The sequence below is a fragment of the Diadema antillarum genome, unplaced genomic scaffold (genome assembly GCF_040938485.1).
Source record: "Diadema antillarum isolate AM-2024a unplaced genomic scaffold, OU_Dant_1.0 scf00000018, whole genome shotgun sequence".
NCBI classification, from domain to species: domain Eukaryota; kingdom Metazoa; phylum Echinodermata; class Echinoidea; order Diadematoida; family Diadematidae; genus Diadema; species Diadema antillarum.
In genome coordinates this window covers 2,639,601-2,783,779 of record NW_027270907.1, presented here as the reverse complement: position 1 = coordinate 2,783,779, position 144,179 = coordinate 2,639,601, and the positions used below count along the sequence as shown (strand labels likewise).

The following is a 144,179-nucleotide window of genomic DNA, read 5'->3' as shown; positions in this document are numbered from 1 at the left end:
GTGAAAATCGGTCATGGGGTTCTCAAGAAGAAGATGAAAATGTACAAATTAGGCCACATTAGGACCTCTCCCAGCCCCACCCCAGGTCCCAAGGGGGCATCCCTGATTCCACCATGAACAAACTTGAAACTACAGTTATCAATGTACTAACTCATAGCATTCCACTTAGCTCTATCACTTCTGGCTCTAAAGAAGAAGATTTTTAAAGATTCCTTAATTTTTGGGGGTTTGCCCCCCCCCCCCCCCCAGGGGCCCCCTGGGTGGAGCATGGTGCCCATTTTAACAAATTGAGTTAACTCCCTAGGGATGCTACCTGCCAAGTTTGGTGAAAATCGGTCATGGGGTTCTCAAGAAGAAGATGAAAATGTTCAATTTAGGCTCCACCAGGACCCCTCCCCACCCCCCTCCTCTGGGTCCCAAGGGAGGCACCCCTGATTTGGCCATGAACAAACTTGGAACTACAGTCATCAATGTACTAACTCATAGTATTATCTCAGCTCTATCACTTCTGGTTTTAGCCAAGAAGATTTTTAAAGATTCCTTAATTTTGGGGGGTTTGGGCCCCCAGGGGCCGCCTGGGTGGGGCATGGTGCCCATTTTCACAAATTGAGTTCCTAACCCCCTAGGGATGCTACCTGCCAGTTTGGTGGAAATCATTTATGGGTTTTCAAGAAGAAGATGAAAATGTAAAAAGTTTACGCACCGCACACAATGGACGACGGACGAAGAACAATCGCAATAGCTCACTTGAGCTAAAAATACATGTTATTTGTAGGCACCTATGATTATGTAACTTTTAGTCAAATACTATGCCAGGTGAGAAAGAAGGAAAAAAACAACAACAACAAACAGGTATGTGTGACTGTAGCCATGTCACCAGTTATTGCCACAACATGAAAATTGCTCTAGGAATGGGCAGATGTAAATGATGACTAGTGTGATCTACACTGTATGATTGAATTTGTTGTGCTCAGAAACAAGTTATGATCATAAGTTTGTCTTTTCATTAAGAAGAAGAGAGTCTGAACACAAATGATGCAACTTTGGATATGTACATTATTATAAACAGCCTTCAGTTGGACATGATTTTTACAGCTGGGCCTTTTCAAGTTGAAGTGTTTGCTTGAAGTTGAAGAGCAGTGTATACAGGCAAATCATACAGTACAGTACCAGATTACACACGTTTATTGATGAACTGTACAAAGTTTAAATACCAATATACTTTTATTTGTCAAGTTTTGAGAATGATGTTCAGATAGGGAGAGGGTTTTGCAGTCAGGTTTTTTTTTTTGATACAATTATATACAGTGTACTAAATGCTCAGAAGTTTTTCCCTCCCAAAACCAGTTTTACACGAGTTCATGTGTGCAGCTGCACAGTTTAGGTATGTACGTACCTGAAGGTATTGATCCTGTTTGAATCTTTAATTCAAGTCCAGTTCGAGAAGGGGTCAATGTATCTCTTGTTTGTACCCATGTGATATCAAAGTGAGGTACCGTTTTTCTCCGACTCTGCACTTCTTGGATAACAATTAACTCATCCCTGCACGCATACAGTCTTAAGTCAAGGCCACCCCAGAGAAGCAATTTACTGTCAAAATCTACCAGGGCTGCTCCATGAAGAGGCCGAATTGCTCCCCCTGCCAATAAAATTTGAAAACGTTATGAAAATAATCATAAGAGTTTATTGCAAGGTTATTTGACTCAGAGGAGGATCCAGAGGGGGGCGCAACCGGCGCACGCCCCCCTTTATTTGTCGTTAAAAACAAAAGAAATAAAAAGAAAAAAATGGAAATGAAACCCGGAAGTGGCACCAGTAATATTAGTCATGCCCCCCCCCCCCCCCCCCCCCATTTACAGAATTCCTGGATCCGCCCCTGTGACTAGTAATCCACATGCAGTAAGGAATGTTTGAAAAAAGCATGATAGCTGTTGAGGAAATTTCTCTACACACTTGTTAAAAAGATGAATCTGTCATCTATTAGGTACATGTAGCTTGTCTGATGCATCCAAGGCAAACATGCTGCAATATGCCATAGCAGCATGTAAAAATTTGTTAAAGTTTGTGATTTCCAAGCCTAACAGGAAGCAAATAAAAACACTAGGCAACAATTGTTTGAGCATGGAGCAGTCATTTAACAACCCAGAATGATACAGGCTTTCTTGACATCAGGGCCAGGCAAACCCTAGAGAAGATATCAGAATTGTGTAACTGTTCTTGAATTCCCAAATCAGGGTGGTCAGTTGCTTAAAGGGGCTGTACAGTACAAACTGGTTGAGGTGGGGATTCATGTTTTTTACATTCCTAAGTGAGATAATGAGAAACCTCCTATGAAATATTAAAGAGCATGTAATTTTAAGAAGGATTTAACGATTATTTGATGAAAATTGGTTTTCAAATGGCTGAGGTATCAAAAAAGGTGATAATAATAAAAGACTACAGGCCACAATTTTATTAGGATCTCTTTGTTTCACCTTGTTTTTGGATATCTCGGCCACTTCAAAACCGATTTTCATTGATCATATAAACTTTTGATACCCCTTAGAATTGCAAGCTCTTTGACATCTGACAGAGTGGTTTCTGAATATCTCGCAAAACGTTAAAAGCTAAATTCTCACCTCAACCAGAACTGTACACACCCTTTAAGAAGTGCAGTAAAAAGCCAACAGTTTTTATGTCTTTTTTTTTCCTTTTTTAAAATTTTGATTAAGCAAGCCTCAGAAAAAAAAAAAGTGAAATGAAAATGTCAAGTGAGAAGAAAGGTCTATATGTGGAACCTTGTGTAATGCATCCTCAAAACATTGCCCAAGACTACCAGGTCAAGGTAAAGTTGAAAAAGCTGGAGGGGCATAGGGGCAGATAACATTTCTCAGTATCGCCAATACCTAGAAGCCCTGCGCAAAGCAGGGTTTTCGATGCATTAATTAATGGGATAAGTAGCTCATGGGACAAACTTTCCCCTAGTTTTGGCTGCACATACACTCAGATCATGCTCTGCCTTTATCCAGAAGTATTTTTTTTTGTTGAAGATTTCTTCGTTTTCCATCGTGTGACCAGCACATTGAAGCTTTGCAGTTAGTGAATCATGACTCTTATGGGCAAATCAGTAAAACTGAGAAACTTTCAACTCTTTTAAGCTGAATTATGGCGCCCCCCCCCCAAAAAAAAGGGTAACAATGGAAAAGCAGACAACTAACTCCATTGAATCATATGGGAACTGGAACAACTGGAAGCGAACAAGGGCACCAAGAAATCCCTCAGTGCATCTGCGCATTGGCGATGCCAAGAATTTTGAAATAAACAATAATTACCTGATGTTTTACAAGATGTCACTGAAGTGATTGACACATCTCCGTCATCTGATGTTATAATGAATTCATTGATTGAAGATGCTTCGTTCCAAGTTGCTTCCTCTTGTCCTCTCGCCCCACCAAGTTGTAGTATGCGAAACTCCTCATTCCCTGCAGATGATCTAATCACAGCACAATGTCCTTCCGCAGGATATTTTTCCCCTAGACTCACTTCAAGATTGCTTCTTTTCCTGGCACCTTTTCTTTTGATATCCTTTGATGCCTTTAAAGGAATGTAATCAAACTCAGAGTAAGACTCAGCCATTATACCATGAGATGTGTTTCCAAACAAGTGACTGCAGTTGGTACATTTGTATTATATTTAGGTGATCCGAGTATCCTCTCGGATCACCTTCTGTTTTTGTACGGATTCTTTCTTCTTCTTCTTCTTTTTAGGTGATCCGAGTATCCTCTCGGATCACCTATTGTATCTGTACGGATTCTTTCTTTCTTTCTTTCTTTCTTTCTTTCTTTCTTTATTTCTGGACAAAAGTTGTGCAGAGGTTAGCTCAGAAAGTGCATTGCCTATCAATGTCAAACTTATACCATATATGTATCATATCGCAAAGACGGCAGCGCAAGTAAAATCATAGTGATCAGTCAACCGTGACGTCACTATGACGTCATTATATGAAAACACATTTTCAATCATATCTCATTAATGGAATGGAGTTTTTCAATGAAATTCACGTCACATATATTTCAAGTCAGGCGCATTCTACTCATATTCTCAAAATTCATCTATGCCTTAAAACGTGCGCGTACGCGCGCGTTGAAATATTTGTATGCTCAAATCGAGCTCAAATTTTTTTTGCACACGTTTCAGACCATTTGGAGCATTTTTTGAAAAATTGAAAAAATCGGACGGACGCGTACGCGCGCGCATATATACGCACGCACAGCTCAAATGCAACAGAAATTTCCTGTTTTTTCACACGCATCGCATGTCTGAAATGCCAAGGTATATTTCTATCAAATTTCAAGTCAATCCGACTCAATATGACGTCATACGGGCCCGTCAAAGTTGAAATTCCGCGCGCGCGTCAATGGCGATATACAGTGCAACTATGCCAAAAAACCGCCAAATTTAAATCTGATTTTACTCGTCAGGATGAACGGTGACCCCCCATTTTCTTTACATATTTTAAAAGCTGGTGAGTTGTACATGTCATTTCATGGGTTGGCGATACTGAAAAAATGATGAAAAGATATCAAATTTCTTAATAAAGTAAAAAAAGTAAATTTTCAAAATGACGTCATCAAATTTCAAATTCACTCGAGCGTATCTCACTTAAATTTCGCCAATTTTCACCCAGATTTCAGTATGTTGTAGCTTATGAAATGTTCTTTCATTAATGTAAAAACAACATTTTGATTGGATAACGTCATCACCTCGTAAAAATGGATTGAAAGTATCCTTGTAAAATTTGACCAGTTTACGTGTTATCTCTATGGGAGAGCAGTTTTTCTGGCAGTGAAAATTGACATTACTATCTTTTTCGAGCACTAGCTCACTTATGCTTCGGTGAATTTTCCCCAGATTTTAGTATGTTATAGCTGAGACTTTGGGCTATCGTAAGTGTGCCCTCCATTTTTTCATATGACGTCGGCATCACGTCAAAAAACTTGGTTGAAAATGGCACGTAGTTTCGATGCAGCGTCATTTTGCTTAATACACAGGGCCTATGGAGCATGAAATAGGTCATTGCATAGCGCATCCGACTCGTAATCCTAAGGTCCCTGGTTCGAAGCTCACTCCTGCCAATATTTTTTTTTATATTTTTTAAACACTTTTTTCTTCTTTTTCTTTAGTTCGTCTCAATCTCCTTTCCTAGCTTCATCTTTCTCTGATTTTTTTATGCTTCTCCTTTAAATTTCTATAAAATAATATAATTTTTTCTTTATTTTTCTTTCTTTCTACTACTTTCTGTGCAATAGATGAACAACAACAATGACTATCAGCCCCATACTAATAGCACATGTTTAGTTCATGTCACGTACATTATTTCATAAAATAACAACTACTTGATCGGACACCATCTTGGGTATGTAAATTAGGGTCAAAGGTCATAAATGTTTCATCCTGTATCTTGGCGAATACATATCCTATCTTTCCAATATTTTGCACGCGCAAAGACCATGTTACAAGGATCAGTTCACAAAATAACCACTTTTTGTTCAGATGTCATCTTGTCTGTGTAAATTGGGGTCAAAGGTCATATGTACCTTTTTCTCTATATGACGTGTTATCTCTATGGAAGGGAATTTTTCTAGATGCGAAAATTGACATGATTGTCTTTATCGAGCACTAGCTCACTTACCCTTCTGTGAATTCCTCCCAGATTTTAATATGTTGTAGCTGAGACTTTGCGCTATTGCTAGTGTGCCTTTTGTTCTTCATACGAAGACGAAATCATGTCAAAAAACGTGGTTGAAATAAGCTTATCTTTGATGTATTGAATTTTACAAAATAACCACTTATTGCTCAGATGCCATCTTGTCTGTGCAAAGTGGGGTCAAAGGTCATATGTACTTCTTTCTGTATCTTCATTATGACGTGTTATCTCTACGGGAGGGAATTTTTCTAGATGTGAAAATTGACACTATTGTCTTTATTGAGCACTAGCTCACTGACCCTTTGGTGCGTTTCTCCCAGATTCTAATATGTTGTAGCTGAGACTTTGCGCTATCGTTATGTGCCCTTCGTTTATTCATACGACATCGAAATCACGTCATAAAACTTTGCTAGAATTAAAGCTTAGCTTCGATGTATTTTTTTTCATATTTCTTTCTTTTTGCAACTTTCTTTGTAATAACCCAAGAAAGACATTCCCTATTACCCCCATATTTTGCACATGTTTAGTTCATGTCACATACATTATTTCATAAAATAACAACTACTTCATCGGACACCATCTTGGGTATGTAAAAAAAAACGTGGTTGAAATAAGCTTATCTTTAATGTATTGAATTTCACAACATAACCATTTTTTGCTCAGATGCCATCTTGTCTGTGCAAAGTGGGGTCAAAGGTCATATGTACTTCTTTCTGTATCTTCGTAATGACGTGTTATCTCTATGGGAGGGAATTTTTCTAGATGTGAAAATTGACATGATTGTCTTTATTGAGCACTAGCTCACTGACCCTTCGGTGAGTTTCTCCTAGATTTTAATATGTTGTAGCTGAGACTTTGCGCTATCGTTATGTGCCCTTCGTTTACTCATACGACATCGAAATCACGTCATAACACTTTGCTAAAATTAAAGCTTAGCTTCGATGTATTTTTTTCATATTTCTTTCTTTTTGCAACTTTCTTTGCAATAACTCAAGAAAGACATTCCCTATTACCCCCATATTTTGCACATGTTTAGTTCATGTCACATACATTATTTCAAAAAAAATAACAGCTACTTTATCGGACACCATCTTGGTTATGTAAATTAGGGTCAAAGCTAAAAAATGTTTCATCCTGTATCTTGGTGAATACATGTCCTATCTTTTTCCACACTTTGCACACGCAAAGACCATGTTACAAGAATCATTTCACAAAATAACCACTTTTTGCTCAGATGTCATCTTGGGTGTGCAAAGTGGGGTCAAAGGTCATATTATATACTGTACTTCATTCTGTATCTTCGTTACTGTATACGAAATTCGGTACCAAAGATGGCAGGTCTGACTCCCTTTTCTAAATGAGAATCCAAACATCACACAGCCAATGTCCCCTCAACACCGATAAAACATGTATGGTCATGCCTATTTGGATCAGGACTCACATCATTGATTTCCAAACAGATCGGATCACCTAATTTGTCAGTGTTGACAAATTCTAAGTCTAGTTCTTCTTATTTCTCCCCAAAAGTTGTGCATCGATTAGCTCAGAAAGTCCTCTTCCTATCAATTTCAAACTTATACCATATATGTATCGTCTCCCAAAGACGGCAATCGAACTAAAATCAAAGTGATCAGTCGACCGTGACGTCATTATGACATCATTATATGAAAACACATTCTCGATCATATCTCATTAATGGAATGGAATTTTTCAATGAAATTTACGTCACATATATTTCAAGTCAAGCGCATTCTACTTATATTCTCAAAATTCATCCATACCCTAAAACGTGCGCGTACGCGCGCGTTGAAATATTTGTATGCTCAAATCGAGCTCAAATTTTTTTTGCACACGTTTCAGACCTTTTAGAGCATTTTTTGAAAAATTGAAAAAATTTTACGGACGCGTACGCGCACGCGCATATACGCAAGCACAGCTCATATGCAATAGAAATTTCCCGTTTTTTTCACACTTATCGCCTGCCTGAAATGTCAGGGAATATGTCTACCAAGTTTCAAGTCAATCCGACTCAATATGACGTCATACGGGCCCGTCAAAGTTGAAATTCCGCGCGCGTGTCATTGGCGATATACAGTGCAACAATGCCAAAAAACTGCCAATTTTAAATCCGATTTTACTCGTCAGGATGGACGATGATCCCCCATTTTCTTTACATATTCTGAAAGCTGATGAGTTGTACATATCATTTCATGGGTTGGCGATGCTGGAAAAATGATTAAAAGATATCAAATTTCTTAATAAAATAAAAAGAGTAAATTTTCAAAATGACATCATCAAATTACAAGTTCACTCGAGCGTATCTCACTTATCCTTGGCCAATTTACACCCAGATTTCAGTATGTTGTAGCTTACTAAATGCTCTTTCATTAATACAATAACAACATTTTGATTAGATGACGGCATCACCTCGTAATATTGGATTGAAAGTAATCTTGTCAAATTTGACCAGTTTACGTGTTATCTTAATGGGAGTGCGGTTTTTCTGGAAATGAAAATTGACATGACTATCTTTTTCGAGCACTAGCTCACCTATGCTTTGGTGAATTTCTCTAAGATTTTAATATGTTGTAGCTGAGACTTTGGGCTATCGTAAGTGTGCCCTTCATTTTTTCATACGGTATCTGGATCACGTCCAAAAACTTGGTTGAAATCAAAGCCTATCTTCGATGTATTTTCATATTTCTTTCTTTTTCCAACTTTCTTTGCAATAACTCAAGAAAAACATACTCTATCACCACCATATTTTGCACATGTTTAGTTCATGTCACGTACATTATTTCATAAAATAACAACTACTTCATCAGACGCCATCTTGGGTATGTAAATTAGGGTCAAAGGTCATAAATGTTTCAACCTGTATCTTGGTGAATACACCCACATGTTCTATCTTCCCCATATTTTGCACACGTAAAGACCGTGTTAGAAGGATCATTTCACAAAATAACCACTTTTTCCTCAGATGCCATCTTGTCTGTGCAGATCGGGGTCAAAGGTCATATGTACTTCTTTCTTTATCTTCGTTATGACGTGTTATCTCTATGGGAGGGAATTTTTCTAGATGTGAAAATTGACATGATTGTCTTTATTGAGCACTAGCTCACTTACCCTTCGGTGAATTTCTCCCAGATTTTAACATGTTGTAGCTGAGACTTTGCGCTATCGTACGTGTTCGCTTTGTTTTTCATATGGTGTCAGGATCATGTCCAAAAACGTGGTTGAAATTAAAGGTTATCTTCGATGTATTTTCATATTTCTTTTTTTTTCCAATTTTCTTTGTAATAACTCAAGAAAAATAGCCCCTATCAACCCCATATTTTGCACATGTTTAGTTAATGTTACGTACATTATTTCATAAAATAACAACTACTTGATCAGACACCATCTTGGGTATGTAAACTAGGGTCAAAGGTCATAAATGTTTCATCCTGTATCTTGGTGAATACATGTCTTATCTTTCCCATATTTTGCACACGCAAAGACCATGTTACAAGAATCATTTCACAAAATAACCACTTTTTGCTCAGATGCCATCTTGGGGGTGCAAAGTGGGGTCAAAGGTCAAATATACTTCATTCTGCATCTTTGATAGTGTATACGGAATTCGGCACCCAAGATGGCAGGTCTGACTCCCTTTTCAAAATGAGAATCCAAACATCACACGACCAATGTCCCTAATCTCAGGTGAAAACTCGAATCATTGATTTAAAAAAAATCGGATCACCTAATTTGTCAGTCTTGACAAATTCCGGGTCTAGTTTATCTTGATGATGCACTACAGTACAAGTGCCAGGATTTCTTGTTCAAATGTTTATTTGGGGGAGATTTAAGAGCAGGACATGCTCAGATTCAGATTCAGATTTATTCAATACTTTCAGTAAAAACAAAACAAAACAAAAACAGGAGTATACAGAAAATTGACAACACCATAATAACAAGAAAAGAATGATCACAATAAGCATCAGTACGAAAATACAATACATTTGAAAGTGTTCGGAGACAGACAGAAAGGCTATGCCTTATATAAAAGTCCTGTCCCCATTCATTCATAAAATATTAAAATATTGAATGAATACATTCCTTTATGAGTTAATACACACATATACGTGTACACATAGGGAGTGCAAAAGTGATGGAGAGGTAGCTGGTAAGATAAAGATCAGTGCCCAGCCCTTTTGCTGGATTAATCTCATTCTTCATGTGTGGCAGGGGAAGACTGCATGGGACTTGCGATTTGCAGAGAGAAAAAAGGTGTAGTCACTTCTGGTATGCCACACTGTTTGTTTGATTTTGTTAAGCTTAGAAGCAGGTGATTGTCAGAAGATTTCATTTTTATTAAGAAGAGATATTAGGTCCAGACACAATGAAACTTTGTATTACAGTACATGTACTGTACAGTGGTAGCTTCCTCCATTTGAGAAGGAGACTGACACTGTTTTACCAATGAATGTGTGTGCCTGAATATAGGGAGTATCCAAGGTAAAATATGCAGTGCTGTCTGTCTCCACAATGTAATTGAGTATGATGTTGATGACAGCAACACTAGAAAATACACTACTTTTGTTAATGTTTCTATTGGCCCTTCCCTTTTGCATTCCTTCCCAAATAGCACAGAACGTGATATATACCACCAGAATGACAAGACTATTGTAAATCTATAACATAAAAAACTGTGATATTTGAAGGTTGTTAACCGTTAAAATTCAGATAATGCACCAAATGCTCACCGTAACATATTCTGTGTACTAGGCACAGCTGCATACATTAACAATCCTCCTGTGGTTGTAATATGATACTTATACTTGGAACAACAGATACCATGCATGTTAAAGCTGTCAGAAAAGAAGAATTCGCTGGCTTCTCTTACTTTGTTATCAATGGCAAACAACACACCACTTGCATGAACTACATACTTGTACAACTAAGTGCATCACACAGGTCTGTAAAACTAGACTAGTATTTAGATTTGTAATTTTTGCGAAGTTCGCAAAAATCATTCAAATCTTAACGGTCAATAAGTTAACTAACCAAATAAAGACCCTCTTGAGTTCAAAATTTACAGGAGGTTTCCAAAATAGTGTTTTCTCCAATACTGGTACCTTAGTGTTCTTAAAATTTTTCAAAAATGTGCATGCAAAAGCATTGGCTGTCTTTAAAGGATTTGATTTTTATGTGGGCATCATATAATATTATTATGTCAAGTTGAATACAAACAGTGTGTATGGCAGTTGAAGAAGAAGGGGAAAAAATGTACAGTAGCGACGGCCCTCAAGATTTTGCCTGAACATGGAAATTTCCTAATTGCTCAAGAAATCCGCTGAAGCAAATTATGATCACTTTTGTGATCTACATTGTATGATTGAATTTGTTGTGCTCATAAACAAGTGAGTTGCTCAAAGATGAGCAATGAGTGTACTTCATAAGCAAAATATAACAAATATGCAGCACCTATAAAGCAGAGTATATTGATGAACTGTATGAAATTTCTTTACTAACAGGCTTTTACAGCTGTATTTGTCAAGTTGTCAGGAACAATTGTTGTAGACACTACTGGTGGAATCCATGCAGGAAAGTTTTGATAGAAAACCTAGAAGGCAGTGTTAGTGTACCAAAGTATTCCCCTGAAACCACCAGTACCTTCAGTCTGCTAAATGTTGGATGAAGACTAACCCCGGGACGCTCCGTATACACAGTTACACACTGTGGGAGCGTCCTGAGTCAATAGAGTGCTATATCGGTAAGCTTGAAAAACATACACAGTCTGTCACAGATTTTCGCACCTCCGTAAGTTTCGAATATCACGAGGAAAAAACGTATTTTTATAGTATACATAAGATTCTTATCTAAATAATACCCTTCGTTCACCTTGTTCTTGTACACACTGGTCCAATGATCTTGAAAAAACGTTTTTTTCACGGCCATATACGGGTCCGTAGTCCTAGCTCCCCATCCCATTCACCATTTTCGAAATCAGTATGCAGTACACTGCGCACGTAAATATTCATGTGCTGGCGGAGTCGCAATGCGTTTAGCCTTCTGACAAGGCCTGCGCGCGCGCACCCACCCAGAAAGCAACGCAATATACAGCGAGAGGGTTTGCCAACAGTATGATAAGGCCTTGCCACAAAGCTACACGACTTGACGGCCAGCGCATGCGCACAAATCTCAAATCCATTGACTGTATAAGATGTAGTTCTCCCGAGTTCCTCTCGACCGAGTCGCATTTAACTCATCAAACCGAGCAGAAAGGGACTATTGCCAGAACCAAAAGTTGAACGCAGTCAGTCTTCAACATTACATCTTCACCTGTAAGTCTTCATATTGCAGAATTTTTGCGATTTCATATTGATTTTTAGGCGCTATACTTCGCCTGTCATGATCATGTCTGCTACAATGCGCAGCCCCAACACTGCGTGTTGGGGCTGGTCGCAGTTAGATGAAGACCATAATGGAATTGCCTGTCAGGCTGATGGCCATGCAGTATCTATTCACACTCTTACAGTATACACGTGTATTTTTACCCTTCCTGTCAGTACTAAAAAGCACCTATTACCAGATTGGCATATTGTGGTGATCATTTCTGGTTTTAAAAAAAAGAAAAGAAAAAGATAATACATGTAATATAATTAATGTGTAACTGGCACTTGATACCACAAGGTCTTGCTTATAATTACTCTCAGATCTAATCATGTGTAATTTCAAGAGTACACTGTATGTGTAGTATTTAATCCACATTGTAATGCTGCTGCATTCCATTGTCAAATCATGTTTCTATGTGTGTGGATCCATCCAAGATGGAAATGATACAGTAAATAAAAGCTTATGCTCACGAACGTGTACACCTGTTGACATCCCAACTTGTTGAGTGTTCAATTGTTTCCATTATTGGTACCTCATCACAAGCACTAATCACAACACAATCAGTCATTTGCCACAACATGACAATACAACATTGATTAGCATGCACCTGTAGTGTAGGAACAGGGAGGTGACACCTCCCTGGTACTAGTGGTAGGAACAAGCCAGCTCAAGAGAGAAACCCCCCAAGACGGCCAGCGCATGCGCATACACATCACATTCGCACAAATTTCAAATCCAATGACTGGAAGAAATGTCTGTATGTGCTGGCCGTCAATTTAGTGTAGCTCTCCCATACCCAAGTTCCTCTTGACCGAGTCACATTAAGTTATCAATTCGAACAGAAAGGGACTATTGGCAGGACAAAACGTTGCACGAAACCTGTTGTCAATACTTAAACTTGACTAATAGGCTTCAAATTTTAGAAATTTACCGATTTTAAGTTGATATTTGTCCGCGATGTTACCCTGTCATGATCCTGAATGCGATAGTCCCGTTACGCTATGCGCATGGGACTGCTGGTCGCAGTTACTCTTACTGAGTAGCTACTGTATGCGAGGGACTGCTGATCTTAGTGTACTCACCATTGACAAGTAGGCGTACGAAGCATACAACTCGAGGTTGATCTGCTTGTTCACTCCAGCCTCGGACTCCTCGTGGTAGTTCTGACGCACCATTGAAGCCATGTTTGTAGATGTTGGTGATGCTTTCTCTCAGATCTTAGATGTGAGAAGAAGACTGAAATTTTCGGGCACAAGATCAACCTGCATGGTTTCGTCACCGCGAAAGCGCAGGAGTTCTCGATGAGTCGATTCCACACGATATTATGACACAGACTGAGCGCGCAGCGTGATCCCGAGGGGGTTGTCAAGGGATCGGTGCCTCGATCTTCTTTTTTATGTAAACGAACCCTTTGAAAAAAATAAAAATAAGAAATGCGAACAAATGAACAAACCTACAATTAATCTGAATCTTACCAAACTGAAAATAATAGTGTTACAATGAAACGCGTTCCATGATTGATTGGAATGATTAAGCAAATATTTTGCTCAGGACAAGGTCGACGAAGCTCGCCTGTCGAGAATGGTTATAAAAGAGCTGTGACAGATGAGGTGAAAATATGGTAGATTGGCACCTCGTCTACACCCACCCTGTCCACTGTCCACCTAGTCTAATGCCATCTCGTCTAAACCCACTTCGTCTACTACCAACTCGTCTACCAACCATTTTGTCTATATGCCAATTAGTCTAATTGTCATTTCGTCTACTAGCCATTTTATCTATAGTCCAATTTGTCTAAGTCACATTTCGTCTAACACCCATTATGTCTATTGACCATTTCGTCTATTAATCATTAGGTCTATGAATAAAATAGTCTACAGTTCATTTTGTCTAATAGCCAATTAGTCTACAACCACCTTGTCTAATAGTCAATTGGTCTAATAACCAGTCAGTCTACTCCCAACTCGTCTACTCCCAATTGGTCTACTCCCAACTCGTCTACACCCAACTCGTCTACTCCCAATTGGTCTACTCCCAACTCGTCTACTCCCAATTGGTCTACTCCCAACTCGTCTACTCCCAATTGGTCTACTCCCAACTCGTCTACTCCCAACTAGTCTACACCCAACTCGTCTACACCCAACTCGTCTACTGCCAACTCGTCTACTACCAACTAGTCTACTCCCAACTGGTCTACTACTAGTTATAGTTTTTTTTTTTTTGTTATTTAAGTCTACTTCATCCAGTTTCTTTTTTCCCAGTGAAATAGGTTGAACACTCTTGGTGTCCCATTTGAATTTTAAATTTTTATGTTCTAATTATGACACTTTTTTAGGAAAAAAAGATAATGTCACAGTGTGAAAAACTTGCTGTGTTATTTTTGTGGTGGATGTGTAATTTATATCAGAAGCAATCATGCAGCATTTATATGTCCAAACTCCAACACTCCATCCATTCAACTTTGATACACAATCATAAGTATGGTAAAAATGAAAATGAACACTTTAGAAGTACATTATCAGTATTCTTTATTCTGTCTGCCACGTACTGATGTATGTAAACGGTTAAATGCACAAAAAAGGTTGAAACATATGCACAAAAATATGATTCATGTACAATATATAGCTACTACTGAGATGAATAATTTACTAGCCTGCAATGTACTCAATACACGTTTCGCGAGGAACCTAACGAAGTCCACGCGCATGCGTACAAAAACCAGCCAGCACACTGATAGTCTTTGCTCAAGTGACACAATTGGCAATTTCAAAAAAAAAATCGCATCCCGCCAAGATCGCTGCATGCATGCCTGCACGCGCATGGAGGTTAGTTTGCAGGCACAAACCCTTGTTGGTCGTAATAGAAGTCTGCATGTGCCAAGACTAATTATACACGTACCACTGCACTGCAGCCTCTCCCAACAAGGGTTTGTACAGACTTCTAAAATCAGTTTCTCGCGGTGAAAATCAAACTCCACCCATGTGATTGGTTGCTTTCCAATGTCCATCACCATCTCTTGGGACTTGTCTGGCAGCACCCAGTAACTGGATAATTAGAAAGGCAGATTAGGCAGATAAAAACAACACTGGTCAGACCAGGGAGGTGACCTCCCTGGTCAGACAACCCTTATTGTATACCAGTGCACCAAATTCCAAGGGGTGTATCAGGTGACCTTTTCTTCCTACTCTGCACAGTAGTCCGTATTGTCATCTTTCCCCCTTAATCTGGCTCTTCTGTAAACCATGGAGTAACATATTATGCAGATATATGTGGATTCATTCACGTGTAAACCATGAAATGACTAAAATGTAATGAGATATTTTGGGGGCATTATTTACTATTCTGAACAAGATTTCAAGGCATGTTATAACTTTTTGCAACAATTCATGAGATTCCCCTTATCAAAAGAGCATACATATTATTCTAAGAGACGAAAATCAAATTTGAGATGGTCGAGATATCCCGAAACAGAGTGGTCCTAATGAAATGTGGGAAATTTCTTTTATATGGACCACCTTGCTTTACTTTGTTTTTGGATATTTCCAAATCCGACTTTCATCAAATAGAATTTTAACTTCTGTTTGATAATAATATCTCGAGTAGTTTCTATCTTGCAAAATGTCAAAAGCTGAATCATCATCTCAACCAAAATTACCATCCTTTAACACCTACTTGTTTTCTTTTTCTCGCTGGTATACTGTGTACTCATGGGCCCTAACACAAACCTAGGTTCATTGTAAGTGTATACCAATCTAGTGTATATGACAATCTAAAATTGATACCCTTGAATTTCATTATGTGTAGGTTCTGAATGAAACCTTAATTTTGAGAAAATCAATGCTGAAAAGCAAAGAACAGTTCTTGTGCCTATGCAGGAACCAGACCCAGAAAAACATTTTACTTCTAAGAGGTTTTCTACTTCCAGGAGGAATTTTTAATAAGTGGAGTCAGAGATGGTCTTCTGTATAACTTCTCTCCCTAGTTTGATCTCTCTCCTAGTAAGTTCCGACAGTGTTTCAAATTCACTGTAAATTCCTCCCTATTCATTGGTCTGATAAAACAATACATTTCCAGAGTGAATGTATGTATCCATAAATCTTTTAAAACTTGTGATACTGATAGATATCAATGTAAAATCTCCTGGATGCTGCAGTTGATCATAACTTGCAATTGATTGCAATTCTCTATTCTATACTAGTTAAAATCATTTGCTGGTTGCCATCAATTTTTTTCCATCTTTATTAATTGCAAAACACTGAAAGAGCTAATACTTAGTTGTTATGTGTTCACTCAAAATGAGTTGAATCTACTGTGTCATAGCTGTAATAATCTAATTAAGTGCTTTTTGGAAATGAACCTGCAGTATGTTGGCAACAACGTAATATTTGTCACTGTCGTCCAATGTTTTGCCATGATTTACAACATCATTCATATTTTTTTGAATCATTTACAATTTTGTGGATCAAACTTTTTGCTCAGTTGTATTTTTGGATTTGAGTTGCAATTTGGGAATTATGACCACTCTATAGTTGGCCTAATGTTATTTGTTTTGTTTGTTTGATAGATACTTTATTTTCTGCAAATCAATACATAAACTGAATAATCGTGAACATGGGAAATATACAAAGTATATTTGAAACAGAGTCGTTTGACTTGCATAAACAATGATATAAAAGGAAATTAATGATATTACAGTATGCATGTCTATGCAGCTGGGATTACAATAACAATATTATATTTAGGAAATGATAATGGAGAGGGCCGCCATTGTAAGCATTGCTTGAAAAGATGGCCGGCCCGAGGAAAAGGTATAGGTAGGTAAATTGGTAAACAATACAAATTCTGCTGCGAGGATAGCAGGGGAAAATAAACTCTGATGTGTGAAGGTGGTGAATGTGCGTGCGAGTGCTTGAGAGTGCACAGGGGCAGATAGGCTGGGATTTGGAATGATAAAATTGGTTTGCTGGAAGAGGGAATGACTTACGATGTTGCTACTATCGGGAGACCAACATAAGTCATATAAATTATTCGGGCTTAATTCGTATTTGAAGTATACTGTGATAAAATATGCTTCTTTAAGTTTGCTTTGAATGAAAACAAGGAGGCACACTGTTTCAACTCTTCACTTAGAAGAGTGTTCCATGTATCCGGACCGTGATGTCTAATCGACTTTTGACAACACTTAGATATGATACATATAGAATTTTCAATATGCCTCTTTCCATTAAACAATATTTTTATGGATAAATACAAAATCACATGAACTGACCTACACTTTGTATCTCCCTCGATTTTTGAGCATTAGACTTGAAATTTGGCACATGACATTGAGGCCGCCATTGTAGAATTTTAGCTTTTGTCATTGTCAACAGTGTTTGCCATGGTAGCAGCATTTTCATAAAAAAAAAACATACAAAATTTTGTGGAACAAACTGCTCACTTTTTGAACAATTGATTTGCAAGTTGAGAGACTATAATGATCACTCTTGCATGTTAAAGGACAAGTTCACCTTCATAAACATAAGGATTGAGAAAATGCAACAATATTAGTAGAACACATCAGTGAAAGTTTGAGGAAAATTGGACAATCGATGCAAAAGTTATGAATTTTTTTAATTTTTGTGTTGGAACCGCTGGATGAGGAGACTACTACAGCTTGTGAGTCATATGCGTACAACAGTATAAAGAAAATATAAAAGAAAATTCAACATATTTTCACTTTTTTCGCATAATAAAAGAGCAATTGACTTGCCTCTTTCTAAAGGCAGGGGGAATAATATTACCCATAACATTTATCGGTAACGAGGTAGGGGAATGTGTACTTTATTCAAAAGATGGAATTTTGTGAAATTCTCTTTATATTTTCCTTATATTGTTGTACGCATGTGACATCTAAGTTATTCATACACTGCAGTAGTCTTCTCATCCAGCGGGTACTGCAAAAAAACTTCAACAATTCATAACTTTTGAACGGATTGTCTGATTTTCCTCAAACTTTCAATGATGTGTTCTACTGATATTGCTACATTCTCTCAATCCTTATGTTTATGAAGGTGAACTTGTCCTTTAATAGGGCCTACTATTTCATTTTAGCAAGACAGTTGTGTGTGTGTGTGTGTGTGTGCGTGTGTGTGTGTGTGGTTTTCAGTCTGTCTGTTGCCATGACATGAGTATTATCTTACAATTACAGAATTATGTGGATTGATCTAACTCCCTCACTCATTGAGCATTAGAATTGAAATGTCGCATATATGTGGCCGCTACTGTAAAGTGAAGAACATGCAAACTTCATCTCTTGTCATTGCTGGTCAATGTATTGACGTGATAACAGCATTTTTTTAAAATTAAACATCATACAAATTGTTAGTTGATTTTTAATAGCTAAACCCAGCAGTTTGTAGGATTTGACTTGAGATTTGACACATAATACCAATACAAATTCAATTGCTCAAAGTATTTCTTTCGTCAATATCAAACAATGGGATCCCATGGCAACATCCTTTTTCTATATTATAATTATATATAATTATATATATATATAAAGAAAAGTAACAAAGCTGCAACAAAGTTCATGCTGTATTCACCAACGGTTTATTTCTTCACACAAATTTTCGAGCGTCTCGCCGCCCTTTCTCAAGTGTTGATACTGTTGAAGAAATAAACCGTTGGTGAATACAGCATGAACTTTGTTGCAGCTTTGTTACTTTTCTTTTTATCTTGCCAACACGTGGACTACCTTATCAACACACACACACACACACACACACATATATATATATATATATTAGAGCTTACTCCCTCAGTCTTTGAACATTTGATTTGATATTCGGTACATGTGACCACTATATAGCATATTGATACTTAAATTCAATCTTTGGAGTATGGAAAATCCGTGTTGCCATTGTAATGGCATTTTTCATTAAAAAATATTCACTTCTTTCGTCAGGGACAGACAGTATTTGCCACAGAAATAATTAACTTTTTGAATAAAAATCAATCAAACAAAAACATTGCTTACGCTATTTTCCTCAGTTTTGAGAATGTTGTTATAGCTTTAGATTTAGCACATTTTGGTAAACCATTATAGATTTTAGATATGCATATTGAAAAACACATCTTTGTCAATGTTAAATAACGCATTGCCATGGTAGCAACTTTTTTATTTCTGATAAAAAGCATACAGAAGCATTGTGTATTGACCTAACTCCCTCAGTTTGAGGTCCATGGGGTATTAATCACATTTAGTGATAGTTCTAGTCTGTATTGCATGTATTGTTGCTGCCAGTCCTCTGTGGTACATTCTTATTATTTTCTGAGCAACACATTTTTGCTTGTTTGTTTACATTTCAATGAACTTCTGTTGTTGTTTTTGAAAGAAATGTACATAATGTAGGTAGGCTATTGTTCTTTAAACTGTAATATTCTCTGTTAAAAAAAAAATGGGCGTATATTCCTTGGCAATGTAGCCCACATTATGTGTGGGACCTTGATATTTTGACCTGGCTATAGAAACTTCAAAAATTCATAACTTTTTCTTTTTCTAATTTTGCTCAAACTGTCACTGATATGTTCTAATAATGTTGCTGAATTCTCTCAATCCACATGATTTCAACGTGAACTTGCGCAGTACTTACTTTTACGATATCATCAAAACATATCTAATCTCTTTTCTGTTACTCCCCAAATTAGCCAAAAGCATTACAACATATATAATACTACAGTTATCAGGGTCATGGCTTTATGACAACATAAAACTGTTTAATTGAAATATCAAATTCAAATTCAAATTCAAACTTTATTTTCACTTTCTTTCTTCAACAGAATGTATAAGAAACAATATCATGAACTTGACATGCGACTCATTGTAAATATATTAACCAGACAGGATTAACACATATTCTTGTCTACATGATCAGTAAAATAAAGATACATACACTCTATATATACACACTGAGGAGAAAAAAAGTGGAGGTACCCACTCAAAAGACTAAGCTTGTAACATGTGGATACCTCTGAGGGAAAGGGGGAAAATGGGGTGAAAACTTACAACTACAAAGAGTGCGGGAAACTGGGGAAGCGGGGAATAGAGAAAAAAGAAAGCAAAAGTGTGAAAAAAAGAAACAACAAACAGGGAAAAGAGGAAGAGAGAGAGAGAAGAGAGAGAGAAACCAAAAATTTGTTGATGCATACACCAAGGGCGAAAGCCCACAGAGACAATTAGCCAGGTGTTTTCGAAAGTGACAAATTGTCGAGCAGCTTTCCAGCGGAAGAGATTCAACTGTGAGGACGAATGAACGAGAGCACGTATAGAATACTACCAGGTAGTAAAAATAAGTGATACCTCAAGAGAACGCAGCCTTTCAGTCAAAGAAGAGAAGATGATATCGTGCTCACAAAATATATTACAAAATTAAAAACATTCAGTTACATTATAAGACTTCAAAAGAAGCATTTTCAATCTCGTTTTAAAAGAATTCAATGAAGGTGCACTTTTTATATCCATAGGAAGGGAGTTCCAGAATCTTGGACCTACATAAATAAAAGTCTGTTGAGCTAACAAGGTTCTTAACAGAGGTAAATGAAATTCATTTGATTGTCTAGTTGGGTATCTATATGGTATGTCCGGTTGCGCATAAACATGGAGTTAAATACAAACGGGAGGCAATTATTATTATAAGTATACATAAACTGCCCTAATTGTAATAAAAACAAATCCTTAATTTTCAGAATCTTGTTATCAAAAAACAAAGGATCTGTATGAGAATATGCATGGGACAGTATTGCAAATAATGCGAAGAGCCTTCTTTTGTAACAGTAGAATCCTATCCAATGATAATTGATGCGTGTTTCCCCATACCAAAATTCCATAATTTAAATAAGGCAATATCAAAGATGAATACAATGTTAACAGCGAATGCTGAGGAATAGACAGTTTTAATCTATTAATAACACCTATGTTACGTGAAATTTTCTTGCAAACATTATCGATATGAAATTTCCAAGAAAGTTTGTTATCAACTGTAACACCGAGAAACTTTATATGGGGAACACTTTCTAAGACAGCGTCACCAAACAAATGTCCATATCTAAATTATCTAAAGTGTTACTAAAAAGCATATATTTTGTTTTTTGGATATTCAAAGACAACTTATTTGCTCGTATCCACTCACATAAATGTTCAAAATATCAAACAATCGCAAAAAATATTTTGATGATATCGTAAAAGTCAAGTTCACATTGAAATACATGTGGATTGAGAGAATTCAGCAACATTATTAGAACAATAAACACATCAGTGACCGTTTGAGGAAAGTTAGATAAAGAGCAAGTTATAACTTCAAAAATTCATAACTTTGTTATTAGGCTCTATAATATTATCCACATTATTCGTAAGATACATGAACGCCTATATTTATTGACTAATTCAGCTAAAACAGTTTGAATGCATGACAATTATAAATTTGACATTGGTGTCAGATTTTTACTTGAATGGATTGATCCAGGTTATAGCTAATCTTATATCTCAGCTCCTATGGGCCTATTGGCAAACTATTTCGTTGAAATTTTGCTTTGGTACATGTACAACGCATTAGCAATAGCACGACAAGACATTACGTAGGCCTGAAGGGAAAAGTCACCAAATCATTAAGTATAGTAATCTATTACTGTAGATGAATAAGCCTTAGTAGATTTATCTCAAACTTCCAAGAAGGCGAATTTGATAAAATGCATGATAAGCAGGCACCATGCATAAATAGGTGAATTAACTTGGGTTTTTATATATATGTAAACTCGCATTCACAATTAAATCAGAATGTCACATACAATGTAAAAGCTTATTATAGCTATTATCTTTTTTTTCTTAAACAGATAAAGGTTAGGCTCGTATAGACATATCAGTAGTTTTGTACAATCTTGTATAGCCCTTCATGAAATATTATAGAAATATGAAAGAAGGAGTTATATGACACATTGGATAAGCATGTCGGCCAGAGGCCAAGAAAACTATACATGTAAGGTAGACTGATATAAAAAAAAACACAACAAAAACCTACAAACTTGTTCAGCTATTAATGCAAATGGGGAGTGAATTTTCAATGTACAAAAACAGAGAATGATTTAGGCCTTTTGTAGTATTTCTTTCATAAAGAGATTTATTGAGAGAAAGGTGAAAATAGAGGGAAAAATCATGTTGGTCTTGACATGATTCAGTAATTATGAAGAGTAGACAGACGGACAGAAAGAAAAAAGATCTAGTGAGAGCTTGAAAAGAGAGAAAAGAAGAAAACGAATAAACAGAAAGGGAATGGCTGGGATAGTTCCTTGGTTCCTCATGCAAGGAGGTCTCTCATTGCAGACAGAATGGAGCATTTCTTGCTCTAGAAAGTACATTCCGAGGTGTTACATAACAGTTCAAGCCACCATCTGGCTTTCTACTCAGGTTGCCAGACAGGCCCCCATAGGACATGTCAATCACGGTTACCATGACAATCCTCTCAGAATGAAGCTCTGCCTAATAAACATGAAAAGGTGTTTCTGGACTCAAAGGCTGTTGGGAGAAGCATGGACCTAGTTAGGTCCATGGGAGAAGCTACAGCACAGGGCCTATGGGACAGTGCCGAAGTGGTGCATATAGTAGTCTTGGCGCAGACTCCTCTACGACCAACAAGGGTTTGTGCCTGCAAACTACATGGAGGTACGGGTGGACTGGGGTGGTCGGTCGAAATGTAATTCTGTTACGTATGACTGACAATTCGTTTGTGATGGAGGATTGTAACTGAGCTAGTTTATCATTATTTAGTTATTTTACGGCCAGAATGTAGACTGGATAGTCATGTCTCACCATTGATTAGTACACATTTGTATGTCTTTATATTCAGCATGTGCGGAATAATTAACAACTAGAATAGTCTAATAGTAATATTGATTTTTGTGCTAATCAAGGGCAGGTTTAATATGAATAGTTCATGACAGTGAGACGGACTGGACACTAGACAAAGTGGTATATTCATTATAAGCATGACCAGATGGAAATGATCAGTTTGGGTAAATTGTTGAGAGTAAAACTATATCAGTTGGGAGTACACCAATTGGGAGTAGACGAGTTGCTGGGAGTAGACCAATTGGGAGGAGACGAGTTGGGAGTAGACGAGTTGGGAGTAGACCAATTGGGAGTAGACCAGTTGGGAGTAGACAAGTAGAGAGTAGACCAATTGGGAGTAGACCAGTTGGGAGTAGACCAATTGGGAGTAGACCAATTGGGAGTAGACGAGTTAGGAGTAGACCAATTGGGAGTAGACCAGTTGGAAGTAGACCAGTTGGGAGTAGACCAGTTGGGAGTAGACCAATTGGGAGTAGACGAGTTAGGAGTAGACCAGATGGGTATAGACCATATTGGGTATGGACAAACTAGGGTTGGACGATATGATAACTAGACAAAGTGAATGTAGACTGAATGACTTGTAGACGAGGTGGGAGTAGACTAACTAGTAGTAGACAAAATAAATATTAGACGACACGGCAAATAGACATTGTGAGTGTAGACGATTTGACTATTAGATCAATTGATTTGTAGACGAAATGCTCCTTAGACGAGTTGGGTATTAGACAATACGGGTAGTGGGCAAAGTGGCTATTAGACAATATGGGTACTGGACAAAACGAGATGTAGACCAAATGGGTATTAGACTAATCGGTAATAGACGATATGCCAGTAGACCAATTGGAAAATAGACAAAGTGGCTGTAGACGAGGTGACAATAAACCGAAAATATTACCACGTCCTTTAAGTGTCAATTAAATCTTTTACCTGCCATCTCAATTCTTTTCTTGGAACGTTATCAGTTTATTATATGCACAGAGCCATACTCACTACCTTGTGAACTTATATATATATGGGCCCTACCAGGAAAAAAAAAATGCGACAAAGAAGTGTCTATGTTTTTGTGTGTTGATGTTGTGGGAAACGTATACACATAATTTTAATCAGCATGCAACTTTTTTTTTTAACATTCTTGTGTGTTCACCCATGGAACTCAGAGTAGGCCTACTGCCTTGGATTTACTTGGTGCGGGTACACTTTACTGTATACTTTGAGTCTATCCGGATGTACTATAGTAGTCATCTGTCAAAAAAAAAAATGATGATTTCAAATCAAGTGACGACAATGATAAATTGTCTCTATACCCTTCGGAATTCCTACCCAGAGGAAGAGATGTAGGCTCTATAAAGGGGGAAAAGCGTCACGAGACAGCGGGTGATTTGGGCCATTAATCAATTTTGACCTGTCATAGGTTCTGGAAAGATTTTACCAGACATATTAGTTCTGGATCATCATTTTCGCACTTTGACTTTCTCTGTAAAAGGCTCTTATCTCATAATGGAAAACAGTAGATGTAATTGGTTGTTATAATTCATTTAACCTGATCGCCGCACAAAATATGAAAAAAGTCACATTGCCGAGTGAGACAGATAGTCCTTTAATCGTCTCATTATTTATAGATTTGTAGGGCCTACTCTTAATTTAATATGCCTATCCATGTATTTTACTGTCATGATTGTAGGCGGCCGGTCTAAAGCCCTTTGATAGCTCAATGATCGAAATAAACAATGGCAAATGACCAAACATCGTTCAAACGGAAGAGAATTCTTATTCATACGTACTGCCATTTACAGGAAACTTAAAGAAGAATAGAAATTCTAATAAAAAAAATAAGACACCACCTTGTCAACCACAGAAATGTATAAGGCATACATTGAAGTTTCTGGAACTCATTTGTGAAAGGGCAGCGGAACTGAAAACAAAAATTAGTAATGATTTTATGTGAACATCCTCTCTAAAAAAAATCGAGTGAAAATTTTCACTCTAAAAAGAGTGAATACAAAAAAGAGTGAATTTTGAGTGAAATTGGGGTGAATTTTGAGTGAAAATGCTCATTTTCACTCATTTTGGAGTGACGTCAGGGATCACTCCAAAATCTTCGAATGATCCCTGACGTCACTCCAAAATGAGTGAAAATGAGCATTTTCACTCAAAATTCACTCCAATTTCACTCGAAATTCACTCTTTTTTGTATTCACTCTTTTTAGAGTGAAAATTTTCACTCGATTTTTTTTAGAGAGTCAACAGAGAGATAATTTATCATAATAGCACACTGCATATCCACCCCTGGAATGGTCAATCGAATAAATAGATGTAAGGGACAATAAATTATACATGTATTTCCATGAAATTTTATTTTCGGCTGCGATATCATAACAGATCTGTGGATGTTCAGGTGACGTCTATAAGCCCAAAGAAATGACGAAGAGATTCTCAAGGGCAAAATTTACTTCTCCGGGGAATAATTACCCCTGCTATAAATACCCGGTTTTATTGGCAGGGTAATAAAAGAGTAAAAGAGTGAAAGACTAAAAGAGTAATAGACCTGAAATAGTTAAAAGGGCAGGAATTATAGTTACAGATGTAAGCGATCATTTGCCTGTATTTTGTCATTATGATTTCGGTAATATTGAAAGTCATGAAAATATTTATAAACGCAATATTTGTGATGCTAATATACAATTTTGTGAAAAGTTAAGTGAGATTGATTGGAATAATGATGTAATGCAGGGGAATGTTGATGATCAATTTGATAAATTTATGAAAGTGGTAACCCAATAATCAGTGTAGTCCATATACTGAAAGTAAACGGAATCAATATTAAAAAAAAACATGGTTTGATGATACTCTTAGGAAAATGTGTAATAAGAAAAATGCATTGTATTCTAAGTATCTAAAGAATCCTACAGAGTATCGAAAAGCTGTTTATATTGCATGTAGAAATAAAGGTAATGCTGAGTTACGTCAAAAGAAGCGAAATTATTATTGTAATGAATTTAAGAATGTTCATAATGATATTAAAGGTACGTGGAAAATTGTAAACAGGCTTCTTTGTAAGGTGAGGGGAAAAGTGCAATATCGCATCTTGCAACCGAATGGGCAATTTCTGTGTGATCAATATGCCTGTGCTGATACATTTAATGTATTTTTTTGAGTAATATAGGTTCAAAAATTGTAAATACAGTTCCGTCTACCTCTTCACATTTTACAAAATTTTTATCAACAAGTAATAATCCTCACTCTATGTTTATAAGGCCTATATACAAGTATGTGATATTCTTGAAATTGTACAAAATCTAAAAACAAGTAAAAGTCCTGGATATGATGATATTGATAATTATGTTATAAAGAGGAGTATCATTTTATTTGTAAATCGCTTGTGCAATATGTTTAATACATCTTTAAAGGATGTGTGTTTTTCCAAAGTGTTTAAAAATAGCAAAACTTATTCCTGTCCACAAAGGAGGTGAAAGACCTTTTAACAAATTATAGGAATCAGCTGATCAAATTTTTACTTGAAAGAGATATTTTATTTTCGAAGCAATTTGGTTTCAGAAAAGGGTATTCTTTATACATGACTTTAATGGAATTGCATAGTATATAGCACAGTCTTTTGAAAATAATGATTTTTTGATTGGACTATTTTTAGATTTGTCTAAAGCTTTTGATTGTTATATGAATCATAATAATTATAGTATTCTTATCAAAAAGATGGAAGAACAGCATTGAATTTGTTTCGGAGTTATTTATGTGGTATATCGTCTACGTATCGTTGTCTAAATATTGGTGTTCCTCAGGGATCTGTTTTAGGGCCTTTATTATTCCTTATATGTTAATGATTGGCATTTTTCGAGTAAGTTACTTCACACTATTGCTTTTGCAGATGACACTAGTTTATTTTTGTCTGGTAATGATATGAATATTCTTTGTTCAATTTATAATCGTGAACTTTGTTTAGTTAATGATTGGTTTCAAGCAAATAGACTTAGATTAAACGTGGATAAAACATGTTGCATGCTTTTTAATCCTAAAAACAAACATATTGTAGATGAAACTGATATATGTATTAATAATTGTAAGATTTCTTTTGTTAAGTCAGTGAAATTTTTGGGTGTAGTAATTGATGAAAAATTAACGTGGAAGGAAAACATTGATAAGGTGTGTGTGAAAATAAGGAAAAGAATTGATGTTAATGAATAGGCTAAAGCATATTTACCGTTCAACATGGATACGCGTTAGACTTTATCAAACCTTGATCTTGGCACACCTTACCTACTGCAATATTATTTGGGGGAACAGTGCATTATGCCATTTGAATAGAATTTAAAATTTTCAGAAGTGTGCAATAAGAATTATAACGAACTCGAAACCATATTCGTATTCTAGTCATCTGTTCGAAAAACTAAATTTTCTGAAAATATTTGATATCAATAAGTCCCAAAGTGTCTGTTTTATATATGTATCTGTTTAGAAATGATATGTTGCCATGTTCTTTTGATTTTGATTTTGTAAAGAATAATAAAGTAGATATCGTACAAGACAGGCGGAAGATTATAGATTGCCCAATTTCAAGTATGAGTTTTCACGATCCACAATAAGATATAAGATGTGGAATAGTCTCCCAAATGATATTAAGCAGTGTGTCTCTATGTCTGCATTTAAGAGAAAACATAAAGAATATATTGTAAAATCATGTAAGTGCAATAGTGCCTTCCTGCAATAAAGAGCTTGTGCAATCACAGGTAAAACTCTATGTCGGCAGATAAATATCACGTGTAAAGGCTTGGGTTCAAAGTCGTACTAGTAGTCATGAACTATATAGCTACTCCTCCACCACGTTGTCCGTTTTTCCTATTTCGTGACAATATATGGTGTATGTGGAATATTTCGTCAAACCAAGTTTCATACACACATTATCAAATGCGTTCCACTGGGGAATGCACCGAAGACATGAAAAAAAAAATATCTTCATGACTACGCTGCTCTTTACAGTGAAATATTTTGTTTGTCGCAGATAGACAAAGATTAATTCATCATAGGTCATCTAAAGCTATAACGTTTGACATAGCATTAAATTAACAAGCAGATTGCCTTATTTTGATCTTGCGACCAATTAAGGTCTGTTTTACGATAGATCGAGTGAGTGAGGGTGCGTATCTCAAATTCTGTTTGTTCGCTAACAAAATAACACAAATTCTTATTACAGAAAAATGCTTTCATCATCTGTATAGTATTCACAAGAACAATTCCAGTTTTACCAATGAATTGAGTTTAATTTTTGTCATATCGGTGCATTCTTATTCAGTCAGACCTCGGCACACGATAATTCGCTCGTATTTATTCAACTCGTATGCAAGCCCGCTCGAGGCTTGCATACTAATGAGCTGAGTAAAGGGATTTTGTCCTTTGACTTTCGGCAACAAAATACACCTTATATTCACAAATTTGGTATCAAATTCAAGGAAAACATGTAACCTATCGTCACATGTTACTCAAATTATTGTAAATGAAAAATATCATAGCGTAATTTGAGCTTGAAAAATGATGAAAAAAGTAATTCGTGCAGCACACGTTCAAGACGTCAAAAGAATACCAAATTCACTTTGCATCTCAATGAAAATGCATTATTTGGTAGTCTATCTCTTCATCTTTTTATCCATGTAAATATCTTGACAATTTTTTGCTAAAACCAGTCAGGAACCAGTAAAATATATATCGATGCCAGTGCTGATCAGCTTGAAACCGTGCAATCTCAAGAGTAAGCTCTCTCATTGGACAGCGCTTGCATTCAGCGCAATACGTCATTACGCTGCTACATAACGGTTTGATGCCACTTGCTGTTTCTTGGCACGCGTGTAGTTCAAGCCAAGTTCAATGCTGGATGCAAGCACTGTCCAATGAGAGAGCTCTTTCGCGCCACAGTACACTTTGTGTGGAGCATAATTCCGGCTTAGGAGTGAATTTTACAGACATTTCAAAACAGAAAAACTAGTATAAATCATGTCTACATCTCCTTGACTCCAATATATGATGAGTATCTAAGTTTCCTCTCTACGAAAAAGCCAAAATCAGAAACAACAGTTTCTTAAACCGGTCAGGAACCAAAAACGAACTTTAGACGACAAAATCTTCCGTGAAAAGCAGGTAAAATTTACGCAAATTCAACTGATTACATCGTCATGATAAGATCCGATATTATACGCAAATTTAATATCAAAATACAGATCAAAGTCTGCAGAACAATTTACCGTGACTTGTAGCCATGACGAATGAATGTACAAGTCGCTACATTGTGAAAGCCATAGCCCTGTCAAACTCTCGCAAAATCTCGCACGACGAGACACCTTTCGAACGCAAAGATCGTCAACGAGAGTGCTGAATAAATCTTGCCGGATCGGCTCATTAGCATACGTGCTGCGGTCTGACTGTATTAGTTTCTGATATCCTTTCTATTCCAAACGTCTGATTACTATTGATTTCAACATGTTGGCTTACAATGTTGGAAAGCAGAGATAGGAGAACGAGTGGCTTTTGCAGTTTAGTTTTTACAAGGCGCTTCCGATTGCAGCTGAGGCCAAAAGCAGGAGTTTTATGCGTTCCTTCTCGTGGGTGCACGTCACAAGACGGACACTAGTCTATGCCTGGACTGTCTTCGTCCTGCTTTCCACCAGGGAGGTGACTCACCTCCCTGTTTCCACACAGTAAAGTACATACAGTCGATGAGAGAGCATAGAGAGTTATCGCTACACGACTCACAGGAAGACCGAGAATACGCGGAAGCAATCAGCTGTGACAGTCCCCGTACTCGGACTCCCGTCCCCATATCTAGGCAGTTTCGCTTTCCTGTACAGGACGGAGGCGTGGGGACAAGATCGCTGATGGGTTGGCTGGCTTGCTGGCTCAATCCTGCCCAGCATCGGGACCGAACGCTATTTTAGCCGAGTACCGTACTCGTTTTACCCAGGACGCACGGCGAGTTTCTCGGATTTGATCATGCGCAAAAGTAAATTTTGCACACGGCACGCTCAACTCCCGGCCGCGTCGTGCTTGCGAAAACTCTCTAATACAATATTTATTCCTCGTTGATGGTGTAGTACAGGAATGCGAGCCTATTACCCGAGGCAGCAGCACAGAACTCTAGAGTTCCGTGGGCAGCAGTGCGATGCGTGGACTGTCGCGGTACCGGCCCATAAGGGCGCAAATCGAGGGAAATGAAAAAAAAAAAGAAAAGAAGAGAGTCCCGAATTGGGAATGTAGACGGAAACCCACAAATTAATCATCAGCCCACGAGTCATACAGCCTGTGAGTCATACAGCCCATGAGTTCGAAATTAGGCAAACAAGGCCCACGAGTTGTATCTGTCGAACTCGTGGGCTGTTTAGTGTCGAACGTATGGGCTTTATCTGCCTTGTGTCGAACTCATGGACTGTATGAATAATGAACCTTATTAATTTTTAATTAATGTCAAATTCTTGGGCTTGTATGACTCGTGGGTGTCGGTCTCATGAGATATAAAACTATTCTTGTATGTGTTTTGCGTTTCGCGTGGCTTCAGCGTAGGACTTGTACGGCAACATAATGTACAGCTCTTAATTTAATCCTGTGCCCGTCGTTTTTTCATACGATGTCGGGATCACGTTATAAAACTTGGTTGGAATTAAATCTTCGATGTATTGAGATATTTCTTTCTTTCTGCAACTTTCTTTGCAATAACTCAAGAAAAACAGTCCTTATCATCCCCATATTTTATTTTTTTTATATAACTACTTGATCGGACACCATCTTGGGAATGTAAATTAGGGTCAAAAGTCATAAATGTTTCATCCTGTATATTGGTGAATACCTGTCCTATCAATGCCATATTTTGCACACGTATAGACGATGTCGCAAGAATCATTTCACAAAATAACCACTTTTTCCTCAGATGCCATTTTAGGAGTGCAAAGGTGGGTCAAAGGTCAAATATATTTCATTCTGTATTTTCGTTAGTGTATGCGGAATTCGGTACCAAAGATGGCAGGTCTGACTCCCTTTTCTAAATGAGAATCCAAACATCATACGGTCAATGTCCCCTCAACACAGATGAAACCGGTATGGTCATGCCTATATTGGGATCAGGACTCAAATCATTGATTTTCGAATAGATTGGATCACCTAATTTGTCAGTGTTGACAAATTCCAAGTCTAGTTTGATTTGTAGGCCTATTTCTTTCGTCCTCTTTGTCATCTCGTGTAAGCAGCCGTGTGGCCTTCTCAACAAGTGACACATTTGGGGATCTCTTTTCGCGGGCATTTTTCAAAGGAACTCAGTTATTATCTCATCTCAGGTATCCCTGAGATGACTCCCTGGATACAATTGCTTCTGGGTTTAAACGGGAATGCTACCGATCTGCTGGGTATCAGAAAGTTGTTGTTTTGTATTGTTTTGTTTTGTTTTGTGTATGTTTTTTTTTTGGCATTTAACGAGAATCCTTGTGTTCATACTCTTCCTAAACTCTGGTAGGTTTCGTGATGCATTTTGGATTGCTTTAGCTGTGACAAGTAAACTTGTGTTCCAGAGTGGTGGAGATCTTGCTTTCGGGGTACGGTTCAGACATTGTCATGATTATCCCTGTTGGGTTTGTAGTCTAAGGAATCCGACGAAGAGGCCCCTGTAGTGGGTACCTCTTCCACTATACGTGGCCCTTCTCTATAATTTCGCTTTTCCGCGCCTTCCCGAAAATGTTTGTTTGTTTGTTTTTATTTCCGAAACAATAAAATCATATACAAGATAAACAGTGTTGAACATGACATAACTGAAACATGAATCAAGATTGAAGTATCAAAATACAATGAAAACAAGTTGACATGTGACAATGATGATAACATGTAACGGTGGAAAGCCCATTTCAGATCTATCAACATGATAGATCTGTTCTTCCATGGGGTCCAAGATTTATAAACATATGATAACTAACATGTCTTTCATTCATATCAAACATAATATCTAAAATCATATCACAAAACAATCCCTCAAACACCCCCTCCCTCCCCCCCCCCCCCCGACTCATCTTAGATCTCTGGTGACATAATATACATGTAATATACATGTAAATACATACAACATATATTCATCAATTCATTTTCAATAATTATTCTACTATTTCACGGTTCAAAATCTACATATACGATTTTTGATTTCTCTATAGAAATCAGTAAGGCTGCTCGACTGTCTAATAGACAAAGGTAGATCATTGTATCACAATGTACTACCACGATATAAAAATGTACGTTTGCAGTTCTGAGAATTAGGTTCCGGTAAAATCAATTTCTCACATGGTAACCGATTTCTCTGTAAATAAATTTATCACGTAAATAGGTAGGTGCCATTTCATGAAGAATTTTGTACATCATCAAATAAACATGCCTTGTGCTGCGACTTTGTAAAGTTTCCCACTTCAGATTATCATGAATTTCATTTATTGATTTATGTTCAGACGACTTTACTTTGAGTATTATCCTGCCTGGTCTGTTTTGTAGTTTCTGTAACGTTTCTACATGGGATTTGGCTGCTGAGTGCCAGATCATATAATTATCACCATAATCAAAATGTGGTAAAATTACGGAATTATACAGTAATTTCATACTTGATTCGTTGACGAATCCTCTCACCCTGCCCATAAAACTTATCATCTTACTAATCTTTTTACACAATTGCCCAATATGTAAGTCCCATTTTAACTGCGAATCAATGATAATGCCTAGATACTTGAAACTTTCAACTTGAAATATAAATTTGTTCTTTATTCTTAAGTTGAGTGTACTATGTTTATGAAGCATATGTTTTGTGCCGATTAACATAGAGACAGTTTATGAACAGTTTACTTTCAACTTATTATGATTCATCCACACTCTTAATTTTTGTAATTCTTCATTAAGTACATGTTCTATTATTTTCGGATCTCTATTTGAATAGTAGATGACAGTGTCGTCTGCATAAAAATGTTTCCAACATTTATCGAAGCAGTTTGGCGAATCGTTTATGAATAACAAAAACAATATCGGACCAAGTATAGATCCTTGTGGTACCCCATGAGTCATCGGTAATTCTGATGATAACGTACCATTAACAGCAGTTCTTTTTTTATGTCTGCCTTTCAGATAGCTATGAAACCAGTCTGAGGATTTACCCTTAAGTCCTAAGGTAGAAGCAAGCTCCTCCAGCAGAATGTCAGTGTCAACCAGATCAAAAGCCTTTTGGAGGTCAAAAAAACAGCTCCAGTGTACATGCCATGGTCAAGTGACATAAGCCAATCATCTGTTACCTTAATTACATCATACTTAATAATCATCATTTTGAGAGAAATCTGTCATGGCGGCATTCATCGGCTTGTCGTTTGACACTTGGTTTTGACTTTGCGACTGCCTTGTCTGTCTGGTGGACATTTGAACAGATTTCGACATTTTGATTCCTATGCAGATATACGTAAGGCGCTAGATTCTTGTGAATAGCAAGTTTCGAGACGAGCTTTTGTACAAGATAATGATTCTTGAGGAGCGTAGCGGAGGCACAATGTGGTATATTGTCATGTAAAATAGTTCAAAACCAGTAATCCGCTTACCCTTGGGTATCCCTGCAGTAGCACAGGCTGTTCTCATGTCCACTGGTGTTTCCGAGGCAAACGTATACCCCTCAGGAATTGACGTGGTCACGGGAAAACTTCGGGGTATGGTCCAAAAAGTGCTCGTTGAATTTTTGCCCAACCGGCACTATGTGATCTCGTCAGGCATCGGGAGAGAGAATGACTTTTCCAGACACACATTGCTGATTGAGACATGATTTTGATCCCATGGCGTCACTGAGTAAAAAAGTAGTTTCTTTACATATTGATGAAGATGACGTAAATCCAAAACCAGAAAATTTCACCCAAATTTCAGGAAAATTGTAGCGGAATCTACTAGATACGTCATACGCTGACTGGCGCCCTCAAACTAATGTAATTGTTTTTCTGAACTGTTTCTATACCTGCCCATAATAATGATAATCATAATAATAATAAGAAGAAGAAGAAGAGGAAGAAGAAGGAGAATACTAATAAAAATGTTGATGATAATAATAACATTAATAACAATAATAGTAATGATTATCATAATGATAACCACAATAATAGTAATATTAATAATACATCTGTAATGATAATAATACAATCATCTGTAATAATAATAATACAGTGCTTATAGCGCATACTACTACCGCACTAGTGTTTCCGTGCGCTTTAAGGGAGAGAGTTAAAATTGGAAAAGGAAATGTAGGCCTACTGTATGTACGGTAGATGCTGCAGTTTGCAAGACCAAAACTCCTTCAAAATACAAAACAAAAACAAAAACTCACAAGGTTTCTGCTTCTTGACCTCGGGAGGCGACAGCCGCTGCCATGAAAGTTCCAGACGTCGAATTGGCGGGAAGAAACTCAAACGCCAGGCCGCGCCTAGGGTGCAGGAAGGGCAATTCTGAAAATTTGCTTACCTTTGAGTAATGAAACCCTAGTCTTGTTTCAGGACTTTGAGCAGAGTTTGAGCTGAAGTCCCCTTCAGAACTGCAGTGAAACAAATTGGTTTACCTAGAAATGAAATACCAAAGACATTTAATCCGCATGCATTTTATGGATTTTAAAAAGCATTTGTGTCTATTTGAAAATATTTACTGTGCACAAATCCTCGTGCATTAGGCATAAGCACCAGGGGTCTTCCTGCATGTCAACCTTTTTCTCACGCCGCAAAAAAAAAAAAAAGAAAAAAGAAGGAAAAAAAGAAGCCGAAAACCAAATAAAGAATATAGATGAACGAGAGAAAGATATCATTCAGAGGGGTGAAGGGGTGAATAATATCTTTCTTTCTTTCATTTAGTATGCCTTGTCCGTCTTAATGTCGGAATTTCGGAGCTTGGCCCTATTTGTTCCATGTTCATCGTGTCACTGGCGGCAACCAGGGACAGCTGGTGGTAGTGTCACTGCCCGGAAAGCAGTAGATGGCAGGTTCGAGCCCCACTGGTCCCTTTTCCCGACATGTTTGTTAATTTACAGATCAACAGTTGCGATCTTAACAAATTTAATTTGTAGAGGGAGACAAAGTGAAGAAACTTGCACCTAAAAGAATATAGAATAAGCAAATGTATTATTACTTTCTCCTAGGGAGGAGACTAAGTGTTCATCGATGTCGATTATATCGATTTTTGGGCGTCCGTTGATATCCATTTCATGTTCTATCTATACTTCACGGGATCGAGGTTTATATTGCGGTGATTTCTGTGGGAGCATTATCGTGACCTGCTTAGATTGTTGTAGCTGTTATGTTGGTGAAACTGGCAGAACTCTTCATGATCGACTGAAGAAACACAAAAGAGCCCTCTCATTCTGCCTTGGCCCAACACGCCCTCAACACAGGACACGATAATGATGGTACTATACCAGCTTTTGAAAGGATTTTTTGGCCAAGAAAGTGAAAGACTCCATCTAGATAAAAAGAATTTAGCCCACGCACTCAATGGGGATCTCGTATACAGTGTATCACCCATCTAATGATCAAGAAACAAGCAGGCAGTACCAGAGAACGGTGCAATCACTTTGCCTAAAGAGGTCCACAGGAGTGGGGGAAAGCTAAAGCCAGCAGATCACTAAAGGTTGGTAGAAGCCTGAATCGTCCATTGTATGATATCCCCTACTGATGAAAGTTTTCTGCATCATCTGTGATAGATTATTTTAAGCTATGCGTTAAGTTACACTAGAAAATGGGAGTTGAGCATGACTTAAGTCAAATGTATTTCTTTGCCAAGCACCTCCGTCACGTCCCCCGTGTCATAGCTTTGTGGCCGACTGAAAGAAATGGGCTAACGCCACCAATAAAGTATACTAGTAGTAGTCTCTATTTTTCGCAAAGCACTTTTAGTTGTCGCGCTGAAGTACACTTGTTCATATGAGACAAAGGACTTTTTTATTTTCTTTTTAGCTAACCAAGGCTTTTCTCGCACGACAGTGAGATGTAGGCATTGCTGACGACGTATTCGAACCTGCAGTACGGGAGTTCTGTGTACTAAAGGTACCGTGCAAAGGAGGTTATCCCTTTTATACCAATTTACGTGCAGTCGTTTTTCTAGAAGGGAACATAGAGAATCCGATTAGAGGTAAGTGCACTTCTCTTTAGAAATCAACTTCTTGTACTTCCATGAAGTTTCAGAACATGAGTTATTTTGCCCAAATTCCGACTTGAATGGGGAGAGAAATATAAGCCTTAGTGACAGTGCATGCTGTATGTCAGTCTTTCGGGTTTCACAGCAGGTATGTGTTCACATTTAGTTTTATCATCAGGCCCTAACATGTTTACGTCTTTGATGACTCTTTGAGTTTTATACACATGATATTTGGGAACCACTTCTCATGGAGTCTTAGTCCATGGGCCAAGACCCGAAAAATTCATTGGCTACAGGGATTATCCCAAATGATTGGAAGAATTCCAATATTAGTGCAATTTTTAAAAAAGGAGACAAGAAACTCCCAGTAAACTACAGGCCTATAAGTTTGACATGTATTGTATGTAAGGTCATGGAATCTATCTTAAGAGATGAGATTTATGAACATATGTGTTCAAATAGTCTTCTCAGTATGAAACAATTTGGTTTTGTCTCAGATCGTTCCACAACATTACAATTACTTAACGTACTAGATGAGTGGACAAGTTTATTAGAAAGAGGTGGTTCTGTTGATGTGATTTATCTAGACTTCATTAAAGCCTTTGACAAGGTACCGCATCGACGATTGTTAGGTATCCATAGGTAGGTAAAATGGGTTATTGGTACCACCTGAGGTGGCAAGTTCTAGTTGTGCATTTTGAAATGGCATATATCTAGGATTATGTTTTGCTACGTATGATAACATGTCCAGAGTAGTAGCTTAGTCATAGATTTCAGCCATTAACCCGAACGATACCAAATATTTTTGACGCTCCGTGACCAAAGACAGGCACAGTTTGCCCCTTAATGATTTCCAGATTTTTCAACCAATCCCTCTGAAATTTGGCACATATGTACAGTATATGATGGTCTACAAAATGACACCATCAAAATTTCACTGCAAATACCGGATGGGGGTGCACTCAGTCAAAATACCCTGAAAACAAAGAAAATTTTCAAAATGATATTCAATTGGTTTGTTCTAAATTATGAATTGGACATGTGGAGTAAAAAAGAATCAAATTGTGCTGTTATTTCAAATCTACAAAGACAAAGGAACATATCTTTAACCTTGTTTTGACAAATTTAGTGCATTTAAAGGTCCAAAGCTTACAAAAAACAGTACTTACCACATAAGAAATGAAGACAAAAATAAAGAGGGCGCTATAACCGTTTTAACAATAAATGAATATTTCCTTCAAACAACCTTTGTTGTGGTAGATGACTGTACATTATGTATTGTTCTGAAGCAGATTAGCAGGTGTTATCTCAACTTTTATGGAGAAGCTACTAAAGATAGTAACAAATACACGAAACTTATTAAAGTATAGTTCTTATCTCACGTGAAGAAATCATATCGAGCCATGCTAGTGACTTTTCCCAATCGTACATCATTAGGGAAGCACTTTAAAGTTATTGACAACTTGCTTTGTATGCTGGTTGCAGTGATAACCACAAGGGGTTAAGATGAATAAAACATATTTTGTTTGAAATAAAACTCGCCACATTTAGAGGTCATTGGACAAGAAACTTAGCAGTTAAAGGACGTATGGTAGAAAGGGAGCCCCTCACTTCATTGCCATTGGCTCGATAAGCGTTTAAAAGTTTTAAAGTACTGCAAGATATCTAATTATGTATCAATAAGCAAGAGTGATTATGTCCAAGTACTGTATCTTTTACTTTTCATCTTAGATTTCATCATCATGATCAGCAATAGTTGTTTTGAATATCCATTTTTTCTTTTGCCAAACACGTCATGTCGACTACAGTATAACATAATCCCCATTACATGTTATAGAGATTTCTTCATCTCTAATATTCATCTGTAATTGCATTATGAACTTCATATTGTGTTTATAATCTGAATTGACTTCTTCAGTTTGATCCGGATCATCAAATTCCCTATTTGTGATATTCATTTGAACATACTTATGTGTAATCCACGTGTAGACTTTTCAACATTCAATTTGAGCTCAAGTAATGTACTCTTTTTGATGGGCAGGTTTAATTTGAATACTCTTTTTATTAACTCTTTTTATTCATAAGCGAAATTGAATACTCAGAAAGAATTGGGGACAGGTGCAGAAGGAGTTGAATGACCTTTGCTGAAAATGTACCAGCATTCTGTCATCAATTTTAGAGTGCGCAAATCGGTTAATTAGTTGATTAGAAGAATGACAAATGGTTTTGAATGTCAAAATTTCGATGCCCGAGCAAATTAATGTAGCAACATTGCATGTTCAGTCTAATATGAAATTGAACAACAGAACAATGAAACTAGCCAAAAAAACCTATATCATAAAGGAAATTTTATATCACTTCACTTATCCAATCTCAAGGAAGTCTGAACTAGGTTTAACATAAACTTCTATATTCGCTTACAGCAAATGTGGTCCTCGATCATTAGATGTAAAGCATCTAACTTTTTTTTCTAAAAATATTATTGAATTATAATATTTGGCATATATTATGAACCAAACACACAGTGAAATGTAACAAACTCGTCTTATCTCGGGGACGACTCCTATATAGGCCCTACATGCCATTCGTACTTCTACTTGTCCTATAGCTGTCGAATGAGTTGCGTGTCGTCAGATCTCTCTTATTTGCTTTTCTGGTCCTTCTGTTTCTTCTCTCTGACCTTCATATTTTTGTACTGACCTTGTGTTCCTCATTTCTGCTATACAATACTGCGTCTTTTGATTATGCGTCAATTCTTTCTGTTTCTGTTTTTTCTTCTTGCCTGATAGACAACGACATTCTGGTAAACACTGCTCAAAAGAATATAGGGCCGCCACATTTACCATATCTAAAATTTGAATGTCCTCAGAATTAAAAAAAATATATCAAAGTCTAGTGCTGCTTTTTCATATTACCCTCAACATGTGACAATCAATTCATGATAATAATAGTGGATACTTATATAGCGCACAGGTCCACCTTTCAGTGCTCATGGCGCTTCAAAAATGAAAAGATAGATGTACATGCATATACATGTTCAAACATGACAACAGAGAACAAAATGGCAAAAATGGTTATAAGAAACCAACCCCAACCCCCCCCCCAAAAAAAAAAAAAAATAACCACTCTTATTCTAAATAGCTTAATATAGATACGATATTGATGCAATATTTTTTTTTTAGTGATCCACCATTTACAAGCCTTGTTTTTCAGTAGATCAATCTTTTTACGTCACTATATCTATTTACTTATCATAATGTAAGACTGAATTATTGTAGTGTACATTGCATGTGCATTTTCTTTCATTGTTGGCTGGAAATAAAGCGAAATTGAATAACATGGAATTGGTGTTTTCATCGGAAAGTGATGACTAGTTGACAAATATCACAATACGGCAATATTTTCATCAGAAGGAATTATTCTATTTTTCTTTGTTTTATTATGTTTTAAGAGACAGGGATATACACTGTTTCCTAACCTTTGGATATTCCCTTCGCTGTCTTGAATAAAGACTAAGCGCACGGCGTTTACAGCAGAACACCTGGGGACCACAGAACTCTACACAGGGCTGTTCGATATGGTGATTAGTCTCGATTCAGAAGTATAGGGATATAAGAACGAGACCAAATTGGTTAAAGGTGCTTATATCATGACTAAGCTACTCATTTGGAAATGCTAGCTTAATAAGCATGTCTATGCCCAACAAACAAAATGACACCATAAAGGAGTTGCCATCCCAGGTGGTACTAATATCTGGCCTGGCCCATTCACATCTAGTATAGTCTTGACTTTCCGAAACATCATGTTGGGTGGACTTATTATTAGCTGAAACAGTGACCCTGAAGAATTTTATTAAAAAGCTGATTTCAGTGTCGGAACGAAGGTCATTTATAGACAAACAAATCACAACTCTTCGCAAATCAAAGATACATCTATACACTGTTGAGAAAATAAGCCAGTTAGGAGTTCCATCTTGTGCATGAGCAGAAAAAAGGGTCATTTTTTGTACCATGGACCTAATATAACATGGACTATTCACGGCAGTCTTTCTTTGATGGAATGGTCGTCACCGACACATGATTATGCGCATCTTGATGAGTATAACATTCAGGTGTCTTGACAATAACGATTGTGTAATCATGTATCATCACTAAAGAATCGTTTCCCTCAATTCAGTCTTGTTTCGCTGATGTGCCTTTTTCAGACGGAAATGTCTTTGAATAAATACAGATGATGAAGAACAGCAAAAACCTGAGATCAAGACAAAGTTTGTGTCAAAAGATGGGTAATTGCTGATTCGCACATTTTCGCACACGCACAAGACCTTGCCTAATGGCAAGATATATCTGTCTCTATCCATTACCGTCCCTTTTTGCTCTGGAATAAACTGGAGAATATTGGGATCCCAAATGACAATCATTCTACCAAAATGTTAGCTTTCTTTTAAAACTGCCTGCTTCTCCCAAGCGAAGTTGTTTTAGGTATGATTTCCTAACATACACCATAACTGCACATTCACTTTACTTGATTTTTGTGAGTTATTTTCTCTGCGCATATAGTTTTAGATTTCTCGAATCTCCGTCTTGTTCTTCTCCCGGCTTGTAGGCAGTGACGATCATGGGATCAAAGCAGTGAAGCATGCTAAAAATGTCTTTGTGACGCTTTTGAGATGTACAGGTGCATGAACATTGATTAACGATGTGATGAATGCCCATGAGCCGTGTTCAGACGGAGGCAGTTTTGGTCGGAGTAACTTCGGAGGAAGGGTCGGAGGAAGCTTAGTCGGAGTAACTTCGGAGGATAGGTCGGAGTACTGCCCGTCTGAACAAGGTCGTGGTAACTTCCTCCGATCGGAGGAACTTACCACGACCTCTTCCTCCGAACGAGATACTCCTGAGTTTTGTCAGGAGTATCTCGCTACCACGACTAGCCGGTCGGAGTAAATTGCCCGTGCGGACAAGCCCTCGCGCGTTCTTGAGCGGAGTATTCACGAACTTACATACCTTACGACCGAGGTAGAACTTCCTGGGTCAAATCGCAATGTTGCCATTTTGCGAGTACACGTGCGCGTGTAGTGCAAATCTAACCTAGTCGATCGCGACGAAGAAGCTGCCGCTTTTGCCAAAATTTCCATCAACAAGAATGGAGAAGACAAATGCCACTGGTAAAAAACAATCGCATGGTCGGCGTGCGCGGCGCTGCCACTTCCGGAAGTTACATCGCCCCTCGCACATAAATTGGTCGGAGTTTCTTCCCACGACCGTCGTGTGGACACAAGGGTCGTGGTAAGATATACGCATTAATTTTAATTTTAATTTTAATTGCCGAGCCATAAATTCGTACTCCGACTAGAAATAACATGGCAATAGCCATGTTCAGACGTATTTGTAGTCGGAGTAAAAATTTATGGCACGGCAATAAAAATTCAAATTAATGCATATCTTACCACGACCCTTGCGTCCACACGATGGTCGTGGGAAGAAACTCCGACCAATTTATGTCCGAGGGTCGGTGTAACTTCCGGAAGTGGTAGCGCCGCGCTCGTCGACCATGCGATTGTTATTTTTACCAGTGGCATTTGTCTTCTCCATTCTTGTTGATGGGAATTTTTGCATGAGCGGTAGCTTAAATTCTTCGTCGCGATCGACTAGGTTAGAATTGCTCTACACGCGCACGTGTAGTCGCAAAATGTCAACATTGCGATTTGACCCAGGAAGTTTTACCTAGGTCGTAAGGCATGTAAGTTCAAAGATACTCCGAGGGCTTGTCCGCACGGGCAATTTACCCCGACCGGCTAGTCGTGGTAGCGAGATACACCTGAGAAAACTCAGGAGTATCTCTTTCGGAGGAACAGGTCGTGGTAACTTCCTCCGATCGGAGGAAGTTACCACGACCTTGTTCAGAGGGATACTATCCTCCGACCTATCCTCCGAAGTTACTCCGACCAAGCTTCCTCCGACCCTTCCTCCGAAGTTACTCCGACCAAAACTGCCTCCGTCTGAACACAGCTACAGTGTATTAGGTCCATGTTCCTCTTCCACCTCCCTGTTTGTACCAACAGGCATCTGTGATGTAATGATTGTCCATGTAATCCTTATAAATGCTGCTTGCCAGGACATCCACCTGACAACAAAATCAGTAGAAAGAGATTGTCAGTACATTCAATGCAGGATAATGGGTGCTTTCCCTAGTGTTGACGGATCGGCATTCTGGTCATGACGTGGTCTACTCAAGTTCATTCTCTGAACAAGACTGGTGAATGCCATTATTGTTAGGTAAAGCTTACGCATTATGCGGCTCTGAAAACGAGTGAAGTTCCCCTAACCAAATGAGTAAAAAGAAAGGTCTTTCGTACCAATGTGCCCGTGAGCTAACTTCGAACTGGCTTTTATGTCCAAGTGCAGATAGATGTTATCTGAAATATGTGTGGACCCAAATAAGACAGCCTCAGAAGCTTTGAACTACATGCCAGATTCACACATTTTCTTTTCTGTCCACAGCTACAAGATGTCATCAGAGGTCGAATCGGGACGAAGGCACTGCTGTTATTTGGGCATCGCAACGATCTTTCGACGACCACGTAAACCCTTCGACGTCGCTCTCATCCTAGCAATCATAGTGTTTTGCATTCTATACAAAGGAAGGACCAGTCACAACAGTAAGAATTAAAAGCCTGAATACAAGCAACTTTAATCCTGTTCACCCCGGCAGAAATTGCCAATAAACAAAAGTCTATTTTCTATTTATCTGAAGAACGCGATGAAATTCATTAAAAACGCAACAGACCTGAGAAATCTCGCATAAAATATTCACTTAGACAAAAAAACCGAAACAAGGATTATAGCTACTGAAGTTCATTCATTTCCATGTTCGATATCAATCAGTAGGCCTACAACCGTAAATAGTATTTGAAACTGCAATGCGATTTGATATTCGACTGCGATGATAATCGGTTTGCCGAGTGCAAGGCAAATTGATATTTGACTATCTTCGAATACCTTTTCTGTAAAAACACGCATCGCTTTTGACATTCTTTTTTTCCGTTAGTTTTAATACAGATAACATTGCTCTCTGATTAGCGAAAATTAACGTGGTTCCCGTGGAGCAGAGATAAACAAATCATGGTAAACGGAGAGCAGTTGTAATGTTTCAGGATATTCTTTTTTTTTTCCAGCAACCTTTTTTATACCCCCACCCACACGTAGTGTGTATGTGTGTGTGTGTGTGTGGGGGGGGGGGGGGGTTGGGGGTATATAGGAATCACTCTGAGGTCGGATGGCCGGTCGGGCGGTCGGTCGGTCGGGCGGTCGGTCCGCTGCAAAATCTTGTGGGTCGAACTCCTCTCTCATTTTTTGAGCAATTCACCCCAAATTTTACATGTGTGAACACTACCAAGGGTAGATGTGCAAGGCACCTTTTTCGTTAGTATTGCATAATGAGTTGCCATGGCAACGACAAATTTTAAATAAATCTTACAAAATGTGGATCGAACTCCTCTCTCATTTTTTGAGCAATTGACCCCAAATTCATCATGTGTGACCGCTATCAAAGGTAGATGTGCAAGACACCTTTTTCCGTTAGTATCGCCCAATGCATTGCCATGGCAACGGCATATTTTCATAAAAACTTGTGGATCGAACTACTTTCTCATTTTTTTTAGCAATTAACTTAAAATTTGGCATGTGTGACCGCTATCTCAGGTAGATAAGCAAGACACCTTTTTCTTGAGTATTTCATAATGCGTTGCCATGGCAACGGAAGATTTTCATAAAAATCTTACAAAATGTTGTGGATTGCACTACTCTCTCAGTTTTGTAGCAATTCAATTTGAATTTGGGATATGCAATCAATGTAATGTATATTTGTGCAAAACACCTTTGATGTGTGTGTTGATAAATTTGTTGCCATGGCAACAGCAGTTTTTTTTTACCAATCATACAAAAATGTGTGGATTAGCCTAACTCCTTCAGTTTTCAAGCATTTGGCTTGAAAATTGACACATGTGACCACTATGGTACGTAGATGTGCATACTTACTCTTTCGTCACTGTTGATCAATGTGTTGCCATGGTAACAGCATAGTTTGAATGAAAATCATACAAAAATATTGTGGATTCAGTTAACTCCCTCAGTCATAGAGCATTTGACTTGAACTTTGGCACACATGACCACTATAGTATATAGATGTGCAAACTTAATCGTTCGTCAGTGGTGAGCAATGTGTTGCTATGGTAACAGCTTTTTTTTTACAAAAAAACATGCAAAACCATTGTGGATTCAGCTAACTTCCTTTAGTCTTCGAGCATTTAGCTAGAAATTTGGCACACATGACCATTGTGGTACGTAGATGAGTAAACGTAATCTTTCATCAGTGGTGATCAATGTGTTGCCATGGTAACGGCATATTTTGAATGGAAATCATACAAAAATATCGTGGATTCAGTTAACTCCCTCACTCTTTGAGCATTTGGCTTGAAATCTGGCACATGCAATCACTATAGCATAATATTATAGATGTGCAAACTTAATCTTTCGTCAGTATTGAACAATGCGTTGCCATGGTAACAGCATCTTTTCATTAAAATGCATACAAAAATATTGTGGATTCAGGTAACTACCTCAGTCTTTGAGCATTTAGCTTGAAATTTGGCACATGTGATCACTATAGTACGTACATGAGCATACATAGTCTTTCGTCATTGTTGATCAATGTGTTGCCATGGTAACAGTATATTTTGAATGAAAATCATGCAAAAATATTGTGGATTCAGTTAACTCCCTCAGTCTTTGAGTATTTGGCTAAAATTCTGGCACATGTGACCACTATAGCATATAGATGTTCAAACTTAATCTGTCATTATTGTTGAACGATGCGTTGCCATGATAACAACATTTTTTTTTCACCAAAAAGCATGTGGATTCAGCCAACTCCCTCAGTCTTTGAGCATTTAGCTTGAAATTTGGCACACCTGACCACTATGGTACGTAGAAGTGCAAACTTTACCATTCGTCATTGTTGATCATTGTGTTGCCATGGTAACAGCATAGTTTGAATGAAAATCATACAAAAATATTGTGGATTCAGGTAACTCCCTCAGTCTTTGAGTTTTGGCTTGAAATTTGGCACATGCAACCATTATAGTACAAAAATATGCAAACTTCATGTTTCATCATTGTTGAACAATGTGTTGCCATGGTAACAGTGCATTTTGAATGAAAATCATACAAACATTTAGATTCTCCTAACTCTCTCTGTTTAGAGCATTTTGGCTTTAAATTTGGCACATGTTACCTCTACATTACCTAGATGTGCAAAAAATCTTTTCTCGGTGTGGAAAATGTGTTGCCATGGTAACAGTATATTTTGAATGAAAATGATGCACTAATATTGTGAAGTCAACTAAGCCCCTCATCCTTTTAGCATTTGGCTTGAAATTTGGCACATGTGGCGGCTATATATGATATATAGTTGTGCAAACTTCATTTTTTTCTTAATGTCCAACATTGTGTTGCCATTGTTACACAATTTTTAATAAAAACCATAGAAATCGTCAGTTTATTCATCTTGCTCACTCAGTTTTTGAGCACTTGACTTGAAATGTGGGACATGTGACTAACAGCGAGCAATACATTTATTCACTGTTGAACAGTGCATTGCCATGGTATTTTTTTTTCATTAAAAAAAAACAATAATCCTGGTTGAGCTAATTCCCTCAGTTGTGGGTGGGGGTATATTAATCACAATGAGTGATAGTTCTAGTTTTTTTTTTTTCCAAAGCTGCCAGTAGTTCAATTACCTCAATGGCTTTTCATTCGGCAAAATATATTTTGTGATGTCATAGAGCTAGATTATTATTCTCAGTCTGAGACTATCAATGTTGGAAAGTGAAAAGGAATAATCATCTGTTTTGATTTAAGGGGCTCGCGAGTTCAGATTTTGAGAAGCTTCTCTTGCAACGATTTTCTTTTTACGAGGTGAGTTACGTTACCTTGGATCCTATGGTTCAAGATTAAGTGATTCTCAAGAAGAATGTGAAGCATTTTGTAATTTGTTATTTTTCGCTATAGGCTGTCGTTGCAATCAAAACTAAATATTCGAGTCACACTGCATTTTTGCAAAAAGCTGAGAAAAATACCAAATTGCTGACCTGTTACTTTAATCTGAATAAATTTTACTTAATTGCGATTTTCACAGTAGAGAATACACGATTCAATCACAAGAAAGGTATACTCGGTGTTACAAACAACATTTTCAAGATTTTCACTTTTGATCCTTAAAGGCATAATTACCAATTGCAGAGGAAACAAAAACCCAGCATTATAGTGCTTTCAAATAGTTCTAAAATGTAAAAATACGAATTGGTAAATCGATGAATTGAATGTACAAAATGTGAACAATGATTATAATAAAATGTTTTCAAATTAAATCATCTACACTTACGGTTCATTGAGAAAAACACATATATCTCCTTATATTTTAGGATTTCTCGCGAAAATCTTATTTGATAAGATGTTTTGTGGTACAACAAACCTAAACATAAGCATTGAAAGTCCTATCTTGAAAAATGTTAAATCACTGTTCCCAAAGGTAAACAGGACCTTTAAAGGTACAGGGGATACCTTTTACAGACCTCCCAAAATGCAGCAAAACATTAAATATGAACCTCAGGGGACTTGTTTAGGCCACTGCTGAGAAATTTGGAAGTCAACAGTTATCTACAATTTGAATAATGCACAAAACTCAACTACTCAGTAGTTCTGTGTGTCAGCCACACTTAAGCCTTTTTGTTGTAGTCTTCGATATTTTTTATCTATAAACACAAATCTAAAAGTATAAAAGCTGATGTAATAACATATAGAGTGCGTGGCAAGAATGTATATAAAAATGTTTGTAAGTTTTGATGAACTTTCTTTACAAAATATACATGATGGACACACATGCAGTGCATGGGTCTGCAAAGCTAGCCTAGTAATGTACTGGAATTTACGGTGAGCCCCGAAAAAAAAATTCAATTCAAAATCTAACGGTCAATAAAAATGTACTAAATGTTACCTTCCACTTTCAATACTTTATGGGAGTTTCTAAAATGATACTCTCTTCAACATACCACTGTTTTTATACAACTCTTCATTTAAGGCATGCCAATGGGATTCCCTACCTTTAATAGTTCAAAAACTGTATATCAGGACACTGTCATTGATATGAGTAATCGCAGAACAGTGTACAATTTGGTTGGAGGTAATTTGAATATGAAGGCATGAATCAGTTTCATTAAATCCATGATCAATTCAAAAGTTAAGATCCAGATTTTGGTCAAATTTGAACCCTCTGTACAAAACTGAACTTTACACAGGAACCAGTAACAATGACCCTGAACAACAGACATGAATACCACGATTACCACTTTTTTTTTTTTTCAGAGCTCTGCTGACTAGGCTTCTTATCTCTTGCTCCAAGGCACATAGTCCAAGAGCATTAGGTCAAAAAAGGCCTAAACCTGGACATTTTTGGTAACAAGCTGATTTTTTCAGGATAGGTCCAGAAAAATGTCTAGAATAACATACTAAGAGTCCTCACAAATTCTCTTTGAGTGTTTTCCGCAATCCAAGATGGCGTCCAAAATGGCCGCCATTTCCAGAAATTCTTATAACTTTTCAACCAGAGAACCCAAATACAAAATTCAATTGTCTAAATATATGTTTTGAAGCATGAAGAACACAGTGAAACACATATGAAGAGATTTTGATGCACGCAAGTACCGAAATCCAAGATGGCGTCCAAAATGGCCGCCATTTTCTGAAATTCTCATAGCTTTTCAGCCAGGTAACCCAAATACAAAATTTAAGTGTCTAGATATATGTTTTGAAGGATGAAGAACTCAATAAAATACATATCAAGAGATGCTGACGCACACAAGTACTGTAATCCAATATGGCAACCAAAATGGCCGCCATTTCCTGAAATTTTTATAACCTTTCAACTAGGGAACCCAATACACAATTTAAGCGTCTTTACAAGTTTTGAAACATGAAGAACTCAATAAAATACATATTAAGAGATTTTGACGCACGCATGTAGGCCTACTGATATAACTGATCGAGCTCTTCCTGATAGAGGAAATGGGGTGCAAAATGGCCGGCAGTCACAATTTCATCTCACAATTATGTAAATAAATGTCAATATATATTATAAGAAACTTTTTATTCAAAATATAGTTCTTATGTGTAAAGTATACAAATAAAAGCATTTGCATGTTAACCTCAAGGAGTGTGTCCTTGTTACGAGAGAAATATTTCACCAACAGATTTGTTGCTAAACAGAGAGCCTACTAGAAGGCAATATCTTTTTACCACATGGTCTATTTTCGTCATGAGATGAAAATCTCGTGCTAGCCCCTTTTTATTACCAACGCATTTGATGTCTACCATGAGGTGTGTTCCAGTTGAAACTGTCAGTTATCACTTGAGAAGTAAAAACAATTCTTTGAAAAGTAAAGATATTGATACATGGAGGAGGGATACTCCTCTACCACACGAGGGATCTTTTTTCTTTCTTTTTTTACTCGAAAGTGAAACATATAGTGCAAACGTTTGGTAAGATATTGAATTATTTCCATCAGAGAGTAGGAAATTGGATATAAAGTAGTATTCAGGGAAATGGGCAATGTAATTATTGAAGGGTGTGGAAGGGGGTCACCTCCCCCTCCCCCAACATGAGGGAGATTTTGCATTTTCAGACCTGATATTCAGACATCTGATGCACCCTATTGGTGAAATATTAGATTTTTGTTTCCACCAAAAAAGAGACAAAAAGATATATAATCATGGAAGTGCGCGGTTATAGGGTTGCCTGCTCCCACACCAGGGGAAATTTCGTATTTTCGGACTAGAAATTCACAGAGCTGTTGCATCCATTTGGTGGAATACCCGATATCTGTTTTCTATTTGAAAACGTTAGGAAAAATATATATTCAGGAAAGTGTCAGGGAGGGAGAAGTGTGAGAGGAGAATACTCTTTCCCATACCTTGAAAATTTTTTGGATTTTCCACTTTGAGAGTCAGAGATTTAGCGCACTCTTTGGTGAAATATCTGAGATTTGTTTTTGTCCTAAAAATAAGAAAATATATATTTATGGAAATATGCGGCGGAGGTGTAGAGGTGATGCACCTTCCCACAAAATTGAGATTTTTTTTTCAGGTTACGGGTTTTATGGTGCGCTCTGAACATTAATGAAATACTAGATTTGTGTTTCTATTAAGAAGTGTAAGTAGAGTAGAGACTAGTATATTCAAGGCAATGAGCTAGTAGATGATGGGGGGGGGGGGTCACTTTCGACTGGAGGGAGTTTTGCGTTTTGATGATCGTCATTAAACGACCTAATGCACCCTTGGTGTTATTTATTGAGAAAATTATCCATCCTCGTAGAGTAGATAATAATAGTCTCAATATCCCCATCCCCCACCAAAACGAGGGAGCTTTTACATTTGAATAGAAATGAAATAATTACATCATTTACACACATTTGATGGAATATTTGGGAATTGTTAATCAAAAGGGGAATTTAATACATATTGGGGGAGTGAGCGGTTGAAGAGTTAGGGCAAATTACCCTCCAATATGAGGGAACTAACTTTTGCATTTTGTAAGTGAAAGATCTAGTGCACACTTTTTGATGACAGATTCGTAAAATTTGTTAATCTCAAAAGTGTACAAAGTCTATGGAAAGGGGCCGAGCGAGGGACGTTTAGCATTTTTATGATTGCAATTCAATGACAAAGTGCAAATACTTCAGGTTGAATATTTAGAAAATAATGATTGTACAGGCCACCACCTTCCCCAAGGAGGAGGGGGGGGGGGGGTGCATCCAACCCAACCTATGCCCGTTTTGTGCTCATTTAAGGGAAAGATTCCACTGGACCTTTTCAGTTGTTCAATCTCGAACATTATGTTGAATTTCTCTGTCTCTTGAAACAGGCTAAAAACAACAATATTTGATAAACAAACGGCGGCCATTTTGAGCAACATTTGGTCTTCGGGAAGAACTCACGTGGTTTTATTTGTACCTATGTGCTTCATGATCTCTGAATAAGTATTTCGTTGGGTTCCTTATGTCTTAAAATATATATTTATACATTTTAAGTGCGTATTGCGGTTACGTAGTTGCAGGGTTATGAGAAAAACGGGAAATGGCAGCCATTTTGGACACCATTTTGGATTTCTGAAAGTGCTTAAGTGGTTTATTTGTGTTTAAAAATCTTTGGTGAAGATGGAGAGTATTTTGAAAGTAGACAGGGGCAAATTTCAATACACACACTAACGTTTTTTTTTTAATGTCTCAATTATAAAACACACTGAGCGGTGAGCACACGGCACGAGTTTGCTTCCCTTACTTTAAACTTATATCCCCCCCTCCCCTAAACATTAGATATGATAACACAGATTCCGTAATATGAAACAGAGAGGAATTAAAATGATTTTTCATGAAAAAGTTGACCCAGGAGTTCTTTATCGCCATATTTTTTGTGGATATTTTTTTTTTCTGTTGGTCTTGCTCAAAAGCACGATCTATGACTCTTTTTTTTTCTTTTTTTTTTTTTAGTGGAGCAGTAAAAAATGAATACACCGTGGCGTCAACTTTTTTCAATTAATCGTGAATTTCTTTCCTGTTCTCGTGAACACGTATTGTCATTCTTCGTACATATCCCGTCTATACATTCTTGGACCCCGTTTACAGTGCAGGGCAGGGCCGAGCTTGGGCCGAGCCCGGCCTCAATTCCGGTACTCGGCCCGCAATTTTGTCCGTTAACAGTGCCGGGCTCGGTCCGGGCTTTTAATTCAAACCTGTCAATATTTTGTCGTAGTTGCGCTCTGCTTGTAAACAAACGACTATTATTGGGAGCGCGCCGGTCGCAATTTGGTACCGCATTTGGCCAAGTTTGCGTTTTCAGTGAGAAAAGGTGTCCGGCCGCGGCCGAGACCAAATTTACAGTAAGTGAAAAGGCCGGGCTCGGCCGCGGCCAAGCCTGGCCTTCAATTCACTGTAAACGCGCAAAAGGCCAAATGCGGGCCAAAACCGGCCGCGCATTTGGCCAAGCTCTGGAGGTAGTCTCGACAGCGGCTCGGCCTTTCCTCATTGTAAACGCAAACTGGGCCAAATGCGGTACCAAATTTACTAGTAGTCTGGCTTCCAGACCGTCTGCCCGTACTATTTCGCTATTCTGGATATTAACCCCCTCAACGTCGAAAACTAGTAGGGGCCTATAGTTTAAGAAGTAAAAATCATAATGTATGTTATTGTATATGAAAAAATGAAAATAGAACTTGAAATTAAATTCCACTGATGCATCGTGTTCATGAGGTGTTGCTAGACGAGGTCACACAAACTTTGTTGTTGTAGATTTAAAAAAAAAATCTGAAACTCCCACAAGGCGTTGAAACCTGCTATTTCGGACATGTATCACATTTACATTTCGTACAGCCAGGTACCGAGCTGACTGTGATACTGACGAGCAGTCCCCGGTGTATGATCGCAGCAACATAGGTCTACCTTCAAAATATAAGGATGGGAACGTCAATGACAGGAATAAGACAGACGGGGACGTCGTCAAAAGAAGTGGCATCGCAGTCACATCACAACAACTAGGGTCAAGTCAAGGAGAAAATACTTCTAGGCCTACTGAACCTAGCCAGGTAAGTGAACTGAATTGAGGATTTAAAGGACAAGTCAACCTTCATATACATAAGGATTGAGAGAATGCAGCAATATCAATGCAACACATCAGTGAAAGTTTGAGGAAAATTGGACAATCCGTTCAAAAGTTACGAATAATTATTTTAAGTATCTGCGCAGTAACTGCTGGAAGAGAAGACTACTACAGTGTATGATGTCACATGCGTACAACTATATAAGGAAAATAAGAAGAGAATTTCACAAAACTTTACATTTTGAATTAAGTGCACATTTCTTCGACTTGCTACTGACGTATGTTAAGTGTGATATTATTCCCCCTGCCTTCTGAAAGAGAGAAGTCGAGTGTTCTTTTGTTATGCGAGAAAAATGGAAATAATATGTTGAATTTTCTTTCTTCTTTCTTTATATCGTTGTACTCATGTGACATCACAAGCTATAGTAGTCTTTTCATCCAGTCGTGACTGAGCAGAAACTTCAAAAATTCATAACTTTTTAACGGATTGTCCGATTTTGCTCAAACTCTCGCTGATGTGTTCTACTAATATTGCTGCATTCACTCAACCCACATGTCTATGAAGGTGAACTTGTCCTTTAACATTGAAAATAACATTAACCAAATGTTTTATTTGGCATATGAAAGAAATTAAACTAGTTGAAATAGTTTCGAGCTTGAGCAGCAATTGGCAGCATCACATTACTCGATGATGAGCAATGATTACGCAACATTTCCTCTACCGTTCGACGAGATACCTATACAGCTAGCTTATCATCTCGCTTACTGGATACTTAACGACATCTCCGGTCATTATAGCTTGTCTGTTCGTTGTGTTTGTGTTGTGTGTGTGTGTGTGTGTGTGTGTGTGTGTGTGTGTGTGTAGGTCTGTATAAGCCTTTATTAATTTTCTGAATATGAGATGTTTTTGTTATTATCAGACAATATTTTAATCACGTGATTCCTGATAGTATATTAATGTGATTCTTTATTCGGAGACGGGCTTAGATAATAATGCGTTGCATTCCTGCCTGTCTCCAATTATTTTGTTCCCCCTTTTTCTCATCAATGTTGTTGAAATTTTCATGTTTTTAAATGATACGTCGTACTCTTGTCCCCGCCGAACGAGTTCGAGCAGGGGACTATGAAACGGGCTCCGTACGTGTGTGTGTCCGTGTGTCCGTCCGTCTGTGTGTCCGTCCGTGTGTCCGTCCGTCCGTGTGTCCGTCCGTGTGTGCGTCCGTGTGTGATCAAAATGTTCAAAATGCTACTCCTTCGCCATTTCTAACCCGATTTTGATTCTGTTTGCTTTATATGATAGCACTACATGAGAGCTTTGAAACTTCTATACAGAATTTCAGTTGTGACCTTTGACCTTGACCTTTGACCTATATTGTACATTTTGCTTCAAAATGCTACTCCTTCGCCATTTCTAACCCGATTTTGATTCCGTTTGCTTTATACGATGGCACTAGGTGAGGGCTTCAAAACTTCTACACAGAATTTTGACCTTTGACTTCTTTGACCTTTGACCTTGATTTTTGACCTGTATTGTACATTTTGCTACAAAATGCTACTCCTTCACCATTTGTAACCCGATTTCAATTCCGTTTACTTTATGTGATGGCACTAGGTGAGGGCTTCAAAACTTCTACACAGAATTTTGACCTTTGACTTCTTTGACCTTTGACCTTGATTTTTGACCTGTATTGTACATTGGCTACAAAATGCTACTCCTTCGCCATTTCTAACCCGATTTTGATTCCGTTTGCTTTATGTGATGGTACTAGGTGAGGGCTTCAAAACTTCTACATAGAATTTTGACCTTTGACTTCTTTGACCTTTGACCTTCATCTTCTTACCTATATTGTACATTTTGCTACTAAATGCTACTTCCGGCGGGGACATATATTACGCACCGCGTAATTCTACTTTTCCTTGTTTATAATGCTGTTTGTTATTGTTATCTGTGTTTACGAAAGTTTTACATAAACCTCAACTGAACTAAACAAGAAAATACAACTGGTATCTTATACTGCCAGAAAAAGATCCCTGAATGTCACTGAAAGAACGAATTGATCACAACAGAGGAAAAAGAACATCCACTTTAGTTGACCTGCTGTGACTTGTGATGGTGCAGAAACCTACAAATGCAAACAAGTTCGTGCTACAAAATAACTTGACGTTTACACCCGACTCAAAGGGAACGAAGGGAGGTAATCCGAAATTATACGCAGAGTATATCTATGTCTGTTCACACGCGAGTTTGAAGTCTAATGCAACTATCAATACATAACTTTTAGGAGATCAAACGTAACTTTGGAGATAGTCCAAGAGATTGACCAAAGTTGTGGTTTATTTGTCGGAGTCAAGATGGCTGATTGTATTTACGATAGTATGAGTCACCATCGCCATGCTGGCATATGATCCCAGACAAGACAAATCCCTTGAAGTCGACATATACAAGTATTGTAAATATCTATCTAGGAGACAAATCATGATTGCTGTTATTTATCTGATTGGCAATGACACAGAACTCCCAAACACAAAACCACCGAGATAATGGTTCCACGCATATAAAAATAATCATGATTTTGCATACAAATATTGCACATCTGCTACTGGATAATGTGGTAGAATTCCGCAAAATTCGATTTGTTGTTGTTGTTCTTGTTGTTGTTGTTGTTCTTGTTCAATTTCCATCCGTGAAGATGGCTGGATAGCCCATATTCAGCTACACTAAGCTGGTCTTCCATGGGGTCCAGTTGGATGCGGGGTGGGACCACTTCACCGGGTTAGACACCCTGCTCTTTGCGATGAATGAATGAAGCGGAATCTTTTACGTGCATGAGCTGTGACTCTCTCATACACGGGACCTCCATTTTATGTCCTATCCGAGGGACACATTTGTGTGTGTGTGTGTGTGTGTGTGTGTGTGTGTGTGTGTGTGTGATAAGTTTCGTTCCATCGACTTGTTACTGATATATGGTAGAGGTGACATTATTCCCTCAGTTTTCTGTAAGATGTAAGTCAAGTGCGCTTTCATTATGCTCGAAAAGTGAAAATATGCTACATTTTCTTCATATTTTCTTAATATTTTCCATACTGACGTCATGACTTGTAACAGTCTCCTTATCCAGCGATGACGGCACCGAAACTGTGAAAAAGTACGACTTTTGAATCGATTGTCTTATTTTTCTCAAACTTTCGCTAATGTGGTCTACTTATACTGTTACTTCCACTCAATACGCATTTATATTTGGGCTTTAATGGCCTTTAGGTGCTGTTGTTCATCATCCATTGTTTGACCCTGTTACTAGTAACAGTATACCTGCATTTCTTGCAACATACAGTAATTAAAGTGTATATGTACAGTGTAATTGTGCTCACTCAACCACAATACATTGGCCATGCCTTATGATTATGAAATAGGTGGTATAAGCATCTTCTTGCTGCCCGACATTTTTCATGTCAGGCATCATTCTAATTAGATTAGAGCTGGAATAAGATAATCTTGATTATGGCAGTAAAAAAGAAAGCGATGAAGAAAGTAGTGAACCGAAAGTGATGATTCTTATGATTTAAGACGATGATATTGATTAACAATTGTGTCTCCCTACTAAAACTCTCGCTCAAATTGAAGCAGATCTGATGTTAACCCGGAGATCACAAATTTTATATCTATACATGTGCATGTCGACTAGTTCATCGAGGAAATGCGAAGGATTATGTCATCACGGAGGACTCGCCTACATGAGGCGTGCTCTGCTGTTGGTTCACGCAAACTCGACTACTCTAACCCTTCCGATGTGCGAGACGTCACCGAACACCGAGGGAATCTGGACTCCATGCTTTTCAACGACAAATTCAGATTCATTTCAGCTGTTATCTTTAAGGTAAGGGTGATATGGAAGTAGAATAGATTTCTAAAATGAAAGACAAAGGAGACGAGGAAATCATATTAGAAGTGCAGCAGATGACAGCACAATATACAGGGACAAATCGTAGTGCGCAGTTAGTAGATACGATATGGTTAGTCATATACTCATCTTTTAGGAGCAACCTCGCCCGAAAAAGGAATTCCTCGAGTCAACCCAAAAGTACATACTGCCATAGCTAATGAAATCAAACCAAGCCGGTTAATTAAATACAGTAAACTGAGTGAAACAGTTGTTTTTGTCCCTTCTTCCTCCATGGTAACTCCTTGATTAATTGTTTTATTTGAAATGAAATGATCTTTTTACATAATTATATAGTTCTATGTAGCCCTACATGTAAACAAAGTCTTAAATTGAATGCGCTAGTTATGAATATGTATACAGGCCTACCCTTTAGCAATGTGCTATATCAGCTTGAATGCCCTATGTCAAATTCTAATGCTCATTCTGCATTTATGGCTTGCTATGGGGATTTACACACGCAAGCGAGGGAGCTCAATGACGAGCGGGGTAGTGGTGGTGGTGGTGGTGGTGGGGGGGGGGGGGGTACAAGGGTTATCAACGCGGCAGCTACACGGCAGCCACACCGACCATCCCGGATTGCTCGACCAACACACCAGTCCCCGGATGACGCCGGATGTTTTTGACATCCAAATGTTGCCGTGTTAGCCTCCCGGATGTCCAAGGACGCCCAAAGCGTCAACGCGGATCTCTCCCCGGATCACCCCGGATCACATAGACATGCCACAGTCACATAGATATGCCGGATCACCCCGGATTTGATCAGAGGTGATCCGAGGAGAGATCCGTGTTGACTCCTTGGGCATCCTTGGACATCCGGGAGGCCAACACGGCAACTTGGATGTCAAAAACATCCGGCGTCATCCGGGGACTGCTGTATTGGCCGAGCAATCCGGGATGGTCCGTGTGGCTGCCGTGTAGCTGCCGTGTTGATCCGTGTAGATGCCGTGTTTGTCCGTTTAGACGCCGCGCTCTTCCGGCCTTATCCGTGTAGCTGCCGTGTTGATACCGTGTGTACAGTCCTATCAACGCTCGTCGACGCTCCATTGAGGTCGAAGCTACCCCGGAACTTCCCAGATCATCGTGTAGATCTTTGAGTATCCGTGTTTTTAAATATGTGACTGATGGGGCTTTATTTTTTTTTCATGTGCATGCATTTTACCCTTTACCATGAATTCAGACTAGCAGTGCCCAGGGCAATCCATCATGAATTATTAATGAAGCATTTATGTGCCTTGCAGCAAGACTCTAGAAGCCTAGTCAGTAGAGCTCTGAAAATGTGGTATTCGTGGTATTCATGTTTATTGTTCAGCGCGTCATTGTAAGTACACACTCACATACACATCATTGGTTCTTGTGTAAATTTCAATTTGTACAGAGGGTTCAAATATGACCAAAGTCCAGTAGTCTTAACTTTAAAATTAATCATGAGTTTAACGAAACTGATTCATGCTCTCATATTCAAATCACCGTCCATCTAAATTACACTATTCAGCTATTACTCATATCAGTGACAGTGTTATCTGATGTATAGTTTTCGAACTATTAAGGATCAAAAGTGGGAAATGTTTTTGTAACACCTTCTACATACTGCCAACATATATGACAAATTTAAACTCAATCGTTCAGAAATTGAAAAAGATTGATCAGCAAAATTTGCAACAGACCGACTAACCAACAAACCACATGAGGATTCCCATGTCATATTTACTAGTACATTTTGAATATCTTTTTTTTTTTGGGGGGGGGGGGGGTGCTGTAATAAAAAGTTCTATCAAACGAAACAGATTTCAGGAGTACATATCTGAACATGTCGTGATTATGCACTCAGTCCCGAGGCAGAGTAAGACATCTGAGCAACATCAATGAAACTTTTTTTTGGGCATATAAAGCCCCGTTTTTACAGAGCCTCACAAATTACAGTTGCCGTTATAAGTGCCCGGGCATTTTTTAACCCTGCCTCTTAAAACGGGTCCCGCAATATGTTGCTCGGACTTTACCAGGTTACCGCGGTAACCTTTGCCAAATTTTACCCTAGCCAGCTGGGGTAATTACCCCGACATTACCTCGACAACCCTTCTCTGTTAAAACGTTCTCGCAGTAACATTCTTCTGATACATTCCACACACATGTGCAATAGTGTAAACATGGAGCAACTAGATTAGTAGCTCCTTCGTCCAAACAGAATGACACACCGCTCGACGATAACGTGCATGGATTGATACCGCAGCCTTCGCGCTTGAACAGGTAGGTTGTTTGGAGCCTACCTGGAGAAGGTTTCCGTTGTGTATCTCTTAAAAGGGAACCCCTCGCTCTCTTTTGCGGTTTTCATTGCACGAGGCGAGGAATTTTGTTCCCCGGACGTTGTCATTACGTCGTCGGGGTCTGTTAAAACAAGGCTGATGTCTGTAAGTTGCTATTGTTTTGTTATATGAGCGCACTACAATTATCACAAGTGTACGCATATTCCATGTATTCTATATTTGAGTGATACGGTCAGAGCAGCAGTCGTGTTCATTCTATCGTTAAACAACTGTGTCCTCTGTTCATCATTGAATCCGGTCCACTATTACAACAGCTATAATGTTAAGGACAATTTGAAGTTTAATTGCCTCTCATATCATTAATCGGACACTTAAAAAGTGACAGAAAATGTAACAACTTTTGTCATTTGAACTGAAATCTTTCCTTTAATTTCATAGCTGGAAGGTGATGAGGTAAACTGAGGGTCTACCTTTTGTAGGTAAATGTGTTTTCAAAAACAAGATCTACCAAAAAAACTACCAAACTGAAAAAAATAAGACAAACATGTCTGCTCTTAGATATCTATCACCCTCTTCCCATCGTTCGACTTACAAACTGCGCTCTCCAATGGATACCACGGTGCTCCAGATACCAAGTGCAAAAACTCAGGCTGATGAGAGTAGTTTCTCACATTGTGAACCATCAGCATGGAATACTAAACCCGGTCAAAGGAACTCCGGTCATCACCCTTACTATCAATTTTCAAAGACCTCATCATTGAGAAGATGTTATTATGTTTTTAGCATTGATAAGTTGGATGGGAAATGCGCAATACAAAAGTCTGTGTATTAATAGTATCATTATTGTAAAAATAATCAAGGGGAGACGTCCCCCCCCCCCCCCCCCCCCCCGGTATCGCCGCTTATGAGTAGACTAACCAAGTCGTAAATGATGTACCTCCAATGTGAGTTGTTCACGACAATGCCCTCGATAGGCAATCATGTAGGGCAGGGATACTAAGGGCACTCTTTGCAATCATCGTCTTTCTATTCAGTATGATAAAAATGAGATTTCTGAAGAGCTCAGGGGAGCTTCAAGCTCCACTACTCTTGTTGAGATGCCATCCATGTAATATCACTTTTAGTGTCTATAATGCGACTGCCTGTTTCCTTTTATTAGAAATTCAATGATTCAACACATATTTTCACGATGAATTACTAGCACTTTATTGCCCTCTCATAACACCTTTATCCATGCGGTTGCTGTATTTGTATTTGTGCATAATAAGTAATATATTTTATATCCAATAATTCATTCCATACAGTGTGGTTCTTCAAACTGGAGGAGATTCCTGATGTCCTTGGCGGAAAAACAGGGAAGAATCACCAACCTTCCGCCTCAGCTAGCACGCAAACAGCACAAGCCAAAGGCACCTCTTTCATTTTTCTCGAAGAACCAAGTTCACGAACTAACTTTTCGACTGCGGCATTACACAAAAATTGTAACCGTCCGACACCCGCTGATACGCTTCTTATCAGGATACCGTGATAAATTCATCGAACATACTGACAAATTTCGCAAGGACATCTCAGCAAAGATACTTGAAGCTCGGTCTGGGAAAGTCGGTCCAAGACATGTAACGTTTCCAGAATTTGCAGGGTTTGTCACAAAAAACAACTGGACCCGGGGAACCGACCCACACTGGACTCCTCAGTATATACGTAGCCGACCTTGTGAACATGATTATGACATCATAGTCAAACTAGAAACCTCCCAAGATGACATGGCTTTCCTTCAGAATGAACTGGGTATTGAGAAATTCGGGACATACCAAAAGGAATACGAAGATCGGCATCGAGTCTCAAATGACAAAAAACTGATTGTATCGTTTTATCACCAATTAACAGAAGAACTATTTCATAAAGTCTGTGACTATTACAGTCTAGATTTCATGCTTTTCGGATACTACCGACCGAAATCTATAGCAGATGTGGAGAAGATATTCGATGATTTCGCTTGACAGAAGTTTCGAGTTGATGCAAATTGACACCCGACTTCGTTTAATATAAGTGTTTCAATGAATATTAGACACTGTGAGAGAACATAACATAATGTATAGCAAAGATTTCAGTGCAAAAGAAACACGTGATTTATTATCGAGCGATTGTGATACAAGTCCAAACTTGGATGAATTCCTTACTCCCTAAAAAAAAGCGAGCCAAATCATTGACGTCACTATTCAAACTGATAAATCTCGTAAGCCACGATGTATCCAATCCAAGTATCTGTTACATAAAACAATGGCCCTTTATGGTCAAAGTCGTTTGCATACAATGATAATGCCAGTTGATATTCTTGTCATTTTTTTTTTCAGACGAAGGAAAAAAAAAGAATAGATAATATCAAAATGCTTTCAAAAGGTGGAATGAAATGATTGTGGCAGACCAGATGTACAGATCTGCACTGATAAACATCTAATGTAAGTGTTTTTGCATCATGAGCATTTGACATCTGACTCTTAAAACAAACAGTTTACTCAAAGATTTCTGATGCATTGTCTTCTTCCCCTGCTACGATTCTTTTTCCTATACTGAGCAGAAACCTCCGAAAATTTTATTTTCGCATTCCATCATTTCATCATCTTTGAGTAATGAGAGTAGGGGTGTTTTCTGCGTGTATTGATCTATATATAGGCATGGAGCTGCAACCACTTAGTTGATCTATAGGTGGGGAGTTATGCACTGTCTTCAGAATATTACGTTAAATTGTGACAGTGAGTTCAACTGAGTTTTCAATTGGGACTGGACCATTACTGCTGAAATTTGTCTGAAAAAAGAGACTACAGTGTATTGTGATATCATTGGTCATGTCTCAAAGCGGATAGCTCCATCCATAAAAATATTTCATTCTCCACTTAGTCAAACCCACTAAAGTGATCCCGTTTCAGAGGTAGGCATGAAAGAACATCACTGGGATGTACGATAGATCACAATGGAGAATTTGATATGCATGGTGAAGACGTATAGAAACTCACAAGAGATACACAAAAAAGTATTCCCTAATAAAAAGGGGTAAATTTTCAACGAAAAGGTTTTGAGCTCAATAATATGGTAGGGTATATTTTACCCTTATTTACTGACTTCTGTGTGAAGATGAGAACGATCATAATGATATCTTACGTCATGATGAATGAGCACACATTTAAGACAAAGTTGTCACTTTTTAAAAGTCACAGGAGTAATTTTTATGTTTTCGGGTTGTCCTTCCTTCAGGCCCCGTCACACTACAGCGAATGCCCAACGAATACCCAACGTATGTCCAATAAATTTGAAAATCTGAAGATATGTTAACATCCATTGGTAATACTATAGAATAGTTCGTAACATGCTTGGCGTTCTTTGTATTCATCAGCTATTCGTCGGGATTCGCAGAGATACGCTGGAGCCGATTTTATTTTTTAAACATGTCCAAAATCTCCAGCGTATCTCTGCGAATCCCTACGAATAGCTAATGAATTCAAAGAACGTCAGACATGCAAACTGTCTTCACATTTTCGAATTCGTTGAGCTTTCGCTTGGCATTCGTTGGGCATTCGCTGTAGTGTGACGGGGCCTTTCTGTCCGTCCGTCCGTCCGTCTGTCCTTAATCAATTTCGTGGACAGCGTATCTAAAAATCCGTGTGAGGTATCCTCATGAGGCTTGGCATGTATATGTCTTTTAACTTTTTGTTGCTCATGCTAAAGGTCAAATGATCAAAATGTTACTATTTCCCCATATCTATGCAATGCCTTCAGGTTTTTTCTTGGAACTTATAAGTGTATACAATGTACTACCCAGAATAAATTCTCCAGAGAGAATTTCGCGCCATTAGCTCAAAGGTCAAAGGTCAAGCGAAAATGTTAAAATGTCACTTTTTCTCCATATCTCGGAAATGGTTCAAGGTATCTCCATGGAACTCAGTACATATGCATGTACTGACAAGCAGTGGCTACCTAGGGAATTGGGGTGATGGAGTTAAAGGTCAGGACAAGGTCAATGTCAACTCCTCAAAATTTCACTGTTTCCCTCATATATCTATGTATGCAATGCCTGCAGGGTTTTTCTTGAAACTTAGTGTAAACATGAATTACCCAATAGAGACTCTCTGAACAAAAAAAAAAAATTGCCAGAAGATCAAAGGTCACAAGGTCAACGGTCAAGTGAAATGCTCAATTTCGCTTCTTCCTCCATATCTCAAAAGTGGCTGAAGGTATCGTCATGAAACTAAAAACATATTTACACATGTTCTGCCTGCCCGACAGTGATTCTCTTGGGAATTTTAGGGTCATATGGTTAAAGGTCAAGGGTCAAAGGCCAGGTTAAAATGCTAACATTTTACTATATTACATTTTTTCCATATCTTGAAAATTACTCTATGCATAAACTTAAAAAAAGGGTCAAAAGTCCAGCAAAAATCCTCAAGTCTTCGAACACCTGCTTTCTTTGATAGAAACTTAGCCATTCACAATGAAACATAGTTTAAGATAAGTGAACCTCCAACACATCTGTGACAAACATTGTTATAACGTACCATATACCTATTGGGAGAATAGCGATATTTCGAGTTGGAGGTATGGAAAAAAGAAAAAAAATCTATCCTCTGACCCCCTCTCAACTACCCTGACACTTTTAATTTTTCTGTTACGGCTAGGTGAGATTAGATTTAGGGGAAGATGGCAATGTCTAATCCACATATAACTTTCAAATTGACATTAGATATCAATTATTACCAATAAGTAACAGCGTATAATTTTGTGTGAACATGAAGAAGGAGTCGTTGTGTAGTGGTTGAAAGAAAACACTATCAATGGAGCAAGAAAAGCCAAAACATATTAACTGTTGATAATGCATAAGAGGGTCAAAAATGTGGTTAATAAAACAACAACAGCAAATAAACAGTCACCAGAAGCAAAATGTTTCACCGACCCCTCAGTCAAGACTTTTGTGACTTTTAAAAAGTGATCGTTTTCCAAACTGATGAAATTCTTCCATCCAGTTGTTTTTATTGCAAGTTATTGACAAATTGTCCTCCATCGACGTAAAAATATACTTAATTAATTAGTGTTTAGTAGTAGACATAAAACTATCAGCATATTACTTTTATACAATTATTCAACTCATAAATGTATGCATCATTATCCTTTCCTGCATCATCACTATTACATCATCGACATTAAATAATAATCAGAAAGTCACCTGTTTCAACACTAACTTCACTAGGGCACACTTACATACAAAAATAAAGAGGGGATATAACAAAACACATCCCCCGAACACACCGCGTTTTATTTGCCTAAATCGACAATAAAAACAAAAATTACACCCAGATAAACCAATTTCTAAATTGTAAATCTCACGCCAAGCAATCTCTCACTTGCATATCCCCAGTTGAGATTATATATTACATAATATAAGGTTTTTTAACCTTATAACATTTAAACTTATCAACTTCACGAAATACCAAAACTTATCCGGCATCTTAAAGTAAAACACCGTGATATGAGTTTAATTTAACAATTGTTCAACCCCGAGAAAAATCATTTGATATACCAAACAGCAATGTGAATCCAATACTTATCAGGAATATAGCATGAATACACAAAAAACTATACTCGTAAAAACTTATCTCAGTTATGCTAATATTATGTATCAGTAGTTTTCGTTTTGTTTTGTCTTGTTTTGATTTGTTTTGTTTTGTTCTTTTTTTGTATTGTGTCATAATTGTTACCTTTTCGGAGAAGCCTTGACAGGTCAATGGCCTTTGCTTCTTCCTCCACACCCTGTATTGCATATGATTGACATGTTGTCCTGTATATTGTTCATTCTTTTTTACCAGTTGTCAATTGTGGAAATAAATGAAATGAAATGAAATAAAGATTAGAGTAAGGGTTTAGGGTTAGAATTTGGGTTTGGGTGCGACTTAGGTACAGCATTAGGATTATAGGGTAGTAAGAGTAAGGGGAAAGGTCCCGAAGTGCGAGTTAATTGTCAAGGGGGTAATTGACCTAAAGGTGTACAGTAGCCTATTTTACCGACGTCAGTGAATTGATCGATAGTCCGATTATTACCTGAATCACCTACGATGAAGCCCAGTAAGTTGAAAACTTGTAGAGGGCCATTCAACGGATTCAATCCTGACACTTGCCTGAGCCTGAGGAGATCCACGTGATGTATCAACGGGATGATCAGTTTGTGCAATCTGGATTAAATTTGTTATGTTTCTGCTTCCAGTGATCATTGAGCTTAGACTTGAAGCTGTTCACTGATGTTGCCTCGACAACTTCTGCACAAAGGCTATTCCAAGTATTTACTACTCTCTGACTGAAGGAGTTCAACCTTTGATTTTACTAGTTCGACACCTGATTATGGAGTTCCAATACTCCTTTGACTGATCTCATCTAATGTCAATCATTCTGATCATATCATGACAGGTCGGTGACTCATGCCACTGTCTGATCGAATAGTAATCACTCGTCTAATAATCTATATGTTCCTTCGTTAAAACACGAATGAATACCAGTGATGATAATGGTCAAATTTAGACAGGGAGCGATCGTTCTTGGCTAGCAATAATCATTGATCGCTGATTGTACACCAAACGATTTCATTATAATTGATTTTATTCTGATAATTGTGTTATGCTGGATCGTAGATTTTGTCATCTGACTTGTCATGAATTTGTATCGAATATGGGATTAATAAAAGATTATGGGAAAAAATGATGTACGGGATATCGATGTCTTTTGTATACCAGTAGGCCCATACTTGTGATTGACAGATGACGTCACTAGCAGAATATTGGTTTTGAAGGTGTTTTTTTTTGTGTGTGTGTTTGAGTGTGTGTGTTTGTGTGGTTGTATCCAAGTCATCTCAAGAAAAAGAGATCACGGAGCGTAAAATTTTTATATAAGTATCGCCACAGAAGTGATGTTGAGGGTACATGTATCATGGATCAACACAAGTCAACACAAGTCAACACAAGACATCACCGGCGTCGGTGGGCGGGTTCTCTACCTACTTTGCCGACGGGAACGGCGTATCCCTGCATTTCGGTGCAGGAGTAGGCAGGTGACATCTTTTCCGAAACCCTGTCCCCTTTCCTTCCTTTGTAAATATATCACTTGTAAATATTAAAATAAATGTGATTAGTTTTTTCTTGTAAATAATTAGAAGTAGTATAGGTTTTGTAATTGAATTTAAGGGTATATTTGAATAGTTATATTTCTTGGAGCAAATTGCCCACCCGGCAGAGTGTTCCAATAAATCTAAAACAACAACGACAACAACAAGTCAACATGCATTTTGCACGACATGGGTCCTTTAAAGGGATGGCGTAGTTTGTGTTGAGATGGGGTATTTAATTTCTAACTTTTTTTATATAATATAATTATAAATCAATTATGAAATACTAAAGAGAATACAATAATAAATTTTAAGAGGAATTAAAAGTTGATTTGATGAGAATTGGTTTTGAAAATGGTCTAGATATCAAAAAACAAAGTGCATGTATAGTGGTCCTAATAAAAGCTGGGTCCCATCTTTTATTAAGACCACTTTCTTTTCAGATATCTCAGCCATTTCAAAACCAATTTTCATCAAATACACTTTGAATTCTTCTTAGAATTGTATGTGCTTTCATATTTCATAAGAAGCGTCTCACTATCTTGCAAAAAAAGGTTAGAAACCCCGAGGATCCATCTCAACCAAAACTGCAGATACCATTCCTTTATATCAGTATATATAATGTATACAGCTGGCCTGGCCCCCGTGGGAGTCCATTAACCCCTCCCGTTAAAAAAATATATAAAAGTAAAGAAATTAAATTCTTTATTATATTTAATATAATCTTTTTAACCGTAGGTAAAGAATTCCAGAGAGCGATATATATGTGGAATATGAATTGACATTTAGAATATTATATGGATGGTTTTCTGTAAGGCACGTGGTATAGTAAAAGGATTGAGCCGTTTGTCAATATCAATTTTGTCCAAAGGAGTGTGACCCAAAGGTCATACCAGGGGTCATCCTCCTGGTATGACTTGTGTCATGACACTGGATACTTTGAATCGAGATTTTTTTTTTTTTTTTTTTTTTTTTTTGCCCTCTGATGTGTGACTGCACCAATATGAGCCAAAGGGACTCATTTTCAGATATGATCCCTATACGTACGTATATTATGTACAAGTAATATACACAGATATATATTTCAATCTCACTCACTCTCTCCCTCTCTCTCTCTCTCTCTCTCTCTCTCTCTCTCTCTCTCTCTCATGGCCTGCATATCTATCTTTCTATACTTTGTATCTGTTGGATTATCTACGTTCGTATCTATTCACCCCAGCCCTCTTATCTATCTCTCTTTCTTTCCTGACATAATATATACATACCCATATAAATGAAATAGAATACTGATAAACATAGAAATACTAGTACAATATATTTCTGGAGGAAGATATGATGTTTATATATTCTTATATTTGTTTTTTTTTTATATTTATATATTTATTAATTTAAATATTTGTATATTTACATATTATGTAAATATATAAATATACAAATACATGGATATATAAATATACAAACAAACAAATATATGAATATATAAACATACTGTATATCATATCTTTCCTCCAGATATTCTTCAATAAATCTACCATCTTTTCTTTTCTCTTTCTCAAGTTTTATCCATACACTTTTAGGTTTAAAACACACTTTACAAAAACACACACACAAAAGCACACATGCCCACACATCCACACACAAAGACATGCATACTTGAAGCAAGTGGGGCCTACTTCTCTGACAACACAACATAAATTATAAGACATTAATTGCCCTTGTTAATGTATTGTGAAAAAAAGCATTAACAAACTTTTATTACCACCATGGTTTCTTAATCATCTCTTTATCATATTAATAAATACATAATTTATCACAATCAAATTATCTTGTTCTTTGAGGGTTTTAACAACGTACAAAACAACAAACCAATAAAATGTCTGAACTTTGTAAAACACGTATCTCACTTCAACACATACATGAGTTGGTCATTTGAATACACACTGTACAAAGCACAAAATATACATTACAGTCATGAATTTGAATGCAATTCAATGCATCGAGATCAACATTTCCACTGGACATCGGGGTCCAATGATTACCGCACTTCCCTCCCCCAATTTGCATAAATGAGGGGTCGACAAAAAAAGGTTTCAAACATAGAACTGACTCTCTTGAGATGTGTTATCTCTTGTCTGAAAACATTTCAATAAATACGATCTAATTGCTATATACAAACATACACCATAATACACTCTCGTACCTTCCGCAGTCAACAACCAGTGACCACCAGTTATTACTATTCACTGCATGGTTTTTTCTTTCTTTCTTTTTTGGACCCACAAGAGTAGCTTTTAGTTTTCATGAAGCTCTCTCCTGGACTACAAACTATAATAACACTTTACCCCATGGACTCCTGTCAGAAATAGTTACTGAGTCTTCCAGGAGTCAAGCAAATTATAATCTTCAGGAGTCAAGCGAATTATAATCTACCTTTGCATGCTTTATACTCGAATTACTGGTATCAATTCTGTTCAAAACTTTTATGGTTGCATAGACAAGGTTGTGATTCATTTTCATTTTAAACCACTGGTAATACTCTCAAAGTAATGGGGGTGATTAATCCTTTTCAGTAGAGCGAAAGAGATTGGAATGAAAGGAGGCAAGATCATGAGGATTTGATGATGAGGAGAAAATCAGCTTACCGGGAATATTCTGCACCGTAGCAACTTTTGCAATGCTCTAGTTTTGATTCGCAGAAGAGAAGAGTACAACAAGCAATCAGTTTTGAAATGTCACTGAATGTGAAAGAATGTGTTTCTCAATTTAGTTTAATAGGGAAAGCAGTGGATGTCAGTTTAGTTATGGATCATTACAAAACACACCATACTTCTTGAATGGTGAATCTACTTATCTGCATGCACGCAGCGAAGTATTAAAGGTATTGTTGTATTGGCTTCTTTCAGCAGTTGTAGGAAATTTCAGAGGCACACCTTAGAAACAAAAGAAAGTTCTCCAAGACATAGTTACAAGAAACAAAATCTGCAAGATTTAAGTGGGTTCATGGGATATATGCAGCGGAAGAAATGCATATCTATTTTTATGCCTTTCTCTACTGAGAATACTTTATATGAATGTCACACAAAGAAACAAATATGTAACATGTTATTCATGAATAATGTAAGCATTAGTGTACCCTTTGCCTAGTGAAATAACAGACTGAGAAAAAGACAAAACACAGAGGGGCTGTTAAACCACAGAAGTATTACAAAGTAGAAAACTTTGAGGTCAATGTACAATAAAAATCCATGATCACATCAAACATGCACACACATAAGAGCATCAAGAAGATCTAATGATGGGGAAAATAAATATGAATAGTTGTAAAGTCTTTGAGGAAGTACCCTATACCATAGAGGCTTGCACAAAGTTTATGCAAACAATATGAAATGCCCAGATAACATGGTGAAGGTACATGTCTACAGAGAACAATAAAATAATACAGTACTCTTGATAGCATGCCTCAGCTTTTTGGCATCATGCCCAGTGAGGAATTAAACAACACTCTTATCTTATTTGTTCTACTTAAATCCCTGACTGGAAGGACTAGAGAATTTTAGATAAATCCAACTCAAGACTGATTCAAGGAAACATTAACAACATTTGGCAATCTGTTGGAGGGAGAAAAAAACATAAACATCTGAGGCAAGAAGTGAAGCAGTTCGTTGACCTTACATGATTATATTGATCAGACAAGCCTTAGATGTATTGGGGTGCTAAATAATCATTATTAGCCAAAATATCAAGTTGGCCATGGACATGATTGTGCATGCTGGACGTGCAGTAATATCACAGAGCTTCAAACAAAGCTCCAATTGGTAATATACAGCTCCATTGGATTACACATTAAACTTTGCCCAGAGTATGTGCCTATGCCTAGCTATCTATACAGTATTCCTCCAAGAAGAGATGAACGAATGGACGAAGCTCCCTAGGCGAATTCCACCAAGAGGTTTTGCAGACAAAATGTCAAACTTAAGAATGATAGGACTGCTCTCTGTTCAAAGACTTCATACTCATATTCATTACATAGAGGTATGACCCTGACAGTGTATTATAGACTAATGCGGCTGTATGTCTTCTAGTGGCTTGCTAAAAAAAAATTACAGGGGGTTTTGAATTCATGCTGTATGTGATGAGAACCTTACAAAGGTTCTGCCAATGATGCTGCATCACATGAAGTTTCAGGAAGTAGTAAGTTATAAATTTCAGCACAGTGAATCAACAAGTAAATGCCGCCTTTGCACTTTGTGCCCTTTTATCACATACACGTACAATAACATGGTATACACAGTGGGGGAGGTGACTTGTGAATGACTGCACATGCTTGGAGCAAATCACCTCATTGGCATACATTGGTTTGGGGTTGTGTTTTTATTTGTCAAACATAGCTATACAATCCACATCAAGAGAGCGTGTGGTGGCTGAACAATATTATATTGTGATGTGGGAGAAAAAAAAACATGGCAACAAATGGGTGGGCAATATTATGATATGCTGGCCATGACTGATCCCAATTAAATCCTCAACCCCCTCCCCCCCCCCCCCCCCCCCCCCGAGAAATATAGACAAAGAAAATATAGGCCTTAACTAATAACAGCAATTACCCCAAAACTCAAGATAGACTCCAGCCATTTTTTTGTTCCTGATCGAATGTGTTCAAAGGCTTGATCGTCCATTGAGGACGAGCTGATTTTGTTATAACATGCATTTTCCATAGACAGTCACACCTTCCAAAGTATGCACAGGCCTAGTCTTCAACGTTAAGGACGCATTGAAGGACATAAATACATAAATACAGGCGGAACATTATTGGAGGACAAATCACTTCCTTATCACTTGCATCCGCTGTCTTTTTTTCATCCCTCTTTCTCTCTCACACACACACATGCATGCTTAGAGCTAGAATATCACTACTAAGTAATTGTAAAACAAGTCTCTACAATGCAAAGTGCACACTATTAACCCATTGACGATGGACTGATTTTCCTACAACACATATTTCCCATAGACACCTGCCCAAGTATACTCGGGACTCGTCCTCGACGGGTTAACCACACACATTGGGAGTCAGACAAAACAATCTAGTACCATCACACTGGCTAGGAAAACTTGACAAGAGAAGAGAGGTAAAAATAGGAGACTGTGAGCTCAAAAGTGAAAGTATATAACACATAAATTGTAAACAAAAGCAGGAAGGAGACAGACCTATACTTTCACACCATACATTTAAGACCAGACATTGCAATATCGTGCCAACTTCCCCCAAGCAACATCCTGCATGAGTTTCAAAATGGTTCGAGAGAAACGTAAAATCTTCCTGCCATGATGCCGGATGTACAGAAGTATTTCCTGATAGACATACGTTGATGCATTTTGTATGTAACGTCACATACTCTTTGGAACACATCTCCAACCCCCATATAATATACAAACACCTCCGATCATGAGTCAAACAGCCCTTTGCGGTAGTGTTTATAAATTAACATGTCTTGGCATGTCTCCAGGTGTTGTAAAAAATATGAAATGTTTACATTTCTTGCACCCTTCCCACATTTACGACAACAGCTCAAATGATACGACGTACATGTCTAAGAGATCAACCTTCATAATGTGTTACATTGAGCCTCCATTTCTTTTCCCACAGTCCATTTCATGTTTGACAAATAGGTGCAGCCTATCTTAAAAATTACCAGATGGGCATGAAAATTATTTTCTTCTTTTTTTTTTTTTACACAACATGTGAATCTAAACAATATAAGCCCATTTCATGCTTTGCTGATGTGTGCAACTACCTTTAATTATCACAAAATGGATATGAAAATAAATCTTGAGTTTTGTTTTTTTTTTTGGCACAAAATGTAATTCTAGTAAAACAGCTGGTTGGCTCAAGTCTATGAAATACATACCTATAGGATTAATCTGAACAACCTCAACATCAATGACAATTATAGAAAGTCAACGGTATTTCCAAGCAGTGGGCCTCAAAGGGGTAAATCAATTAGTTAACAGTAGTGGTAAACAGTATGCCTGCTGTGTGCAGCTTGCTGTCATAATGCTTATTGCTACACTAGCGCCCTCTAGAGGCGACAGTACATCCAATGTCTGCACTGACATGGTCTTGTTATAGACCGTTTCAATTTCGATGACCTATTCACCTACCGCCGCTAGCGGCGCTATAACGGCCGCCATAACTGGGGGCCAACGGGGGCTCCCAGCGAGCTAGCTACCCAGCGAGTTGCACTTGCAGCTAGCAGCCCAGCGTACCCATCGCGCATAGTTAGCCGGGCGCGGCCGCATGCGCCGCCGGCGGCCGCTGGGTCGGCGACCGCCGCGCTAAAATTGTGATTGTTTTACTCACTGTGGAAAAGTCATTCAGCGGCATTTAATGCCTTTCTTTTGGACAAATTGAGTAATTCAGACATATCGATCTAAAATGAAAGCTTCAAAGGATCAGAAAAAAAAACCCACATATTGTGCAGTTGTTTGGGTGCACAAATAACAGGCGAAAAACCGGAAATGGAAGCTGCACGTCAGTGTGTGAAATTCAGACACCACTGACGCATGATGAATATATACACTTAAGTGAAACACAGCGGTATAAAAAATGCACAGATTTTCGAAACAAACTTTGGCCTATGCCTAATAGATTCTCTATTTAATATAGGGTAAATCACTGCACATTCATATTCGTAAAATAAAGTTGTTCATTTTAGAAGAAAAGTTCAGATGAAATTTTTTGATAATTCATTAATTATTATCATTTTTTTTAACGCTTGGTGCAATACTTACAAAAGTTAGAATACACTTCCTGGCTACTATTATACTATATGACAAACATTTCAAAGCCTACACTATACAGCCAAATGAATGTTTCAAGATGTGTAAAAAAATCTTATATTGTAATTTTTAACGTCTTCACTAAACGTTCAGCATTAAATTGACCATATTCAATTTGGGCCTGGAACTCTGAATTTGATTTAATTTTTGATAAAGTGATACTTATAGATTTTAAACTGCTATGAATGGTGGCAAACATCCGTTTCATAAGCATAATTCACATTAAGAAAGTTTGATTTGAAAATCACTTTTGTAGATTATAATTTTAGGCGTTAGCGCGATGTTAAATGCAAGGTTACTTAGACCTTAAACAGTAGAATTTTTGGTTGTTGACATCAGGCGACGTAAATTAACTTCTTAAGTTTATACGGCATAGAAACGCCTAGATTTGCCTTCAGTTTGGTTTACTTAGTTAGACTTGCCGGAAGTTTATTTAGTGACAAACGAAAATGATATAGGAATCAGGATATAGCTTGGGTTCTAGAAGTCAATAGGTCTAGACGGGTCTAGATCTAGTCTGGTCTGTTGGCTAGAATTCTAGACAAGATCTAAAAAATGTTAGACAGACTCTACCCCGCTGGTCCGAGAAAAGCCTAACACAGATAGTTGCTTTGATAGCGCCATATCTACTATCTAGCTCAAGATTCTGATTCATTATTTGTATTTAATTATATCAGTTAACTGCTCAACAGTCTAGGCTTACTATCTAGACGTCTGTCTGCGCCTAGCCATAGTTCTCCCCAGGTGTTTTTATCCTCTTACACAAATGTGAATAGATCTATAAGGGGCTTACACGCGAGTACCCAGGTCATCGCAAAAGAAATAGAGTCTACAAACACTCACTGATGGTACCGATATTTACCTTGAAGTTCAACTTTGGGCTACAGCCGTATATGCCATCTACCCATTCGCTCATAGTCGGTATAAGTTGTTTAATTTTATTAATTAGCTAACGAAAAAAAAAAACAAGTAGACTCTATAGTTGTCACAAATCCAGATGCGTCGATCGCTGCCAGCGCCAGAGATAGGTAGCTGGCCGGCTGGCGCCGGGTGGTAAAAGCACTGGCTGCCGCTGGCACCCTTGCCACGCACGCATGGCGCTTGCCGACCCGGCCTGGTTGGCCCCCAGTTATGGCGTCGCCTTAAGAGGGCGCACTTCCATGAACAGTCACTTGAATCGGTCTATAGGCACTGACACAGCCGAGGACTGTCCGTGTGTACGTGTCTGTGGGGAGAACTGTTCAATACACACAGTGCAGAGCAGCATGAATGACTCATTCTCTGTCTTACATTCAGATGATACATTCCATCTTTGTCAAGAACCAAAACTGCTCAAAACGCTAATACATTCTTGTCTCATTGCTACTACCTTTTGGCCTCTTACTTCCCTTCAATAGAAACAAAGAAAAAGATAATCAGTATGACACACTTAAAAACAATGAACATATATCATCAGCTACTTGTCTTTCAGACGGAAGTGGTCTATGAGAGCTTTCAATACCCAGACTAGTCTTTGATCTTTGCTGGTGATAACTTTTTACACAAGAATATGGGGAATACAAAGAGATATATAATATGTCTAGAGAGAGAGAAAGAAAAAAAGATTACCAATGAAGAATAAAAATATTATGGACTATTTTAGAATTGCCAGTTTCACTGTCAAGTACAGAATGGAAGGAGCATTTTGACACAATAATTTTATTTTACTTGAACAAATGAGACTACATTTCTTTGTCTGGCATATGACGTGATGAATCTAAAACCCCCTTTCACAAAAAGGCTCATACAATATCAAACCACATGACTTGTCAGGACGTTGCATATAATGCTAATGATGACTGTTGCTATGCGCTCTCAGCACTGCTCTATCACATGACTCCAGTGTATGTATCTTATACAACTCATCTTTCACATGCCCAAGCATAGGCATCCTAGTCCAGTAACAAAATTGACTGTATCGCCACTGCCCAGCAGTGTAGTTCGTTAAAACACATCGAATCCAAACAAACGTAATGACAAATTCCCAGAAACATATACATATCATACATATCTGATACCATATCTTACACGCAGAAAATTCAATGACTGAATGAAATGGCATAAATGGAAAAAAAAATGAAAAAATGATCAAATGTCAGGACCATACATTTACAGCACTTGTCATGGGGAACTTAATTATAGCTGACAGTGTTTCTAGCAGTCATAATCAAGTACCAAATATAAACTCTATCAAAATTTGCAGACCATTGACACATTTCCACAACTGTCAAAATCAAAATCACAGTTGTGGTAGCATTTTTGGCTTTTCTTTAAGAAAAGTTTCTGTAAGGACTAGTCTCCCCTTCAGGTTTACTCATTTCTGTTTAACTATTTAATTTCTTTCTTTCTCTTATTTTTGGCAGGTGGATTAGTATCCACTGGAACAAATTTCATGCCTGTTGGAGCAGTGGGGGTAACTCTCCCTTAACCCATTTTTCCCACAACTGAGAAATCTACTAAAGACTTGTTTTTAGGCACATCCAAATACCTGTATGCAATGGGTTAAAAAAAAACTTACAACAAGTTTACACTTTTCATGTTTGGTCCTTCATTCTGAGTATATGTAGGATGGGATTTGTGACCCATCACAGTGGAAGCTGTTTAAAATTGCCAATTTTCTGATGCTGACCTTCTATGGATCTGCCAGCCTTTGAGTGTTCAAATGATATAGAGTTTGTCCCACTACATGTAAAAGAGCTTATAAGAAAAACAGGTGCTGTGTTGCATCTGGCAGCCTGAATCTGGACTTAACCGAGAACAAAAATGTTACATTTCTTCAGTAGCACACTAATACTCTTTGGTGACAATAAAGGCAATCATCTATTGTGACTGCAAGAGGGAATCTACGATTCTTTTTTTTTTTCTCATATATCTTCCCCTTTCTTCAGTTTGGCCTGTGTCATCTCTCTGAAAGTTTTCAATAGCGCAATATGAGTCTCTGTACCAATATGACCCTTGCCCATTCGCATATATCAATCACGTATACTGTACAGTACTGTTTCAGTATCAATCATATACTACGTTGAGGATTTTATCCTATTCCACATTTTCAAAATGGACTGAATCTGGCTCAATGAACAGGGCAAATTTAATGTGCATCCTCTCCTAGTTGGTGGGAAATTGTTATCTTTGATCCTTAAGAAGAGATGCTCCTTAATTTTTCATCCTCTGTCTGCAGTTCAATCACTCACAAAATATATGGCATACATAGAATATTCTTACAGCTTTATTCTCTCACTCTGTGATCAGATGAATGGACAGCAAACAGTGACTTCCTCTCCTTTCTTTCATCTGCCATGGCTCAGAGAGAGATAGAAAGATAAAGAGATAGACAGATATATTGGCAAGAGAGAGAGAGAGATAAATAGGAAGATGGAGAGAGATAGAGACAGATGGAAAGATAGACAAGAAGAAAGATATAGACAGTGAGAGAAATATATAAATAGACAGATAGAGAGAGATAAAGACAGAGATAGAGAAAGAGCCAGATGGAAAGAGACAAAGAGAGAGAAAGATAGTGAGAGAAATATATATATATATATATATATATATATATACAGAGAGAGAGGGAGAGATGGATGGAGAAAATGTGAGAGAAAAAAAGGCCAGTGGGAAGAGGCAAGTACAGTTAGTGGACCCCCATGCAGACTCTCAGCTAGTCAATCAAACAGTCGTCTGCTTGCTGTAGGTGTCGTAGATGCGCTTGGCCAGCGTGTCACGGAGCATGCTGGGAAGGTCGCAGGGGTGTGGCTTGGGCGGGAAGACCAGCTTCTTGAAGGTTTCGTTCTTGGCAAGGAGTTCGGGCATGTTGAGGAGGAAGAAACGGTGGCAGTAATCCAGCAGCGCCTCAGCACCATATAGCTGAAAAATTGATTGATTGATTGATTGATTGAATAACATCAATTGCAGCCCGCAGGCTGAATTGCGGAAATCTTACATGAATCAGCATAAATACATTCAAATATACATTAAAAAATATTAACTACTGAAAAATAAAGTCAACTATTAATAAAACAAAAGCAAGTATATTACAATTACAATTTCTAACACTGCTATTCTCATTTTCATAATCTTTCTGATTTAGCTGCTTTACCCAGAGAACAGACCACAGCACAACCATCAGCTTTTAGTCGGGTCTCATGCCTCAGATTAGATATTCTACACCAAACAAGCCGTTGAGGACGAGTCCCGAGTATACTCGGGCAAGTGTCTATGGGAAATGCCTGTTGTAGCAAAATCAGCCCATCCTCAACGGGTTAATCAAAACCCCAGATAATGTCACGAGATTGAACCATGATGAGGCAAGGGGTGAATAAGTGCATGAGTGTCAGTTACTGACACCAGCAACTACTAGTAGTGGAACTTGCCCAGTGCCTCGTAATTTGCCCCAGTTAAGACATACAGTGTAAAAGATAAAATCAATCAGGTTCAAGGCTTGAGTAAAGGCTACACCACCTCCCGGGGGATTCCCCCTATATTCCCATCCACTCACCCTGGCTTGTCTGTAGATGGTGGTGGCGTTGTCCCAAGTGAGCTCCAGGCTCAGCAGGCGCTCACAGTACAGCTGGAGCCCACTCAGGGCAAAGTAGTTGGCTGCTGACATCAGCTGAACACAGGAAATGAAAAAGAAATATTGATTACCATGAATGAATGTATGCATTGATAATTTTGTGTATGAATAAATAAAGGACCAAATACAACTACAAGGATAGAAATATGAAAGGAAAGACAGACAGATAGATAGATAGATAGACAGATAGATAGATAAATAGATAGAAAGTAATTATAAATGAATAAATGAATGAATGAATGAATGAATGAATAAATAAATGAATAGACAAATAGATAAATACATAGATAAATAAATCAATCAATAAATAGCTAAATAGATAAATAAATAAATAAATAAATGAATCATAAATAGATAAATAGATAAGTAAATAAATAAATAAATAATGCATACTTGAATAACTGAACTTGCAAACTATAAATTGATGAACAATTTAGTAACAAGTAGACGGACAAATGATCAATAGATGAATGAATTCATAGATTGACACCGGAAATGAGTTGGAGAAATATACAGCACCAAACTGATCAAAATTCCACTCTCAATGCTATTATTACAGATGGGTGCTTGCATTACACTGATGTAGATGGTACGAACTAAGATATACTTGGGTAGAAAACTTTTTTTTTAGTAGGCTCTCACTTAGTAACACTTCATACCTCATTCAGCTCTCCAGGCTTCACACGGATGTTGTCTGTGCTGCCGTGGTACAGGTACTGCATGACGAGCTGGGAGGAGGAGGAGGAGGAGAAGAAGGAATTTCATTGGCCATCTCACACTTCGGAAATCATTAGAATCTTTTAGATTCATATTACAGGCCTGCTTGGTGCACTCTTGTATGAATTTATTCCCTTGATCATCAAAACTCCCTATTTTCCACTGGCTCAACTTCAAAAACACTATAATTGTGAATCCAACACTACAATGGCATCACAATAATGCTTCTTCCTGCTGTTAATCAATACTTTATGCCAATATTCTGTTGTAACACATCACAGGGCTGCCAACTCTCACTCATTGAGAGTGAGACTCACTCATTTTGGTCCTTTCTAACTCTAAAACTTGATTTCATTTGCATGCATTTCTATTGATCTCACTCATTTTGACTCCTAAATTATAGCATTGGCCACCCTGCATATCAGGATTTACATGCAGAAAGTGCAGAAATAAAGTCCCTCCTTTAAAGAGGAAGCAAACCAAACCAATTAGCGCATACAAGTTTAGATTTTCTGACTCAGAGGGCTGTTACCATTTCTTTTTGAAACCTGCCACTGATTAATGGTGGGAGTCATGCATCCTTCAAGCCATTAGATGTGACAAAGACTGCTACACTATGGCTTCCCTGATGGTGGTGATATATAGGATAAGGAAGACAAGACTTCATGCTTTACCATTTCATCTTTATCCATTTTCTGAGGACTACTCACCTGAAAGACGCCGTAGCGGAACTCGCTGATCTCCACCACCGGTTTCTTGGGGTCCAGCATCCGGTCAGACAGCATGGCTTTGAAGCGCTTGGACGCCGTCACCAGGACAATCTTGTGGGCGTAGAACCTCCGACCCTCCACCACAAACGTGACGTCGGACATCTCAGGGTTGTTGATGTACTGAGGGTCTGCAGAGGTTACAAGAAAATTCATATCATTATATTCCTCTTTACTTCCTTGATTAATCATTATCAATGCACACTTCACTGCTCAATTTCTTCTCCCCCTTAGTTGTTGTTGTGGGGGGGGGGGGGGGGAGAGGGGTAGGGGCATTCATTTACTGCACCAACACATATGCACGGCTATTATATTGAGAGATGAGTCTCGTTCTAACATGCAATGTCTAAGACATTTCCTTCCTTTAAAATGTGGAAAAGGCTTTCACTTCTCTCAATTTATCATTCTATCAATCAATCAATCAATCAATCAATCAATCAATCAATCAATCAATCAATCAATCAATCAATCAATCAATACATTTATCTATCAAGTCTATCTTTCTATACATCTATCTATCTATTTATATGTCTAGCTATCTGTCTGTCTATCTATCTATCTGCCTATCTATCTATCCACAGATCTATCTACTATCTATAAATTCATTAATCTATCTATCTGTCTGTCTGTACATCTCTCTATCTTAATAAAACTGAAAGTCCAAGAAATAAATCAGCAGACAGTGATTAGAAAATAAAGCACTACAGAATAGTCTGTGCACAATTAAGTTTTGCATTGACAAAAGTTTCTATCATTTAAACCCTGTTCAAATACCACTTTTGAGATGGCATGGCATGATTAATCACATGAAGGAGAAAACGAATGAATATGAACCACAACTTCACAATCTTTTAATAGAACATAAAATCAACAAAAACATCTACAAGATAATTCTGCAAGAAAACTTATGACATTGTGCTGATATTGTACTGAAGCCTTGTACTTTGTAAAGAGACTGGTATCAAATCTCACCTATTCTGGCTGCATGCATGGCTCCTGGACAGGGTATGTCTGGGATCGGATCCATTCCCATGAGATGGGAGAAGACGTTAGCCAGCTGTTTACTGACCAGCTCATTCTGGTTAGAAAAAGAAGAGGGATAGATGTTTCAGAGCAATTACAAATGCATGACTTGCTAAATAATAACTTACTACATATAATGCAATATGATATACACTAAAACAATTCCACGACTAGTGCTACTTCAGAGTTCTATTTCATAAAGTAGTTCTCAAGAACAGCAACTTTCAGTAATTGCAGTTTCCATGGTAACAGGTCAGTAACAACAAATCAGCTGGTAATAATTGCCAGCAATTAGAGATGTAATGAAGTTTTGATCAGAACAAAACCTCTCAGATTGTCTTTTCTGTTTTTCATCGCCGAAGTCGGGGTGCAGATTATCTAGCGCTGCGGCCGTATCGCCAGTGAATACGGTAATTTGGATTATGCAGTTTGTATTCTTTTACGATAAGTCTTAGGACATTTGTGTTCACTGAGAATAAAAGCAAGCTGCAAAGGTGTCAAATAGCAAACACAGCTGCTAAAGGGTTAAACTGGTGAGTTCAAAGATGGGTAAGGTAGCCATGCTGTCTGGAATCAAGACTAGAGATTAACCCCCCCACCCACCTTGCTCTGTCTGAAGATCTCAAACATCAGCGGCAGCCCGTCCTGGATCAGCTCCTCAAAGTCCTCGTCGACAGCAATTGAGCCGAAGTCGCGGAAGAGGCACTGGACGATGGCGCGGCGGTGGAAGTACTGTGCAGTGCGTAGCGTCTCCAGCCAGCTGTGGAAGGTCCAGGTCACGCCCAGACTGCGGAGTTCCATGGCGATGTCGAGGTAACCATGTTCACAGCTGTGGTACATTGCCTCCTGAAAAGACAGCAGAAGATTTTAGTCACGATTCAAACATATATCACCAACATATCACCTATATATCACCTACATATCACCTAAATATCACCTATATATCTCACCTATATATCACCCCTATATATCACCCCTATATATCACCTATATATCACCTAAATTTCACCAATATACCACCTACACCACCTACGTATCACCTATATATCACCTACTGTAAAATTGGATATTTTCGCACGACTAATTTTTCGCGCTTGGCCCGGAAAGAAGAGTTTCGCGTGTTTTTAATTCCGCGGAATCAAGACATCATGCACAGGAACATATGGCAAGCAAAAATATTTGCGTGCTTTTATTTTTGCGCTAGTTTTTGGTTGCGCGAAATGCGCGAAAATTACAACACCGCGAAAATTTCCACTTTTACAGTATATATCACCTGCGTATCACCTACATACCACCTATATATACATATATATATATGTATTAAAGCAGTAACAGCTTGACAAAATAAACTGTGAATTTTTAACAAATTATGTCCGAGAAGACAGAAGGTCAAAACCAATCCTGTTCAAGAATCACAATGTACACACCTGGAGTGTCTGTGCCATCTTGTTCTTGCCTGACTTAGCACCGTTCCTCTCCCGAGGACTGTCCGACCCCTCGGCTAGGATCTCCTCAAGGGAGAGGATGTCGGAGGAGCGGATGAGACGAGGCTGCTCCAGGAGCTTCCTCAAGACATTTCTTCCAAGGAGATCGAATATGGGGAAGACAGATTATTGCTTGCACTAAAAGTCTCTCCGGGAATGCTTTGTTGTGAAGTCATCATATGATTAGATAACATTTTCATTTTACTTTCTTCAGTTTCCCTTTGTTCTATTCAGTTGAATTGAATTCAATTATATTTTTCATTTTATTCTTCCGCAGAGCATAAAATAATACCTAAAATTAAGTATGATCTTGATTACACAATAACTGACTAGAATAAAAAAGTAAGCCCATAGTCAAATACAGCAGAATAAACCATGTCCAATAATACAGTCAAACCTGTCTATAGTAACTATCCAAGGGAGACTGAAAAACTGGCCATTATAGACAGGTGGCTGCTATAGACAGTTTCTTTAACTTGCCTTTTCTCTTGGAGGGAATTGTTTCAAGTGGCCATATATGGCAGGTTGGCAGGTGCCACACAGGTGGCTGCTAAAACTGGTTTCACTGTACCTCACTTGTTGCATAAAAAGGAGTATTGTAAAAGTTATAGATATTTTCTTTTCATTTTCTTTGTGTGCATTTTTTTTTTTTTTTGGGGGGGGGGGCAGGTTAACTCTCAAATATCTCAAATTGACAAGAGTGGAGTTAACTTGTGTAACTTTCACTTTACACAGAGCACAGTTCTACATGTATCTCTTTACCTGTGACCATGTGCAGCAGCCAGGGCGAATGAGTTACCGTGCCCTTTACTGGTGATCCCATTTCTGTGGACCGTGGTAAGGTAAGGGTCTGCACCTTTAGACAGAAGAAGGCACACCATGCTGTGGAAACCTGAGGGAGATGATACAATGGTAAGATGGGGGTGGGGAATGAGAGTGACAATCAGGCAACTTTTGATTATCATTCTCTTTTCCTTGCCCACAGAAGTTCTCCTTAGGTTCCAACCCCTTTCTTATTTTTCATAGTTTTTAATTCTGCTTTTCCATTGTCTGCATCATTAACCATTTACTGTCCCTGTTTTCTCTTGCTCCATTCTGTGATACATCGTTCAGAATATATGAAGAGTTTGTTTGCAAAAACCGATAAGTCCATATTTGCCAAATGGAGATATTTGCGATTAAAGGTCGAGAAAAACAAAGAGAATAATAAGAAAGATTTTGCTTCTTTTGACCATAACTTCAAAAATGTACCTTTATATGTAGTGACCAATATATCATTTAAAAGGTATTATCTTGTACTTTATGACAGAGACCGTACTTCAAAATCTTCAAAAATGGACTTATCGGTTTTTGTGAAAAAACTCTTCATATCTTCTTCACCTCTCTCTCTTTTCTCCATGATTTTCCAACCTTCTCCTTATCCCCCCTCCCCCTCCTTCATTTTCAGTTCATACTTCTCCCACCACCAACTTCAGGACCCTTTACTCGATTCTCACTCTGTTCTTCCTTAAAACTGTCCCTGTCTCCTATTCTCCCATATCCACCAGTGCAACCTCAACTTCCAGCTCACCGCTGCCTGTTGACAGTCACTATTTGCCTTCCTTACACCCTCCCTATGTTTCCTCCCTCCTAAAATATCCTCTTTCTAGGTTCTTCTCTCTCAAACAACAGTCCTTTCAAGGACTACATACACATGGTGTTACCGCAAACCTCTCCTCCTTATTAACATCACCCTACAAAACTTTCAGATGACACATAAGAGCTCCCCTGGTTATACTTCCAAATGTCACCAAACATAGATTTTCGTAAAAGTCAAGATCGAGGACCTGCCAAAAAGGGACTACTTCTCTTTTTCAAGGGCTGGTCTGATTATCACGTCAAAGCACATAAAATGGGACATTACTCCTACCCAAATAAAATCTGCTAAATTCCGCACTTGTAATCCACGGTGCAAAGTAGAATTTACAGGACAAACTTTTGATGCTTTTATTTTGAGAGGGGCTGCGGCACAAGGAGGAGGAGCTTTCTGTATGACACTTGACCTTTGAACCTTGACTGGAGGTTCAGAGTTGAAAGTACTATGAATGAGAACAAGTGAAACCCAACATACCTGCAGCGGATGCTAGCTGGAGGGGTGAGTGGGTGTAATTCTCTCCGGGTCCACCTTCAACATTAGCCCCAACATCCAGCAGCAACTTTGGCGAAGAGAGGAGACAGGTTGCCATGGTTACTAATACATTTTACACCAATGGGCCATGACTTTTAAATGTAGAAAATGGATGTTCAAAAATAAACAGTTATCACTAATGTGAATTATCCTATAACAATACCAAGACAGAATGTGGACAATAAGTGCACTTTTATTCTATTTAACTATGCAATGTTACCATTTACATTTACAAGTAAGTCAGCTGAATGTGTGAGCAAACCCACCACATTCATAAAGTATGTAATATACGAGTATCTACTAAAATCATTCTAAACAAACTGATGAAACTCTATATCTATGGATCTAGGGTTTGATAGTTAGTTTGTTTGCTTGTTTTTTAAACTGCAAATACAGGTGAACATGAGAAACAAACTATAATAAAAGAGAGACTTATTCAAATTCAGACTTGCTTGTGTAGCTGTATGCTACTGAAGCCTGAGCGACAGCTACCAGCAATAACTTTCATCCTAGAGAGAAAAAGTTACCTGAGCTACTGAGGTGTGTCTGTGGGCCACCGCAAACGAGAGAGCTGTCCAGTGTCTGATGGTTGGATGGACACAGGGGTACTTCTGGCTGCTGCTGGGGACCTGGGCAACATGGAGACCAGCGCAGACGCAATCCAGTGAACAAACTCAAATTCTATACAACTTTCACAACTTTCCATAAAAATAGTCGTAACTGCCTTTTGAAACATTTGCGGCATTTTGCATGCATTTCACTTTCGCGAATCTGCCTCCTGGCAAAATTCATGGAAGTTTTATGCACACAAAGATTTCTGATTTTACAGTAAACTGTAACTCACAGGGGGCCACAGCTAGATCCTGCAATAAACATAGTTGGCAGTACGTTTACTAATGTACATTGTGTATCTACTCAGAGTATTTCTGGTTTTGTAGAAGATGACAAAGACGGGGTGTGGCTCACCGGAATGTCAGGTTTGGCGCCGTTGTCCAGTAGAAGCTGGACCATAGCCTCATCCCCTCTCACACAGGCCAACATCAAGGCGGTCATCCCCTGTAGACACAGACAGAAGAAAAAATATATATAATCATACAGACAGACACAAAGGAAAATAAAAAGAAACCAGACAAATAATGTACTATTAAAGTAATAATAATAATGATGATGATAATAACAATAATAATAATAGTAATGATGATAATAATAATAATAATAATGATAATAATGAACATAATAATAACAACTATAATAATAGTAATCATTATCATCATTATCATCATCATCATCATCATTATCAGTAACTATGTTCCTATTTCTGAGGCGAGATGGCTAGCAAAAGTTTCGAGCCCACCTGTTCAGTGATGGTGTTAATCATTATCATTATAGTTATTATCATTTTTCCTAATTGCTGAGGCGAAATGGCTATCAGAAAGAGTCTCCAGCCCACCTGTCTATTGATGGTGTTGCTCATCATCACCATCATCATCATCATCATCATCATCATCACCATCATCATTATTCCTATTGCTGAGGTGAGATGGTTATCAGACAGAGTCTCCAGCGTACCTGTTCACTGATGGTGTTGATCCCGTCTGGTCCCAGCATGCTGGCTGCCGTCTGGACCAGGTCTGTCCTCCCACAGGCCAGCATCCTGAAGCCCAGGTCTTGCTGGAATCGGGAGGCAGACTGCGAGGCGTCCAGGTGTCTGGAGGAGCACAGGGACTCATCGTTCCTGGGAGAAGGGGAAGGGGAGATGGTGCACATACGACAATGTACTCTGTGAGAATCTCACATTACATATCATGTGGTAATCATATCTACCTTAATTTTCCCCTTTTTGATAGCATGACTAAGATATTCTCATTCCACAATAGAAATGTATTTTCAGAGCTTACAGTTAATATTTCTTTTCCCAAACACACAGCAGTCACTAAGAGAATCTACCAAACTATATGGTTTCGAGCCACACATAGATACAGTATTCCGCGTTATCTATGTATGATCAAATACAGCTCGCGCTGCGTATCGGCACAGCGTTGTCGACTCATCGTTATCGAATCCAGTCAAATGGCGCTGCCTCCGTTTGAGTCTTTATAGGTATATATGACAGTGTCAATTGTTATGTGCAAGAAACACTCTATGTTTATTTGATTTCATTGAACCGACTCACCTGAGTGGACGGATGGGCATGTCGATCCCGGGCAGGAGGAGCCGCGCAGCTTGCCCGACATCGTCGCTGTCCACCACGCTGCTCAGCCGGTGCTCACAGTGCGTGGTGGCAACCCTGATCCACTCCATGAGGGGTGGCAGGATGACGTATGGTCTGGAGTGTCACAGCGGAAAGGGTGAGAGAGATCAGAGAAATAATTCATCATTATTCATAAGCACAAGGGATTCCCTTTAATACGGAATAAGGGTTGATATTGAGGGGAATATATAAGTAATATAAACTTTTAATATGATAATGATAAATGGTCTTATTTACACAGCCCCCAGGGTAGCCTCTTAAGTGTTAGCACTGTTTTTCCAGAGGGCCCTGCCATTATTATCACCTCAGCATTACCAGGTACCCATTTGTACACCTGGGTTGAGAGAGACATGGTACCTAAAACATCCTGATCAACAATGTAAGCACCAGGCAGGTCTTAAAGGAGGGATGTCTGATCAAAAGTCAGAGTCTTATCCACTTTCCCACTGTGCTCCTACGAGGCTGATGATAATAAAGGTAAAATGAGGAGCATTTTCACGATCTAAACATTCCAAAGAGACTTCAGTTAATAAGAAATATCAGAAGATCATGGGTTAAAAGAAAACAAAACTTACAACAACTGCCCCACAATAGCAAACAAACAAACAAACAAAACTAAGAACAGAAAACAAAGAACAAGAGTATAACAACAACAAGCACAAAAAAACAGACATAATGGTGCCTAAAAAAAAAAAAAAAACATTGGTGCCCCTATTGTAAAAACTGCACCAACTATAATCTCCCCTCAGCTGCATAGCTGGACAATTGAGCTAACAATTAATGGTGCCAGAAAGAACCAGAGGTACCATGATGGTGTAAACTGCACCAACTATCGTTACCATCCACCTTAACATGGGTGATGCAATAGTGCCTGCAAGAGCCATGGTTATACCTCTCTAGTAGCAAATGCACCACCAGACAACAGAGGTGACATTGTGGTACCAATGATGGTGTAAACTGCACCAACTATTGATCATTACTATCCCCCTCAACATTGGTGGTGAAATGGTGCCTGCAAGAGCATGGGTATACCTCTCTAGTGTCAGCTGCACTGCTGGACAATAGAGGTGACATTGTGGTGCCAGAAAGAACCATTGGTACCACTGATGGTATAAACTGCACCTACTATCATTACGTTCCCCCTCAACATTGGTGATGGAAGAGAAATGGCTATACCTCTCTGGTGTCAACTGCACCGCTGGACAATCGTGGTGATTCTCCAGCTGGTTGCACCGCATGAAGTGGAACAGGGTACGCAGGGCGTCAGGGCTCCATGTGACCCCGTGGCGCTTCTGGGGCGACACTGCGATGCGGTGCAGGTTCTGATGATAGTGCCTCGCTCTGCCTACCAGCTCACCTGTTGCCATGTTGTTGTGGTTGTTTTTTGTGGTGTATAAAAATAGAAAATAAATTTTGATGGGATACAAACATTGACACTTGACACTCATCTTGAATTCATGACGACAACAAGAAAGTCCACTCCATGTTAATGCAGAGAGAAAATAAGTACAGATTAAAAAAAAAACTGATAAAGATAACCAAAAAAAAAGAGAATTCACCAAATTCAAAGTTTCAAGATTTCAAATAAATAACATGTAGTACAGTACTCTCCGCGTAATCGGATATCGCTTAAATGGGTACTCCGTTTAATTGGGTAGTAATGTCAAAATCAGTTCCAATGCACATTAAAATTACCTGATAATCGGGTTACCTCCCCGCATAAAGGGGTAAATAATTTTCTTCTTCACTAACTTCTACCCACATTTCATCGCAGATAAAAACTTTAAGAAATCATGAATGACAGACAGGAGTTGAACACACTTGCGCTCCTCCCTTGCTCTGCAACAACATTCACAATACGAGAAGTTTGCAACGAAAATCAGGCCATTCACCAGCCCCATAATTTGCTTTTCCCCAGTCACTTCTCGAAAAGTAACGCGAGGTTCTACGTGACTAGTGCACGCACAGAGACGTGTTCATTTCGGAAAACGACTGCGTGTTAACGAGGAGTCTATAGTCAAACGACAAAGTTTTCTGAAGACATATATGTCCATAATATTGCTCGTGACTGAGCAAGTGTAAGGTACTGGTATGTAAAATGTGCATTGCAATCACGCGTGTTAAGCATACAATGCATGTACGTACATACACATTGTGTTTGTCAATTGTGAATGAGACGTGTTCTTCTGTTAATCGAGTACTCCGCTTAATCGGGTAAGAAACGCTCTGCCTGAGCCTAGCCGATTATGCAGAGAGTACTGTATTGATCGAATTCCTACATGCAAAGAGGAAGAGATATGATCCTCAACCTGTCCCTGCTTGAAATAAAGCTTCATTTGATTCTTCTTCGGAAGTGCAGTATTGGTGGAGATGAAAATTGGGCTTTAACTTTTTAGCAAGATACCAATAAATCACTTGTGAAATAGTACAGAGAATGCCATTTTTAGAGGAATTCAAAGTTTGATAAAAATGAGGTTTGGAATAGCTGAAACATCCAAAAACAAAGTAAAATAAAATGACTGTAATAAAATGTGGGTCCAACACTTATCAGGATCGCTCTGTTTTGGATATCTCAGCGATTCCAAAACCAATTTTCATCAAATAAACATTGAATCCCTCTTGGAATTACATGCTCTTTCATATTTCATAAGAGGTTTCTCACAATCTCACCGAAAATGATAAAAACCTGAAGTTAAGGCTCAACCCAAAAATATAGGATCCCTTTAAAGAGAAGAAAGTCTGTCTTTTGCATCAAGTCTACCTTTGCATCAAGTCAGTCTACAGATGTGATGATGACATGATGCCCCACTGTGAGTTACAGCTGCTGAATAATGACCAGAAGAAAATATCTGAATGCTATTGATAAACAATTGAGAATCCTGTGGCACAAACATTATCTCACCTAAATGGGTGCATTCTTTATAGAAAAGTTTGTTTTCTCTATTTTTAATCAGAGTAATCTTCAGAAACATTTAAGCTTTGTGTGTGTGTGTGTGTGTGTGTGTGACAGAGAGAGATCTGGTAAACTTCTAACACTAGGCCTAGCTTTCCTTGGGGATAAAGGTGGATTATACCTGTACTGGCAATCTCTTGTCATTACCCCTATTTTTGATAATCTAAACATTGTAATTACCAAGATGGCATTGAAAATAGCATAATATTTGCATTCTAAATCCATTCTGACCTGATAGCATAACACTCTGTGTCATACTAATCAGCTTTTCCCTTCTCTTGATTCACTCCCTCTGGTGTATATGTTCAACAGACTGTATTCCTTACCTAACTCAGACAAGCTGCCCACACATGTGACTATCAGGCTCTGTTCCAAGGAGCGGGTCATTTCCAGGGGGTCCTCTTGCTTCAAGGAACAGCCGGTATTGGAGACATGGGGTAATATTACTGTACCTGCAAAATTGTGAAACAAAGATTGAAAAAAGGAAAATGTTAGAGACCAATATACTTTTTTAGACATAGGCCTATATTTATTCGTACTGGACAAAGAAAATAAATGAAATTCAACTGTGAGGGACCTACACCCCAGTGGTAGGACCTGAAATCAATAAATGATTTATTTTCTTAGAGGGGGGCATATCATTGAATATGATTATTGATTGCATGCTATACAGAAATAGACTTCATCACCACAGCTAGAGCAAGTTCAATATACTCTATGCCATCAAATATATTTCTTTTCAATATCTTCCTCTTTCCACACTCTTATATACAGGCACTGGTTTGCATGTATACAACATATCTAAGAGAAAATATATTTTGCACTTTTACAGTGCAATAGGGCTAATTTAAAGGGGAAAAACACTCGCTGGGAGGGGAGAATGAAAACAATAGGAGGACGAGATGAGGGAGCGACAACGTGACGCTGTTTTCGGGTAAGCGCTCAATGAAGACTGCATTAGGAGGGTGTTTACCATCCGCCTCCTCTTATACCCCCCTCCGCTCGGCTCCTGGGTGCTGTCAATGCCAGACAAGGGAGCAAAAATCCACCCCCTAGGCGGGATAGGGTTCCAGCCGACTTGTCGAGAGTGATGGCGATTAGGCCGGAGAAGGAACACATACACATCCACAACTCGGCTATGTTTACCCCTTCCCTCTGTTTATAGTCTAGTTTATCCCAGATAGATTCTAAATATTGAAGGTGTCGCTGGCACTGATCTCCCTCTGTGCTGTTGATACAATATGGGCGTGCATAGAAACTATCGCCAGGAGTATACCACTAGAGAAGGAAGTGAGAGCAGCAGTGAAATGATGAGAGTGCTATTGATTGAGTGATGATTCCGTTCAGCTCCAGATTTAGAGGTGCTGATATGAATGAAGGAGTGGCAACATTTCTGAAGGAGGTCTTTATAGCTATACTAAATATGATACAGTGGTAGTAAAATTATACTGATGATGGTGATGATGATGTTGATGATGATGTTCATGGTGATGATAGTGATAATGTCGATGATGGTGATGATGATGTTGATGTTGATGATAATGGTGATGATAATGTCGACGATACAATGACACATGATGATATTACAGAGATGGTGCTGACGATAGTGATGACAACGATTGTCAAGTTAGAGTGTACCAATTCCCTGAGTGATATGCTTGAAATATTTGTAGAATACTTGAGACATGCCCTCTGCAAAATATTAGTGTTTTTTGTCACTCCAATTTTCATTTATTGGGGTTTGAATGTTAACCCGTCAAGGACGGACTGATTTTGCTATAACACACATTTCCCATAGACACCTGCCCGAGTTTTCTTGGGACTCGTCCTCAACAGGTTAATTTTAGAAAGGACACAAAAGCAAAAACAACTTGAAATAGACTTGTCGGACACCTGATTCTTTCAATCGAACGATCACGCTACTGATATTTTTTTTTCCGAACACGTCTTGAACTATAGTGATATGCAATGTGTGCATGTATTTCGATCGACACCTTGCTAACCGATTGACGCAGGACCTCTATATATCATTCACAAAGACGCACGCATATAGCTAGAATGTGCACATATCGATACCGGTGCTTACGGAGGAGAACTTCAACGCATGGAGCACAAGTGCCAAACTGTTATAGAGATATGATCTGATTCATTGAAATGAATACTCTCAGGGGCTGGTTCTAGTGATTCAGATGATGATGGCGATGGCTGATGTCGATGGTCATCGAGAGGATGCTTTCTCCTGATGACAGTGAAGACAGGAGCAATCACGATAGCAGTCACAACATGGTCATACAAAAAATATCTAAAAGCAGGAATTGTACAGATGATAAAGGTATAATGATGATGATAACAGTAATGATAAGGATAACGACAATAAAATTCAGACGAAATTGCACATAGAGATAGCATTTGTGATGGATATCGTGCAATCAATACACATTTACATTCAACTTTAGGAACAAAATAAGACTGTAAACTTCAAGTGTTGCTATAAGAAAAAAAAAAGAAGAAAATTATTTGAGGTGTTTTGCAAGAATTATCACACATAGGGTGGTGATCAAATACAGCGCAAGCTGAGCGATGGATTTTGGGAAGGACACTCTATCTTTCCTCCAGTAGGCTGGTGGCAATGTTGAAACAAAAGATGCAGATTTGCAAACAATTTGCCCAAAATCCCTGTAGAATTTCCACATTTTTTTTTGCTGTTGCCATTGCCTGACAGTCCTATAATAACACTGAAATAAGGACTGCAAATTCTATGAGGATTATCTAGCTGCAATAGCCTGCGGAATCGTCATTATTTTTTACTTTCATCTCACACTCTATCATCTCTTCTGCCACAAGATGGAGAAATACTGCCCCAAAACAACAGATAATGTTTCTGTGGTCAGTTACAAATTTTTACTCCAGAAAAAAAAACCCTCAAAACAACAAAACAAGGAATTACAGAGAAATGAAAAGTGTTTGGATGATTTTACAATTGCAGCCCCTAGGCGTTGGTAGTGGAGGATGCGCTAGTCTCCCCGACAAACACGACCACAATAGGAATACTTCCGACTCCTGTCTTTTGTGCTGCGATTAACGGCGTCTCTACCGGTCTTTGTGCTTTGAATAGGATGGGCTGCCTGCATCAACACCCTCTCAAAATGTCCCCTGTTTACGTCTGCTCATAGATTTTTCTTCCTCTGCACTCTCCTTCTCGTATTAAAACCTTCTATGCTTTTTAACATCCTTTTACTTCATTGATTTGAATTCATTTGGGGAATCAGAGATAGAACAGCACTCACTGATGAGTTGTTAGAGTACAAAGTGGGGGTAATTTTGCATGACTAAATGCCTCAGTCAGAGCTAATAGTGTTTAAAGACGCACGGAGGTCATTGCAATTGAAAATACAATAGCGCTCTGCGACAAACATGTCTACTCAATTATCAACTTCACAAACTCCAAGAATTTCACCAACTTTCATGCAGGGAAAATTGAAAAAAAAATCTTAAGACCTCCTTTACCTTTCTCACTCTTGTGTTTGCAAAGTGACTTTCAAATAAATGTATATGAATAAAAGGGGCCAGGAGAAAAGAAATGGGCTTTACAGTGTGAACTACACACTGACCTGGCACACTGAATTTAAATATCCAGTGTGAATGGACATCATAATGCATTAGTTCCTTGATAGCAGACCAACAAAAGAAAATGCATAATGTTATAAAGTGGCATATAATGCAATCTTGTGGGCTACATCTTATGATCAGCGGAAGTGTTTTAACACCTTTACTTTCTTTCTTTCTTTCTTTCTTTTTTGGCACAAAGGCTGGTGTGTGTGAAATGTAGAACTGTGTCTAGACTGTCTTTGTGTTGTTCGGCAGATTAAAAACATAAGCGGCTTAAGATTGGCTGGTGAGATAAATACAAGAGAGGCATGTCAGGATCTGGAGGAAAAGTAGAAAAGGAGGAGGCAGAGGAGAAGGAAGATGAGGTGGCGGAGGAAGGACAGGAGGAGGAGGAGGGGAAGGGGGAAAAGGATGATGATGATGATGATGATGATGATGGGGATGAGGAGGAGGAGGAGGAGGAGGAGGAGGAGGAGGAGGAGGAGGAGGAGGAGGAGGATGAGGGGGAAGAGGAGGAGGAGGAGGAGGAGGAAAAGGAAAAAAGAGGAGGATGAGGAGGATGGGGGAGGGGGAGGAAGAAGAAGAAAAAAGAGGAGGAGGAGGAGGAGGACATGGGGGGGGGGGGAAGAAGGCTAGTTAGCCCCTCTGGACAATTCTCTGTCCTGTACAAACATAATCTCTCGAAGCTCCACCACACCTGACAGCAGTGACAATTTTATTGTGATACTTCCCCCAGAAAAGCTTCTTCGGGAATTAAGCAACAAATGGAAATCCTTAATGCCCACAATCTTGTCAATTTGCAATCAATTCATGTTGTCAGTGGAAATAGAAGTACCAAAAGTACTGACATCAACATCTCAACGAGTTTTGATTCAATTGAGATAACTCTATTTCTGTTTCAGACAGAATATAAATGAAAAAAAAAAAGAATTGCTTAAAGCGATGGTATAGTTTTGGTTGAGTTGGGGGATTCAGCTTTTAACTTTTGTGAGATAATTACAAACCACTTTAAAGAAGCACACAACTCTAAGAGGAATTCAAAGTTTATTTGATGAAACTCAGTTTTGAAATGGCTTAGATATATCTAAAAAAAAAGTAAAACAAAGTGGTCCTAATGAAAGGTGGGTCAACTTTTATTAGGACGTCTTTGTTTTTGGATATTTCAGGTATTTCAGAACAATTTAACTGTTTTTATACACAAATTTTGATGTCTGAATGTGTCTGTTTGTTGAATTAATGATTCCAGAGTGAAATACAAAAAGGGAGAAAAACTAAATGCCCAGGCAACTTTAAATACCAAGTTAGCATGTGCACAGGTGAGCAGATCTTAAATTAACTTGTTGCAGTTAAAGAAAAAAAAAAACAGAAATATGGGGACTGCAGTGGAATTCAGAGGTACTTATGTGGTTGTGAGAAGAAGATGAGTTATATTGGACTCAATGACTTAAAATAAGAACAGAATACGAAAAAAACTTTGGCAAAAACAATGATTATGGATAATTTCCCAAAAAGTGCACCAGTACAAGGACTTTTCAAAAGTTCACAGCCAGTGTGACATGCCTGATCTTCTGTGATTTTGACCAAGGTAAGGCTATTATCACAGCCTCATCCTTGGCGTAGGATTCTAACTCAGAGTCTCTTTTCTTTTCTTTTTTTTTTTCAACATTTACTGCACTGGTGCCACTGAGGGGTGAAGTCTGCATCTAAATCCTGCCCTCAAGGGGGGTCTTGCACTCCCCTGTTCCTGTTCCTTTCCCCCTTCCTAATCCTAATCCATGCTCAGACAACTTGACTTAGCTCTCAAAGCCAGCTTTCTCCTAAGTGCCTTGTAAATACACCAGCTATAATCAGTTACACACGCACAAAAAAAGTAGAAGAAAAAGTTCAAGAAAAAAGAATTGAGTACTATTAGAATGAGATCGGCAAAAGTCTGTGACAATTCTGGTTGATTATTACGACTGGACAGGGAAAAAAATTCTTTTTTATCAGTTTCATTCTTTAAAAAGGATGACAATTCATGATATGACTTTGAAAACAAAATGAAAAAGTAAACTCACGCGGCCACATTTACCTTTACCCTCTGTCTGCTTTGAATGTTGATTGGAACAGAAAACACCATAGCAGTGTGCGCATTGTCCAAAGTCTCTGGCACAAAAAGGGTTAATCATTCCCGATGACTGAACAATACCAAGTCTCATGGGAAAACCATCAAACAGCCTACAGTGTCTAAACTCAAACTTGCCCATGAATGAAAAGGAAAAAAAAAAATGGAAAGCGAAGCCCAGACTGTTCAGCATTTGCAAATCATGGTGGGGTATCAGTGCTGAGCATCCTACATAAACTTGTACCCCTGGGCTCTGTACTACAGAGAATAACAATAGATTCTACAACTGATAATCATTCATAACTCAAGGGCTCACCAAGTGATGAATAATAATATTCCTACAATTGACTGCGACTCTAGTAATACATGGCCCCAGGATGACATATCACATTGCAAACACACGAGGGCACGAGTCAAATATGTCTCATGCAGACCAGGCGGTTGCCGAGTAAGAGTTTATAGGAATAATCTATTTACTATAAATGACTGTGAGGTATATAGGATATCAGTTTTTGAGCAGTTGACATATGATACACAGTGATATCAAATGAAAGACATACTATAGTTATCAAAATGCCCTACAACTAATGGAAAAATACAACTCAAAACTTGATGCAATCACAACAGAAAATAACAATGAAGTGTTCAGAAGACAGAGTTGACAACTTTCATAGAATCAAACACGATACTATTGGATTAAAGCCCATATTCGTTTTTCTTTCTTTTCCTCAATTTTTTTGTTTAAAGTAGAACCTTAAGAATGACAGAAATCAGAAAAGGAATATGTAAGAATGTTGTGATCCCACGTACTGACTGCGTGCGATCAGGTCATAATTTTTGAGGAATGCCTCTTGGCAACATAAAAGATGACATGCCGTCGGGCTAAACAGCTTTATTTACAATCAGTGGGGATTTTTTTAGATTGAGGGGGCGCCAAACTGGGAACAAGAAAAATTAGGTCAAATCAAACTAGATTGGGGAATTCTTTATCCTTTCGTTCATCTCACTCTGTTCCTCCCGTATCCCCGCTCATCGTCAACTTTCGTTTCGCTCTCAAATTCGGCTCGACTTCGCACAATTTTCACAAACAATTCTCCCTCCAATCATTCGATCCCGTACGATCGAATCGCATGCAATCTTCGGGCTTAGCGTCCATAGGCAATGCGGGCTCTATCTTTGATTTTTTATTCCTTGTGCATAATGTATGACATAAAAGATTATGAATTACTGCGCACAAAGTTGAGCTTTCTCATCCGTGGGAATATTCTTGTTAGGATTAGGATTCATAAAGTGAACAAAAATGTGTAATAAAGAGCTCTGCCCTGCCTTTAATCATTGAACTACTGTTTTACTTTAAAAAATCTCATTTCACAGCATTTTAATTTCCATGCATTTCTACTGGTGTTAAAGTCCACAAATGGCTTGTAATCTGTGACACTAAGTTATGAAAGGGGGAGGGGTACTGCCTTACTGCAACTTTCCTGAGGAAAGTAAAAACCAAATCGTGCAACCCTTTGGATGGTGGTGGGAACTACACGTCCTGTAGCCATGACGATGAAAAGAAATCTCCAAATGTAAACATGTGACTCACACAGCATCAAACATGAAATATATTTCCCCCAATTTTTGTGGAAAATATTTTGATAACCCAAGGGGAATAATATGGAACATTGGAACCACAGGAGAACCCTTTTTGAACCAAAAAAAAAGGGGGGGAGAAAAAAAAATTTCATTACATAAATTTCGCTGTCAGGAAGTATGAAGGGCCTTGACACTTTCTCTATGAGCATTTCGAACTGGCAGAGACCGGGCTAGAAAATGGGAAGAAAATACTTCTGTCTCAATAGGTTTAGTTAAAGTTGCAGACAAGATTTAATATTAAAAGCCTAATGAACCATATTTAATCAGGGATAATTTCATGAGATTTGGTCGCTTTGTCATCATGGACCAGTACCATGCACATACAATGCATCTGTCAACTTGTAAATACTTTTCACTGGGAGCACTATTTATAGATGAATGGTAGTTTGTTCACTGAAAACAAACAAACAAAAATCTGAAGTTTTCTGCAGGTTTTGATATCAAAAGTGTAGCTTTTACCACTATGACCAAAAAGGAAACTACACAGGATGAATAATCACTAAAAGTACATGCTTCTTTACAGCTGTGGCTGCTGCATACACTTTTGCCTAAAAGCCACAAAAAAGTGTATTGGACTTGCACAGCACAAACAAATATAATTACTCTTCAATTAGGTAGCAATTATGCGGATAGCCCATTAAGAGTTTACATTGAATACAAACTTGCTGGGTAGTTCACTGAACTTAACATTTGTGTGCCGTAATACAAAAGTATCAACAAAGTCTTGCGCACAGCATTATAAAGTTTCTTCAGCTATCATGTAATTGGTTTCTTCTCGGCAACCACTGTTCAGTACGTGTGCTACGTTCTGTGAGCAAAGATTTGATTGCGGCAATTAATGCTGCCAATTAACCTCACCACCACACATTCAAGCTATAATGTTTGGAAGGAAAGCTTAAAGCCCAATCCTCTCCCATTTAAGTCTTTCATTACCATGGACAACCTCTTGCACACAAAGTTGATGGCAGTCCGAGAGGCTGGTAATGTGAGGTTAAGCGAGGAGGGGCAATGTTCGGCGGAGGTTACTGACCTGCACACACTCAGGAGTTGACAAGAACGAGTTAACGACTCTATTAAAGAACCTTGTAGTCCTGCGACAATTACTTATACCAGCAGATAAGACTGGTAAGGTTAAAATCCCTCTATGTTGGTTTTCTCCATTTCTATGGAGACCAAAAGAACTTGTAAACTCACTTTTTCTTTTCAAATAGAGAGAAACCCTATATCTTTCCTTTAAAGAGGGGAATACAGTGTGGAGGGGATAATCGCAGACTACATACACCTCAAACTCTGTAACTGCAGAAATAATCCGTGAAATATGTCAGCCCCTGGCTAAGCAATCACAGATCCTAACAACTTTGGGATCTTGATAGTTCTTAAGCTGCCCTCTTTTTTTTTCTGCCTCTTTTCCTTTTTCCTCTCTCCCTCTCCCTCTATCTTTTTTCTAACATGGCGGGGAGGCTTATTAAAGCTTAAGTCAAGTTTTTTGGTGTAGGAGATTCCATTTCAAATCTCTTCAGACAGAAAACCAAAGCCTGATATCAGATAAGAAGTTTTTTGACACCAGAATCAAAAAAGCAAATTGACTGCAAAGTTTAGAAAGAAGAAACTTGCACCAAATCAATTTCTCAAATGTGTACAGTTTTGTTAACCCTCTGAGAGCTACAGTCTCAGAACTCTCACTTCTTGTACAGATACTAGCCTTGCATTTGCCATGACTTGGTTAAAAGGACACCAAAACCCAAATATAATGTGGATTGAGGGAAAGCAGCAACACATCTGTGAAAATTTGAGGGAAAACGGACAATTCATTTAAAAGTTGGGAATGCTTTACGATTTGGTGCCATCATCGTTGGATAAGGAGACCACTACAGTTCATGACATCATTCTGGACAAAAATGTAGAGAAAACTAAAGCAAAACACAATGAAAAAGCACTTGGCTTACCTCTTTCAGAAAGCAGGGCAAATTATATTACCCTTCACATATTTCAACAACAAGTCGACAGAATGTGTACTTTCTATTTGAAAAATTAACTTTTGAGGAAATCTCCTCAGTTTTTCCTAATTTAAAGGACAAGTTCACCTTCATAAACATAAGGATTGAGAAAATGCAACAATATTAGTAGAACACATCAGTGAAGGTTTGAGGAAAATTGGACAATCGATGCAAAAGTTATGAATTTTTAAAATCTTTGTGTTGGAACCGCTGGATGAGGAGACTACTACAGCTTGTGAGTCATATGCGTACAACAGTATAAAGAAAATGTAAAAGAAAATTCAACATATTTTCACTTTTTTCGCATAATAAAAGAGCACTTGACTTGCCTCTTTCTAAAAGCAGGGGGAATAATATTACCCATAACATTTGTCGGTAACAAGTCAGGGGAATGTGTACTTTTTTCAAAAGATGGAATTTTGTGAAATTCTCTTTATATTTTCCTTATATTGTTGTACGCATGTGACATCTAAGTTACTCATACACTGCAGTAGTCTTCTCATCCAGCGGGTACTGCACAAAAACTTCAAAAATTCATAACTTTTGAACGGATTGTCTGATTTTCCTCAAACTTTCAATGATGTGTTCTACTAATATTGCTACATTCTCTCAATCCTTATGTTTATGAAGGTGAACTTGTCCTTTAACTCTTCAGTGTTTCAGTTCTCAAGAAATTTTTGGGAAGTTTGCAGTCATAATGGCAAAACTTCAAGACCTTAAAGCTCGGTCACACAGCGCTTTACGACTTAATCACGGCCAAAATACGTCAAAAAGTGGTCTCCTGTGAAGCAGACGATACTGTTCGCGTTGATATCGAGTTTAAGACGAGCTATGGTCGATTTATAGACGTGGCAGGACGCGGGGAAAAATCGGAACGGCGTCGGACGCGGTAAAAAGTTTTGAATTGCTCAAAATTTTATTCCGCGGACAACCACAGGTGGCACACGTGGTAAAGACGTGCAACACACATGAAAAACACGTGATAATCCGTGTTCCAGCAGTGATAAAAGGACAAGTCCACCTTCATATGCATAAGGATTGAGAGAACGCAGCAATATTAGTAGAACACATCAGTGAAAGTTTGAGGAAAATTGGACAATCCGTTCGAAAGTTACGAATATTTTAAGTATCTGCGCAGTCACTGCTGGAAGAGAAGACTACTACAGTGTATGATGTCACATGCGTACAACTATATAAGGAAAATAAAAAGAGAATTTCACAAAACTTTACTTTTTGAATAAAGTGCACATTTCGTCGACTTGCTACTGATGTATGTTAAGGGTAATATTAATCCCCCTGCCTTCTGAAAGAGAGAAGTTGAGTGTTCTTTTGTTATGCGAGAAAAATGGAAATATGTTGAATTTTCTTTATTCTTTCTTTATATCGTTGTACTCATGTGACATCACAAGCTATAGTAGTCTATTCATCCAGCCTTGACTGAGCAGAAACTTCAAAAATTCATAACTTTTTAACGGATTGTCCGATTTTGCTCAAACTCTCACTGATGTGTTCTACTAATATTGCTGCATTCACTCAACCCACATGTCTATGAAGGTGAACTTGTCCTTTAAAACTTGGGGAGACGTGGTAAGACGCGAAAAGTTTAGCCCTCTGTCACGGGCAGAATACGGTCATCTGACGCGTGTTACGCGTTGGTATCACGGGAAATAGCCTGTGTTTAGCGGCTTATCACTGACAAATGGATTTTCCCGCGTGCATACACATGGCTGGACGTGGTTAGCCGTGCTTAGGCAGTGCTTCAGCAGTGGAACAGCCGCCAACGGCCATATCCCGTACAAAGCACAGCCAAACCAAAATTGAGCAAAAAATTACCACTCACAACCACGTCCACCAGATTTTCATAACTTTCTTTATTTGATTTAGACGTGGAGTGCTGTGTGATCGGGGCTTTCAACTTCGTGATCTTTTGCAAGCATGATCTGGTAAAGCATGGGAGAGGGTGGTGGGAGGAGCAGATGCCAGTTCCTTACAAGAACCTGGGATACCAGGTTCCCAAAATGTAGACAGGAGTGTCTGCATTCTTGTCCTAAATTCATGCCTATTTGTGCTATGCTGACCAGAAAAAAAAAAATAACTTTGACTGAAAGATTAGAGTTTCTTCCCTCAATATCTGTTCTTTTCCTGTATCAAAACAGAATGTACGTTTGCCTAATTTACCTTTTCCAACATAGGAAGTGCACTTGATTTGCTATAAGACCTGTATAAAGAAGTCTTAGTAGCAATCAAAGCTAAGTTCACTAGATTTTGACTTTCACTGACCCCATTTGGGTGCCCTATTAACAAAAAAGTTTGCAAGCCCATTAATGCACACTCTATTCATAACCTCACATCCAATCAATATTTCCCATTGTTTGATAGCACATACATATAGTTGACTATGAAAAGGAGATACATGTACTGCTTGACTGCTTCAGAACAGATTTCTCATTATCTCACAACAAAAGTTGGAAACTCGACGCCTAATCTCGACCAAAACTATGATACCATCCCTTTAAATGCGAGCATGAGATGGAGCAGTTCACATCTCCCTCTTAACTTCATAAATGTCAGCGGTATTTCAGCCTTTGAAGCACTAATCCATCTGATATTGTTAGTGTAATCCCACCCAATCAATGGTGTCCATCACCTTTTATTTTTTTCCTTTCTTTTCTTTTCTTTTCTTGCCAGGCTCACTCTACAAATTCTTCCAACCTGCAATCACCGCCCCCCCCCCCCCCCCCCAACCCAGGATGAGACTACACATCTCGTTGTATCCCTGTTGACAACAAGAATTCTTATCCCACTATACAATGAGCAGATCTGTTACAAGCTTATCACGCATATTCTCGTTAATACAAAATAGATTATCGTTTTCAGTCGTTGTTGTTGTTGTTGGCAACTTTTGCTTTCTTATCTCTTGGTTTTCACACACACACACACACACACACACACACACTCTCTCTCTCTCTCTCTCTCTCCCACTTCCCCTGGAAAAGTCTCTCAGCAGTACCGCAAGACAAGCTCTAGGCAAAGTATCAAACCTGACTTTCAAACTTAAAGGACAAGTTCACCTTCATAAACATAAGGATTGAGAGAATGTAGCAATATTAGTAGAACACATCATTGAAAATTTGAGGAAAATCAGACAATCCGTTCAAAAGTTATGAATTTTTGAAGTTTTTGTGCAGTACCCGCTGGATCAGAAGACTACTGCAGTGTATGAATAACTTGTGAGTCACATGCGTACAACAATATAAGGAAAATATAAAGAGAATTTCACAAAATTCCATCTTTTGAAAAAAGTACACATTCCCCTGACTCGTAACCGACAAATGTTATGGGTAATATTATTCCCCCTGCCTTTAGAAAGAGGCAAGTCAAGTGCTCTTTTATTATGCGAAAAAAGTGAAAATATATTGAATTTTCTTTTACATTTTCTTTATACTGTTGTACGCATATGACTCACAAGCTGTAGTAGTCTCCTCATCCAGCGGTTCCAACACAAAGATTTTAAAAATTCATAACTTTTGCATCGATTGTCCAGTTTTCCTCAAACTTTCACTGATGTGTTCTACTAATATTGTTGCATTCTCTCAATCCTTATGTTTATGAAGGTGAACTTGTCCTTTAACCTTTTGAAGACGGATTGGTATTCCTATAACTTGAATTTCCCAACACCCCAGCCCAAGAATACTTGGGACTAGTCTTCAACTGGTTAAAGAAAATCTTACCTCATCATCAAGATTTTAAAATACAAAAAACAAAAACAAAAACAATCAGCCACTTGGCTTAAGCATGTGTAGGTAAAAAAAAAATATATACCTAATCTAACCCAACACTGTAAGACAGACCTTTTCTTTTAAAACCATTCTATTGAAAGGTAGGATCCATCCTTAGTTTTTCTGAACAGAATTGAATTCATATTGCAGCTCAGAAAAGGAATAATGTGAGCCTAATAGGTTCATCCACACAGGATGCATTTGGAATTCAAATGGGCCCATCTGGACCCTACCAACTACTGCACCCCCCCCCCCCCCATCACCACCCCCTTTCACTACTCATTCTATTCTGATAACCTCTTTCAAACTGAGAGATAATGTCATTGAGATTGATGTTCACATTTCAAGAACAGTCACACTTTCTCAGACTGGGGTAAATAGCCTCTTTCGTCTCGGAGCAGTACTGGGGAACCGGCAGCACTGCGAGGAAGAAAGGCGCTGTATAGGATAGTGTATCTCCCTGGAGAACCAACGAGCCATTGTGCAGGAGTCAACTATCCTAACCACAAGACCACACTGCCTCTTCCAGGGGAGAGGGAGAGGGGGGTGAGTACCCTCTGATGTGGTGGTAGGTGGTTTTCTGGGGAGGTTCCTTGGGGAAGAAAAGATGCCTGGGACAGTGCGTCGAGGGTGTAATCAGGGACCGCCTTGTTCCTTTCAGCGGTCTGGGGACGGAGGCAAGAAACCCACCAAGTGTCGGAGAGTAATCAGCATCGTATGAGTGACGGCGGGGATTGTGGGCTTCTTTAATGGCATAACTTGGTCTCGCTCCACTGAGGGGGGTGAAAACAACCAGAATGATTTTGAAATCGTCGGTATTTTTCTTCTTTAACTTTCTTTTTTTTTTGGGGGGGGGGGGGTCATTTTCTGCTCCTTGAGAGTAAAGCTAGATGATAGTTAAAGATGCCTTCCCATGGACTACTGCTGGGAAAAAAAAAAGAAAGAAAAAAATTGGCAGGACAGTGACCTTTCTTGTTACTATGGTGACAATTTTTTTTTTTCTGGACACTGTGTCTGCTGCAGTCATACTTAGTTTTGCAATTTACCATAAATGTATATGCTGGAATCTTCTTTACAGTATTCTATGAATTCCTTGGGGTGTTTGGCTCTGCAAGTGAATCAATATGCAAAATCATTGGAATACAATAGCATCTGTTCTACTCAATCACCGTGAAGAAAAGTAAAGAGTGTCTAATATCACTCGCTTTACAACTGTCAAATCAACTTTATATCATATTTCGACTGCAGTAAGATATAAAGAAGGCCCTCTGTCTCAGTATTGTGTGGAATTCATGCTAGAAATCATACTCTTTAGATATACAAAATAGTGAGATGATCGAGTTCCAAATATTGAGATTTTTTGTGCCCACTCAGATGGGACAGAAATGTCCCACAACTTGCAATCGTCATGATTTGTCAATCAAACTGTACATGCCCGACATCTACAAGAGTGATGATACCTTTCCCTTGTGCTCCTGTGCTGTTGTGGTGCGTGTTTTGAGTGACTGGATTAAAATAAAACACACACACACACACACACACACACACACACACACACACACACACACACAAACACATAAAAATCATGATTATTCACTCCATCATTCACCCACTTGCCACATGCCACAGTTCTAATTATTGTAATATGACTTTGAAATAATCCTAAAATTTCTTTGAATATGGATTGTGATGCTGATCACACAATATAGTGAGACATATATGCTCATACTGGCAAATGTCTTGGAGATACAGATCACAATCCAAATCTTGATATTTGTATCCTGCTATTTTGCGTCAGTAAGAATCCCACTTTCGTCAGCTATCCCAATGGATGGAAGGAGAAAAAAAAAAAAGGAAATTGAAAAAATCGGGCTAATCTCCACCTGAGACACAAATATCACATAGGCCTACACCAGTTTCTCAGCTAGTCTGCAGTCTGCATACATTTAGAAATAGATGCTACGGGTCACATACTCAAATTCTGTGTCTTGATGACAGTAAATAGAACAGATAGTTGGAAAAAAAAAAGAAGTGTCATTGTGTGAAATCTGTTCACAATTTGAGGATGGACACTTGACTGACTAAAGTATTGGGCCACTACCCAGGTACCCATTTGGGCAAGGGATTAGAAGGAAACCTGTTTGTAATGCCCTGACTTATAGTGCAGGACAGTTCCTGTCTTTTAGCATATTATTATGCGCATCTATGTGCATTTAGGAATAAAAATATCTGGTATAATGATGTTTAGGGTTTGATTACAGTAATGGCAGTAACTTTTAACCCATTGAAGATGGGCTGATTGTGCAATAACATGCATTTCTCATAGACACCTGCCCCGAGTACTGTCAGGACTAGTCTTCAACCAGTTAATATATAACATTAGAGTAAATTTCTACCTCTGAGTTTGGATTATCTAGTCATGAACACACCAGATGAAATATATGAAGAGGATAATGAAAAGATAGAAAAAAATAGGAAGAAGATGAAGAAGGAAACATGATGAAGAAGAAGAAGAAAAAAGAAAGAAAGAAAGAAAAGAAGTAGTTACCAGTTTGGTTCAATCTATCATCACCCATCCCCACCTACAACTTCCGCCTCCATCAATCTCAATAAATGTTTATCGTTTTCGAGGACTGTGACATGAACGACACCATTATACTACCTATAAATGGCTCTGTGAGTCTTGAACTCAAACTACCATCAGCCCAGGGCATGGCTTAAATGACAGGTGCTCTGATCTGCAACATAATTGGCAGAATCATCCAAAATTCAACGGGCTATTGTAAAGCCGCTTGCAGCGAGCATCGAAAACATGTCATAGCTAACGGTCAGTCCGTTTCCATATTTACATTACAGGGGCAAATGCTTTCCTAGTAGGCCTATACGACCTGATTACAGATGTGCTGTGGCAAATCCTGGATAATGTTTTTATTTCTATTTGCAACCCCCGCAACCTCCCATGATACTTACTGCTGGCAGAAAAAGCTCTTGTGCCTTTATATCTTTAACCCCTTTTCTAGTTCACCCACAACACAGACCCATTTCTTTCTTCATGATATCCATGGCCCCATTCACACCACTGAAATAAGATTTGTATTGGTTCAATTATGACCAAAAAAAAAACCCACAAAAAACAGCGCTGATATACATGCAGCAAGACGGAGGACACATAGTGGATTATGGAAAGATGAGTCCAGAATATAAATCCCTAGGACAAATCCCTCTGCAACTCTCTCTGAGAAGGCATCGTAGATACACCCTAAAAGGGAAAATTGACCAGTTAGTCTATCAATCCTAAGCCACAATAGCAAAGAAAATTCCTGATTCAGATTGAGCTGCAAGTTGTTATATATTATATGTAGCAGCAAGTCAGCTCACATGGAAAGCATTTAAATGTAATGACAGGATATGGGCAGACATGGTGTCTTCAAGGCAGCTCTATGATTAAAATTGATCTTAATTTTTGCAGTGTGAACAGGGGCTTCCCATGCCATTTGCCACATAGATCACTACTGTGCCTTTCTCAGTCCAGTGATCACTATTCAGATAGTGATATTGGAGTCTAATTGCTGGAAAGGAGGAGTTTGATTCCTCTATCTTTGCCAAGGGATAATTGCTCTGATTGCCTTCTGTCCTGGGGCGAACCAATGAAGAAACCCCGAAATCAAAATCGAATTCTGCATGTTTACCACCAGTAACACAGCTCTACCAGCGCAGAAGAAAAAGAAAAAAAGAAGATGCGATAGGAGTCAACATCTTTACAAGCTACTGTCCTGAGGAGTTTCATGCCAACATAATGCTGACAAATCACGCAAAAAGGTCATCAAAGTGGAAACAGGTAAACAAGAACTCTTTTACCTTCACTTGGGAACAAACATCCACTCACAAACACATTCCAGAAGTCCTGTCACTCGCATTCAATGTTATTTTCTAAGCATACAGGGCCTAGATACCTCTACCTTTTGATATGTTTCTTTCCGTCTTGCACAAGAATCACAGGATTCAGAATATTTCTCAGCATACATCTCTCAAGCACATTTTTTTTTTATATAAATCAGTGTTGTGACAATCAACATGGTATCCTTCAGATGGTTAGCTAAATGGAGGATAGGTTTCTCAAAGTTTTGGCGTTTATTTCTCTGTTTCTCACGGACTGAAGTTAGGTTCACACACTGTTCCTGAACTTTAAGTTTAGGTCGAAAACTTAACTTAAATTTAATTTGTAGAGGGAGACAAAGTGAAGAAACTCGCATTTGAACCTTCACCCCTCTGAATAATATCTTTCTTTCTTTTATTTCATATGTCTTGTCCGCCTTGGACTACTTAACATAACAATGTCGGAATTTTGGAGCTTAGGTATTTGTTCCATGTTCATCGTGTCACTGCCGGCAACCAGGGACAGCTTGGTGGTAGTGTCGCTGCCCGGAAAGCAGTAGATGACAGGTTCGAGTCCCACTGGTTCCTTTTTTCCGACATGTTTGTTAATTTACAGATCAGCAGTTGCGATCTCAACAAATTTAATTTGTAGAGGGAGACAAATTGAAGAAACTCGCATTTGAACTTAACTCTCGATGATTAGCTTGTAGTTTAGCATGGGGCGGACGCACTCGAAAGTTAGCAATCTTAAAGTTTAGTCAATGATTTGATGTCCAGAATTTTGCATGATTTGGGGGTAGTGACTGTCTGAATGCATGTTAGTTAGATGAAAATTTGATGTGAATACACACATAACTTATGTTGGGGGCAATACAGTGTATCTAATAATATCCATGTCAGTTTGTGTAGGAATTTTGTTAGAGATTGAAATCTCTCTTTTCCCCACAATCATTAGATTTAAAAAAGAAAAAAAGATCACGGCAAGATCACGTCCATATAAATAGAGAGATCCGGATAAAGGGAGGCCGGATAGGAGAGGTTGGACTGTGTATGGCATCACAGGATCAGATGATCACTTGTAAGTTGAGAGCAAGAAAGGCATTAACCCTGTAGGAAATACATGCAATTACTATAGTGTTCTGGTATCCAAAGATATGTTTGATAACAAAGTTACAGAGAGAGAGAGATAGAGAGAGGGAGAAATATATAGGGCCTTTATACATATCGTCTGTTCAGAATGTGGCAACTTAACGCCCTTATCATTCTCAACTGATGATAATCACATGTATAGAAATACATACATACATAGAGAGAGAAAGTTATAGAGATCTAGAGAGATATTATGGAAATAGATATAGAGATATATAGAGAGATATGGAAATAGATATAGAGATATATAGAGAGATATGGAAATAGATATAGAGATATATCGAGAGATATGGAAATAGATATAGAGATATATAGAGAGATATGGAAATAGATATAGAGATATACAGAGAGATATGGAAATAGATATAGAGATATATAGAGATATGGAAATAGATATAGAGATATATAGAGAGATATGGAAATAGATATAGAGATATACAGAGAGATATGGAAATAGATATAGAGATATATAGAGATATGGAAATAGATATAGAGATATATAGAGAGATATGGAAATAGATATAGATATATATAGAGAGATATGAAAATAGATATAAAGATATATAGAGAGATATGGAAATAGACATAGAGGTATATAGAATGATATGGAAATAGATATAGAGATATATAGAGAGATATGGAAATATATAGAGATATATAGAGAGATATGGAAATAGATATAGAGATATATAGAGAGATATGGAAATAGATATAGAAATATAGAAAGAGATATGGAAATAGATATAGAGATACAGTTGAACCTCTCGTATCCGGACAAGTCGGGACCGGGGCTCATCCGGATAAGGGATTTGGCCGGATACGGGAGACTCAATGCTTTATACATGTACATAATATACATACACATGTACAGTAGCCCATTGTAGTACCACATGTAGTAATGTGTATACTGCAACCTTTTCATTGTTACACTCAGTAACAGACCCCAAAATAGAGGTTCGTGTTTGCAAGAATGACATCGTTTTTCTTTTATAAATTCTTGGGATTATTTACCTAAATAACTATTAAGAAATTTATCAAGTATATGTAATTGATGTGTGTTTGTGTAGGAGTTCTCAAGGAGTTGGGAATCCCCCTTTCCTCCCGTAATCATTAAAAAAAAATCACGGCGAGATTGCGTCCGTATAATAGAGAGATCCGGATAAAGGGAGGCCGGATAAGAGAGGTTCAACTGTATACAGAAAGAATGACATGAAGGAGAGAAAGGAGAAAAGTGGATAAGAAAATGGAGAACACAAGAAATGCAGCATGAGAAAGTGGAAGAGGGATGAGGATGAGGGAAATAAGGATGAAATCAATGAAACGGAAGAATATGAATGAGGTGGAGGAAGGAGAGAAAAAGAAGAGGAGGAAGAGAAAGAGGGAGCAGGAGCAATCTACCACTTGACGCCTCCACCACAAAGTATCTATCAAACTTTCCCCCCTCTGGCAAATATGTCACAATTCATCCCACGGAGACGGAGTGGTACCCATCTCAGAAGTCGGCAACCTCAAGTCATTTGACATTCCCCTGTGAAGTTTGGAAATAAACAACCTGTATATTTTCACTGGTCAAACTGTTTCCCATCAAACAGATGTTACAAAGAACAACCTGCATTCCGTTGGTCATACACAATACAAATAACATCCAAAGTACTTCATAAGCAACAGCCTGGTGACATCAACTTTACCAAGACACCAAAACACAATCTTTCAGATACATGGGACTGCTGCAAGGCAAGATATTTCAGCAGCATGAAATTTTTGCAAACTGCCCTTGGCATTGATGCATATTAGAGTAGACAAGAACTTTCACATGCATACTAATTCTGAGAATCTTGGCTCTTGCAAAATTTGTGAAACTCAAATGCATCCAAGCATTTCTTATTTTACAGTATATCAATGTTCACTGTCATTGATGCAACAAAGGGAATAAATCAAAGTTGACCTGTTGAAAAGCGAAAGTCAAGTAAATTGTTTCAATGGAATGTGCTTGTGGTGTACAGTACTTTGCTGTTTGAAAATATGCATACACATCCTCTAATTCTTTGTCATGTACTGGATATAATATGCCATATATTTTATGCGGTTTCTATTTTTGTGAATTTTGTGATTCAGGTGCTATTTGTGCATTCCAAAAAGTGTAAAGTACTTCTTTTGATCGCGAATTGATCGTGAATGTGACATGCACACACAGGACCCATAGGCCTATATCTTTGTTCAGAACTGTACCCATGGTTGCAAATTTAACCACTTGCTAACTTGTAAATCCTGACTTCCGAAAAAATAAACTCTGATCGCCAAGTATATGGCACATATCGTCTGTTGAGAATGAGAAGGGCGTTAAGTTGTCTCGAACACTATGGGTTTTGTGGCAACTTAACGCCCTTATCATTCTCAACAGACGATATAGTAATCAAGTTAAACAAGACCTGCAGGCCTACAGTACAATTTTGATGTGGCAAACATTTGAGATTAGTTAGCATTTTCATGCCATCAATACAGAGATGTGATGATTAGGCAACCTTAAATGCACATTAGCATATGGGGAATGGGATGGAGCTGTAGTGAGTTCAGAATTTGAGAATGTAGAACACTTTATACAGGACAACCATGTAACAACTCACTACACCATGCAACAACTGACCAGAGACCATACATGGATGAGCTCAATGATTTCACCCCCCCCCCCCCCCCCACCATATCTTTTCTTTCTGAGGCATTTGTATTCTACCACTACTACCAGTGTATTCCCTAGATTCATATGCAATGAGGTCAAAGGTCAATGGTAAAAAAGAGTGGAAAGTTTATTTTGCTGAGGCAAGGATTGTGACAAGGCTAGGCCCATGTGATTCAAATTTGGATCTGACTTACTTCTAGGCTGACCCTAAATTGAGGTCAGCCATAAATTGGTCCTGGTGACCTTATCCCAGAACCAGACACACAATTTGACCCCTCCCCCAAACAAAGGGTGACCAGACAGAATAGTCTTAAAAACCAGCCTTTTGTACTGCTCTTCAATTTCTAGTGTGCCTCATCCAGGATACTGATAAGATTTGTTTTGTTTGCTATTTTTTCTTTCCTTAATATTGTCTTTCTTTGACTCTATGGAGAAATCTCCCCATGGCATTTTCTGGTCTAAATTGAGTTCAACTAATTGAGAACAAATTGTGTCAGGTAATCCTGTCAAAATTTTATGCTTAAGGACACAATGTTTCACACACTTCTCAATAGACTGTCTAAGTGTAATGATTACCAATGTAGTAGGTATGAGATTATTGAGTTATATTCGCCGATAATACTTGAAATGTATATGTACATTCAAGATTAATAAGAAGACCCAAGTGGAAGCTCTTCTGAAGTAATAGGCCTATACTTAAGAAAAACAAAACTTGATGGCAATTCCCTCTGCAAAGCTGTCAAGAATGGCAAGCAATTGCACACCACCCCTGCAGAGTTGATATCCAAAGAGAAATATTAAGATGCTTTCCTCATATCATTTTTCAGAAGAAGAAGAAAATGAAAGAAGTAATTCACTTAGAAGTAGGCTAAATACTTTGAAAAGCCAAAAGTGTCCATGCCGATGAAAATGTACCAGATTCCTTCTTTTTTTCTTTTTTTTTTTTGTGCGCACAACAGCAGGTTAATTTCTCTGAGTAGACATTTCCCTGCATGGATGGATCATGTAGATATCAAGTGTCTATTACCATCGCCACCACCACAATGGTGCCTGGGAGAACAGGTTGAATAGAATTCCTGAAATGTGTTGAATGTAGCTAGCCACCAAATACCCCCTTGGAATCAGGGTGCGGACAAAAGGGGAACTAGATGGTCATACACCTGATGAAGTGCTCCTGTGTAATTTGTTTTGGATTGAAGTCAACAAAACTACAAGGAGTTTACAAGAAGCAGTCCAAGTAATATAGAGAGAGAAGAGAGAGAGAGAGGGAGAGATGGAGGGAGAGATAGAAGGAGAGAGATGGTAAGAGACTCTAAGGAAGCAAACGGTGAATTACTGTAAAAAACAAACATTATTTTACAGCGAAAATTGACAATATCCCGCATCTTATAAATGCATATAGTTCACTTGTACATGGTTTTTACTATCTGCCTATCGTACCTATAGATCTATCATACCTATCTTTTACCTATCTATCATATAATAATACAGGCCTATATATAGGCCTATATATTTATATTATTACAAATAAGACCACGATCATAGATGTTTTATAACAATAGGTTCTAATAACTGTTGCAGCAAAGTAGGCTCCCTAATGTAAAACCAGAAATGTTTGCGTGCATTTTAATTTTGTGAGAGCCAAGATTTTTTGAATCAAAATGTGTACTGATGTGAAAGTTCTTGTCTACACTGTGCGCGCTGAATGCTAGTGGTAATTCATGAATATTTCAAGCTGTCTGTAAAGCTGTCAGCTCCAATTCATGAAAATTCATGCTGCAAAAATATTTCTTGCTTTACAGTAGGCCCTAGTTTGTTTGAGAGAGACAGAAACACATAGAATGTAGGACTTAAAGGAAATGAAGGACTTATCAGCTATTTCCTGATATTTCACAAAGATCCAAGGAGGGAAGTCATTTCTTTGTGCCACCAGCCCAAGGTTTATGAGGAAATATCAACATATCTTTTACTCAAACAATAGAAATTCACTCCTAAAAAAAAAACAAGAACAGGACCTACAGACAAAAGAAGAGAAAGATAGAGAGGAGGGAGAAGGAGAGAGAGAGAGAGAGAGATGGAGAGAAAGAATGAGTATGAGGAAATATATGTACAAGAAAAGAGTAGTACAAAAGTAAATAAGAGGAATTACACATTTGGAAAGCAAAACTACTGCTCAGCCTTTGGCATTTTAGAAGGAGGAAGCAGAACTAAACAATGGTTAGAGGTAGTAATGATGGTGGTGGTGGTTGGGGGGGGGGGGGGGGGGAGGGGGGAGAGGAGGCTGTATCCCAAGACAAACTGTATTCATAATCCTCGCCCAGGGATATTGTAATCCATTACCAATCTGAACCCCCCAGGTGGGATTGAGGTAAAATGAATGAGGGATCTTTTCTGGCAGAAAAAAAAAAAGATACAAGAAACAGGGCTTTCACAAAGTTGAATAACTCTACCAGATCTCTTTCCCATCAATTTCAAAATTTTTCCACAAACAGCTTGAATTTTCTTCTCAAATTTCTGTTCCGGTCCATTTTTCATCAAGCATTACTAAGTGGAATCAAATTAACAAAGGAGCTTTTTTTTTTGGTTGTTGTTGCATTTCAGGTTTTTATAAAGAGCATACCTTTTAAGAAATGAAATAAGGCAGACTGTCATTTAAGAAAAAATATGATTAAAGGAAAACGGACACCAGTACATTTCTTCTGTATTTGGAAGAAAGAATTATACAGCGTGTAAATACATGCTGTAGCAGACCTATTTAATGCAGAGGTACAAAGATATTTCAGGAAACTCTGAAATAAGGAATTTAAATTTTAAAAAGTATACACAGTAAGGATAAATACTCATTAGCTAGTATGATATCTTCACCTTGATGGTCCCTTCAAAGTGCTCCAGAGTTAAATTACATGATAGACAATTATTTAGGTCACCGCTAAGTCCGTGACATCTATAAGTTACACTTCTTTTAGAACCCAACTCTACTGTCACTTTTGCACTTCATGATCAAATATTCTGATTTGATATAAAAACATTTTAATAGTAATAACTTTCATAATGCCCTCACACATACATATGTATACATGTCTTGCCTAAGAACTACTGTAAAACGAGGAATGTTTGTGTGCATTTTAATTTTGCGAATTTCGCGAGAGTCAAGATTTGCGAAATTGAAATGCATGTGAAAGTTTTTGTCTACACTATACACGTTGAATGTTAGAGGCAAGTCGCGAAAATTTCATGCCGCAAAAAAGGCAGTCGGCTCCAATTCGCGAAGATTTAATGCCTCAAATATATCGTGTTTTACAGTATAGCTGTGATTTGAAACATCTTCCTCATGGCACAAATTCTCTTACAAGTCAAACACTGAATGCTTTTACATTGTACGTGAACTTTCCTTGATACTTCTTTCCTGTATGGCTAATTTTTTGAGTAGCTGCTCTTCTAAGAAACCTCCAAAAAACAAACAAAGAAAAAACAATAACAACATAGCAGTGCATGTCATAGATGTCATCTTTCTGTCGGTCTTGACTGATGTTCATCGCAGCTATCAGTACAAATCACAGTGCTTTCAACTTCAAGTGCTTACTTTAAGAATCAGATTACGCTGGAGATATACAAGAATGTTGTAACAGCTGAATAAGTGTTCCCAGACAAACATAACTTCACTCCATTAAGTCGACAATTTATCTTTGCAAAGGAAAATAGAACTGCAGTCTGCACTGGCATCTTGTTGCTATTTCCTTCTTTTTTTTGTCACTAACACCTGCTACTTCAGAGAAGACTTGTGGAAAACAAAAACATGTAAGTATATATATTCTTTGCATGTTTGTTTAGCCACTTCAGTAACACAATCTACTCATCTACAGATCATCTCGCCAAAGTAAAGGGAGGGAATAATGATACCAATTAGTGACGGGATGCTGAGGTAGATTCCTTCCAGTGAGGGGGAAAAAAAAAACGGGAACTGACAATGATGCCAAAACAAATGGGATGGTGATGGAGGGCTGGGTTTGATGGCAGTCTCGTGAGAGATGAGCATCAATCTACACTGAGGAGCGCAAAAACAGAAGCAATCTTTTCCTCTTCTTCCACCATCAAGGCATCCTTCCAGATTAGCCAGGGGGATACCGGTAGCATGTCCCTTGTCTCCAACCCCTTTTGCATCCATCTCCATGGTAACTGATACCATCCATCCCATCTTCTCACAAGTCTCAAGCTAGCCTTAATGCCAGACTTTTCAACAACAAAAAAGGCAATGACTTGGAATGTTTTCTTCTATCAAACTCTTGTGTGATACATTTCTGTACTTGAGCCTGGTGACTTCTTTGTTGCAATGAAGAACTGATGACAATGGAGTCTAAACTCACAAATAACCAATACTTGGTATGTATTGCTGTATGTAGAAGTGAAATGATACAACACCAAGCAAGTAATTACTGCCTTCTATCAAATTTCAGGAGCCTATAATTATGTAAACAGATTTGAGCTGAATGTCGGCGCATTTGCTTTCCTCCTTGCTTTCATTCAAAACATTACACACGAGTACAACACATTTTTCTTTGGTGTATCATTTCCTATGAATTCAAACTTAGTCCACAATCAAAAGGGTGAATTCCATTTTGGAAACAAGTTTGATTAAAATAAAGACAAGTTGTATCAGAAATTTCATGCCCCTACAATCAGCTTACAAAGCCAATAAATGTTACCATGTAGTGAGTCGAGAAGTAGGCCCATACAACAAGACACGTTCCTCCTAATGGAGCACTCAGACATTTTGAGTTCTTGAAATGACGGTAAGAACTTTCATCTGGTGTGGTATAAACATCGGCATCATTATCCCCCTCCATATTCAAACCTCCAATCAAATGAAGCCCTTCAATAGACCAATTACCGCACTCATGAGGACACTGCATCTTTTAGATAACACGACCACCCCCCCCCCCCCCTCCCCGAACATTCCCCCTTTCGCTTGTTTTCTTTTTCTGGGGAGCTAGGCTCCTAGAAAAAGGCTGTCATGATTACTACCTCAATGTTCCACTGACTTTGTGCATCCTTATGCTGCTTTGGGCATGATACAGCAGAACCATCCCCCCCCCCCCCCCGCCCCATCCTTGTTTTATAGTTAAACATTAAACCATTGAGGACGAGTCCGAGTATACTCGGACAAGTGTCTATGGGAGATGCGTGTTGTGGCAAAATCAACCCGTCCTCAACGGGTTAAACCCAAAAGCACACACGTGCATATCCTTCTCTTTATACTATTCCCTGCTACCATCTAAAGAAAAAAAAGACACATTGTTTTTGTTATTTATTCTGCCAAGGAAAGCCAAGCATTCGCTTCTCCCATTTTCCGCCCCATTGCGCTCTGCTCTTTTCACATCCCGGACCCCCACTGTGAGTTATCCTCAATTAATTGTGACAATTTAATCAATTACTACACGTTTCCCCCTCTCTCTCTCTCCCTCTCTCGTTCACATGTCTGTCGTTGGTGTCTGGAGGCAAAATTTCTCAATGTGTGGGAGTTTAAAGAGAAAGTCGACACAATATTCCAGACTTCAAAGAAACTTCAAAAACTAAGAGTAGTAATGAAATCAACAGAATGCTGAAAGTTCGACAGAACCTAAAGTAAAATATGGAAGTTGCCAGCAGAACTAGTTTCACATGCTTTCACGAAACAGAGATATCAAGTAGGCCTAATGTACTATAGGCCTACACCAGATATTTAACAAGGTTTTCATTTTTGTAAATTTCTTGAATCTATAAACGAATTTAATAACACATGACAATATTAACTCTGATTCCGAAATGAATGTGACGTACGTGCATGCATACATTTCTCCGTCCAGTACTGTACTCCGCAATCAGAAGTTTAACCACTCACACAATTGTTGGGAAGTCCTGGTTCGCAAGAAATTAGACTCGCTAAATGCATATCATATATATTACAAATATCAATATCAATCTATTCAATCATTTAGGACAGTGCAGCAACATAGTAGTAACTAGTTGAGGACGGTTTGATTTTGCTACAACATGCATTTCCCATAGATGCTTGCCGAGTATACTTGTACTCATCCTCAACTGGTTAAAGGACAAGTTCACCTTCATAGACATGTGGGTTGAGTGAATGCAGCAATATTAGTAGAACACATCAGTGAGAGTTTGAGCAAAATCGGACAATCCGTTCAAAAGTTATGAATTTTTGAAGTTTCTGCTCAGTCACGGCTGAATGAAAAGACTACTATAGCTTGTGATGTCACATGAGTACAACGATATAAAGAAAGAATAAAGAAAATTCAACATATTTCCATTTTTCTCGCATAACAAAAGAACACTCGACTTCTCTCTTTCAGAAGGCAGGGGGAATAATATTACCCTTAACACACGTCAGTAGCAAGTCGAAGAAATGTGCACTTTATTCAAAAAGTCAAGTTTTGTGAAATTCTCTTTTTATTTTCCTTATATAGTTGTACGCATGTGACATCATACACTGTAGTAGTCTTCTCTTCCAGCAGTGACTGCACAGATACTTAAAATATTCGTAACTTTAGAACGGATTGTCCAATTTTCCTCAAACTTTCACTGATGTGTTCCACTAATATTGCTGCATTCTCTCAATCCTTATGTATATGAAGGTGGACTTGTCCTTTAAGGAAGTCTTACATTGCAGCAAATAAGTATAACTATTATTAACAAGAGGTATCACCAGGGCAAAATTTATTACTATCATTACCTAGAGGTATCAGAGATCACAGGATGCAGATAAGATGAGACAATGATGTCACAGCCTCACAATTGCCTCTCACAGATTTGTAATAAAAGGCTTCACTATTTGTTTTATAAATCAATTTTAGCCTGGAGTGGAGTTTCCCTCAGATATCAACATGTATTTTTACCATTTTAAAGCCCAGAAACTACCTATAACATAAGCTTATTTCGCTGGTCATTCCATGCACACTTATTTCTCTGATCAAGCATGATATCATCAACTGTTCAAGCAAAACGGAGGTTTTTCTTTTGTTGTTGTTGTTTGTTGTTGTTACTCTTCGTATGCTCAGTTTGTGATACTAACAGGGCTGCAAACTAACCCATTTTTTTCTACTGATCCGACCTGTATGTCAGACCAGTATGCACCCAGTTTTTCTATTTTTTTACTGGTCCATTCCTGAAAAAGTTACTGGTCCGACAGTGATTTTTACTGGTCAGGGACCGTCGGATCAGTGCAAGTGTGCAGCATTGCTAAGAACACCTAGTGGAAAAGAAAACGGAGTAGCCATGATTGGAACCCGTAAATGTCACCTACTGCTTTAATAGGCAGCAGTACTACCATTGAACTGAAGCCAGTTCATTGCTGTGGAATGATGACATTTGAACAAACACCCAATACCTCCAGCATTCTCCTGCTTTCAAGGGACCTGTAGGGCCTACTCACTTATAAATCATACACCCACCTTGAACAGTAGCATACATCAAAAATTGTCTTTTACTTTCAGTCCCTTTAAATTCGTTAACATTTCTTTTGCCATCTCCAGACAAACTTTGTTAGACTTACACCTGTACAAGGGGCTCACGAGACCAGCCATATATCTAATTTTGGATACTTCATATTTTTAAAACAGACAAATTGGCAACAGTTAATATCACGGAATATCTCACATGAAAGATTTGACTGAATTGAGGAAAATCATCGACCCTAGTCAAAAGCAGAAAACAAATTATAAAGATTTGCCAATTTTAGAGAGAAACAAAATCTTTAATCCTCTGCCCTACTGTATATTCAAGATGATAGCGTCTGGTGGACATGCCGGTCTCTAGACTATGAAATTAGGAACAATTAAATATCAAACACGATAAATGTCTCCTTTCTGTCATACATTTGCTTAGCTGCATTTTTTTTTAGATCAAAGGAGCATCAGATAACAATGGAGGCTGTTCTTCCGTGGAGGTGAGTTCAGTGTGATTTTGGATGCTTTGCGGAACCGTGGATACATGGCTTGTGTAAACCTGCCCGTGACAAGATGATCAATCAATATCGCTTCAAAAGTCACTTAGAATGACTCGATAACAACGAGGGAGGTTCCGGGTGGGATCAATGCCGTGCATTCTTCGAACTAAATGGCGCGTGATGTTAAAAGCAGGTGTGCTATGGAACATTATGTCAATGTCATCAGTTGCATCGCTCACCTGGTAAACTAGGGACGCACTTAATATAACCTTGCATCATATTTTTCCCCCTCTTTGTCAGTCCTTGTTAGAATGCATTAAAAAATTTCAAAATGGCTAGTGAGAATAAATCCACTTGCAGTATCATCTAAATTTCATTTTGGATATTACACGGAAATGTATTGCCGAATGCTTGTTAATTTTCCACTATCAAATCAAGGAACATACTTCACAGCGTTCAGTATGGGAGATGATACTAAACATACAACACACAACAAAAGCACACATATGCACAATGAAAAAATTCACAATAAGATAAGAGATTTTCTACAGGGCTGTCATACTTCTAAGCATTGCTTTATGCATCACCCCCTGACACCTCATTACACATTCCATAATTTCCATTATTCCATAATTCTAGGGAAAAAACAGCAACACATACTTCATCCTCAAGTGATATTTTCTTATTCTGGATGAAAATTGGCAAAACATACTGAACATGATTTCATTCATATCAATCGGCAGATCTGCAATTGGTCAAATTGAGGGCAGTATTACATCCATCAGAGACTCCTATCAAAAACTGCCAAGCTGTTAATGATTCAAATGCATGACAGGTAACCAGAATATATTGTCCAAGGCAGTTTTCATCATGCAGCAGACATATCCAATGTTGCAATAACATATAACTGATCCTGCACCGAGCACAATCAATGAACCCTGCATGAATCAAGTGGATGGTATGATTCCAGAATGGAACCTTAAAGACAGCCAATCCCTTTTGCATGCAAATTTTTGAAAAATTGGTGAGAACACTTAGGTATTGAAGAAAACACTATTTGGAAACCTCCTGTAAATTTTGAACTCAAGAGGGTCTTTATTTGTTTAGTTAAATTGACCGTTAAGATTTGAATAATTTTTTCGTACTACGAAAAAATTACAAATCTAAACTACTAGTCTAGTTTTACAGACCTGTGTGATGCACTTAGTTGTATGTGTAGTTCATGTAAGTGGTGTGTTGTTATTTGCCGTTGATAACAAAGTAAGAGAAGCTAGTGAATTCTTCTTTTCTGACAGCTTTAACATGCATATCTGTTGTTCGAAGTATAAGTATCATATTACAACCACAGGAGGATTAATGTATGCAGCTGTGCCTAGTATACAGAATACGTTACGGTGAGCGTTTGGTGCATTATTTGAATTTTAACGGCTAACAACCTTCAAATATCACAGAAATGTTATAGATTTACAATAGTCTTGTCATTCTGGTTAAATACATCATGTTCTGTGCTATTTGGGAAGGAATGCAAAAGGGAAGGGCCATCTTTAAAGGAGATATCTTATTATAATGAACCAGCACAACAGAAAATAATTAGATATGTTCTACTGTTGGAAAAAGTAAAGAGAAATATATGCATCTATATATATCTGTGAATATATATTTTATATGTGCATGCATATACTATGATATTTATTTTTCTCATCTCCTATGTCAAAAATGAAAATAAGAGAATGACGATACAACACTGAACAATACCAGATACACGTTCCTATCAATCCTCTTGTTGTGTGTCTGTATGTGTGTGTGTGTGCTTGTCTTCCAGCTTTTATGAAGAGGGAGAGAGAGAGAGAGAGAGATAGAGACAGACAGACAGACAGACAGATAGAGAGAGAGGAAGAGACAAGGATTAAAAGTACAGTCACATAAAAGATGAAAAAGAGTCATATTTTTGGCCCCATGCTTGTCCTATTCATAGATGACCTTCATAATAGAAAAAGAGATACCGGTACTGTAAAAATAATTCGATACGGGTATTTTACGCTCTGCAGCTCCCCCACCCCTCCTTCTTTGTGTGAAAGTCAGCAGGAGTTGTTTATATTGGGTCCGAATATGAAGACAGCGGTATCATCATTAACGAAAAAAAAATGCTCAGTTTCTCTTTATCATCCTTCCCTAATATTTCCCCTCTCATTGTCTCTCTGCCACAAAAAGAAACAGAAAAACAATTTTGCAACGAAGAACCATACAATGACACATCAGTCTGTTTGATATGAAACTATCTGCCACAGATAAACTGTCATCTCTAAGTCTTTGGACTGGCTGTGCTCTAAATTACTGAGGTGAAATTCTGACTGCATGCACAAAGGGGCTTTGAATTGTTCAAATAATCGGTGTATGTACAAAAGTCAGTAATAGCTTTAATACATATGATGTCTATAATTTCTGTAGAATAACTTACCAACAAGACACACTCTTTTCAAGTGCATAAATTAATTGTCAAGTGCATCATAAAATCAATTCTAACAAATTATTCATTTGTAGGCGGCTAAAAATGAGACGCAGCAGTGTAAAAAGCTTTTAAGCAATTACCTTCCTCATGTAAAAATTCAGTAAGTATTTAAATAGGGCCTAGCGACAAAGGTATTGTATGCAGCGATAAGGTATAAAGCTAGACTAGTGGAGAATAGATGGAAAATGTATGCCGAGTGTGAGAAAAATAGCAAACAGTGGAATTTGCATTATATCTCATATCATGACGATCATTCAAAGTAGCACTCTATATCAGGTATATTATCTGCTGCCCCAAGCTACATAGTATGCCAGGGTGGGAATGGAAACTGTACCCAAACTATAGGCCCGTTCACACACAAGGGAAAAAGTGCGATTTAAAAATCAATTTTCTTATCGCGATCAAAATTTCGAAATTTTTTCGTGTGTGGACAGAAAAATCTCACTAATTACCGCGATCCTTATCGCGATCCAACTCGCACTATTAGTGCGATTTTTCTGAATAATTGCGATTATTTTGCTTGTTTACAAAATTGAGTCTCTTTGAATCGCGCGCGTGCGAAACTCTATTGGGACTGCGGGGTCAGTCTTCGGTCATGCAAGTTTCGCGCATGCGCAATTTGGCCACTGATCGTTCTTTCCTTGCTGCGAAGTGCGATTTTTCCCTGTGTATGAACGGTCGAAAAAAAAAAAAAATCAAAATTTGGATCGCGATTGTAATTTCGATTTCCGTTGTGTGTGAACGGGCCTATTGTTCAATGATGTGGGCACACAACATCCCATTCTATACTCATGTTTGTAGAGGGGATTAAAAGTTGAGGACTTCCTTCCGCTATATTTGCCATCTAATCTTACTGATATTACAGTGGAGGCAAAAATGTCTGGGCAATGGGCCTATTCTCATCGAGAAAAACATTTCCACAGTAAAAATTGAAAATGTTTGACCTATCCATTTGCAATAGTGAAATTGTGGATACAGATCACAAGTCTTTAAAACACATGCCTGATTGGCTAGGTGAAAGAGGCCCCCATATGCAAATTGACATAATTATGATAAAATACTAACCTTGTCTGGCAGCTGAGCACTTAGGAATGTGGCCACAAAGAGCAGGAACCTATGTAGTCTAAATTCTCATGATAAAAATCACTAGTTTTCTGCCTTTTGGATATTTCTCATGCAAATCTTGTGATAGCAGATTTTTCACTTGCAAAGTTTAGCAATGAAAGGCACTCAGATGCAGACATTTTGGGCGATTGTTGGCACAGTTGCCAAGCAAGTTTCACCAAAATAGCCCGACTGTTGTGAAGTCATAATTGTGCATTTCACTGGTGGGGTGACAAGACCTCATATCTCAAATTTTGGTATGAAATCAAGGTGCGTTTTTTTTAATCAGTTGTCAGGAAACTGGTTAAATGATGTCCCGTCCAAATCCTAGTTGTGTAGCAAAAAAAGCTGCTGAAAACTGCTTATCCAATAGTGGCGAGCCAATGGGAGTAAAATGGAGTCCAATGGGGCCTGAGCTTTTGATCCTAGCAGAATCTTCGTCAGGATTCGTCAAGATTCTGCTAGGATCGAAAGCTCAGGCCCCTTTTGACTCCAAATCCTAGCTGTCTTACACAAAAGTGATGCCGCTGCAGCATGTCAAAGGAAAGGCAGTCCCATTTGTTACAGTGCTTTGGCTGCAATGTTTTTTTCTTGCTCTCCTGAATATTTGACATTTTTTGAGATATTATGTCTTATCACCCAAACCTTGATTTGCTGTTTCTTAAAAAAACTGCCATATAACTGACTCACATATATGCAAATTAGCTGTGTTGTCATCATCCCCAACCTTACTGGTTATATCTTCACTTGCATCCAAATCTTTGCCCAATTCTCATCTCTTTTCTTTATTTGTTGTTACAGAATTCAAAGAGAAAAATGACATATTTTTGCACTTATCTCTTCTCTATAGCAAGAGCTCCACTGATTTAATAGCCATGCTGACTTGCTAGTTAGGGGAGGCTATGTTTGCTCACTTTATTGAGAAAATATTGTGTTTTTTTTAATATTTCCTACGTACAAACCAACATGGACAATCGTGAGACAATGAAATGATCTCTTTCTTTCCATCCATACAGCGTGTGGGAATTAATGACTGACAGGATAGATGGCTATCGGAAACACAACTCAACCTGTTTTCAGTCGGTGCCTCGTGTCAATATTTGAATTTGATAAGAACTGATGACCAAATCACGGCCCTGCTACATAGGTGACTCTGTGACCCAGTGGGCTGGTATCACCAAATCTCAACATTTCTCTCAGATGACTGAGCAATTCTAAAGTTTTGTTAGAATTTGGGCTGTTTCGCTATTTTGCTCTTAATTTGCCATAAAGTAAAATGTTCTCTATCATTCTTTGTACGCTATTTAGAGTAGCAACTGGATGAGGAAAAGGGCCTACAATATGAACTCACAAAAAGCCAACTTTCTGAAGGTGACATCTTCCCTTTAAAATTGAAAATGTACTCAGACCGCATGACTAAATGCACCAATGTTTCGCTGATTTTGTGGCTGCAAAAAAATGTCTTGCTGTCTATTTTCTTTTTTTTTCTATCTCGAACAAACAGCACCAATTCAGAAATGTTATTAAATTGTGAAACTATCTGATAAAGTCACACTCAAGTGTCATATGTCGCAGCTGGATTAAAAACAGTTTCTCTCAAATCCTTTGTCAACGGTGTGATATGTTTCCTATGAGGCAGATGTCTTTTCATTCCCGCTGAGTATAGGTGAGAACTTTTCTACTAACATATTCTGTCTGATTAAAATCCTAATGGTCTGTAAGAAATTCACAACATACATGGTCAGACCTGTCCATGTCACCTGTAATGTGGATGAGAGAGAGGGAGATAGATGGAAGGGGGGGGGGGGAGGATTGAGTTAATATCAATATTTGTCTTTTGGTCACTATTTGCTTACATGTCCACAGCTGTCTGCTTGACCAATAAATGACTGAATCACAGGACCGGTATGTCTTGAATGTAACCACAGATGAGGTGGGCAGCACGATGGGAAGGAATTGGAAGAGAGAGCAAGAGATAAAGAGATGCAGGATGAGAGAAAAAGACTGGTAAGAGAGATAGAGTGATACTGTAAAAGTGGAAATTTTCACTGAGTTGAAATTTTCGCGCATTTTGCGCAACCAGAAACTTGTGCAAAAGTAAAAGCATGCAAATATTTTTGCTTGCCATATGCTCCAGAAGTTGATGTCTTGATTACGCGAAATTACAAGTCTTCTTACTGAGCTGAGCGCGAAAAGTTAGTCACGCCAAAATACCCACTTTTATAGTAGATAGATAGATAGATAAATGTATAGATAGACATAGACCCCCTGTTCAGATTCAAGCCAGTTTATACCAAAACTCGATAAACAAATGACGCATAAAGAATCATTGTATAGCCGACAGACCGTTCAGGCACTTATCTTGACCGTTCTGGAAAACGTATAGATGTGCAGTTTCCCACTGCGCATGCTGTTATGGTCATGAGTGACAGCTATGGGGTCACTTTTCGTGCACGCTCCCATTAAGCCCTGCCCAGTTATACCCTTCTATGGTCGCATAAATTCAGACGCATAATGAACATGATGGAATGCTGATTTGTTATCATGTTCTAGTTCGAAATGATGCTCTGAATGATGCGAATGATGTTTCGTTATACGTCTTTTGGTTAGTCAGCGTTCAGACGTATAAATTCATCACATAGCTATACCGTTTTGGTATAGCTATACTGTTCTAGTATAAATTTTTGCGTCTGAACACCCTATGTGTGATAGATAGATAGATAGATGGATGAATAAATAGACATATAGATGAATAGATACAGATAGATGAAGTAATGATAAATGTATACTTGGATTACATAGAGAGTATAGCCATGGATAAAAAGATAAACAGATAAATACATAAAGAAATGAGATAAAGAAAGAAAAAGAGAAAATACTAAATAGAAGATGACAAGTATAGTAAGGGACATGTAGACAAAATAACATACTGACAGTAAGATAGAAATACAGAGAATGTGACAAAGATACACAGAAAGTCAAGGTAGGTTAAAGGGATGGTATAATATTGGTTGAGGTGAGGATTCAGCTACAAGATTCTCAGAAACCACTTCATGAAACGTTAAAGAGCATATAATTCCAAGAGGAATTCAACGTTACTTTAATTAAAATCAGTTTTGAAATGGCTGAGATGTCAAAAAACAACTAAAACAAAGCGACCCTAATAAAAGGTGGGTCCCACCTTTTATTAGGACCACTTTATTTTGGATATCTCAGCCATTTCAAAACCAATTTTCATCAAATACAATTTTCATTCCTCTTAGAATCATATGCTCTCATTATTTCATGAGAAGTTTCTCATTAAATCTCAAATAATCTTCAAAACACGTTGGAAATCTGAAGCTCCGTCTCAACCAAATCTGTATCATCCCTTTAAGAGTTCATTCAGCAGGTTGCTGTTTTTGTTTCTGTAGGCCTACCTATAGTATGTGTTCCTTTTTTTATGAATGCATTTGTCTGTCTGTTTGTTTGACAACAATTTGTTGCCATATCATTGCTAAGGGACCAGTTTTAGGGTAACACATTTGGCTTTGATGTCATAATGGGTCAATCAGTTTAGGTGACACTCAAACGAGCCATAGTATAATTAGGTCCCCTCCCTAGCCCCCCCCCTCCTCCTCCCCCCCCCCCCCCCCCCACATACCCAATTTACTGTCGCACTCAATGAGGCAAGTGTGTGTGTGTGTGGGGGGGGGGGGGGAGGGGTTAATATTCACTACAGGCTGACTCACTAGGCTTAATGTCCGATTTATGACGTGTGATGTCGTCCTTTTTTACAACCACTACCACCACCAGCAGACAATTGGTAGCCGCTGGCAACCGTCTCTGTCAGTTTGTCAGGTAAGGAGGAGCCACGTGATTTCTACAGATTTGTCAAGTCATAACACATCTTAGCCATGGGGGCATCAATGCACACGTACACCCAAAAACCAGAAACTGACAAATATTCTTTTTTGGATAATTGCAGTACATGCTATAGGCAACATTTCTCATTTCTTTCACCTGTAGGCATTATGTATGGATTACAGGGATTATGATAATTCTGCTCCTGAAATGAACAATAGTATATGACTAAATTAGGGCTATGAAGAATTTTTTTTTCTTAGACAAATACAAGCAATGAATGATAAGGACCATGATAAAAAGATTTTTGCATCAAACCAGTGATATTCTATGTACACTTCAAAGGTATATGTCACATAATACAAATCTTCATATAATTCATAGAAACACAACTTAACCAGGGACCAAAGAAAGTTGTTCAGGCAAAAAACAGGGGAGCACACTGCTATATTATATGTCATATCATGTATTATTTCTGTACCCCTCATTTAACTGGTTACTGCTAGTAACACAAATTGGGAAAGAAAAAAAGGTTACCCTTCAAGAACCCTTCAACACCTCTTTTTTCTTTAACAAATATTTTACCATGTCTCTGTGATCTCCTATACAACTGTTGCCCCGGAATGAAATATTTTTGCAAATTTTAAAATCACAAATGTGTTGCACTATCACAAGGGAACATGTAAGTTCCCAGTTCAGCGGGTTCAGATCCACAAATTGTGAAACAAGTCCATTTTCTCCATGTGTCTGTGTCAGGTTATCATGGTTTAAGATCTATGCAGTCTTGGCACATTGTCACAATTGCAAATACAAGAGCAATAAGAATGCCTGAAAAGGTTTTTTTTTTTTTTTTTTGTCTGCATTGGTAGGAACTTTCCTTCCTTTACCAATGGCAAAATGGGAAAAAAAAGGAGATTGCTTTTCATTTCAAGCGTAAAATTTGCAAACGGGGTGGCAAAGCGTATTCTTTTCATCGGCTCTGCCATTGCCGGTAGGGGGGCTCGTATCCACTTTTGGAAATTGCCATTTCTTTGGCGTAGAGAAAGGACATCGGTGGAAATGCATGTACCTGTGTTTTGATACGGCGTGCCAAGCCGTCGGCAAGGTTTGAACGGAACGAGGAGAGACAGACTGACAGAGAAACAGACAGAGAAATAAAGAGATGGAGAAACAGAAAGACAGAGAGAGAGAGAAAGAGAAGGATATACAGAGATAGACAGAGGGCGAGAGGGAGGCAGAGAGAGAGAAATATATATAGAGAGAGAGATGGAGATGACGAGAGACATACAAAGTGACAGAAAGACAGAGGAGAGATGGAGAGAGGGAAATAAAGAGAGAGATAGAGAAACAGAGACAGAAATATATACAGACAGAAATATATACAGACAGAGAGATAGAAAGATAGAGGGATGGAGAGAGACATACAAAGAGATTCAAAGACAGGCAGATAGAGATCGAGAGAGAGAGTGTGTTAGAGAGATACAGAAACAGACAAATATGTAGAAACAGAGAAATGTAAAGATACAGAGACATACAAAGAGGAGAGACAAACAGACAGAAAGAGTCAGAAACAGAGAAAGACAGTAACAGACAGAGAGACAGACAGGGATACAGAGTGGTAGTAAGACAGAGACAGACAGCAAAATAGAGAAAGAGACAGGGAGATGGAGATAGACAGATATACAGACAGAGAAAGAGTCAGAAAGAGAAAAAAAAACATAAAAACAGAATGAGAGACAGAAGGATAGAAAGACAGAGAGAGATAGATACAGCAAAAGAGAATAAGACAATAAGAAATATAGAGGGAGTACGTGAGATACATACACACAGACAGAAAAAGATAAAGACAAGAGCGAAGCACAAAAAAGAACGTAGAAACTACAGAAAGGGAGGGAGAGAGAGAAGGAGAGTATGAGGGAGAGAATACGAAATCGTTTATTGTATTATATCATTTTCAGCTCTACCACGTCCTGAAAGTTACATCCAGTGGTACAATCACAATGGACGCATTTTCTTTCTCTCTTTTTTTTTTTCCTGTTTTGGTACTTTTCTCCTCAGGAGGCAAACTCATACCCTACAATGATGAAGTTGTAGGAGTCAGGTTTCCAGCAGTGTTTCCATGGCAACGATCTAGATATCACTCTCCTCTGAGTGAGATTTGGAGAACAATGGTCACTTTAAAGGTGAATGACAAGATCCAGAAAAAAATAAACTAGAAAAAATCTGTAAGACCTGAAATGAGTCAAAGATACATGTAATATATAGGCCTATATATATATACATATATATCTCTATAGAACAGAGAGAAAAGGAGAGAGAGAAGGAAAATTCTGAATTATGAATACTTCACAGTACACATGCTAAAAAGCATACATTTTAGTAAGCAAGCTCAGCACACTATACAGTGCTCAGTATTACATTAGAACAATGTTCCACCTTCCATTGTAAACTTGGCTTCAAGAAAAATAAGTTTATGTGGCTACCATGAATAAATGAAACTACAGTTACAGAGGTTTTATTTGCTGTAACTCTCTGCCAATACAATCTTATTCAAGGAGGGTAATAATGGGGAGAAAAAAAAATTGTAAATACATTCCCTGCAAAACAAAAATCCCTTCATTCCAATGACACTACAGTTACCGGTACATCCATGTACTTTGATCTTGGAGCTCCCGTCAATGACAACCTTCATTTTCGTGACATTACGATTAACTATACCTCCATGTACTTTGTTTGATCTTGGGGCTCCAGTCAATGAAAACTGGGCTAAAAGTATCTGTGCTTCCCTTTACTAAATGCATCCATCTCAACAGGGTTGCAGTGTTAACCTGTGAATGCTTCCATGAACACTCTCCAAAGGTGTTCTCCATTGAGCTTCATTCATTTATTCACAGTGCAGGGGTGTCTCGTCATGCCCAATTTGCCACCTATGAGTCGGTATTTACACCCTCCTCCCAGATTTGTCAAAATGACGAATCCCCTCTATTATTACAATGGAGGGGAATTTTTCCCTCCCAATTCACAAAGCATCATAGCAGGATCATGTGGTTTCACAGCACCTTGAGCTCTGCTCAAAAGCGGCTGACAATTTCAGCTAAAATTAGCCCTTTTTGGGTAGTTTGTCAATCAATATTTTAGCTGACAATCACAATAGGAATCCAAGTATTTGATATGGTAATGAATATGGTGTTCAAGAGCAATCATCAATAAAAAAGTCCAAAATGTTTGAATCATCTGACCATAATTGATGCAGATTGCGCTCTTTAAAGGGATTTTATGTCAACACAGACAAAAAATTTTCCCAAGATTTGGATCAGGATACAAATTTCCATATTTGAATCACACTAATTTGATTCAGTGAGAATCCCACTAGTGTTAACACTGAAGAGGCTACCCTGGATAAAGAAGATCATTTCATAAATGGTAGTACCTCTCTGGCAATCTAATATTACTCTCCCTCTCACCATAAATGAATGAATGAATGAAATATTAATGATTTACACAAAAAAAAAAGGAAAAGCAGCTGCTAACCCTTTGCCTGCTCTTAGTGTAAATTGGCATACAAAACCCTGCAGCCTTGTATACACTGCCCAAAGCTCCAGGCACAGAAAGGGTTAAATTGCCGAAACAGGTGACCATCTGAGTCAAAAACACACAAGGAAAGGAGATGGGTTGGGCTAAAAGACAAGGAGAGCTCTGGGTGCGTCGAGGCAGAAGTACATTGTATCCTCTGCATCCACAGGAGGACTCGGCGAAACTAGCAAACAAAAAGGTAATGACCTTGAAAAAATAGCGAGATTTGGGTCTCAATTTCCAGGTCAGAAATGTTGTTGTCGTCGAGCAGTTAATTAATCCTGGCTGAGAGCTGACGGCAGGTTGTGATACCATAAAGCAATGTTTACCAGATGTGGGTTAAAGGAACTAATTTAGGGGAAACACAGGCTACTTTTCCAATTGAATGGCTGAATACAAACTACTCTTACATTATTCATTATGCAGAGAAACTGGCATGATATTCACAACACAATGTACTGTGACACAACCATGTCTCTGATAAAATAAACTTTAGGCATAGAACATTGGTATGATTTTCCCCCTTTTATCAATGATGAATAATTTTGCTATCAAAATTCTTGTCCTAGGGCTATAATTTATCTGTACAGAAAATATATGCAAAAAACATTTCATTATTCTTTAGTTGCCAGAGGAGTGTTGAGTTGCAATAATAAAAAGATATATATACATATCATATAATACCTAGTGTCAAAAATCAAAGAGCTAGTCTACAGAGTGTACAAAGCAATCTGCTGCCTGCATATTTCTTTTCGACAAGAAAATTATCACGAAAATCTATACTTATAAAGTTTGGAATTTTTCCCCTCATATGCATACTTTGGCTTTTTACCTTTTAATTCTTCACGTTTTAAGTTTGGAGGAGCCCCCCCCCCCCCCCCCCATCCCTTCATCTGCACCAGTTGGTAACCATTCATCATCATCAAGGCACTCGATTTAATATGGTTGTGGTATCAAATTACAGACTAGATTTCTCCACACTGAATTAACATACTTGAAAGAAAACCACTACATAAATTAATCCTCATACAGGTAGACTGGGAAATTAAATTGCACAATTTTCCCTGGCTATCACATTGATTAAATCTTAATCAGACTACAGACCAAGAAGCCATCCGTGAAAGTGTTAGGTAATTGAGGCGGCAGAATGAAGCTCTAAAAGCAAGGACAGATTTCAAAGTATCTCTTAGGATAAAGAAATTTGTCCCAATTTACACGTGTGATGAAATTAATACATGTAGGGTGGTAATAACTGAAATGAACCTGTATCTACTGTCTACCATGCTATCCTCAATGAGCATAGACAAAAAGTTTGATAGCATAGACAAAGAGTTTGATTGGATAATGGTGCAATCAAGAAAGCAAGTCTTTAAAACATAAAAACATAACAGTAAAGCCACTACCCTGGGAAAAGTGAAAGGGAGATTTAAAGGGATCATATGATTTTGGTTGAGACCTAACTTCATGTTTCTAACATTTCGGGGTGAGATAGTGAGAAACTTCTTCTGAAATATGAAAGAGCATGTAATTCCAACAGGAAATCAATGTTTATTTGATGAGAAATGGTTTTTAAATGGCTGAGATACCCCAACTATAGAGCAATCCTAATAAAAGGTGGGACCCACCTTTCATTACAATCACTTTGTTCTACTTTGCTTTTGAATGTCTCAGCCATTTCAAAACCAAAATGTCATCAAATAAACTTTGAATTCCTCTTAGAATGGTATGTCTGTACTATTTCATAGGTGGTTTCTTGGTATCTTGCAAAAAGTTAAAAGCCCAATCCTCATCACCACCAATACTATACAACTCCTTTAGGGCAAGTGCTATCATAGAACTATCTAATCCACTTTGTCTCTGTTCACTTGTCAGAAGTGGGGCTTACCGAGATGACTTTAACCAACATTTTTACCATTATCTGTTGCAATATATGGCTAATGACATTAACCAAAAATTCATTCACACTTTCCCCTTTCTGTTAATGCATCGAAGTAAAGAAAAGTTTTTTGTTCTAGTGTACTTTCCTTTAGCATTTGATGACACCAACATGCCGGCACCTGGATCAAAGTATTCAATGAACTCTTTGACACAAGTGTACATGCTTTATATAACACTAAAATTTTCTTTAGAAGCATATCAATCACATTTTCTAATGGTACACTGCTGAAGATATCAAACACTGCTTAGCGAGGAGCAAAACTGACTATTCCAAAAATATCACCTTTTCTTCCTTTATCTTTTGATAACCCAAGGAGGTTATCATTTACCAGCACTTACTTTTTTATTTGCTTGTTTGTTGTACAGGTCTGATAGCAATATTACTCAGCAGCATCAGTACATTATTTTGATGAAATTTCAGAAGATTGGTCTGTTGTAAAAGGAACTGGGGAATTTTTTGTTTGGTGATTTTGATCAGTGGATCAGGATCAGGACCAAGGATTTTTCTAAAAGATGCATGCATTTTTCTACAGTGATACTGACTCTCGATGACACTTGTGGAGGTTTCCATTTTAATTCTGTTCTATTGTATGGGGGGGGGGGGGGGGATGGTGGGCAGTCAAAATATGATACAACACTGATATAGGCTTCTTCCTCAACCTTTAGTTATCACGCCATACAGTGGAACAGACTTTAATTTCACTCCCCTGTAAAGATGAGGACAACATAACAAAGGAATGAGAAAACAGATGACCAGACACATGCAGACCAACCGACCATAGCCATTCACACACTTGTAAGGAATTGGCACATGTACACAAATCCACGCCATCACTAAATCAATCACAGCTAATGAAATAAAGTGCCTCGGGGGAATGAATGAGTTCCCCCGATCAGGGCATCGATGACATGATTACCCATCAACAGAAGGGGCGACTGCGATATCGGCGTGATATTACATAATATCGGGGAGCTGGTTGTGGTGCCCTTTATGCGCCAAAAGCCGAATCTGATGGATCTCTCTAATTGGCACGGTACCTGTAGCACCCTAGCACGCTAATGATGGATGATGTGTTTGAATGGAGTACCTCTTTCCATCAAGAGCCCCCATATCAATCAAATCTTACCATCGCAAGCTAGCAGGCTTTAGGAATCATGATTGCCACATAACCTAAACTGGGTTTCTGGCTTAGCTGTGCACAGACAAAAAACAAAATGAGGGTTGCTAAAATTAGGACTTATAAATTCATGCCACATATTCGTAACTGGGTCATGGGTTTATTAACACCATGTTGAGAAAGAAAAAAAAGAACACCATCTCCTTTTCTCTTCAATGAAAGCTAGCTGCAGGCATCTACTTGTTACACATAGTTTCAAGGGTTAATCTACTGATTTAAATACCACTTTATGGTATCCATATCATGTGAGTAACTGAATGTTGAAAAAAGGAGTGAGGCACTTGAGATGGAGCTAGAGATGGATGTCATTTTGAGTAGCATTTCAAGCAATCCCAAGTGCCATGGCAACAGCTCAACAATGATCCAATCAACTGTCAAGGTTTACTATCAGTTGCCATAGCAACCTCTTGACAAGTCTTTAAAGTGTTGCTATGAACTCAGTCCAAGGGAACTAGCAATTTGATAGGAACTCTTTCTACCAGTGTCCACTGAGAATCACACACAAATAAAGGCAGTCTGTCCCTGCAAAAAGATCATTAAAAATACTCTGGCAGATATGGTAGCCTGATACATGGCCTCTTCCATTTTTTCCGCATCATGGCTGGAAAAGGCCTGAACGTTCAACTGAGAACAGAATTCACGACTGCTGCATAGCATAAATCAAAAGAGAGCCCAATCAAATATGTTGTTTACAGGAGTTTGGATGTGAAGTACCGCGCATGAAAACAGAAATTGTAGGATGTTTCAAACCACCTTGAAATCTGAAGAGCAATCAGAAATGGGGGCATTCAATTTGTGCGTTTTTCATTTGGTCCTGCAGAGATTGGTAAAAACACTGAAATCAACTGTTGTAACAGCTTGCCACATCCAGCTCAGAACATGCTCAAAATGCAAACATGAACACAGAAATCCATGCCCTAGCTCATACTTCTCTATTTTCCCATCAAGATACATGATTACTGGGCAAACAGTATCATGTAAACTGTTTCTTCCGATAGTAGTCTTATCTTCTAGCCCTGTTGTTGGTTTTAAAATACTAAATTTCTGACGAGTCCTTCTTTGATATGTCCACAAGGGTTTTGCGACATCTAATAGGAACTCATGTGTTTAAAAAAAGGGCTATTAATCAGTGAAAATTGCGAAGAGCGACAACCAAACGGAAGTCTTCTTGGAAGAAAGATCTGTTACAGGGCATTCCATGGATGGTAGTCAACTACAGTTTCTGCTACATCAGACTGAATAGCAAAGAATGCTCTCAAGTTTGGATGGAGAAATTTACTTCTCATTGCACTGGGGGAAAATGATGTGAAACACAGAACTGGCATAATCTTCACATGAAAAGGAACAGTGAGAAAATGCAATCAGCATTTTAGTCCTCAAAACATGCTTGAAATAAGTTTGAGGAATGCTTTCATTTCTTGAATATCACCCAATGTCATATCTGGAGGACACTGGAAAAGGCCAAATAAAAGTCTCCGCTGGCTTCAGATTTTTAAAAAGGATGGTATAGTATTGGTTGAAATGGGATAACTTTTTGTGAGATACAGTACTCTCCGCGTAATCGGGTATCGCTTAAACGGGTACTCCGTTTAATTGGGTAGTAATGTCAAAATCAGTTCCAATGCACATTAACATAACCTGATAATCGGGTTGCCTCTCCGCATAAATGGGTAAAATTTTTTCTTCTGATCTAATTTCTACCCACATATTATCACAGATATGACACTTCAAGAAATCATGAATGTCAAAATTTCCACGGCTAATCGCATTCTCTGTTTAATTTGCAAGGAGAGAACCGATCATTGGGGGAGTGATTACACATGAAATCACATGTACCAGTACCGACTTGCCACACGTAAATGAACATTACACATGTAGCTGGCACTCACAATTGCATAGACAGACATGACTTGAACACACTTGCGCTTCTCCTTGCTCCGCAACAATAGTTCACAATACGAGATGTTTGCAACGAAAATTAGGCCATGCACCAGCTCCAAAATTTTGTTTTTCCCCACTCACTTCTCGAAAAGTAATCTGAGGTTCTACGTGACTAATGCACGCAAAGAGACGTGTTAGCGAGGAGTCCATAATCAAGCAACAAAGTTTTCTGAAGACACAAAAGAGTGTAGATTATTGCTCGTAGCTGAGCAAGTGTAAGGTACCAGTATGTATAATGTGCCGTGCAAGCACGCGTGTTCAGCATACAGTGCAGATGTTTGGTGCAATGTACAATGCATGTACATACACATTGTGTGTGTCAATTGTGAATGAGACATGTTCTTCTGTTAATCGGGTACTCCGCTTAATCGGGTAAGAAAAGCTCTGCTCGAGCCTACCCGATTATGCGGAGAGTACTGTACTAAGAAACCACTTACAGAACATTAGAGAGCATACAATTCTATGAGGAATTCAAAGTTTATTTGGTAAAAATTAGGTTTTGAAATGACTGCAATATCCAAAATACAGTAAAATGAAGCAATCCTAATTAAAGATGTGGCCTAACTTTTATCAGGATCCCTTTGTTCTGGATATCTCGGCCATTTCAAGACCCAGTTTTCATTAAATTAAAGGACAAGTTCACCTTCATAAACATAAGGATTGAGAGAATGTAGCAATATTAGTAGAACACATCATTGAAAGTTTGAGGAAAATCAGACAATCCGTTCAAAAGTTATGAATTTTTGAAGTTTTTGTGCAGTACCCGCTGGATGAGAAGACTACTGCAGTGTATGAATAACTTAGATGTCACATGCGTACAACAATATAAGGAAAATATAAAGAGAATTTCACAAAATTCCATCTTTTGAAAAAAGTACAAATTCCCCTGACTCGTTACCGATAAATGTTATGGGTAATATTATTCCCCCTGCCTTTAGAAAGAGGCAAGTCAATTGCTCTTTTATTATGCGAAAAAAGTGAAAATATGTTGAATTTTCTTTTATATTTTCTTTATACTGTTGTACGCATATGACTCACAAGCTGTAGTAGTCTCCTCATCCAGCCGTTCCAACACAAAAACTTAAAAAATTCATAACTTTTGCATCGATTGTCCAATTTTCCTCAAACTTTCACTGATGTGTTCTACTAATATTGTTGCATTTTCTCAATCCTTATGTTTATGAAGGTGAACTTGTCCTTTAACTTTGAATCCATCTTAGAATTACATGCTCTTTCATATTTCATAGGAGGTTTCTCTCAAACACACAAAAAAGTGGAAACCTAAGCCCCATCTCAACCAAAACTATACCATCCCTTTAAGAAAGTCATATAGAGCTCAAATCTGATCATCAGACCCAAGGCTTCTGGGTATATATCACATATTCAGGCACACAAAAATCTTAATATTTCATGTATGTTCATTTATGTAAGTATTAGTGTCGAGACATCGGTGGCTTGAGGGATTTTGCTGTCAGCTTAGCTTCTGAAAGTCCTAGTGTCTGTACGAGACAAAGACAAGCATGTGTTTAAAACAAAGCTGTCTGTCCACACTTGGTGCACATGCTCAAGGTTCATATCCAATTACATCAAAATCCAGCAAAGGACACACTTTTGCCGTACTTTGTTTGGTTTTGATGACGAGAAACAACTGGTGCGCGGGTTGCTTGGAATCACTCCCACAGCTCAAAATAGTCGATCATTCCTAACAGCCATGTGTGTCTCACTAGCCTGCCTTCCATACTGTGGGATATATCATTTCCATGCAATGTCCTTGTTTGCCTGCTGTCTGCCAAAGTCAATAAATATATCAGTCTAGGAGAAGACTAAGGCAAAGCCTTGAGGCAAAGGACAATTCAAAGGACAAGTTCACCTTCATTAACATAAGGATTTAGAGAATGTAGCAATATTAGTAGAACACATCATTGAGTGTTTGAGGAAGTTTTTGTGCAGTCACCGCTGGATGAGAAGACTACTGCAGTGTACGTTGTCACATGCATACAACAATATAAGGAACATATAAAGAGAATTTCACAAAATTTAATCTTTTGAAAAAAGTACACATTCCCTCGACTCATTACTGACATATGTTAGGGGTAATATTATTTCCATTGCCTTTAGAAAGAGGCAAGTCAAGTGCTCTTTTATTATGCGACAAAAGTGAAAATATGTTTGTTTACATTTTCTTTATACTGTTGTACTCATATGACATCACGAGCCTTAGCAGTTTCCTCATCAGGCGCTTCCAACACAAACATTTTAAAAATTCATAACTTTTGCATAGATTGTCCAATTTTCCTCAAACTTTCACTGATGTGTTCTACTGATATTGCTGCATTCTCTCAATCCTTGTGTTAATGAAGGTGAACTTGTCCTTTAATCCCATTTTGTTATTTAGCCAATAGCTGGAGGCAGAAAAAGCAACCTGACATCCGGGGATGAAAAAAAAAAATCTCGAAGTCTTGAAACCAGGCTAATTCTTGGCACAGTTTATAACTGTGAATCCTTGTGCTTGGTTGCAAGAAGGTAGAGGCAGAGGACCAACTCGACCAGACTGTAATCCAGGCACGAATTGGAGATTGTCACGGATTCTCCAGGTTCTCATCACCAATCATGGGCCGACGGAGGAATTGGACCGCATTTACTCCTCGCTGGGGACCGTCTGGCCTGCTGGGCGGAAATTGTCCTCCATCCCAGCGTGGAGCCATTAAGAGTTGCCAAGTGGCAGGTTGACCCCCAGAGGCAAAGGGGCACTTTTGAATAAACTCCTGGGAGGGAGGCTAGGCTGGCAGACATTACAGGTGTTTGCAATGAGATGTCAGTCATGTTCCCCATTCAGACTGGGAATTTTTTTCTATCTGGGCACCTCTTGAATATCCTAGTGTGAAGAGTCCATTCAGTAAACTGCCATTGGTATCTGATGAAACACTGATGAAACACTGCTGAAAATTTGAGCAAAATTTACCTTTCTCACCCCTTATGTAAACTCCTTATGGTCAAAAGGAGATTCCAGATTGACACAACTCTTCCTTCGAAACATGGATGAATCATAGAATCAGCGAGCTACTGAGGAGCGCAATCCAGCACTGCTTGAATAAAAGTTGAGGCGCAGCATGCGCAGGGCTGGCTACCATTTGGGCTTCATGTTTTTTCCTTTGTTTTTGTTTGTTTTTGTTTGTTTTTCTTACCAGGCTTCGTCGTCGTCATCATCATCATCTACCCATCTGAAAGGGAGCTAGAAAATTTCATTGCTGACACTTCAACATGGCGCATTCTTTGCCTTCAGTCGCCGGCAGGTGAACTGGTAACCGAAGAGGGAGAAACTGACAGTCATATACAGCGTACTACTTCTGGGAAAACTGTCATGTTGCAGCCATTTATTCAATCAACATGAACTCATTCCCTGGGACTCCATCTACTGCCAATGTCACTGGGGACCGTTTGATGAAATTCCTTCATCTCCCACGCATTTCCTACCACACACAGACGCTCCATTCTTTCTGTAAAGTCTTTGTGAATGCCAAATTCTCTTCTTCATGAAGTTAAGCATTGACAAAGATATTTATTAAACTACATCAAATTCCCTAAGGTAGTATCTTCACCACTACATGTGGTACATGTAGGTCTATGATGCAAATTCGTGGTGCAATTGTCTTCTTGGCTTACTCCAAATTGGAAGCATGTCCGCTCACCTTACACACACAACTTGTAGTACTGCTTGTTCTACCTGCCTATAGATCAGAATTATATGTTAGCCACAATCTGTTCAGAAGTTTGTTCACATTTTATTCCTGCCTTTGTAATAATAGAAAAAGAAATAATTACAATGGCATAGGCCTATATGCATTTCTGCAACTACTCAGCCAAAACAAAATTCAGTGAGCTTTTCTTTCTCGTAGAACTTCACTCTTCTTGCAATGATTTTACCACAATCCCCTCTGAAATATAACAAATATTGCAAAGTGACCTACCTCAACTCCCCTCTTTCTTTCTAATGCTGAGGAACTGCCATTTGTTACTGCCAGATTGCTACCATCTGTGTCTTGTCCAGAATACTCCTGTTTTATTTCACTACATATAATTTGTTCCTTCTTTCCATTGAAATTCCTTTCACCTTTCTGTCCATCCAGATAAAGTTTTAAACACGGATCTGTTACTCTCTCTCCCTCCCTCCTTCTTTCTATCTATTCGTCTATAATATCTTTATTTCTCACCTTTATATCTAGATAAGTTTTGCTGTCTGTCTCAGATGTCCACATGGAGAGAGAGAAAAAAAAGAGAATCTGTCGCAAACAAAGTCCCTCTGTTCAATTGTCATTCAGACGGTTCTCTGTCACACATTTGTGACTGGCAAAATCTGGAGACCACCCGTAGCTCCACACCCTGGCTTCAGACGAGTGGCAATGTCTGATTGAATCCAAGCCAGAATCAAAGCTAGCCTGGTCCCGATATGGATTTATGATAATTGGATTTTGATTACCCCTGATTTAGACCATGGGCATGGTATTTGATGGATAACACAGAGAAGAACAAAAAATATACTACACAAAGGACACATATTTTCATGTTCGAACAGAAAAAGAGAAATGTGCAATGCCAATGAAAAAAAAAAAATATGATGAGAAAATATATCTATTACCGAGTCTCATTTTAGAACTGGCATGCATCTTTGAGAAAATCATTTCACTCTAAACATACACACATCTGTTATGTTATCTTCATAATAAATGTTTTCAACATGTTTTCAAACGTTATTTCAATTTCCAGTCTGAATGTACAAATTAGAGATGGTTTGATTGCTGCAACTTCTGAGAAAGACATCTGATAATTATGCATTCTTACCCCTAATTATATTTTACCTCACCCTTAAAGCAAATACGAGAGTATTCCCTTTGAGAAAATAGGCATAGTATGTCACAAATGATTACAGCCCTTATGACCGTGAAAGGCAGTCAATCGGAAAACATTCACCCATTTGCAGAGCTATGCCAGGGTATGCCTCACAATGAAAATTATGTCATACAGAAAAAGAGATAGAGATGGGAGAGAGACATATATATATATATATATATATATATAGAACACATAAAATATAGCGTGAGATAGAAAAATATAAATGTGATTAATGATAGAGGTACTCACATAAAGTGAGACATTTACTTCAGACATATATATTTCATAAAATGAAAAAGAGGGAGAGATACAAATAGAGTAATATATGTTGAATATAAAACAGGGGCAGAGAAAAGACAAAGTAAGAGAGGTGGGAGAGAAAAACATAGCAGGAAGGCAAGATTCAAAGAGACAGAAAAGAAAGAAAGAGTGAGAGGGAGAGATGAAAAGATATATATAAAATGAAGAGGGAAAGATACAGATGGAGTATATTTCATAAAACAAGAGGCACAGAAAAGACAGAGTGAGAGAGGTGAGCGAGAAATAGAGTAAGAAGGCAAGATTCAAAGAAACAGAAAAAGAAAGTGAGAAAGAGAGAAAAACAGGAGAGATGAAGAGATATATTTCATAAAATGAAATAAAGGGAGAGATACAGATGGAGTATTTGTTTTTTCATAAAACAAGAGGCAGACAAATGACAGAGTGAGAGAGAAATATAGCAGGAAGGCAACATTCAGAGAGACAGCAAAAAAAAAGAGAGGGAAGAAGAGATGAAAATACATATTTCACAAAATGAATAGAGGGAGAGATGGAGAAATATATTTCATACAGCAAGACACAGAGGCAGAGATGAGATAGAGTGAGAGAGACGGGAAAGAAATATAAAGCAGAAAGGCAAGATCCATAGAGAAAGAAAGAGAGAGAAAAAGCGCAATGTAATTAAGAGAAAAAAGTGTGATGGAGAGGGAGATATAGATAGAACAAGAACAAGAAAGAGTGGGAGAGAAGGAGAACAATAGACAAAAAAGTACAGTGACAAGGCCAAGGCTACAGATGATCACTGGGAGATATAAGGAGATAGAAAGAGGGCAAAAGAGAGAGGGGGAGGGGAAGGGAGAGGAAGAGACGGAAATGGATGGAATGGAGGAGAGAGAAGGAGATTGAAAGACAAAGAAAAAGTACAGTGACAAGGCCAAGGCTATGGATGAGAGCTGGTCAGGCATGTGGAAATAAAGGATAGTCTACTGTCTGGACACTTTTTACAAACAATGTGTACACTCTAATACTATAAAAAGAAGTCTTCATTGTATGCACACGCGCAAAAGCCTCTCTCTTCCTTGACGCTGTGCCTAGTCTTGTTTCAAGTATTGGACAGTGCAGTAAAGACTCCCAAATTCCCAATGCTATTTTGTTTTTGTCAGTGAATTCACCTGTTTCTCTATTGTTCTAGAGCTTTGAGGCAAACCGTCAACTCCATCATAATCTCAGAGTATTTCTTCCAGCAAATCAGATGATCGTTGACTAATTCATTGAAAGACATATAGGCCTATCACCTTACTAATCAAGTCAAATCTAACAAGCCTCTGGCTTTTGCTGAATTTTGCTGAATCTGTTATATTTTGTATTTTACATCAAATTGATTGTTGTTATTGAATAAATGTATGAATTGAACTGAACTGAATGAGAAACACTGACAATGTGTTTCTACAAGCAGTGCATAGGTCACGTGCCACATAAAACTAGCCAACATCACAAAGGCACACAAATTTGTGAATATTTCAGACCACTCATTGAATCACTAGAACAATGATGATGATTATGATGATGAACAGCATTTACAGGGTACCATTCATCTGTAAAACATTACAATAACGAATAGAAGATGAAACATCTTAATGATTTATAATGGGTTGGTTATCAATAATCAATGCCAAGAGCACAATACATACAAACACACACACACACACACAAACATTTGACAAGATCAGCCAGATGAACAAAAAAGTGCAGTGCATGAAAATGAAGATGAGATTATATCATTGACACGACACTCATATCAAACAAAGAATTTGAGTCTAAACATTTTAAAGCTGGTTATATGCACTTTGACAAGGGCACAGAGGAAAATTAGTAAAAACCCCACTGTTCTCTCCAGTGCGCCAAAAGGGGGTGTGCGGATGTGCCTGTGAGGTGTGAGCTTGACCCCCTTTTCTCATCATTTGAACGAACTTCTTTGGAATCGTCCCAACCAGTAAGAACAAAACGTTGTCAAATCACGCACTGCTAGCTTGCATTCCAGACCTCTCAGCTCTGTTTTCTATGACTTGAACTCGTGGCCTGCCGCTGGGACGGGTTCACAAGAGCAGGGAATAATCTCCCTTCTCATAATTGAATTGCAATGATCTTCAGACATACGTTTTGTAACAAAATGGCATACGACTCTATGTAACAAAATTTTTTGCGCAAAAAAAATTTTGTAGAGCAGTCATATATCCACAAAGCGCAGCAACTTGCTATGCAATACCAGGAAAATTATTCCTCGCATGAAAGTGGGATATCACACCACACTTCCGTCTTTTGCAATGTGATGAAGAAATTAAAATAAGAAGTAAAATGACTAGGAGTGAGACTATTCCAGGTTTCACTACAACAACAATGGCGGAGTGTTATTGGACCAAACTTGACAGTTCATCACCTATTTCAAGCCGGCGCGTTTGCCATTGACCTACAAATTTGTTTGAACAGACGAACAAATGTGCTCTACCTGGTACAAAGCCTCTATACACACTTTCAGCGCTGGCATTTGCATTTCCACAAAAGTTTATCTAGGCTCCACAAAAGTTTATCTAGGCTCCACAAAAGTTTATCTAGGCAGCACAAAAGCAGTGATAGATAAAAAGGGACATGATATATGAGTGACGTATATATCAGAAGATTGGCAAGATAGCTGAGCATCATGGGGAACCACGAAAATTTAGTTAACTGAAATATTGACTTCTGGATGAAAATAGACATTGCTAAATACAAGTCTTGCCATAGCACAGATTTTGTTTTCACTTCTCTGCAATTTTCTTGTTTTTCCCGTGTGTAGACCTATTGATTTCCACTTGTCGGTCTATTGATTGCATTAATGGCTCCATTAGGTCACTGCTGTAGTAGCTGCACACATTTATTGTAACTCTCTTGCCACTGTACTGACACAATGCACATCGTTGCTGGGGTGACATCACCTTGCATCTCAAATTGTGATTAAAAAATCACTTATTTTCATCAATTGTCAAATAATCAATTCAGTAATGTCCTGTCCAAATTCCAGCTGTCTTACCCCGAAAATGAAGCCACCATGATAATGTCAAAGAAAAGGCGGCTTGCCTGAACATTTGACTTTTTTGTGATACAAGGTTTTGTCATCCGAACACAATATCACTTCAGTCAGACATTTCACTCTTTGATCTTTAAAACAACTTTTCCTTACCATACTACAGGTAATATACCCTTCCATTGTTAGAAATGTGAAAATGAGACGCAAAGAGAAAGAGAGCAAAAAAGAGAGACAGTTGATTACCCTTACCCATTGAGGATGGGCTGATTTTGCTACGACACGCATTCTCATAGACCCCTGCCCCAGTATACTCGGGACTCGTCCTCAATGGGTAAGAGTCTCAAGAGGGGGGGGGGGGGGGGGGAGACAAACTTACCTGATGAGTTTCTTCCACAGATGAGGTGTTCATAGGCTTGAAGCATTCCCCATAGTTCTGCCTCATTGGCGATCCCAAACTCCAGTACGGCCAAGGTTAATTCGCCGTCTGATTTCTCAAAGTACGGTGCACAGGCTCTGTAGAAGAGTTCTGATGCGAGAGCCTCCATGCACGCCGCGAGATAGAGGGCCGCATGATCCTCCACATGGCTCGAGATCCGTGCTTCCACGAGCCACCGAAAGAACCGGCCCACGGGAAAGTTCAGACCCGCCCGGGTGGTCTTGCCGCACCTCATCTGCTCGCTGCTCATCTGATAAAGCGAGAGTGCTTTGACGGCAGCCGTGATACAGGCGTCGGCCAGTGAGGGCGACATAATGAGTTTGACGGCCGTGTGGATCTCGTGCTTTGTGCACTTGGCGTGGACGGTGCTCAGTCGCTTGGCTTCCCGCACAATCCGAACAAACGGTCGCTGGAGGAGGAACGACAGTCGCTGGACAACATTCTGCGGAATGCGGTCCACCAGTTGGCATATTTTGTCACTGCTGCGCAGGACACGTCCCACCATCTGCTCAGTCCATGGCACCTTCTCGAGCTCGACCAGACGGCTGTAGCGCTCGGCGAACTCAAATTCATCCGGGACGCTGGTGTTGAGGGTGTCCACACTACCCCTCTTTGAGGAGTCCCAGTCTAAGGCGTTGGCGTTGCTATAGTGACCGTGGGAGGCGGAGGAGTTTGTGCGTGAGTGGGTGGAGTGGCTCATCGTAGTACTCATGGTATTGGATGAGGTATTGGATGTTGGGCTATCCACGCTGGTACGCTGGAAGGCTGTTATCACACTGCCTAGTCCAGCCATGATAGTCTATGGAGTCTGGTTAGCATCAGAAGGGGCGACTCCACACTGTCCAGTTAATACCCTTCACGTTCTTGATATCTTCTCCTCGCAGAAACCTTCCAAGAACAGAGAAATGAAAGAAATTGTACTTCAGCAGGATATTTAAACAGATGGAAGTGCCGACATCAAAATTGATAGGGATCACCTTTTTTAAACCAATACATGTACGCTCTTGTTTAAAGTCTGTCATAAATTCTTGTGAAGATGTCGAACATCGCGGTGAATACTATAACGATCGGGGAACAAATTAATCTTTTGTCTCGAGAAGAATATCGTAGTAAGGTGTATGACGTTTCACTCGATCGCTACTGCGGACACACGATCGCTCACTGCCCGACCCGACCCCAGGAAACGGCGTGCCCACTACCACGTCCGCATACACGCTATAACCTGCATGCACGCACCACCGTGTCTCAATGTACCTGATGAAGCAATCAGCAGCAGCGAGCGAAACATCGCACAACTTACTATGATTTTCTTTGCGAGACAAAAGATTGATTTGTTCCCCGATCATTATGTCATAAATTCTTCAACACCATTTAACGAATCACAGCCTTCTCAGTTCAGAAATGTTTACAATCAAAATAACCAAAAGTTTTTGTCTTTGTTGAACATATGAAGGAAAAGCATATACTCAGCCCCAGATGAGACATAATGCTGACATGTAAACACACACACACACACACACACACACACAATCAACAAATATTTTGTAGTAAAAATACATTTAGCAATAAAAGATTTATAATCAAAATCTTGATAAATAAAACCATGCAGGTTTCTTAAACACAACATGTTTCATATACTATGAGTGTATAAGTCTCTTTTACAGGTGGCAGTAAAAACAAGTTCATCAAACTTTTATAAATGTTCATTTACATTCCTCATTTAACAATATAACACCTAAAAATCTCGTATGATTCTGCATTCAAAAGAAATCAACATGCTATTAAATACATCTAAAACTAGAAAAGCACTCTCAGAGCGCAGACCTCCGCCAATTAGCAGCTACGTACGAGCAGAGAACACTTTACCAGGTTGGCACCCTGCTCTTTGCGATGAATGAATGAAGTGGGCTCTTTTACGTGCCTGTGGCGTGGCTAACACGCACAAACACACACACACACACACAAGGGACCTCCATTTAATGTCCTATCCATGGGACAGTGCTAAGGACTTCATGTTGGTGATGAAGCACACATACATAATATTCAAGGCCCTGTTTTATGAAGAGTTATAATTGATTATATAGTTGATCTCTATCATAAGTCTATGGCATCCTGTGTAGTAGGGAAATATATAATCAATTATATCTTTTGATAAAACGGGGCCCTGATCTCTTCTTCCATGCGACAAGATAAGATTTTTTATTCTTTAGTTAACAAAGACCACCATGACAGAAACACACATATTCATACAGTGTCTTTCTGTACGACAGTTCAAGTCTTCTGTGGAGGAAGGCACTTACTCCCTCTAAAGAAATGCTGTATAGCTGGCATCGTTATGGGACACAATAAAGAAGGCTAAAAAAAACACAGAAATGGGCGATTACACAAAGCTGATATCCATGCCACAGTGCTATGCTGCATGGTATAGGCCTAATCCACTGATACGAGGCAGCTGAGGGACATGTTATGGATACTTTATCAATGGCAGATTTGGCAAATCTTTCATAAGGAAGGATTACGTGGAGCCTAATCCAAGTGTGTCACAATAAGCCGAGACAGATGGCTTCTGAACAGCAATGGATAGAATGTAGATGGCTGGGTGATGTTGTTCTTGTTGTTCTTGTTGTTGTTTTTTCTCCTTTTTTTTTTTGCTCATTTTGTGGTAATAGATAGTCTAGGCTAGTTGATGTGATTCTTTGCATTCTA

The 144,179-nt window shown here is 38.4% G+C and overlaps 2 protein-coding genes across 2 annotated transcripts; one reads left to right on the top strand and one right to left on the bottom strand.

Moving 5' to 3' along the window:
• The first annotated feature begins 55,521 nt into the window (after positions 1-55,521).
• Positions 55,522-60,016, top strand: LOC139728066 (carbohydrate sulfotransferase 14-like). Its single transcript, XM_071639032.1, has 2 exons — positions 55,522-55,689; positions 59,321-60,016. Exons 1-2 carry the CDS (start codon positions 55,522-55,524, stop codon positions 60,014-60,016), a joined length of 864 nt encoding a protein of 287 aa, XP_071495133.1.
• A 15,680-nt stretch (positions 60,017-75,696) lies between these two features.
• On the bottom strand, positions 75,697-142,345 carry LOC139727690 (ankyrin repeat and BTB/POZ domain-containing protein 2-like). The gene is made up of 17 exons (XM_071638674.1): positions 141,411-142,345; positions 92,006-92,117; positions 88,292-88,386; positions 86,189-86,369; positions 84,935-85,087; positions 84,331-84,496; positions 83,728-83,817; positions 83,289-83,390; positions 82,705-82,789; positions 81,357-81,486; positions 80,538-80,688; positions 79,714-79,956; positions 79,060-79,165; positions 78,031-78,218; positions 77,263-77,331; positions 76,526-76,639; positions 75,697-75,894 (listed from the first exon to the last, which is right to left on the bottom strand). The coding sequence occupies exons 1-17, from the start codon at positions 142,264-142,266 to the stop codon at positions 75,697-75,699; spliced, it is 3,039 nt and encodes a 1,012-aa protein (XP_071494775.1). The 5' UTR covers positions 142,267-142,345.
• Between the last annotated feature and the right edge of the window lie 1,834 nt (positions 142,346-144,179).

Coding starts and splice junctions, on each gene's coding strand:
- LOC139728066 (XM_071639032.1), top strand. CDS start 55,522: ATGTCATCACGGAGGACTCGCCTACATGAGGCGTGCTCTGCTGTTGGT. Junction 55,690..59,320: donor TTTCAGCTGTTATCTTTAAG/GTAAGGGTGATA, acceptor CATTCCATACAG/TGTGGTTCTTCAAACTGGAG.
- LOC139727690 (XM_071638674.1), bottom strand. CDS start 142,266: ATGGCTGGACTAGGCAGTGTGATAACAGCCTTCCAGCGTACCAGCGTG. Junction 82,790..83,288: donor GACACACCTCAGTAGCTCAG/GTAACTTTTTCT, acceptor TCTTCGCCAAAG/TTGCTGCTGGATGTTGGGGC. Junction 80,689..81,356: donor GCTGCTGCACATGGTCACAG/GTAAAGAGATAC, acceptor TCTCCTTGGAAG/AAATGTCTTGAGGAAGCTCC.